General features: G+C 45.0%; 4 protein-coding genes, 2 long non-coding RNA genes and 1 pseudogene across 8 annotated transcripts in view; 6 read left to right on the top strand and 1 right to left on the bottom strand.

Annotated features, from left to right (window-relative positions):
* The window catches only part of LOC146359454 (amine sulfotransferase-like), a 28,581-nt gene extending 19,000 nt beyond the window's left edge, over positions 1-9,581 (top strand). The window contains exons 6-7 of one of the 2 annotated variants that reach the window (XM_084827361.1): positions 1,575-1,755; positions 5,925-9,581. In XM_084827361.1, coding sequence (XP_084683487.1) covers positions 1,575-1,755; positions 5,925-6,058 — 315 coding nt within the window. In that variant the 3' untranslated portion in view covers positions 6,059-9,581. The remainder of the gene's footprint in view (positions 1-1,574; positions 1,756-5,924) is intronic. The other variant, XM_084827362.1, reaches the window with a different exon arrangement.
* Positions 9,582-15,740: 6,159 nt separating this feature from the next.
* LOC146359453 (amine sulfotransferase-like) lies at positions 15,741-31,750 on the top strand (annotated as a pseudogene).
* An 8,083-nt stretch (positions 31,751-39,833) lies between these two features.
* LOC146359452 (uncharacterized) lies at positions 39,834-49,028 on the top strand. Its single transcript, XR_014787268.1, has 6 exons — positions 39,834-39,876; positions 41,967-42,069; positions 43,176-43,368; positions 44,842-44,936; positions 46,463-46,565; positions 48,433-49,028. It is a non-coding gene; the product is annotated as an uncharacterized LOC146359452 (long non-coding RNA).
* A 24,524-nt stretch (positions 49,029-73,552) lies between these two features.
* LOC146359451 (amine sulfotransferase-like) lies at positions 73,553-102,120 on the top strand. Of its 2 annotated transcripts, none has more exons than XM_084827359.1 (7): positions 73,553-73,636; positions 78,440-78,589; positions 85,688-85,896; positions 87,451-87,577; positions 91,279-91,373; positions 98,283-98,463; positions 99,109-102,120. In XM_084827359.1, exons 4-7 carry the CDS (start codon positions 87,553-87,555, stop codon positions 99,231-99,233), a joined length of 426 nt encoding a protein of 141 aa, XP_084683485.1. In that variant the 5' UTR covers positions 73,553-73,636; positions 78,440-78,589; positions 85,688-85,896; positions 87,451-87,552; the 3' UTR covers positions 99,234-102,120. The 2 variants fall into 2 exon arrangements, with proteins under 2 accessions (XP_084683485.1, XP_084683486.1); XM_084827360.1 differs by having other exon boundaries at positions 78,437-78,589.
* LOC146359450 (uncharacterized) lies at positions 91,059-106,967 on the bottom strand. Its single transcript, XR_014786662.1, has 3 exons — positions 106,864-106,967; positions 99,039-99,290; positions 91,059-91,963 (listed from the first exon to the last, which is right to left on the bottom strand). It is a non-coding gene; the product is annotated as an uncharacterized LOC146359450 (long non-coding RNA).
* On the top strand, positions 104,666-129,813 carry LOC146359449 (amine sulfotransferase-like). Its single transcript, XM_084827358.1, has 7 exons — positions 104,666-104,796; positions 105,875-106,051; positions 114,101-114,309; positions 115,568-115,694; positions 122,837-122,931; positions 124,533-124,713; positions 126,459-129,813. The coding sequence occupies exons 2-7, from the start codon at positions 105,910-105,912 to the stop codon at positions 126,581-126,583; spliced, it is 879 nt and encodes a 292-aa protein (XP_084683484.1). The 5' UTR covers positions 104,666-104,796; positions 105,875-105,909; the 3' UTR covers positions 126,584-129,813.
* A 4,569-nt stretch (positions 129,814-134,382) lies between these two features.
* LOC146359448 (amine sulfotransferase-like) overlaps positions 134,383-144,179 on the top strand; it is a 17,476-nt gene continuing 7,679 nt past the window's right edge. The window contains exons 1-4 of the mRNA XM_084827357.1: positions 134,383-134,513; positions 135,591-135,767; positions 143,241-143,449; positions 144,090-144,179. The exon at positions 144,090-144,179 is cut by the window's right edge and continues 37 nt beyond it. Coding sequence (XP_084683483.1) covers positions 135,626-135,767; positions 143,241-143,449; positions 144,090-144,179 — 441 coding nt within the window. The 5' untranslated portion in view covers positions 134,383-134,513; positions 135,591-135,625. The remainder of the gene's footprint in view (positions 134,514-135,590; positions 135,768-143,240; positions 143,450-144,089) is intronic.

Here is a 144,179-nt window from a genome sequence, read left to right as displayed (position 1 = left end):
AAAACAAAAACAAAAAAAGCACGTACGCAAATGGCGTACGAATCTCCTTCATTGACTACGCTAAAGCCTTTGATTGTGTGGATCACAACAAACTGTGGCAAATTCTGAAAGAGATGGGGGTACCAGGCCACCTTACCTGTCTCCTGAGAAATCTGTACGAGGGTCAGGAAGCAACAGTAAGAACTGGACATGGAACAACTGATTGGTTCCAAATTGGGAAAGGAGTATGACAAGGCTGCATATTGTCGCCCTGCTTCTTTAACTTATATGCAGAGTACATCATGAGAAATGCCGGGTTGGATGAATCACAGGTCGGAATTAAGATTGCCGGGAGAATTATCAACAACCTCAGATATGCAGATGATACCACCCTAATGGCAGAAAGCGAAGAGGATCTAAAGAGCCTTTTGTTGAGGGTGAAAGTGGAGAGTGCAAAAGCTGGTTTGAAACTCAACATTAAAAAAATGAAGATCATGGCCTCTGGCCCCATCACTTCCTGGCATATGGAAGAGGAAGAAATGGAAGCAGTGACAGATTTTATTTTCTTGGGCTCCAAGATCACCACAGACGGTGACCGTAGCCATGAAATTAAAAGACGCTTGCTCCTTGGGAGGAAAGCTATGGCAAACCTAGACAGCATAGTAAGAAGCAGAGACATCACCTTGCCGACAAAGGTCCGTCTAATCAAAGCTATGGTTTTCCCAGTAGTAATGTATGGCTGTGAGAGCTGGACTATAAGGAAGGCTGAGCGCCGAAGAATTGATGCTTTCGAACTGTGGTGCTGGAGAAGACTCTTACGAGTCCCCTGGACTGCAAGGAGGTCAAATCAGTCCATCCTAAAGGATATCAACCCTGAGTGCTCATTGGAAGGACAGATACTGAAGCTGAAGCTCAAATATTTTGGCCACCTAATGCAAAGAGAAAACTCTCTGGAAAAGACCCTGATGCTGGGAAAGGCTGAAGGCAAAAGGAGAAGGGGACAGCAGAGGATGAGATGGCTAGATAGCATCACTGATGCAATGAATATGAATTTGAGCACACTCCAGGAGAGAGCGCAGGACAGGAAGTCCTGGTGTGCTATGGTCCATGGGGTCACGAAGAGTCAGACACGACTGAACGACTGAACAACAAACCACTGGAGAGCAGACTTCTCATAGGTGATGTACTGAGAACAACTAATTAGAGAGAAGGATCACTGTAACTGTTTACCACCAAGATCTTTGAAATGGTAATTAAGGTAGAGCCACATTGGCAGCTTCTTGGACAACTGCCTATATATTCATTTCCACCGGTGTTTTAAGAAATAATGTTTTCCATATGGGTAGCCGTGTAGGTCTGATGCAACAAAAACCCCAAAGAGCCTTCTAGCACCTTAAATGATAACAATTTATGATATCATCACCTTTTGTAGACTACATCCCACTTCACTAAGCTTCAAGTGATATTACTCTAACAGCATAAGCCTATGCATGTCTACCCAGAAGTCGGTCCCTGAATCCAGTGGAATTTACTCCCAGGTAAGTCTGCATAGGATTGCAGCCTAAAACTCAGAAATGAAATAACTCTTATTTCAGGACCTCAGAGGCGCTGTATTAAAAATCTGCAGTTTTGTGGGAAAGCAACTGAGCAGCCAGGAACTGGACAAAATTGTGGACCTGGCTACGTTCAAGAATATGAAAGCTGATCCTAGGGCAAATCATGACACTGCACTTGAATTTTTTTCCAAGCAAGTGAAGATTAACCATCTGCGCAAAGGTAATACTGATTCAACAAAATTGAAATGCATCTTCATAGCATGAGGCATATCAATGTTTTATCCTAAACCATAAACCAAAGCAAAATGTTCAGTCTCCAAATTGGGCAAACTCTTGCATATTTTCCAGCAGTTGGAAATGTGAAAGACACAGATCAAATTCTTCCCACTGACCAAGAAGTCGTCCGCTCTGCCACTTCTTTAACAGTCACCAGTCAACTAAGTTTATGGTTTATGATGACGCAGTCAATGTAGGTGGAATAGAACCAGCTCCAGTATTGTAATATCTGTATTCCTCCATTGATCATTGCTTGGTATTCATGAGCAAGCATCACTGTATTTTATGTTGCCATATTGGTTGACTATGAGAGTAGGGAAGAAATGATGTCCCATATCTGGATTTGAAATGCATTCTTAAGAAACAAAAGATTAGGCCACAGGTTGGATCACTCATTTTGAATCAATATGTGAAATTTGATCCCCTGAGCAGGTGTATCATTCCTCTCCATCCTCATTCTCTCTCCCAGTCTCCTGTCTCCTCATATATTCCCTCTTGACATAGCCTCCATTTACTATCTATTCCTAATTCCTGTATCTATTCCTTTGCCCCATTGCTCATTTCCTGCCTTTGTTCAGATCCACATTTCCCAATAATCATTTCATTTCTCCGGAGCACTTGATTTTCTACCTGTGATTTCCCTGGCCCCAGCTTGCCTTGGCTTATTGTATGCTTGGGTGTTTGTCTATTCCTGGCCTCCTCTATCCACTCAAACCTAATTCTCATGAACAGCAGATGTGGTGGTAAAGCTACATCTAGGCCGCCCCAGTTCAGAGTGCGGGGGAATAGGGACTCACATGACTGAATTCTGCTTCAGCCCCCCCCCCAAATGTTTTCACAAGGAAAACTAGTGTGCTTCTAGGCAAGACTTCTCTCTTGCCATCTCTCTTGCCCTGCCCCATTCATGGAATTTTACAGGAGGTCCAGATGATGTCATCTTCCACTCTAAACCTTCCTGGTTTTTCTGCCACTTTTTTTTGGTCCTTTTTATTTCTGCAGAAAAACTGTTATACTGTTAAGCAGAAAAGACATAACTGCTAGAATCCCTCCATCTGGGAGCTGTCCTAGATGTCAGGGGAAACCTTCTTAGTTGTTCTAAATGTTTCTTTATTCCTAGGAATTTTTCCCCAGTGAGGAGGATTCCATTTTGTGAGCCTTTACGCAAGGGACCGTTGCTCCTGTCAAGCAAGGAACAACGGATTTTTCTTCATTGAAATGTTTATAAATCACCTTTCTGCCCCAAAGGGCCCTTAACCTCTGTTGTTGCTCTGCCAAGAAAGTTGCCCCTCTCTGAGCATGAAAAGTCAACAGGCTTTTGCTGTTCTTGATTTAATAAACAAAAAGCTGTAGTATACCCCCCCCCCCCAAGTTAAGGCTATACAGCTTTCAACCAAGCAAGCACCAAAAAGCAGGAAAACCATGAGCTTTGGCTCACAAGCCTTAATGCCACATCCTCCCTATGGAGGCAGGAAGTGCAAGTGAAATTTTCATTCTCCAAAAGCCAGCGGAGGCTGGTGGTCCCGATTTCGGTGGGGCTGTGAATCCACTCTGGGTTTCAGTCAGAACCAGCTGGAACTCTAAAGGAGCTATCCAAGGTGCTGAACCTATTTTGAGGTTATGGTTCAAGACCTCAGATAGCTCCATTAGAGTTTGGGCTGGCTCTGCTTGAAACCCAGAATGGATTCATGGCCCGCACCCAAATCGGAGCCACCAGCCTCTACTGCCCAAAGCAGATAAACCATGAACAGGATGGAGAATATGATATACAACAGTGACTGTGGGGTTGTGGGAAATTGATAATGAACAATTTAGGGCCACTTCTCTAGTTTTTAGAGCAGCCTTCCCCAACCAGGGGCCTCCACATGTGTTGGTTGGCAGCTCCCATCATTAGTAGCCATCATGGACACTGGAAAAGGCTGTTCTAGAGCATCCACTTTTCTAGAATTAGGATCTGTGATCCACCCAAACTGTATAGCTTTAACTTTCCTTGTAAACCATAGGGTGTTTTTTAATGAATTTCATGGATTTCTTTAATGTAGGAACTGAATATATTGTTCACTTGGCAACCAAGCCACTTGCAGCTGGGACCTTACATGATGTCAACATCTAATATGAATTCAAAGCCAGGGTTTTGAGTTCAAACTCATTTTCAATGGAATAAATAGGCCCCAGAGGTTATGATCTCTCTGATAATAATATGCCAAGGCTGAACTCCCACTTAATTGGGAGTATGTCCCATTCTACCCAGTGGGATTTAATTCTGAGTAGATATGTATATGATTGCACTGGAAAGGAAATTCCATTACCATCAGTGGCACTTTTAAACAATGCATTTAATACTGGGATGTACCACAATAAAATACAACACTAATTATTAATTAATAAAATAATTACAATGTTTTCTTTATGGTTTATCATTTCATTTTACCCCCTAAGTGGCATGATCTGCATCTGTGCTTCAGATATCTCTGTTTGCCAGTTTCGATAGCTTCCTTGAATCTCTTTTTCATTTCACCTACAATCTTATATTTACTTACCTGGGGCTGAGACGCATTGAATTCAATGGGACTTCCATCTGAGTAGACATGTCTAGGATTGCATGGTTAACCCCATTCCATAATCACTCCCCCCACCAGCCCGTCAAACAGCTGTTTGGCAGAGTAGGGGTGGTGGCCTGAATCTCCTTGGAAACAGGCGCTTGAGGAGAGCTCACCTTGCGTGCTGCTTTCCCAGAAGAATTCAGAAGCCCTTGCCTACAAGACCACCAAACAGGAGCTTGGCAGGGTGACAGCAGTGGCCTGAATCTGCTGGAAAACATGCAGAGAAGGAGAGTCCTCCTCATGCGCCGATTTCCGAGCATCCACAGGAGAACAGTTCTGCCTGCACATCAGTTTCCCAGCAGATTCAGCCACGCCCCACCAGCCAACTGAACACTGCCACCATCTTTTTCTCCTTCTCAGCGGCTAATACTCTGTGGTGAATGGCAGCTCTCCTCCCCCATCTCAAATAGCTGTGACTGGGCAGGGAGAGAGAAAGTGCTTCTGAGTTTGCTCAGGCTTACTGTTAGTCCTGTTGACTATGTATAAAAGTGTATTTAAAAAAACTAAATGAAATAAACATTGAAGAAAATAGTGTTCCACTGACTCCAGCACAAAGAAGAATGAAAAGCTATCAATGTTTTAGGTAATATTACTCCAGTCTCTTTATAAATCGTGGCTAAAAAAGGTTGCCAACAACTATGTGAAAGTTACTTTTGATGGGGTGGGTGGGTTGTACTTAAACGGCTTCTTCTCCCACAAAATGTCACCAGCCTTCCTGAAATTTTCAGTGTAGGTAAAATGAACACCTTAACATGGTTGAATGTTCATGTTTCAGGAAAGCCTTACCAAATGGGCCATGACTATGGCTCTTTTAATAGTGCCTGATTCACAAAAGTGTGATGCATGGTGCGGGGGGAATACTCATTCAGTTTTATGTGGGGAGGGGGGACATAATTGTGTATCATAAACTATTGGTGGTGATTGTAATATTTCTGGGTCCCCAAACAGGCTAGAGGCATGAGGAATAGGTGAAAATGTAACTTTATTTTAGGAGCCTCTAAGAACCTCTTGTACAACAACCTACAGACCTTTCAAACTGCCCAGGTCATGTGAATTTAGGGCAAGTCCTCAAGTTACTGACTCCTTAATGCTAAAAGAGTGTTACTAAAGTATACACTCTATCATTACATCTTCCTTATTAATTATTAAATGATAACTAAAATAAAATAATTGTTATAGCACATACAGGTTGAAATTCCTTCATGACCTGTATTATCCATGGAAAAGCAATTCTCTTTCCCAATTAATTGTATTATCATATTAATATGTCTCTGTAGGTTGTTCTGGAGGTTTTATCTTCCTGGTAGAACACCTCAGTGTTTTTTCTTATTGGGTGTCTAATGGGCTACCGTGAGAGCACAAGACAGCTCTGACAATTTGGAGGTTAAGGGTTGAATTCATCTCCCAACAAACAGATGATGAATTTATGCATGAGGAGTCTGGAGCTATGCTTAATACTGCAGGCCAAATCACCAGTGATCTGAAACTGAATTTCATCATCCCCTCTCATCAGGTACCATTGGAGACTGGAAAAACGTGATGACAGTGTCACAGAGCGAAAGGTTTGACACGATCTTTCAGGAGAAAATGAAAGACGTACCTCTTAAATTTATCTGGGATATTAAAGAAATACAAAACCATTATTAGCAGGGATGTTCAAGAAGAGAAAGGTTCCACCTCTCATCTGGACAAGTTTTTTGTTTTGCTAAAGTGTTAACTGGTTTGGGGGAAAAAATACGAATAAACTGATTGATATGTTGCAGATATTTTTTGCAGATATTATCAAAAATTCTAGAGAAGGTATACGTTAAAGAGATGTTTTGTACAAGTGTACACGATTAAACATTAGTGAAATAAAAGAAGACAGGAAAACTAAGAGGAATGAACTGGATGCAACATTTTGTGCTGACATTATATTTCTGGAGCCAGAGCCAGCACAAGGAATTTTGCTGCCTGCATTGGAGGAGAAGATGGTGCCCCCTCCGGATGCCACATACAGAATCAAGCCAACTAGACTGGCAGTTGGATCTTACTTCAACACGGGTTGGGTCTTATTCAGACACAGCATACCTAAGGACAGCAGGCCAACGTATGGGCACAGGGCAGGCCATGTACCACACAGAGCTCTGTCCTCCCACAGCCCCCCAGTGGAGTCACTCAGGACCTAGTATGAGATGCAAGTGTTATTAGACCAGTTGGAAACAGTGGCTACAGTGTTATCAAATTTAATACGTATATTTAAGTGCAAATTCCCCAGGATGTCCAACACAGTCACATTTGTCTTCAAAAGAGTAAACTTCTCTAAAATGCGGGAACTGGTAGAAAGTAGGGGTGTACGAACCCCACTTGCCTGGGTCCGCTGTGCGGTCCCAAGGGGGGAGAGACAATCCAGTCCTCCCCCCGGAATCTTCCCTGGCCGGCTTTGCTCCACAGCGAGTCCGTGGAGCTGCTGGCCAGAGCCGGCCACTGCTGGACTTCCAGCCACGGCCGGTCTTCATCTGCAAATGGCATCCAGCATAGCGGACACCATTTGCGTCCTGCACTTTACCGTGATAGGCTACGTAAAACTTTACGTAGCCTATCATGGTAAAGTGCAGGGAGCAAATGGCATATTGCTGGGTCTTCAGAGCCAGCGGCAGGGAGGATCCGCCAGCAAGGACTTCGCGCTGGAACACAAGGTAGGAGATCTGATCATCCATGGACTTCAGGGGGCTGGATTCAATAGAATCTGGCCTCATTGGGTCCGTGGAGGATTTCTCCAACATCCCTAGTAGAAAGGAAGTTGAAAGGGTGAGTCAGGAGGGTTAAATCCCTTCAAAATGCTTTGAGGTCAGTCAAAACCACAACAAGAGATGTTCAGAAAGAATGTACACCACAGGTCAGGAAAGGTAGCACCAAGTCCAAGTGGTTACCATCATGGTTAAGGAGCAGAGTCAAGGAAGCTAAAGGTGAAAAGAAGGCTTTTTTTTCAGAAAATGGAAGTCTTGCCCAAATGATGAAAGCAAAAGGGAGCACAACTTTGCACAAAGGAGATGCAAGCAGACAATATGAGATGCAAAGAAGCATTTTGAGGGGGATATCGCTAAGAACATCAAGACCAACAATAAATAATTTGTTGAGGGAGCAATCCTATGGCCACTAGACACTGCCTAGAGGGCCCCAAGATGTTTGGGTTTCTGGAAACTGAGGTTGGAGTCCAGGATCTGACCTTGGTTCCCAGGAACTGTACTCCCCTCCCCCACCCCTCATAGCCGACACAGTTTTTTCCGCAACAGCTACGTCTTCGTGCTCGGAAATGGAGCATGGAGACAATGAAAGGGGCTGGTCCCAGGGGTGAGGAGGAGACCATGGAAGCCACATTATGCAGCTTCCTATGTTCCATGTGACCTCCCCCCATCCTGCTCCAAAGCTCCCCAGCTACAGAGGCGAAATCGCCTATCTAGACAAAAATGCAGGCTGGCCTGAGCATAGAGGTGAGGATCACCTCCATGCTCCAACCACCCTGTATTTGATAGTCATCAGCCTCTGAGTCATCAGCTGATTGCTATCTCCATAGGATTGTGCCCTAAACATATCAGAAGCAGGAAATCAGCTAGGGAGGAAGTTGGACTGTTTCATAGAAATGGATTTAGTAGTATTACGGAACGATAAGGAGAAGCTGAATATTCATTCAGCTGTCTTTAGTGCAAAAGATGTTGGGCAGATACCTGGACTGTGTACTTTTATATGAAAACAAGGTGCTGCAGACTCGGGGAGGGATGCACTGGAAGGAAGGGATCCAGAAGGGTTGGGGTGGCCCTTTAATCCCTGGAGTCTCTTGGCTAACTGGGTGATCCACTTTGACAGGTAGAGACAGTGCTCCACATCACCCACTTAGCTGACTGATCCCCGGGACTTAAAGTCTTGCCCCCACCCTTGGGGGTGCCCCCCTTCTAGTCCATGCAACCCCAAGTCAGCACAACCCCATCTTCATGTAAAAGTGCATTCTACCCATTTTTCACTCATTTTCTATTAGCTGTGCTGGGGTTTGACAGCTGTCAAAGGAGTTGTCAAACTCTGGCCCTGCTGGTGGAAACAGGAGAAGAAAGGGGGAGAAATGACCGGATCTGATTGAAAAAGACTCTCTATGACAAAGAGGGGTCCTGCCACAAAGGACACTTGGATATGTGTCAGAGCCAGTGGGAGGACTGAGTGGGAATGAGGAGAAAACAAGCCATAGCAAGCCCGATTGCCTGTCAGGAGTACTGTGGGTTGCTCAACAAACAACCCATCATGGCTTATTCGCAGGGTGGCTTAGTGTGACATCCAGACCCACCCATTGACTTTAATATTGACTCCAAGAGGGAAGCCAGTAATAGTGATAGTGGGTGGATGGGACACTTTAATACTAGTTGTTTTTATTTATTTTTAATTACACATTTTTATTACCCAGTTTTCAAGTAAAAGTATCCACAGTTATGGAGTAATATAAAATCGTATGAAGCATAGCACGTTTCAAAAACTCCCAATATAAACGAAGCACTAAGCCATTAATTGGAGAGGATCAGCAGGAAAAATGGTATTCAAGGCAACCCACAATCCCCTTGGGAGGAGGTTCCCTAAATTCTAAGTTTTTATACTAGAGTAAGTGATGTGGCTTTTATTTTTCCTTCTTGAACTGGGTGTTAGAGCTCCTGCACAGAAGGGACCTGATCCCCATGAGACCAACAGTGTTCTTGAACACTAGTTGTCCCTGAGGTTAGTTTCCTTCGTCTCTCTCTGCACACTTTCCTGTGCAGATGTGTAAGAGCTGGAGGCCTGCCCCTTCTAGAGTGATACCTAGTCATTTCATGACCCTGAAGTCTTCTAAGTGCCTGTGCCAGAGGCTCCTGGGTTCACAGTCAACAAAGCCTTGATCCAGTATTGGCTGCTGAACATAGTGTGGCCATGTGTCATCCTTTACAAAGGACAGTCCTCTATTTTGAAGCCGTCCTCTAATTCAGTGGTTCTTAACCATACATTTCTTAACCATCCCACCAATCATTCTGTCAAAGAACCTGGGTCCCACCATGACAGAAACAAAAAGCCCTCTCTTTCCAAGAAGGACATTTATATGTTTGCAAGTATTCTGTTATTATATTTATATTTATTATTTACAGTAAATTTGAAGGACATTAAAAATTACAGTAGTATTGTTGGGAGTAAATTTTATTGCTATTACTTTTAAAACACAAATAAACAAAAATAATAATTCCATTAGTAATACATAAGGTTGGGATTCCCCCCCTCCCGAAGTGCATCACTTTACACTTGCTGATATTGAATCGCATTTGCCATATTGATGCCTGTTCTCCCAGTTTGGAGAGATCCTTTTGGAGCTCTTCACAATCCCTTTTAGTTTCAACCCTAAATAATTTGGCATCATCGGCATAAATATGTGGCATCATCCACATATATATTGACACTCTCAAAGAGCTTTAAAGGGTTAGTGAGACAGGACTTAACCTTTGCGGGTCCATGTTGATTCTTTTTCGGGAGGGCTTGTCATTCTATATTCTGACTAATTTTATCTTTAATACTGTTTTCCACCAACTTACCCGAGACAGAGGTGAAGCTAACTGGCCTGTAATTTCCCAGGTTTCTCCTGGACCTCTTTTAAAAAACTGATGTTACATTAGCCATTCTCCAGTCGTCTGGTACAGAGGCTGATCTTAGGGACATGTTACATATTTTCGTAAGAAGATCAACAATTTCACATTTGAATTCTTTAAGACTTCTAGGATGGATACCATCTTGGCCTGGTGATTTATTAACTTTCCCACAGTAGGATTCCTCTAGCAATACAGTAAGGCTCAGATGCTTCATAAGGCAATACAGGACCAGGACAATGTGGAGCATCTTTGCTGGTCCCAGGCACTCCATCCTCCCAATCTGGATTTGGGACTGAAAGATCCAGGAAAAGTGTGGATGCATGGAGCATAAGTTGTAAGCAAGCACAGTTTGTGACAATGCACAACATTTATTATTTATTCATTTATTTCATTTCTATACCACCCAATAGCCGAAGCTCTCTGGGCAGTTCACAAAATTAAAACCAAACAACACACAATAAAACAATTAAAAATATATAGAACAGTAAAACCACAATATAACAATACAACCACAATAAAACCTAGCAGCAGTGCAGGAGTTTAAAATACAGATTTAAAACAGCAAAGATAAAAATTTAGAAAGCTAAAATGCTAAAATGCCTGGGAAAATAAAAAGGTCTTCACCTGGCGCCGAAAGGAATACAATGTAGGCGCCAGGCGAACCTCACTAGGGAGCTCATTCCAGAGCCGGGGTGCCACAGCAGAAAAAGCCCTCCTCCTAGTAGCCACCCACCTCACTTCCTTTGGCAGGGGCTCACGGAGAAGGGCCGCTGATGATGATCTTAAGGTCCGGGCAGGCACATATGGGAGGAGGCGATCCTTCAGGTAACCTGGCCCCAAGCTGTTAAGGGCTTTGAATGTTAACACCAGCACTTTGAATCGGGCCTGGAAATGGACTGGCAGCCAGTGCAGCTGGAGAAGTACTGGCGTAATATGAGCTCGCAGGCCAGGCCCTGTTAACAATCTTGCTGCCCTATTTTGGACCAGCTGAAGTTTCCGGACCATTTTCAAAGGCAGCCCCATGTATAACGCATTGCAGTAATCCAGACGAGAAGTTATCAGAGCATGGATAACTGTAGCTAGGCTATCTCTGTCCAGATAAGGGCGTAGTTGGTATACCAGCCTAAGCTGATAAAAAGTGCTCCGTGCCACTGAGTTCACCTGTGCCTCAAGTGACAGTTCTGGATCCAAGAGCACCCCCAAACTACGAACCTGATCCTTTAAGGGGAGTGCAACCCCCTCCAGAACAGGTTGAATATCACCTAGCCGGGCAGACGAACCACCCACTAACAGTACCTCTGTCTTGTCTGGATTGAGTTTCAGTTGATTAGCCCTCATCCACTCCATTACTGTGCCCAGGCACAGCCACTGCCTCACCTGGTTTTGATGAGAAAGAGAGGTAGAGCTGGGTGTCATCTGCATATTGATGGCACCTCAGCCTACACCTCACAGTAATGGGTACAGTAATGGAGTGGATGAGGGCTAATCAACTGAAACTCAATCCAGACAAGACAGAGGTACTGTTAGTGGGTGGTTCGTCTGCCCGGCTAGGTGATATTCAACCTGTTCTGGAGGGGGTTGCACTCCCCTTAAAGGATCAGGTTCGTAGTTTGGGGGTGCTCTTGGATCCAGAACTGTCACTTGAGGCACAGGTGAACTCAGTGGCACGGAGCACTTTTTATCAGCTTAGGCTGGTATACCAACTACGCCCTTATCTGGACAGAGATAGCCTAGCTACAGTTATCCATGCTCTGATAACTTCTCGTCTGGATTACTGCAATGCGTTATAACCTCCCCCAGCGGTTTCATGTAGATGTTAAACAGCATGGGGGATAAAATAGAGCCCTGTGGAACCCCATGGCACAATTGCCATGGCACAGAGCAATAATCCCCCAGCACCACCTTCTGGAATCAGCTGTCCAAGTAGGAGCGGAACCACTGTAGTGCAGTGCCTCCAACTCCTAACCCAGACAACTTATCCAGAAGGATACCATGGTCGATGGTATCGAAAGCCGCTGAGAGGTCCAGGAGAATCAACAGGGCGCACTCCCCTTGTCCCTCTCCCGGCAGAGGTCATCCCACAGGGCGACCAAGGCAGTTTCCGTTCCAAAACCAGGCCTGAAGCCCGATTGAAATGGATCTAGATAATCCGTTTCATTCAAGAATGCCTGGAGCTGTCCTGCAACCACCCGCTCAAGCACCTTGCCCAGGAAGGGGATGTTGGCCACTGGCCTATAATTGTTAACATCCTCTGGGCCCAGGTTAGGCTTTTTCAGGAGTGGTCTAATTACTGCCTCTTTTAAAGCGGCAGGCACCACTCCCTTTCTCAAGGAGGAATTTACAACCTCCTGGACCCAGCCGGACAACCCCTCCTTGTTTGATTTAATAAGCCATGAAGGGCAAGGGTCAAGCACACAAGTGGGCGATCGGACTTGGCCAAGCACCTTGTCTGCATCCTCAGGCCTCAGTAACTGAAACTCATCCAATAAAACTGGACCAGACGGTGCTCTGAACGCCTCTACCAATGGAACTGCATTAATGGTGGTGTCCAATTCATGACGAATCTGAGCGACTTTATCCTCAAAGTGCTGTGCAAACTTGTCACAGCATGTTACCGAGGGTTCCACCGTCTCTCTCCCTGGCCCAGAATGTAACAGGCTGTGAACCACTTGGAAAAGCTCCACTGGACGACAATGAGAAGATGCAATGCTGGTGGAAAAGAACTGTCTCTTTGCCACCCTCACCGCCACAGAGTAGGCTTGATAGTGGGCTCTTACCTGTGTTCGGTCAGACTCAGCACGAGTTTTCCTCCACTTGCGTTCTAGCTGTCTCCCCTCTTGCTTCATTGCCCTCAGCTCAGGTGTATATGAAGGAGCTGGCCGGGATCTGCTCAGAGGGAGAGGACACTTGGGCGCAATCGTGTTGACCGCCCGAGTCATCTCTGCATTCCACAGAGCGACCTGGGCTTCGACAGGAGCACCAGCCATACCAGCAGGAAAATCCCCCAGAGCCCTCTGGAATCCATCGGAATCCATTAATCTCCGGGGGCAGACCATTTTAATAGGTCCCCCACCCTTGCAGAGGGGGAAGGCTGCTAGGAGTCTAAACCTCAGCAGGAAGTGATCTGTCCATGACAAAGGGACAGATGTTAATTCCTCCACTTTCAGATCACCATCCTCCTGCCCAGTCGAGAAAACCAGATCAAGCGTGTGTCCTTTTATATGCGTTGGGCCGATGACATGTTGGGACAGCCCCATGGTTGTCATGGCGGCCATGAAGTCCTGAGCCACCCTGGATACAGCGGCCTCGGCATGGAAGTTGAGATCCCCCAGGACCATCATCCTAGGGGTCCTCAACACCAAGTCCGAGACCACCTCCGTCAGCTCAGGCAGGGAGTCTGATGGGCAGCCAGGTGGGCGGTACACCAACAGAATCCCTAATCTGTCCTGGGTACCCAACACAAGGTACAAACACTCAAGATTTGCACTCGAATGAGCAGGAAGCCTGGAGAGGGAGATTGAATTCCTATAGACCACGGCAACCCCCCCTCCCCGACCCTCAAGTCGGTGTTGGTGCTGCACCCAGGAGGGCACAGCTGGGAGAGAGTGACCCCTCCCAGTTCCCCCACCCAGGTCTCAGTAATACATGCCAGATCAGCCCCCTCATCCACAATCAAATCATGGATGAGGGAGATTTTATTTTGGGCCGACCTGGCATTCAGCAGCAGCACCACCAGACCCGAGGGCAGACTGGTAAGGCTGCCAGGAACCATCAGGTTAGGGGAAGAGCCAGAAGAGGGGACAGCTGTAAGGTGTCTAGCCCCTCTTCTCCTCAGCTGGCCTGTTAATCCCACAACGCCATACCTCCCCCTGCCCGTGACCACAGTTAAGGTGGCACCTCTCTGACCCCCTGAGTTGCCCAATAGTCCTCCCAGGCACATATTAAAATGTTAGGGTATAAAATGTTCAACAGTATAAAATATAAAAGAGATCAAAGAAAACAGCAGCTAAGAAGGAGCAGATAAAGTCCACGTTTGTCCCTTTCCCCTTGTCTTTAAAGCTGCTGCCCTCTGCTGCTGCTATTTGCTGCTGGTATTGTGGCTGCTGGTGTCAACATCATGACTGATCACGGGGAACGTCAGATAAGGCATCAGCCTTAGCTTCCAATTTCCTGGCTTTGTGGAGTTTGGACTACTGTGAAATAGCCGTATCATCTGGTCTTTTAAACAGGCAAGTTTTTTGAATATTGAATTTATTTAAAGAATTCAGCATGGTCCATCCCCCAACCACCATCAATACAGACACCAACACCATTTCTCTCAGTCAAGTAATGATGATGTTGGGCAGCCAGGAGATTGGCTCATTAAGAGAAGCCTTAATCTGTCCCAATGTTCCAACGCCGGCTGTAAGCTAGTACCTGAAGCTACCACGCAATTTGAAAGGAAGCCTTGTGAGAGAAATAGTAGTACTGTAGACCACTAGGATCCCTCCTTCCTGACAATCAACCCTATGTTGGTTCTGAACTGAGTATGGAAGGTAGATACAGCTCAGAGAGATCTAGTCCTTTCAGGTCATCCATTGAAGCCTAAGTAATTGATGCCAGATCAGCCCCCTCATCCCGAATTAAGTCATGGATGATTGATGTTTTATGGTATTCCTGACCTGATGGCTTTCACTAACAGCACCAGTAAACCTGGTGGCAAGTTGGTATGGCAACTCAAGTCCTGTTTGGGGAAGGACCCAAAACAGGGATAGATACTCCATTTCTGATGCCCCCTTTCCCCTCCATGGTCCGCCCAACACTCCTTTCCATATTTTCCCCAGGCCCATAATGTCTGAGATTATTCTTTCCATAACAGATACAAACATTGCTTCAGTCAAGTTCAAGTTTAGCAAGGTTGCAGAGAAATCTATGTCTGCTTTTGATAGCTGTGTTTAATTATTCACAGCATGAAATTCAAAGGCCACTAGCACAAACGTTCATTCACATCATCACTGCATAAAGACCAGAAGAGTATAAGACTGACATAAGAGTGCAAGCTTCTTCCCATGTTTCAGAGGTGTTCCTTTCATTTTGTTTGGGGGGGGGGGTTATTGAAGGAATTAGCAAACCAGTATTCAAGAATTATCAAGGAAAAAACACAGAGGTAATTCTCAATTGTTATTGTTAGCAATGTGACATAGGATTGCAGCAATCATTTATTAGGAAAGGGCTTGACTGCATGCAACCTAATGCATCATCAGCATCAGCAGTTTAACATAGTGGTTTGACACTTTTGCCCAAAGTCTTCCCACAGGTGTAAGACATGAATTACGTAAATGTTTTATTTTATTTGTTTCTTATTTTTTATTCCATTGTAAACATCTTGGTTTGATAAATGTAATGAACAGAGATAACTTTTTAAAGATACAATGTATGCATGCATTAATGAATTTTGAGATTATGAGAAGAGTTCAGAGTAAGTTTCCCATCCTTGTCATTATAGAAGGAACATCCCTAGTGCAATCATATTCTTTCTATATACATGGAGGACTTCCTCCTCTTTAATAGTACTGATCTACTCTGGAGTAAGGAAACATCTTAGCAAACATAGCCAGGAGGGGCATAAGAAACTATGTTCTCCCAAGTCAAACCGTGGGTCCATCTAGCTCAGTACTGTCTGCAGTACTTATCGGCAGCGACTCTCCAGGGTTTCAGATATGGGTCTTCGCCAGCTCTTCCTGGAAATGCCAGAGGTTAACTCTGAGATCTTTGGCATGCAAAGCATGTCCTGTGCTATCACACTGAAACCTCTCCTCACCGCCTGAGACTTTGGAGACTCACTGCCAGTCAGTGTGGACAGCAGCATATCTGGTGGATCACTCTCCAGTTTAAGGCAGCTTCTTATCCCCTTTCTTCCAAAGCCAGGTACCCCAAACCCCATTGCTGTGGGCCCCTTATGGAAGAGCCAGGATTGGTGCCTATATAAATTCAGATGGCAAAGAAGACAAATCGGGAAAGTTGTTAATTCCTTCTCTCTTTCATTGCAGGCCCTTCCGTTATGGCAGAAATTGAGATCTCACCAAAGCTGTATAGTTTTAAAGGATGTAATTTCAACTCAGACCTAGTCAAATCCGAATATCTGGAGACAATAGAAAATGTCAAAGTCAGGGATAGTGATATATTTATAGTCACTTACCCAGAGAGCCAGTGTGGTGTAGTGGCTAGAGTGTTGGACTGGGAGCCAGGAGATCCGGGTTCTAGTCCCCACTCGGCCATGGAAGCGCACTGGGTGACTTTGGGCCAGCCACACACTCTCAGCCCAACCTACCTCACAGGGTTGTTGTTGTGAGGATAAAACAGAGGAGGAGGAGGAGGAGAATGCAAGCCACCTTGGGTTCCTTGCAAGAGGAAAAAAGGCGGGATATAAATGCAATAAATAAATAAATAATAAAATCTGGTAAGAATTCTACATTATTACGGGAACTGTTTTCAAAGAAAAGGGGGTTTCCTTTTGAATTTAAGGATTTTAGGGCTGCAATCCTATACAGATGTACCTGGGAGTTAGCCCTATTGAACTTGATAGTGCTTACCTCTGAGTGGGCATGCCCACTTGTGCTGTAAGATATATGGACCAAACATAATTTTGAATATACTGCCATGCTGTGTATGTGTATTAGATATGATTTAAAAGCACATGCTAAGCCACTTCAAGAAGGGCTGTTTCTGAGTGGTAGGCACATGCTTTCCATGTAAAAGATCTCAGGTTTAATCCCTGGCATCTCCAGGTACAGCTGAGTCAGATTCCCATCTGAAAACCTGAACAGCCACTGCCAGCCAGTGGAGCCAGTATAGAACTAGATGGGCCACTGGTCTGACTGGGTGTTTGGCAGCTTCCTCCTTTAATAACAGTGAATCTTCAGCTTGTTACGTGTGCAGTCTTTGGGGCTATGTTCAAAGTGTATTATCAAATTCATGCTAGGGAGGCAACTGCTATGAATCCCTCATCAAACATGTCCACATTCCGGATCAATCTGCATATCAGATTGGCATTTCATGCCTTCAGGCTGCTCCAAATTCAGCAATACATGTCTCCAAATTACTTTGTGAAAACATACGTATAAATAAACATGTGAACCAAGGATCCCCCCCTTTTTGGACCCATGGGCACATTTGAGAATTTGAGAAACTGCTGTCCACAAAATGGCTCCCACGGAGGATGTGGTTGCCGTGGGGCTCGGCTAGTCAAAAGTGAGCTAATGAGCTGGTGGTTCAGGAGAGAAATTGTGAGGCTGGAGGATGGGAGGGAGGGGGAAATAGCAAGGCAAAGGGGGAGAGGGGAGGCAAAGAGCAAGGGTAGAAAGGGAGAAGAGGAAGGCTAGGAACACAGAAGGGAAAGAAATGGTGAGGAAAGGGGTGGGAGAAATAGCAACGCTAGAGACTGGAAGTGGGGGGGAGAAAATGGGACAGCAAGGTCTGTGTAGGTGGAAGAAGAGTGGGCAGGGCCAGGACGCAACTCTTTTCTTCTCTGCCCGCCCGCCAGCTGCTGGTCTGCAGCAGCTTCAGGAGCAGAAAGGAGAACCTGGGCCTTAATGTTTTTGAATGTTTTTACTAAAAATGATTTTTTGAAGACGACAGGATGTGGCCCTGCTTCATGGATACTGCTGGAGGTCTCTGTGGGGTGTTATGGCGCCCATGGGCATTGCATTCTGAGTCTCTGAACAATTTCTCAAAGTGTATTTTCTAATTCCCGCTACTGAGCTACTCCTACGAATTTCTCACCAAGCCTGTCCACACTCTAGATACATTTTAATGCCTTTCACACTGCTCCAAATTCAGCTATGCATTTTCCCAATTTCTAGTTTGAAAATATATATGTAATATATATGTAAATAATACAGAAACAAAGAGATCAAAATGCAGGTTTCTTTCTTATGCATACTGTGTCACCTAAAATCCACATCCCTCCCTCTTCGTGGCCATTGGCTAACGTGATGGTGTCATCTCACACTGATCCTCATTAGCCAGGAGATGTCTGTCTATATGCTATACAAAACATACACGTATTTGTATTTGGGTTTTATTGGGTGCTAAATAATTTCCCTACAAACCCCAAATCCTTGTTAGAGGATTTACTACTGTTAATAAAAAGTTGTATTTATGAATGGATATTTTGTTTATATGCAGAAATGAATTTCATCTTATGCCATCTCTGATTGTCATTGTCACAGCAAGAATTAGATTTCTATTCCCCTTCTGGTCTAAGCATATTTGAAAAAGATGCAGGATCATTATTGCAACAAATGGTTTGGTGTCAAAGAATGGTCTTAGTGGCTTTGTTTTGGCTATTGGCACACACCACTCAATTTTGTTATTAGAAGGAGGGTTAAAGGATAAATGTATAATTTTAAAACAAAATGACCCCACACATTGCTTCCTAAACATTGCCAAAGTGTCTTTGAAAGTGATAATACCATTAATCTTTCCAGTCATATTACTGATGCCAAATGTGTGCCAGCATAGTTCAGTCCTGTGCCTCCAGGTTTAGATCAAGACTGAACCAAATGTGTTCCATAGTGAAAGCAATTCTAAATTAACTTGGGAGCAAGACAAACATCACTGAATATTCTTAGTGAAATAGCCAATTTGTTCAGCTAGTCCTTTTATCAAATAACACCAGTGCTGGCCTTAAAGATCCCTGCACTTAAATCAGAATGAATCCACACTGCTTCTTTTGCTTCTTGGTGATATATGCCTATGCCAAGCTTGGGACTTTCAGTAAAGTTTAAAATAAGTTGATTAAAATGAGAACCAGTGTGGTGTAATGATAAGAATGTTGTTGTAGCACTGGGGAGAACCAGGCTCAAGTCTCCACTTGGCCATGAAGCTCACTGGGTGACTTTAGGCAAGTCACTCTAATCTACCTCAGAGCGTTTTTGTGAGGATAAAATGGACACCAGGGGGGTGTCTCCATGAGCAATTTACTATGACCTATCAATGGCTACTAGTCCTGATGGTTATGTGCTACCTCCAGTACCAGAGGCAGTGAGCCTATGTACACCAGTTGCTGGGGAACATGGGTGGGAGGGCGCTGTTGCGCTCATGCCCTGCTAGGGGGTTCCTGGTCACTGTGTGAACAGAATGCTGGACTAGATGGACCCTTGGTCTGATCCAGCATGGCTCTTCTTATGTTCTTATGAGCTGGCTGTGTTTGGAGGTCGTTAGGGATATATGACATCGTGGCCATCCAGCAGCCACCCTGGAGTTTATCATGGAAAAACTGGATTTCCTGAGACTGCTTAAAGTCTGATTCTTTTCCTTAAGTTGGGTTCTCCATGGTATAGTTGCTGTGTTCCTAGAGATGTACGAAAGTCATTTACCGTTTCGAAGGGTGACATTCGCAGTGGGGGGGAGGCGCTCCGTCCCTCCCCCCAAAATTCTCTCTGGCCGGCTCCGCACTGTGGAGATTCCACGGAGCTGCCGGCTGGAGCCGCCCACAGCTGGACATCTGGCCCCTGGGCAGCCTGCACAGAGACTCAAATGGTGGCTGCCGTAGCCACCGCCGTTTGCGTCCCTGCAGTCAGCCGTGATAGGCTACGCAAATGTTTACGTAGCCTATCATGGCTGAGTAAAAAAAAAAACCCGCGCGTACGCAAATGGCGGCGCCCATGGGCGCCGCCATTTGCGTTCCTTATTTTGGCACATCTAGTCTACATAAACATTTATGTAGACTACGGCAAAAATAAGGGGAATGCAAATAGCGTAGACGTAGCGTAGGTTGTTAGTGATAGATGATGTCGTGGCCATCCAGCAGCCACCCTGGAACTTATTGTGAAAAAAAAAACAGATTTCCTGAGACTGCTTTAAGTCTGATTCTTTTCCTCAAGTTGGGTTCTCAGCAGTATAGTTGTTGTGTGACCCAACCCCCGCATTTACGTCGGGTATGGCTAGCCCTGCCCAGGGGCAGGCCTTTCATTGTGACCGGGTCAAGGGGTGTTTCCTGTCCCTGTGTTTTCCAGCACAAACCAATTAGTGTTTACTCAGAAGTAGCTCCCATTGTACTCAATGAGGCTTGTCCCCTGAATGCCCACATCAGAATTTACCGAGATCCCCCTCAATTGAAATGGCACAGTTTAAAGCACAAATTCCCTAAATGCTGTAAACCGTGATCTCAAGGCTCCGATTCTCCATGGTTTGCTTTATTTCCTTAAGAAGTATTTACGTCACACCTTCGTTATAAGGATCCTGCACAGCATCAGGTTATAAAGGGGGCTGGTTTCCCATCCCTGTCCCCCCCCCCATCTTTCCCAGCACAAGCATATGTGTATCTACTCGAAAGTAACTCCCATTGTGCTCAGTGAGGGTTGATCCTAAAATGCATGTTCATCTGGAGCTTCAAGGGAGAGGAGAAAGGGGGGAGGGGGTATCCTCTCTTATTGGTTGAGCAGCCCCTGCTAGTCAGATGACGTTCACTCCAACCCCCATTCCCACCAGGAAGTATGTTCTGTGAAGCAATTTTTACTGGTGCAGAGCACTCGCTCGTGGAGCCCCGCATGGACCAAAGCGCAGCAAAGCTGATTCCTTTAAAAAAATCCGGTACTCCTCCATTAGCTTCTCCTTCCGTTGTTGTGGAAACACCCCCCAGGATTGCATTTTATAAGTCTGTAATATTCATAGGATGAAATCCTATGCATGTTTAGACCCCCCCCCCAAAAGTCCTACATCTCCCAGGATGTTACCCTTAAACATGTCTAGATTACTTTTGTTTATTTATGTCCCATTAAGATTCATTCCTAAGGATATGTTGCTATTTCTAAATCAACTATGTGTCTAAACAATGTTACTAAAACCCAGACCTCTTAATAAGATGTATAACTACAAAAACATACTTATACTAACACTCCTGAATCTGAGAAATGTTACAGGTATGTTTTTGAGAAAAGTATTACTTCTCCCACTACGTGGTGTTCATGTTTCTGTGTCTCCCAAAACAAATACCCTTTATTTATGACCTAAGAGACTCTTTATCATTTCCTTATCTGATCCCTACTCTTATGGTTCTTTTATGACTGTAATGGCACTGTGTTGATACCCTGTGCTCTGGTATCAGATAAGACTAAAGTTAACGTAAATGATCTATTGCTTATCTCTGGTATCTCAGGCTTCATCTGGAAATGGTCGGAGAAAAGACAGGTTTTATTCCTCTTGTAGAAAGGCTATCTGGGTAATATTGCCTCTTGGAATCAAATCATTATATTTTAATCCAGAATTTCCTTGGAGGTATCTGATTATTATGGGCAGAATCTGAAGGGGGGGCTGATGCCTCCCCTCCGCCAGTTCTCGTGTGCCTCACTATACCCATCTGCAAGCAACGCCAAGCACTTGTGGAAAGGAAATTCAGCACTTTGGAGGGGGAACTGGAAACACGTGAAAAAACTCATTTCTGGAATGGGACATAAGGAAGCTCCATCAACATGCCCTGATCCAGAAACGAGCATTTTCGCTCATTTGGGGGCTTCCTCTGGGAAGTGTTAACTCTCTGTTGTGTAAGCAGTGGGTCCCACTTGTGCAACAAAATCTGCAGGATGCAAAAGAATGGGGGGGGCAGGGAGGCGCCCTGTTGGATTCTGCCTTGAACTTCCTAATTGTCTAGTTGGAGCAAGGTCTAGCTTCATGAGATCTGTGACTCAGAGAAGTCAGACCAATCCTAAACCTTACTGAAGGCTGGCCAAGGGAGATTAGGATGGGGCAGAAGTGCTCTTCTGCTAGTGGGAGCCTGTCTGCTCCAGAGGCCCCTGGTACACCTGCAGACATAGGAGTACCACCAGCGATTTTTCCACCAGCAATAGGGCAATTCAAAGCGGGGGGGGGGGCTTGGATCCACCTGATCCACAGCCACCTTACTCTCCTGTCACCCCCTTGATCAGGCCTCATAACTATGCCAGGCTGAAGCTAGCATTGTTAATTTCCCTCCGCCGATTAAAAAACAGTCCCCGCCTCTTGCCCTGGTCCCAGTGAGATGGCAGGATTTGGGAAGTGGTGGATCATCTGCCATGTGACTTTCTCCTACCCTATAAACACTTAGGATCACTCTGCCCATTACATCTGAGGAAGAGTAAGGGATCTTTAAACTGTACAGCAAGCCCCGACTTATAGTTTGACCCTCACCTGGTCTGCTGGGGGCAAGAAGTCATTTCCCTGGATGAGCACCAGAGCAGGAAATTGCTCTGATCTACAAGTTTTGCACCTGTGTACCCAGACAAACATTTCTATCTTTCTATCTCAAGTTGCATAGGCAACTGGGGGCGGTGGAGAGAGCTGGAGAGAGAGAGAGAGAGAGAAAGAGAGAGAGAGAGCACTTCCAGACAGAAGCCTCCTAGTGCTACATGTCAAAAGACATTGGGCAGCTATTCCAAATGTGCCTGAACACATTTTCCACAGTAAGAAGACGGAAGAGGTAGTGGGAAAGTATGGGAGGGTTTTGAGTGGAAGATGGCATCTGGACCACCTGCAGAATCCCATGAATGTTGCAGGGTGATGGCGTGATGAGAGCCTCGTGTAGAAGCACCCAGATATGTATCACCATGTTCAGCCAGTTGCATGTGTGACACTTTTGGCCTCAAATTATTGGCCTTCTGAGAAAGAAGGAAGTCAGAGCTATCTCCACTGCTCCATTATTTTAGTTCTCAGGACAAAAAACAGACAATACATATAATGTGTGGTTGCTTTTTCCTTTAAAATTAGCACACTCCCAGTACTGGTGGGCCATAGAAATCATCAAGACTGAGTGAGCAAGTAGATCCAAATGGCATTCTTTAATTGTAATATCTGCAGGGGTGCGTGTCAGGATTCCTTTAGCCCCCACTTTACTTCAATGCCCAAACATGAACGAGAGGCTTCAGTCAATAGCTTTTAACCCATTACTTCACAGGGTCACACAGATGCAAATTCTCAGAGACTCCCTGTCTACAAAGGAATGCCTTCAGGGGATTCAAATGGGATTTACAAGAGTTGCCCACCATTTGAAGAGGGAGGTGGTCTGGCTAGCCTAACTTAGGCGGGGGAGGTCCCTCTCTTCTCGTGAGGTCTCTAAGCACAGCTTTTCATTCAAGGCCAATCGGGTAGACTGTCTAAGTTCCACCCCTGCCTTCTCTCTCTTTGCTCTGTGTCTGCGCCTAGCATCTATTAGGTCATCTTTCCCAAACCCCGCCTCCTCCTGTTCACTGCCTCTCACGGGGTGTGTGTGTGTGTGTGTGTGTGTGAGGAGGGACCCTCATGCTCAGCGATCTGGACATTTGTAACCTCAGAAGCAGGCCTACTCATTCTGGACTAGCCTGAGAAAACACTTCCCCCATGTCTGATGGTTCTCCTTCAGAATATGAACTGCTATCCAACTCCTTGCACTCAGAAACTCTTCTGATGGTGTGCGTGTGTTTTGTTTACATTTTCTCAGGTCTTAATGCATAAAGGCTTAAAGCTTCAAATTCTGGTTTGAGATCATGGTTAAGATGGGGAACTTGGTTAGCATTAACCATGTTTAGGGCTGGGGAAGATGTAATGCTAAACCATGTTGAAAACCAATCAGGAAAGGAAAAGGGGGTTTAATGTTAGAGAGAGGGAGGGTAGGGACCATGGTTGTTAACCATGGTTGGAGAGAGGAAGGGAGAAGGACCCTAGTTGTTAACCATGGTTAAAAGATCAGCAGCAGTATATTTGCACAATCTGATGGAGATACTTCGCAATTGTTACTGCATGTGAAAGCTTATGGCCAAGGCCACTTTCTAAGGCAAGCAAGACAAGGGAGGTGCATTGAATACAGACATGCAAATCAGCAGAAGTTCCCCAGATTCTATCTCGAAGCTCATTCCAATTTGAGTAGGAGTGCACGAAAGCCACTTACCTGGTCTCGCAGCTTTTCGCGGTAGGGGGGAGGCGCTTCGCTGCTCTCCCCGTGAAGTTCAGGCCGGGGGGGGAGGCTTCCCGCCTCGCCCGGCCGAAATTCAGGCCGGGGGGGAGGCTTCCCGCCTCGCCAGCCGAAATTCAGGCCGGGGGGGAGGCGCCTCGCCTTGCCCGGCCGCGAAATAAAAAGTAAAAAACAAACAAACATGCCCCCGTGATAGGCTACGTGACGATTAACGTAGCCTATCACGGCTAGATCTGCAAAGTCAGCCGTGATAGGCTACGTAAATCGTCACGTAGCCTATCACGGGTGACTTTAAAAAAAAAAAAAGCCGCGTATGGGGCCGCCATTAGCCGTACGCGCTTTTTTTTTTTAAAGTCACCCGTGATAGGCTACGTGACGATTTACGTAGCCTATCACGGCTGACTTTGCAAATCTAGCCATGATAGGCTACGTTAATCGTCACGTAGCCTATCACGGGGGCGTTTTTTTTTCTTTTATTGGAATGGCGGCGGCGGCAGCCAGTTGAAAGACCGGCTGCTGCTCCCGCCCCTGACGAAGACCCGACGAACCGCCGCCGGGACCCGCCGCCGGGAGGGACATTCGGGAAAGGTAAGTCCCGTCCCGGGGGGGGGGGCGGGGGGGCGGATAATTTCTCCCTGAAACTTCTTCGGGGGGCCGAACACGTTGGCGCTTGGCCCCCCGAAGTTTCGGGGAGAAATTCTCCACCATCCCTAGATTTGAGTCCGTATCAAATCGTGAACTTCATTTTTTTTGTTTCCCATCAAATTCCATGCATAGTTTCATGCATAATGTTCCAAATGTATGCATCACTTGTGTGCATCTTTGAAATGTACACATTCTTCTCCCATGGATTAAAGCAAACTCGAACACATTTGTCAAAAGCACACATTTGTTCATGCGTGTTTTTCAAATGTGCACATGCTGTCGAACCACCTTTTTGGGGGTCCACAAATCACATTGCAAGCTTGGAAATTCGACTGCAGATTGTGTCTGAACCCATGTTTGGTGTGGAAGGAGCAAACTGGGTAAATCCTGATCAAAAATGAACTGAAATAATTTTCTCATACATCCCTAGCATTGAACAAAGTGTGAATGTTGTCAATTTATTTATTTTTTTCTTTGCTTGACCAACGGTTATTTGCACCTCAGTCTTTGATCATGTGAAATGGTGGTACACCCATAAGAACGAGTTCAATATTCTCTTCCTTTCCTATGAGGAGATGATTAAGGTGAGATGAGTCTCTTTTCTTCTCCTGAGCCAATATGACTCAGTGGATACAGTGTTAAGATTTGGACAGGTGGAAATCCCAGCTGTGCCAAAAGATTTTTATGCTCTTTCTTTGATATTGTGAGATTCAGTGCAGGCCCAGCACCCAGAAGCTTAACTGGGGCTCTGATTCTAAAGATGGCCTCATAATAAGAAGACTTTGAGAGCCATCAAGACAGCCCTGACATCCTTGCACTGGTACAAACAACCCTTTTCTGCAAGGGCTCTCAGGGCTATTTCAGGCATTATTGTTCCACCTGCATCTTAATGAAGCAAACAGAGAAGGGAGAAAGGGACGGTGTTTCTTTGAAATGTCCATATGGGCCAGATACTTTTTTCAGACTTAAAACCTTAACATAAAAAAAATAAGAAAATGACCATATAAAGGTCTGGCTGTCTTGAGTTGGTCTATGTGACTGTGCTGTCCTCCCTTCTGATAAAGGAATGAGCCAACTTTAACATTCTAAAAAAATAAGGAGAGGGAGTTTCACTAAGTGGTGTCACCAGGGCCAGCCCACAGGGTGCACATCTGGGGCCCCATAGTCCTGTAGTGCTCCAAAACAACCCTCTGACAAGCGCACACACGCGGGAGGGGTGTTTTTTAGTCTGGAAGATATTGAAGTCACAGTGACCTGGGGAAAGAAGGAACTGCCCAGCTATCCTGCAAAAACAAGAGTTTTGTGGCACCTCAAAGTCTAAGGGCACAATCGCATGGGTTGCATCCTTGTGAGATGGAAGCCTTCGAATTCGTGTTTCCAATTCCCTGCTGGGCTACTGCTGGTGATTTCTGCTTCCCTGTTCTCCATTTTTTTGCTATATTTTCTCTAGATGGTCATTTGACACCATCTAGAAAGGACATGTTGGTGGGAGTGGGACTGGGGCTGGAGGGGCCATAGGATTCTTCGTGTCCTGGCCTCTCCTCTCTCCTCTTCACCCTGCTCACTGCTACCTCCCCTTTTAGACTACACTGCAGCTGTAAGGGGGCGGGGGAAGAGAAGCAAGGAAGGATCAGATATTAGAGTTTCCCTCCTGAGGTCATAGTAGTGTCTCTGGCCTCAGAGGAGGGACTCTGAAGAATCCTATGGTCCCTGGGATGTTGTCCTGGAACAATAGGATTGCGCTTTATTTATTTTTTTATGGCATAAGCTTTTGTGGATTACAGCCTATTTCACTAACCTGAAAGTAATGATACTCTTAAGAGCACAAGCATATGCATGTCTATTCAGAAGTCAGACCCACTGAGATCAATAAGACTTACTCCCAGATTGATTATTTATTGTATATCTCACCTTTCCACCAAAAAATGGTGCTTAAGGCAGCTACCAATAAAATCCAGATTAAAAAATGCTTAATTAAAATATTACATAAAAACAAATAAATTAAAAACAGAACAATAGAACACATAAATAGCACCAATCCATTAAGAACCCCTTCAGCAACAGATCAGCTTATATGCCAATGGCTTGCATGAATATGCCGGCCTGTAAAAGAATAACAGAGAACAACCCAACCTTTGTCAGCAGAGAGTTCCGGAGCCTGGGAGCAGCCACTGAGAAAACCCGGTCTTGGGTTCTAAACGTGCCTCAGATGGCAGCAGTACCAAGAGAAGGGCCTTCCCTGAAGAACTTAAAAGCTGGGCAGGCATGAATGGGAGAAGGCTGTCTTCCAGCCAGGTATCACCATCCCAAGACATACATAACCAGCACTTTGAATTGTACAGCGAAACAGGCTGGTAGCCAATGAAAGTGTTGTAACCAGACCAGCTAAACAGTTTTCAAAGGTAGCCTCACACTGAGAATATTACAATAGTCCAGACTTGATGCAACTAAGCCATGCATGACTGTGGACAGATCAGAGATCTTGAGGAAGAGGTGAAGTTGGCGCACTAGCCTCAGGTGTGCAAACTCACTCAATGCCAGACACTGCTGAAACTTGGGCATCCTGGTTCAGGGGCAAATCCAGGAACACACCCAAACTATGAGCCAGAGTCTAGGGGGCAACGCAACCCCATCCAGCACAGGCTGAGTTCTTATTTCCTAATCTGCCTTTCAGTTAACAGGAGTACCTCTGTCTTGTCTGGATTCAGCTTCGAGTTGTTTGCTCTCATCCAGTCCATTACCGATATGAGACACAGATTGAAATCTAGAACAGTTTCCTTGGATTGAGATGGAAAGGAGACATAGATGTGGGTGTCATCAGCACAGCTGGGGCCACATCCCAAAACTCCAGACAACCTCTCCCTGCAGTTTCATGTATATGTTAAATAGGATGGGGGATAAGATGGAACCCTGAGGAACATACAGGCCAATAGCCATGGTGTCAAACAGAACCAGCTTCTGAGATTGCCCCCCCAAGAAAGACTGGAGGGCACTGTAGAGCAGTGCCTTCCACTCCTATCTCAGACAGATGCCTCAGAAGGATGGTATCCAGGATGCCAGGAGATCCACCAGAACCAACAGAGACACACTCCAGTTCCCAGGTCATCCACCAGTTCCCTATATCATCCATCAAGGTGACCAAAGCAGTCTCTGTCCCATAACCAGCCTGAAACTAGATGGAGATGTATCTAAAATTAGAGGTTCCCAACCTTTTTAGGTCAGTGAGCACATTTGGAATTCTGTGAGTGTTGTGGGCACTCTCACAAAATGGCTGCCATGGTGGGCATGGCCTGTCACAGAACAAATAACTATTTCCAAGAAGACAAACTGGTGAGGCTCAGCAACAAGTAGCTTGGCCAAGAAACTGAATTCAAGGCAGAGGTGAGGTTTGAGCTCCAAATGCCAAATCATATATTTGGTCCAAATGGGACCCAGAGGTATTATGGGAAATAAAGATGACACTGGAGGCCAGCGCTGCACTTTGCAGTATGCCAGGCCCTTAGTTAAAATATTTTAATTTAATATAATCTAAAACAAGTGAAACTCAGGAGGGTGTCAGTGGGTATGGGGGGGCCCATGGACACCATGGTGGAGAATCCTGATCTAAATAATCTGCCTCATCCAGAAACCACCGGATCTTTTTTCTTTTCCCCGGGAGGAGGGGGATTTTCTAACCCCTCACAGAAGGGGCTTGAATTCCTCCTTGCCCAGAGTGCCACATACCCAATCTGAACTGGGGCCATGTTTATGCCTACAGGACAGTAGAGAAGAAGGCTAGCACTCCTAGCTCCACTATGCATGCACTCACTTGGCCCTGTGCCTTAGGAGACGCATTTCAGTCCTGTAAGTGCATGTAAGGTTGAAGCGCAGCCTAAAACTCAAAACTGAAATAACTTTTCTTTCAGGATCTTAGAGGTGTTGCATTAAAAATTTGCAATTTTGTGGGAAAGCAGCTGAGCAGCCAAGAGGTGGACAAAGTTGTGGAATGGTCTACCTTCAAGCATATGAAAGCTGATCCTAGGGCAAATTATGAGTTCCCAGTTGCAAATATTTTCAAGGAAGAGAAGATAACCATCTACGCAAAGGTAATCCTGAGACAATAAAATCCAGGTTCATCTTTGTAGCGTGAGGCAGGCCCAGCGCAAGGTCCCGAGCCGCCTGAAACAGAACTTGCCCTGCTGCTGGCATGCAACACTCCCTGCTGTGGCAGTGGTGGTACAGCCCTCCCTCTCGCCACCATAGCGCAACCCTCCCTCTCTTCGTGCCAATACCATCAGCCTCAGTCTGGAGAGCCCCCACACGGCAGAAAGGGGTGATGCACACACATACACTTGGGTGGAAAGGTGGCACATGCCGGCTTGTGGTTGCTGGGAGATGGGGGCAGGAGGCTGTAGCCCCCTACCTGTCCCAGGGATCCCAACCAGATTGCTGCTTTACTGGCTGCCATCATTAGCAGTAGTAAAGCAGCAATCCTGGCAACTTCAGGGTTGCTGGGGAGGAGAGGAAGCTGCAGAAATGGCTAGGTGCTTTCCATGCACCTCACTTTTGGCAGCCCTGCCGTAAATGAAAGCAAAATGTTCAGTCCCCACATTGGGCATACATACTCTCTATCATTTGGAAATGCCAAAAGACAGATTCAGTCTCTTCCCTCTGACCTAGAAATCGTTCCTTGTACCACCTCCATAGCAGTCACCAGCCATCACACCGTTCATGATGACTCAGCCAATGTGGGTGGAATAGAACTGGCTCATGTATGTTAATACCTGCAATCAAGGGTGTTGCTAGGCTTGGGTGTTGCTAGCCTGAACCCATTTCCCAGGGCCCCGAATCTTTCACCAATGCATTACTCCTTTCAGACACCATTCTCTCTCCGCATTTCCTGTCTCCTCATATGCTCCCACAGACCATATCCTCCATTTCCAACCTATTACAAAGTTCTGTATCCTTTGCCCCATCCCTCATTTCCTGCGTTTCTTCAGATCCACATTTCCCAGTTCTCACTTCATTTCTCTGAAGCACTCAATTTCTCTCTGTGATTTCCCTGGCCTCGGCTTGCTGTTGCTTGCTGTATCTTCAGGTGCTTAGAGGGCCTTGGGGCCCTCTATCCACTCAAACCCAGTTTTCAGAAACAGCAGATGCAGTGGTACACCTACAAAATCTAGGCCAGACCACACCTTACCAGGCCATACCCTTCAGATTGTGGGGGGACAGGGACTCACATGGTAGAATTCTGCTCCCCCCAACAGGGCTTTCATAAAGAGAGCTAAGGTGCTTCTAGATGAAGCTTTTATTGTGCCATCCATCCATCCATGGGGTTTTAGGGGTGTGTTTGTGTGTTCCACATGAAGTTGTCTTGCACTCCTAAACCTCCCATGTATTTCAACTACTACCGTTTTTCCTTAACGAAGATAATCAGTTAAGCAGGAAAAGACAGAATAGCAGCATTCTAATGCCTTCTAACTGGTAGTGCAAAGAGCCCTCCATCTAGAAGCATGCCTTCATGTCAGAAAATAAATCTAGGTTTTCTAGGCATCTTTCTTTTTCAACCATTTGGGGAGGATTGTGAGCCTCTGTGCAAGAGAGAGTGACCCCATCAAGCAAGTGACAATTTATTTTTCTTTATTAAAACATAAATCTCCTTTCTGCCCAAAACAGAGCTTCAGCTATTGGGTGGTATAGAAATGAAATAAATACATACATAAATAAATGGGCCCTTAGGCAATATAAAACTTTAAAAACAATCTCAGTTGTTCTGTCAAGAAAGTTGCCCCCCTCTCAGCATGAAAAGAGAACAGAGTGTGGATTGCTGTTTTGGATAATGCACAATGCACAAAAGTAGAGGGGGCAAATGAGGGGGAGCACACATTCAGGTATAGGCAGGGGCAAAACAGTGGGCCGATCTACATTCCGCCCACCATCACAATGAATTCGGTGTCCCGTCAGGTTAAACGCTCTCGCATTAAAAAGTGATTATTCACACTTACCCATTTTCCCCGTTGCAGTGCTTCATTGAATGCGTGACCTCGGTTCACACTTGAGCACTGTGCTGTTTTCCTGCTGTTTTCCTGCACGCACTTGTCTGATCTTGGATGCTAAGCAGGGTCGGCACCGGTCAGTAGTTGGATGGGCGACAGCCTGGAAATCAGGCTTCCTGAACTGAGCAGGGGGTTATTCTATCCCTTCAAATGAGATTAAGTTTTACCCGTAAATTTAAGGGTTGTTTCACAACTTCGAATCTTCAAAGATCATGCCTGAATTAGGAAAAAAAAAAAAAAATCACAGAGAAGCCCCAATTCTGCGAGGATGCCTTCATTTTTAAAAAAACCATCCAGAGTGGGGGATAGGAGGGGGTAAAACTTAATCTCATTTGAAGGAATAGAACCACCCCCTGCTCAGTGCAGGAAGCCTGATTCCCAGGCAGTCGCCCATCCAAGCACTGACTATGACCGACCCCGCTTAGCTTCCGAGATCAGACAAGCGCGTGCACATCCAGCCCTTTGCTTGTTGCTGAGGAAATAGAGGCTGCTGAGGAAGCTATGAGATCAGTAGCCAGAAGAAGACATGGGGCCGTTGAGAGCTGTGATTGGACAGGAGGGAAATACAAACGCCGCCACATATGGACAGGCAGGAGAGGGGACTACGACCGGATATGGTAGCGAAGGTGGAAAATCAGAGCACATTAAGGGGAAATACCGAGATATTAGGGTATTGAAAGTGGGAGCACGGAAGTGGGAAATTCCAGTTCCAATTCGAGGCGGGTACTGCATAGTGTGAAAGGCAGGCAGTGAAACCTCATTGGAAGTGAAAAAAGGCGGTAAGTGTAGATCCAGCCAGTGTTTCCACAAAATGTCAGTGATGAGCACCAATCGGGTACTTGGAAATTAAGGCTCTAATTCAGCCCTTCCCTCCCTAAACAGATCGTGAACTTAGGGCTATGCATGAGAAGTCTGGAGGTTCACTTAGACTTAGTACTCCAGGTAAAATCACCAGTGATCTGAAACTGAATTTCATCCTCTCCTCTCATCAGGTACCATTGGAGACTGGAAACATGTAATGACAGTGTCTCAGAGTGAAAGGTTTGACAAGATCTTTCAGGAGAAAATGAAGGACATATCTCTCAAATTCATCTGGGATATTAAAGAATTACAAAACCATGATTAGCATGGAAACTGCATAAGAAGACAAAGCTTCCATCTCTCTTCTGGACAAGTTTTTTTCTCTGCTAAGGTTAACTGGGTTGAAAACAAAATGTGAATAATAAACTGAATTTTCTGTCAAAAATTCTGGGAAAGGTATACATTAAAGAGATGTTATGAAGAAATGTTTTCTCTTGTTTTAACATTAATAAAGCAAAAGAAGAAAGGAAAAACTAAAAAGAAAGTACAGAATAAAACATTTTGTGCTGACATTATATTTCTGGAGTCCCTGCCAGCCTAAGTAACTTTGCTGCTTGCAGCAAAGGACAAGCTGATGTCGCCATTCCCATTCCACATACAGAAGTGGCACATACGTGGGCTGGCAGCTGAATGTTACTTCAACATGGGTGACCGATGGTGTTCTGCACTGTGGCTGAGGGCAGCAGGCTAGCATATGGGGCAGAGGGACAGCCGTATAGCACACAGAGCTCTATATCCTCCCACACCGTCCCCACCTCTCCCTGCCCCAGCATCAGCTTCCTGAAGACATAACATAAAGACAGTATATGCTTTAGGTATCTTTAAGGGTAGTCCCCAGTGGGAGAGCTGTCTATGGAGAGCTGGCCCAGGAGGCCAGCTCTCCTTCTGGAAGAAGAAAGCCTGTTCATGCACTGGCGGAGTTTTCAAGAAGAGAGGCCTTATCAAGGTTCCCAGTCAGGCAGAGAGTTCTACTCCCTTTCAGAGCTTTCTGATTCAAAATGGCAAAGTTTGAATGGGGGGCGTGGTGGGAGGCATGGTAGGGGGGGCGTTGCTGGCTTGCCTTGGCCAGCAGGTATGACCCCATCTCTCTACACATTTTCAGCCTACATGCATTCAGGCAAGGGCTATTGTCTTCTCTGAAAAATAACTTGCCTGTCTGCGCTGTTGGAGTAAGCCAAAAAGCTACGTGTTTTTTTCCACCTTGAAATTAGTAGTATGTATGTCTAATAGTGAAATCCTATACAATTCTAGTCAGAAGCTGAGTCTCATTGAACACAATGGGATTACTCCCAGCTAAGTGGGTATAAAGTTAGCACACTTACATCGGAATAAGACCCTTTGAATTCACTGGGACAAAGTTCCAAATAAGTATGCCTTGGACTGTAGTGTATGTCTTGTATATAACTCAAACCTTTCCCTTATAGGTTCTTACTTAATGGTACTTGACAGTAGGAATATATTCCCCGTTCTGGTGGGGAATCCACCCCAGGGAGAGGGGGGAGGCGATCCACTCCCCCCCCCCAGAATCCTCCGGGGCGGCTCTGCTCCACGAGGATTCCGCAGAGCCGCCTGGCTTGAGGGCTGCTTACCTGGACCCATTCACTTCCACGCCGATTGCCATGTTGCTTAAAAAAATGGCTATCAGCAGGATGTGCCCATAGACTTATACATAAGATTCACAGCTCTATTTTGCATATATGTCTATGGGCACATCCTACCGATCACCATTTTTTAAAGACTTATGAGCAAGATTCATGGCTCTATTGTGTGTATAAGTCTATGGGCACATCCTGCCGATCGCCATTTTTTAAAGCAACATGGTGATTGGTGCAGAGGCAAATGGGTCCAGTTAAGCCTAAAGCCAAGTGCCGTTCCGCGGGGAATCCTCCTGGAGCGGAGGTAAGTGGGGCCATTCTGCCGCAGATTCTGGAGGCCGGTTTCCAAAGAATCTAGCCTCATTTGAATCCGCGGCGGATTTCTCTGACATCCCTATTTGATAGCCAGGTTAGAGTTCATCTGAATATTGTCATGAAATGCAGTTAAGAAATTCTTCAAAAGAAACGTAATTGTACAGAAAACTACAAGGGATTCAATTCTCCAGCAGCTAGGGATGGTGGAAAATTCCGCCACAGATTTCAGTGAGGCCGAATGCACTGTCATTCAGCCCCGAAATCTGTGGCGGAATGGCCTGCCCCCCCCCCCGTGGATCCCCCCTGGGACGAGGCTTACCTGGAGCGGATGTTCCAGATGGCGGCAGCGGGTCCAGCGGCGGTGGCAGCTGGTCTTTCGACCAGCTGCCACGGCCGCCATTACCATCTGCCCTTTGCCATGATAGGCTACATAAGTATTTAAGTAGCCTATCATGGCAAGCCAAGAAAAAACAAACAAACCTGCGTACGCAAATGGCGGCGGCTACGGCGGCCGCCATTTGCGTTCCCTTTTTTCGCAGTTTTAGCCTACGTAAATATTTACGTACACTATTATGGCAAAAAAAAGGGCAATGAAAATAGCGTAGTGGGCGCTATTTGTATTCCTTTTTTTTCGCTGTAATAGCTTATGTAAATATTTACATAGGCTAAAACAGTGGGGGGGGAAGGGAACGCAAATGGCAGCCGCCATAGCCGCCGCCATTTGCATACACGGGTTGTTGGTTTTTTTTCTTCCGGAAGGAAGGCTGCCCAGCGGCCGGATTTCCGGCTGTGGGTGGCCCCGGCCGATGGCTCCGTGGAATCTCCGTGGAGCGGAGCTGTCCAGAGAAGGATTTTTGGGGGAGGTGCGGAGCGCCTCCCCCCCCCCCCACGAATCGCCTTGTCGAAAAAGTAAGTGACTTTCGTACATCCCTACCAGCAGCACTACAAAACTAAATTGAAGTTGGTGGGCAAATAAATTATTGTCATGAAAGAAATTCCTGGAAGATTTCTGAGGAAAAGGAGAGATTATGCCTTGTTAACAACAATCCTGAAACAGAAAAATATCATGTTTAGATGGGAATTCCCAGAAGGTGTGGTCTTCTCTTACAGAGAACAGAGATTTAAGTTGAACTCAGTTCAAAAAGCAAGAGAGTTCCTTCAAACTTATGGAAAAGATTGGACAGACCTATAACCTGATATACAAGAAGAGGACAGCACACAGGGTGCAACAGGTGGAAATTAAGAATGTACCTTAATCTTTTTTTTAAAATGGATTATAAATTTTTAACTTGGAACATTATTGGGGTGAATGCTCCTCAAAAGAGAAAGAAAATATTTTACTATTTACAAAAATTGAAACAAGATATAATATGCTTATAAGAAACTCGTATTAAGAAAGAAGATACCAAATATTTAATTAATAAAAAATTAGGTGAAGAGTTTATAACTGCAAGCTGAAAAAAGAAAAATGCAGTAGTTTTATATGTTAAACCACATTTGGGACCAGAATTGGTATTGTCAGATGAACAAGGTTGTTTTGTGGGAGTTAAAATTACACTGAATGATGTATCAACGTTGATTTTAGGGGTTTATTCACCTAATGACCCCAAAGCAGAATTTTATGAGGATCTCTTATCCAAACTCGTGGATCTAACTTTTGACAGTTTAATGGGAGATCGGAATGGGGTGATTACACCTCAAATGGATAGTATACCGAAGGAAAAAATAAAGAGTAATCAAGGGAAATTACCTAAAAGTTTTTTTGAATTGATGGACAATTTGGCCTCAGTAGATATATAGAGAGATAAAAATGGAAACTCAAAAGAATATACATATTTTCAGAAAGACATAAATCTTTTTCAAGCATTGATATGATTTTGACAACTAAAGAGCTTGCTACAAATATTGGCAAAATACAAGTTCTACCAAGATCATTTTCGGACAGGTTCTACCAAGATCATTTTCGGACAAGATCAGGGCTTCTCCACAATTTTTTTTTTCTAATTCAGGGCATGATCTTCGAAGATTCGAAGCTGTGAAGCTTCACAACTTCGGAGCTTCGAAGATCATGCCTGAATTAGAAAAAAAAAAATTGCAGAGAAGCCCCAATTCTGCGAGGATAACGCCTTTATTTAAAAAAACACACATCGTGAGCAAGGGATAGGAGGGGGTAAAACTTAATCTCATTTGAAAGGATAGAATAACCCCCTGCTCAGTGCAGGAAGCCTGATTCCCAGGCAGTCGCCCATCCAACTACTGACCAGGGCTGACCCCGCTTAGCTTCTGAGATCAGACAAGCACGCACACATCCAGCCCTTTGCTTGTTGCTGAGGAAATGGGGGCTGCTGAGGAAGCAATGTGATCATTAGCCAGAACACGACATGGGGCCGCCGAGAGCTGTGATTGGACAGGAGGGAAATACAAACACCGCCGTAAATGGACAGGCGGGGGAGGGGACTACGACTGGATATGGTAGCGAAGGTGGAAAATCAGAGCACGTTAAGGGGAAATACTGGGATATTAGGGTATTGAAAGCGGGAGCACGGAAGTGGGAAATTCCGGTTCCAATTCGAGGCGGGTATTGCGTAGTGTGAAAGGTGGGTTGTGAAACCTCACTGGAAGCGAAAAAAGGCGGTAAGTGTAGATCCAGCCTTGCTGTTTATGTTGGAAAAAACTTTAAAGGGAATTGAATTTTTAATGAAAAAATTAAAAGAATTTGGAGCAGTGGCAGGGTTCAAAGTTAATAAACAGAAAACAAATTTTTTAACAAAGAATATGAATGCTCAAGGGGAAAAAAAGTTGATGGATAAGACTGGCTTCCAAATTGAAAATAAAATAAAATCTTTGGGAGTCTTTTTGACAAATATGAATTGTATGCTTTTTCAAAATAACTGTTAAAGTGTGGAATGAAATTAAACAATGCCTATTAAAATGGGAAAAATTACAACTATCACTTTTGGGAAGAATTGCAACAATCAAAATTACCTAGAATGTTATTTTTGTTTCAAATGATACCCATTATTACATCGGATTTACCTTTTAAGCAGTGGCAGAGAGATAAAACGAAGTTTATATGGCAAGCAAAAAAAACAAGAGTTAAAATAAAAATTTTATAAGATGCAAAGGAAAGAGGTGGCTTGGGATTACCAGATTTTAAAACCTATTTTTCTGCCTGCTGCTTGATGTGGATGAAGGAGTGGGTGATGTTGAAAAATAGAAGACTTTTAGAACTAGAAGGACATGAATTGAGATATGGGTGGCATGGTTATTTGTGATATGATAAAACAAAAGTGAATGTAGATTTTAATAATCATTATATAAGAAGGGCTGTATTAAGAATTTGGAATAAGTATAAATTAAGGCTCTGTCAAAAAATACCATGTTGTTGATATCTTCACAAGGAGCAATGTAGACAAGAGAATTTGATAGCACGCATAAATGGATAAGATATAATGATTTACTGGAACTGTCACAAGGGGAATATAAGTTAAAATCAAGGGAAAATGTATTGGAAGAAGGTCATGTATGTCAATGGTTTTCATATTTGCAAATTACAGAATGGTTTAAAATAGATGAGAAAAATGGTGGATTTGAACAATCAATCTGAGTTTGAAACAGCACCGTGTACAAATGATGAACATGCTATTGCTAAACTGTATAAATTACTGTTAAGGTATGAGACAGAGGATGAACAAGTAAAAGATTGTATGATAAAATGGGCACAAAATGTTGGTCATAATATATCAATGGAAGAGTGGGAAAGTATGTGGGGAAAAGATTTAAAATTTACTTTATGTACAAGTCTTAAAGAGAATTGTTATAAGGTGATGTATAGATGGTATATGTCACTGTTTAAATTGTCTAAAATGTATAAAGGCATTTCTGAAAAATGTTGGAAATGTGAAGATCAAGAGGGAACATTTTATAATTTATGGTGGACTTGTAAAAAAAGCTAAAACATTTTGGAAATGAATACAGTCTTTAGCTCAAAGAATATTAAAGACTACTATAGAATTAAAGCCAGAAACTTTTTTATTGGGACTAACAGATAAGCACGTAAAAGAGAAGGGGGGAACCCTCTTTCTCTACGTGAAAACGGCTGCAAGGTTATTGTATGCACAAAAGTGGAAGAATGAAACAATACCAACTGTGAGCGAGTGGATCATGAAAATGATGGAGCTGGCAGAGACGGCAAAACTTACTATTATAATTAAAGAAGGATCAACAACTAAATTTATGTTAGATTGGAAACCTTTTATAGAATTTGTACAAGAAATAGAGAAAAATGATGTCTATGTATGTGGATTTTGAACTTTGAGATGGTTAATTCTCTTTTGTTGTTGTTGTTGTTGTTAAAATTAGGAGAGAAATGAGATAATGTCTGTGAACTCAATGTATGATATACAACTAAGATAAAACCTAGAGAATAATAATGAGCATTTGTTGTGTAAGGGGAGCCAAAGGTAGATATCTTACAATCTTAAGAGATATTTTAGTGTATGCGTTTTGTGTTTTTATGTTGTTGTGTTGTGTTGTGTTGTGTTTTTCTTTTCTTTTTTAAATAAAAATAAAAATTATTATATATATAAAAAAAGAAATTTAATTGTGCCCTTGGGCCAGTCTACATGGCTGATTCAGTGTGGTCGTAGAGCACATTGGGGTCATTTGTGAGGGATGATGTTGTTGCCAATCTGCCGCCATCCCACAGCATCCACCCTGAAAATGCACATTTTTGGAAAACCTGCTGAAAAATTTTGCATATTTTTGGAAAACCTGCTGAAGCACCGCACCTGCTCAAGCCCCCCCAGACCCGCAATCGAGCCTCCACGAGCTTGGCTAGCCACCAGCAGTCACCCTGGGTCTCATCTGCAAGCACCTGCCATTTTGACAAGGTTTTTTTTAAAAGAAAAAAGGGAGTAATTAAAAATGAGCACATTTGGGCTGGGAAAGCTTGATCTATACAATATTAGAGGCATTATGCAGGGAGCATCTGGGAGGGTGCGAGCAGGGGTAAGTGAGGCCAGGGGTTCAGCAGGCATGGTCTGGGGATGCAGGCTGGGGGGAACCCAACAGAATCCTAGACCCAGTCGAGCATCTGAGCCAGCCCTACTTGCAAGTGATATGGCCAAGGGGCGGGGCCACCTGTTCCCCCTCCATTCCCTCTTTTTTCCCAGTTGCAGTAGGGCTGCTTTCACAATAAGTAGCCTCCTTTTCCCATTCATAATAGCAGTAGCGCTGTTTCATTCACAATAGTGGAGTACCCGTTTATACGTAGTGCACAATAAAGAATACACCTAGCTGAAGGAGAATAGGCAGCCAGTAACAGGAGCCTGCAGCTGTGGTATTCTGCAGCCGTGATACACCTGCAAATTCTCAGTCACGCGATACACCTTAGTTCCTTACAACTAAGGAATACCCGGAAGGGAAGGAGAAAGGCAGCCAGTACAGCAAGGGAGCATGGACAGGGCTGGGAACAAACTTCCCCTATCATGGAATCGCGCTAGGTTGCCCCTTCAGAGTAACTCAGCAGTTTGCTTTTTCCTTTCACAGATAGCAGCCACCGATTCATTCATACAAAGCTGAGCGGAGAGGAGAACCAACTCTGTGCATGTCTACTCAGAAGTAAGTCTTACTGAGTTCAATGCGACTTACTCCTACACATGTCAGCACCCCACATGCCCCCAGCTCAGCTTTGTAGTTCCACATCCAGCTCATTAGCAAACCTCCTGTTAGTTATCTCAGAAGACCCTTGGGTGAATGGGGGGGGGGGTTCCTAGCGAACAGCTGGATGGAGGGTGATTACACACACACACACACATAATGGAAGAATATAGTTCTTCATATTCCCTGGTATGTTTATTCCTCATTTTGTCCATTCCTTGAGCATGTGCAGAGTGTACTTTTTATTCAAACAAAGAGAACCTTGCTGATCTTTCCCTTCATGCTGCATTTGTACAAGTGTGACTGCTTCAGAAAGAACTTTCCATTATACTGTCTCTTTTTCTTCATGAGTTTCATAACAGAAGAATGTGTAGTGGTTAGAGTCCAGCCCAAAGTCACCCAGTGAGATAACTAACAGGACGTTGGAAGTGGAAATACAAAGCTGAGCTGAGGGCAAGTGGGGTGCTGACATGTGTAGGAGTAAGTCGCATTGAACTCCATAAGACTTACTTCTGAGTAGACATTCACAGAGTTGGTTCTCCTCTCCATTTTAGAATCACAACATCAACAACAACGCTGGATGTGGAAATAGAAAGCCTAGCAGGGGGAATAATATCCGTGCAGGGCTCCAGACCGGCATGGTCATTTTAAAAGGCTTTTTCTTTCTTTCAAACAGCGTTGCTTTAAACAAAGAGTGCATCGCTCAGGCACACCTAGGACAGCCTTCTTTTGGGAAGCCCCTAGGAGGAGGAAGTGTTTTGGCTGAAAGTAAATGGAGATGGAGGATTTCAATTGAAAAAGAAGACCCACAAACAAGGCGGTGAGCACAATTCATTAAAAAAAAAAAACTTGCGTATTTATTTTCGGAATATGCTACCTTGCATTTTTATTTATGAAAATTTCGCGACTCTGTGCAGATGACCAAAAAAAAGCCACATGACTGCTGGCTTTGCCGGACCTCGTGGTGCCGTTCCTCAGAGGATTCCGTGGCACGGACTGAAGGGAATTTGATCCCATTTCAGTCCGTGTCGGAATTCTCTGACATCCCTAGGCAGGAGCAAGCCTCTCTCATTGGCTGAGCAGTATCTATGCGGTTAATGATGTTCACTTCTACTAGTGGGACTCCACTCATGATCCAACCATAAAGTAAGGTGGATTAGAGTGCAGTTCGACCTGTGAAAAGCGGGGTTTAAGGTGGTATTTAGTCCACATTTTTTGCCTCAGGTGCCTGGGACAGACCAAAAATAATTTTATGAAAATCTGGATAATACCAGAAGCGCTTCTCATTCCAGTTCCAGGTAGGGATGTACGAAATTGGCCTTACCTGGCTCCGCTGGGTTCCGCTGGGTGGGGGAGGCGTTCCGTCCCTCTCCCCGGAATCCTGGCCGGCCGGCTGTGCTCCGCAGCGATTCTGCGGAGCCGCTGGCTAGCAGGGACGCAAACGGCGGTGGCCGTAGCAGCCGCCGTTTGCATCCCTGTAGTCAGCCATGATAGGCTACGTAAATCTTTACGTAGCCTATCATGTCTGACTTAAAAAACAAACAAACACGCGCGTACACAAATGGCGGTGGCTACAGCCGCCACCATTTGTGTTCCTTATTTTGGCCCATCTTAGTCTATGTAAATATTTACGTAGACTAAGATGGCGAAAATAAGGGGAACGCAAATAGCGTAGTGGACGCTATTTACGTTCCCCTTATTTTCGCCGTCTTAGTCTACGTAAATATTTATGTAGACTAAGACGGGCCAAAATAAAGAATGCAAATGGTGGCGGCCATAGCCGCCACCATTTGCGTACGCATGTTTTTTTTTTGTTAAAGTCAGATGTGATAGGCTACGTAAAGATTTACTTAGCCTATCATGTTTTTTTTTTAACCTAGCCATGATAGGCTACGTAAATCTTTACAAAGCCTATCACGTCTTTTTTTTTACATGGGAAATGGCGGTGGCGGCAGCCGGTCGGAAGACCGACCGCCGCAGCCGCCGCTGCCGAGCCGCCGCCAGAGCCGCCACCCGGAAGATCTGCCCCAGGTAAGTCTCATCCCGGGGGGATCCGCGGGGGGGGGGGTGGCAGGCCGTTCTGCTACCGATTTCGGGGGGCCAAATGCGCTGGCATTCGGCCTCCCCGAGATCCGTGGCGGAATTCTCTGCCATCCCTATTTCCATGTAGACACTCGGCTTGTTATTGTCTACTGATAGCATGGGGGAAGAGGGGGCGGAGAGTAGCAAATGTCTGCTAGTAGCTTTTTAGTCCAGGATCTGCGCTAGACCCCCATCATAAAAGAAATAGATGTGTAGAGAATTTTGAAGTTTGCTTGTGTTTCAGGCCACCATTGATCTTGGGCAGACATGTCCATTCTGTGGCATTAATTGGGGAGCTGACTGAGCTACTGCATAGTCAGCCAATTGACCCCTTGGGGAGGTGACAAGGTATTTTCCTCTATTGTAAAACCAAGAGGGGAAAAAAGAAAACCTTTGACACCTCACCACCACCCCTGTGTGTGAATGGTCTAAGAATTACTGCCCTCTGAAATATTGACAAATATCCCGCCTGCTTCCACAGCAATGCATTCCAGACTGAACCCACAGTGGTAGAGTTTGAACACATTGAAACACACAAGTTTATTCTACATTAGTTACCAATCCATATGAGGATCTGTCCTCTTATCTCATGACTACTAAATTTGCTCAGAAGCCTTTGGTGAGGCACAGTGTCTCTTCACAGAATTTGGAAGCTATACTTCTATTACTGCAGCCCGAAAGAGCATTTGCCTTTTTTGCAGCCACATCACATTGTTGGCTCATATTCATCTTGTGATCTACCACAATTCCAAGATCCTTCTTGCTTGTAGTATTTCTGAGCCAAGTATCCCCCATCTTTTAACTGTACATTGGCTTTCTTTTTCCTAGATGCAGAACTTGGCATTTATCCCTATTAAATTTCATTCTGTTGTTTTCTGCCCAGCGATCCAGTCTATCAAGATCACTTTGAATTTTGTTTCTGTCTTCCAAGGTATTAGCTATATTGCCCAATTTTGTGTCATCTGCAAATTTGTTCAGCGTTCCCTGCACCTCCTCCTCCAAGTCATTAATTAAAATGTTGAAGAACACTGGGCCCAAGACTGAGCCCTGCAGTACCTCACTCATTACCTCTCCCCAGTTCACAACTTCAAAGCTTTGAAGATCATGCCTGAATTAGAAAAAAAAAACATCGCTGAGAACATCGATTCTGCGAGGATGCCTTCATTTTTTAAAAAAACCATCCAGAGCGGGGGATAGGAGGGGGTAAAACTTAATCTCATTTGAAGGAATAGAACCACCCCCTGCTCAGTGCAGGAAGCCTGATTCCTAGCTTCCAAGAACAGACAAGCGTGTGCACATCCAGCCCTTTGCTTGTTGCTGAGTAAATGGGGGCTGCTGAGGAAGCTATGCGATCATTAGCCGGAAGACGACATGGGGCCGCCGAGAGCTGTGATTGGTCAGGAGGGAAATACAAACACCACCGCATATGGACAGGAGCGGGAGGGGACTACAACTGGATATGGTAGTGAAGGTGGAAAATCAGAGCACATTAAGGGGAAATACCGGAATATTAGGGTATTGAAAGTAGGGATGTCAGAGAATTCCGCAACGGATCTCGGTAAGGCCGAATGCCAGTGCATTCGGCCCCCCAAAATCCATCGCAGAACGGCCTGCCACGCCCCCGCGGATCCCACCCGGGACGAAACTTACCTGGGGTGGATGTTCTGGATGGCGGCGGCTCCAGCGGCAGCTTCGGCGGCGGCGGTGGCTGGTCTTCCAAATGGCTGCCGCCGCTGCCATTTGCAGTCTATCTCCCCCCCCCCCATAAACATGATAGGCTACGTAAAGACTTACGTAGCCTATCACGTCTGGATTTAAAAAAAAACAATGCGTAAGCAAATGGTGGTGGCTACGGCCGCCACCATTTGCATTCCTTATTTTTCGCCGTCTTAGTCTACGTCAATATTTACATAGACTAAGACGAAGAAAAGAAAGGGGAACGCAAATAGCGCCCACTAGGCTATTTGCGTTCCCCTTTCTTTTCTTCGTCTTAGTCTACGTAAAATGCATACACAGTTGTTGTTTTTTGTTACCCAGAGCCCTCAGCGACCGGAAATCCGGCTGTGGACCGCCCTGGCCTGGACCTGGCCAGCTGCTCCACGGAGCCGCCGCGGAGCACAGCCAGCCGTCGAGGATTCCGGGGGGAAGGACCGGATTGCCTCCCCCCGTCGAGGATTCTGGGGGGAGGGACGAAACACTCCCCCCCCCCATGAACAGAATCCGCAAAAAGGTAAGTCACTTTTGTACATCCCTAATTGAAAGCGAGAGCACGGAAGTGGGAAATTCTGGTTCCAATTCGAGGCGGGCACTGCGTAGTGTGAAAGGCGGGCGGTGAAGCCTCATTGAAAGCAAAAAAAAGCAGTAAGTGTAGATCCAGCCTCAGTAAACAATAGAAAGAATGGCTTCAAGTCCAAGCAAGTACAACTCCTGAATTCTGAGTCTGGAAATGTTGCAGAAAACTGGTCACAGTGGAGGGAAATTATGGAGCTAGTGTTTGCCGGCCCTGAAGCAGACAAAGGTCTAAGGAGCAAATGGCTTCCTGATATCCATAGGCCAGAAAGGAAGAGACATTTGTAGATCATAGACTGCAAATTGCGAGTTATCCCCTGAGGATAGGAAAAAGCCAAAGGCATTATCTGTGAAGTTTGAGGCATACTGTACTCAACGCAAAAACATGTCTGTGCAGAGAACACTCTTCTATGAAAGGCATCAATGACAGGCTGAATCCATAGAGGAATGGGTAACACAGCTGCACCTAATAGCAAGAGACTGTGCATTTCATGATGCAGATTATATGATTAAGGTCCAAATTCTGATGGGATCCAACTCCAAAGAAATACAGGAGAGGTTGTTACAGGAAGACAACTTTAGAAAATGCAGTAAAAATTGCAAGAGCTCATAAAATGGCAAGCGCACAGATGCAAATCTTGCAAAATAAACCAGGGGTACACACAGTTTGCAAAAAGGGTGCATTCAGCAAATAAGCAAGATTGCAAAATGCAAAAACCTGTAAAGGAATAGGATAGCAAGATAGGAATATGTCAGATGTGTGGGGAGAGCCACCTTCGAGCAAGAGCAAGTACTACATGGGGCAAAACATGCAATTATTGCAAAAAGAAAAAATCATTTTGCAAAAGCTTGTAAAGCAAAAGACCCAAAACAAAGGAAAGTAAATCTGATAGGAGAAAGTGAGGACAATGCAATGACACCAAATTGCAAAGAGCAGCTTTTCCTAGCAACATTTTCTGCCAAAGATAAAGAATCAGATGAAGCTTATATAAATATAGAAGTGGGCAGCTTGAGAACGAATTTGTTGTACAAAATGGACCCTGGGGCAAAAGTAAATTTCATACCATCACAAATATTTTTGAAAATGTATGCAAAAGAGGGAAAGCAGTAAACAAAGGGATTTCCTGCACTGACTGAACATGGGGGACAACCATTGAAAGTGATAGGGAAATGCACACTAGAACATGAACACCCAGGCAATGTGCACAAGCTTTATTTCTACATAATTGACACTCCTGCACAACTAGTATTAGGAATTACAGCTTGTCAGGAATTGGCATTAATCACAACTGTGAGAAGTGATCACAAACCCTAGAGAACATCATGAGAAAGCCACAGGCACAAGCACCAGCCAGACCACAAAGAATGATCCTGAGACTACAAAAAAATGATTTCAAAATCATCTACAAACCAGGCAAAGAAGTACCAGTAGCAGATACCCTGTCCAGAACAACGTCACTCACCAGCAACGAGGAGGAGGAAACAGATTTGGAGGAACAAATACACATGGTAATTCGAAATCTTCCAGCCACAGGAAAGTAGTAAAGGAGGGGGCCTGCATCAAACTCTAAACCACGCCCCATTTGCAAAGGTGACAGTTGCGCTGCCCCCCATTGAGATGGGAAGTCCCCCCCTAGCCGGAAGCCCCACGTATGCAATCAGCTGATCCCGGTCATATGACCTCCAGGGTCACCTGACGGGGGTCATGTGACCCCTCTACGAACTTGCCATGACACCGTAGACCCATAGGAATTGGTTTTAGAGCCCTAGGAAGCACAGGTGCAGAAATGGCCCATGGTGCCATTTCCAAGCCGCGCCCCAGATTGGCCCGGCAAGGTCATGTGACCCTTCTACGAACTCGCCACGCCACTGTGGACCAATAGGAATTGGTTTTAGAGCCCTAGCGGGTATGGGTACAGAGATGGCCCGCGGGGCCTTTTCCAAGCCGTGCCCGGATTGGTCCTGCGGGGTCATGTGACCCCTGTATGAACTCGCCGCACCACCATGGACCAATAGGAAGAGGTCTTAGAGCCTAGCCCTGTAAAGTCACGCCCCACAACCTCATTGACCTTGCCCCCAGAAAAACAGCCTTTTATGTTGCCCAGACATGTTTTCTGGACAGAGAACGTGGCGCTAGGGATGTACGAAAATCACTTACCTTTCGGGGATTATGCTGATGGTGCGGGGGGAGGCGTTCCTCCCCTCCCGGAATCCTGGCCGGCCGGCTGTGCTCCGCAGCGATTCTGCGGAGCCGCTGGCCAGCTCTGCCAGCAGCCAGACATCCGGCCGCTGGCTAGCAGGGACGCAAATGGCGGTGGCCGTAGCCGCCGCCGTTTGCGTCCCTGCAGTCAACCATGATTGGCTACGTAAATGTTTATGTAGCCTATCACGGCTGAGTTAAAACAAAAACAAAAACGTGCGTATGCAAATGGCGGCGCCCATAGGCGCCGCCATTTGCATCCCTTATTTTGGCACGTCTTAGTCTATGTAAAAATTTATGTAGACTAAGATGACGAAAATAAGGGGAACACAAATAGCGTAGCATCTTCGCTATTTGCATTCCCCTTATTTTCGCTGTCTTAGTCTACGTAAATGTTTACGTAGACTAAGACGGCGAAAATAAGAGGAATGGAAATAGCGAAGCCTCTACGCTATTTGCGTTCCCCTTATTTTTGCCGTCTTAGTCTACGTAAACATTTACGTAGACTAAGACAGCGAAAATAAGGGGAATGCAAATAGCGAAGACGCTACGCTATTTGCGTTCCCCTTATTTTCGTCATCTTAGTCTACATAAATGTTTATGTAGACTAAGACGTGCCAAAATAAGGAACGCAAATGGCGGCGCCTATGGGCGCCGCCATTTGCGTACGCACTTTTTTTTCTTTCTTTTTTACTCAGCCATGATAGGCTACGTAAACATTTACGTAGACTATCACAGTGTTTTTTTTAAATCCAGCCGTGATAGGCTACGTAAATCTTTACGTAGCCTATCACTTTTTTTGTTGTTTTGTTGTTTTTTTAATTGGAAATGGCAGCGGCAGCCAGTCGGAAGACCAGCCACCACAGCTGCCGCTGCCGAACCGCCGCTGGAGCTGCCGCCGGAACCGCTGCCGCCGCCGCCAGGAAGATCCGCCCCAGGTAAGTCTCGTCCCGGGGGGGCAGGGGCCAGACCGTTCCGCCACCGATTTCGGGGGGCCGAATGCGCTGGCATTCGGCCTCCCCGAGATCCGTGGCGGAATTCTCTGACATCCCTACGTGGCGCAACCAAGAGTGAATGAGGGACCTACGAGTTTTACTCATCTCCCAGTACCATTGTGCATTCAGCCCAGAAAGATGGAAACTGCACCTATGAAACCTGGAGTGATAAACAGTAAACCAGGGAAAGGAGCTGATGTCACAGCGACTGTAACAGACAGCTTACCTTTAGCTGTATTTCCCATGGGGCAAAGAACTTTTCCTGAAACCAAGTTACATGCCGCTTGGAGTATGGATAGCACTGAGTAGAGATGTACGAAAATCACTTACCTGTTCGCGGATTATGTTGATGGTGGGGGGGAGGCGTTCCGTCCCTCCCCCCGGAATCCTGGACAGGGGGGGAGTCGCTCCATTCCTCCCCCCGGAATCCTCTGTGGCCGGCTGTGCTCCATGGAGCAGCCAGCCAGGCCCAGCCAGCCCAGAGCCATCCACAGCCGGATTTCCAGCTGCAGAGGGCTCTGGGGGAAAAAAAAACCATGTATGCAAATGGCAGCGGCTACGGCTGCCACCATTTGCGTTCCTTATTTTTGACGTCTTAATCTACGTAAATATTTACATAGACTAAGACGGCGAAAATAAGGGGAACACAAATAACTTAGCGGACGCTATTGGCGTTTCCCTTATTTTCTCCGTCTTAGTCTACTTAATTATTTATGTAGACTAAGACAGCGAAAATAAGGGGAACGCAAATAGCATAGCCGCCACCATTTTCAGTTTTTTGGGTTTTTTGTTTTTTACACACACGTGATAGGCTACATAAGTTTTTACGTAGCCTAAAATGTCTGGGGGGGGGGGAAGGTGAACGCAAATGGCGGCGGCCATAGCCGCCGCCATTTGCGTACGCCTTTTTTTTATTATTTTTTTTACCCAGACGTTTTAGGGTACATAAAAACTTATGTAGCCTATCACGTGTGTGTAAAAAACAAACAAACAAACAAACAAACTGCAAATGGCGGTGGCGGCGGCAGCTGGTCAGAAGACCAGCTGCTACTGCTGCCGCCACCAAAGCCGCCACCGGAGCTGCCGCCGCCCGGAAGATCCGCCCCAGGTAAGTCTTGTCCCGGGGGGATCCGCGGGGGTGGCGGGGGGGTGGAAGGCCGTTCCGCCACAGATTTTTGGGGGCCGAATGCACTGGCAATCGGCCGCTCCGAGATCCGTGGCGGAATTCTCTGCCATCCCTAGATGGAGAGCATATCCCCATGAAGCCACTCCAACCCAATTGTGAAGATGGAAACTGTGTAAGAGAATACATGAGTCTGGTACAAACAGCTGGCAAAGATATGAAAGATAGGGCCCTTTTAATTAACCGTGAGGAGTATGCGAACGGTTACACACTTTTTGCATTTGACCTGACGCCGGACGAAGAATGTGGAGATCACTATTCTTTGATTAAAACTGGGAACCTGAGAGCAGAATTCCGTTTTGCTAAAGCCCTGGTCGCTACGGTCAACATGATTGTTTATGGTGTTTTTGACAATGTGATAGAAATAAATCACAGGAGAAATGTCCTGTTTGACTATATGTAACATGGACAGCGTGCAGCTAACTTGTGTGCTATCTTCAAGCTCCTACACCAGAAGGATTTTCTACGGCGTGTTTCCTTGTGACATGCTTCCCAGTGGGAGGGTACACCAAAGGCCTGTGGGGTTAGTAGTCAATACCCACTCCCACAACCTACCTGGAGAACACTGGCTGGCCATCTACTTGACAGAGGATAAAAATGGAAATAATTTTTTTTTGATTCCTACAGGCACCCGCCCAACCACCGCCTCTTCCCTAAAACCACCATGAATTTTTTAAGAAAAAATGCCAGGAAGACTGTGTTTCAACCCAGGCAACTCCAAGCCGATGAGTCCGTGGTTTGTGGCTACCATTGTGTATTTTTCCTGCAGCAGCGTTGTAAAGGCCTAACATTTAAACAGATTCAAGAACTGTATTCTCACAATTTAGAAAGAAATGATCAAATGGTGGAACATTTTGTGAAAAACAAGAAGAATATGTCCAGGCACGCCTTAGACATGTTCCAACCTGCCCAATGCTGTAGATCATGCCGTGATTTTCATAGCCATATTTCCCAATAAAGCAACCTCTATTGTTTTTTTTAAAAACAAAGGATGTCTTGTCTGTATGTTTTCTAACTATTTACCCTATTCTCACAGTTTAGAAAGAAAGGATCAAATGGTGGATCATTTTGTAAAAAACAAGAACATGCCCAGGCATGCCTTAGACAAGTTCCAACTTGCCCAGGCATGCCTTAGACAAGTTCCAACCTGCCCAATGCTGTAGATCATACCGTGATTTTCATAGCCGCATTTCCCAATAAAGCATCCTCTATTGGGTTTTTTTAAAACAAAGAATGTCTTGTCTGTATGTTTTCTAAGTATTTACCCTTAAAGTAGACAGGCACAGCACAGATTACTTTAAGTAAGTTTTTTTATATAAATACTAATTTATTTTTAGTCCTGATAAAACAAAAACTGCAAAAGGTAACTTCATAAGCTGAACCAGGTAGGAGCATCAGAACGCTTTTGTTTTTTAGCACTTGTAGAGGTGTGCAACAACATTGGCGTCGCGCCTTTGGGGTTCTTTAGGTAGTCCAAGGTTTCTCTATGGGTAGGATTACCCACTACAGATGCTGGGACATTTAGTTCAGCCAGAGCACTCATAAAAACATCCCATCCTTTTGGGTATGCTTGGTTTTCAGGGTCTGTGTGATCCCCTTCACCAAATCCAGAATATTGGAACCAGGTACAGCCACCCCCTTGTACACAAAGGCTCCTTTCTCATCCCACGAAGAAACATCTCGGTTTTGCTGCATTTTGATTAATAGCTTTCATTGTTCTTATATCTAGCAGGAAGACTGTCCAGTACTTCTTGAAAGACATTGTCAGAGATTACTGACGCTTCCACAGAGGCTTGTTGTGGCTGAGGTAGAAACAAGTTTAGGTTTTCTTTCTCCGCCTCCCTCTGTCTTACATGGGTCAGATATTTTTGAAGCAAAGAAGACGTTTAACTTTTTCATGTTCTGTTAAGTCACTCCTGTGGAGAATTCCCTGCATCTCAGTATCTAGTGAGCTGATTGCTGCAGTTCTGATGTTTTCCTCCTTAGGAGGTGGACCCTTTAATTTTTCCAGCTGGTGGCTAGGGACCAAATACATCTTTTCAGCATACTCCATTACTGATTGGCTAAAAACCCGGTGAGCAGGGGGACTGCAAAACTTAGTAATGGTCCAAGAAACCCACCCCCCTTCATGGATCACTGCCTTGTTGTGGCGAAGGAGCTTGCGTAACTCAGTGAAGCCATAAGCTATGCTGTGCAGGGCCACCCAAGACGGACAGGTCATGGCAGAGAGTTCTGACAAAATGTGGTCCACTGGAGAAGGAAATGGCAACCCACTCCAGTATCCTTGCCAAGAAAACCCCATGGAACGTATCACAAGGCTAAAAGATATGACACCGGAAGATAAGCCCCTCAGGTCGGAAGGTGTCCAATATACTACTGGGGAAGAGCAGAGGGTATTTCCAAGTAGCGCCAGAAAGAGTGAAGCGGCTGGGCCAAAGCCAAAAGGACACTCAGCTGTGGATGTGTCTGGTGGTGAAAAGAAAATCCAATGCTGTAAAGTAGGGATGTACGAAAGGGACTTACCTTGTCCCGCAGCTTTTTTCGCGGTGGTGGGGAGGCGCTTCGCTTCTCTCCCCGAAGTTCATGCGAGCAGGGGGTGTCTTCCTGCCTTGCCCCTGGCCGAAATTCAGGCCAGGGAGAAGCGCCCCGTCTCCCCAGCCGCGAACTTCAACAGAAAAGTAAAAAAAACAAAAACGCCCCGTGATAGGCTACGTAACATTTTACGTAGCCTATCACGGCTAGATCTGCAAAGTCAGCCGTGATAGGCTACGTTAATCGTCACGTAGCCTATCACAGGTGACTTAAAAAAAAAAAAAAGCACATACGGCTAATGGCAGCCCCCATAGGGAGCCGCCATTCGCGTTCCTTATTTGGTCGCTGTAGTCTACGTAAAGATTTACGTAGACTATGGCGAAAATAAGGGCAATGCAAATAGCGTTGCCCTTATTTTCGCCGTAGTCTACGTAATCTTTACGTAGACTACAGCGACCAAATAAGGAACGCGAATGGCGGCTCCCTATGGGGGCCGCCATTAGCCGTACGTGCTTTTTTTTTTTTTAAGTCACCCGTGATAGGCTACGTGACGATTTACGTAGCCTATCACGGCTGACTTTGCAAATCTAGCCGTGATAGGCTACGTTAATCATCACGTAGCCTATCACGGGGGCATTGTGTTTTTTTTTACTTTTCTTGGAATGGCGGCGGCGGCAGCCGGTCGAAAGACCGGCTGCCGCCCCTGCCCCTGTTGAAGCCCTGCTGAACCGCCGCTGCGACCCGCCACCGGGAGCGACATTCGGGAAAGGTAAGTCCCATCCCGGGGGGGGCAGGGGGCGGGGAATTTCTCCCCGAAACTACTTTGGGGGGCCGAATACATTGGCACTCGGCCCCCCGAAGTTTCGGCGAGAAATTCTCTGACACCCCTACTGTAAAGAACAATATTGTTTAGGAACCTGGAATGTCAGACCAATGAATCAAGGTAAGTTGGAGGTGGTCAAACATGAGATGGCAAGATTGAACATCGACATCTTGGGAATCAGCGAACTAAAATGGACAGGCATGGGCGAATTTAATTCAGGTGACCATCATATCTACTATTGTGGGCAAGAATCCTTTAGAAGACATGGAGTAGCACTCATAGTACTGGGGTACAATCTTAAAAACGATAGAATGATCTCAGTACGAATCCAAGGCAAACCATTCAACATCACAGTAATTCAAGTCTATGCCCCAACCACTGATGCTGAAGAAGTTGAGGTTGATCGGTTCTATGAAGACCTACAACTCCTTCTAGAAGTAACACCAAAAAAAGATGTCCTCTTCATCATAGGGGATTGGAATGCTAAAGTAGGAAGTCAAGAAATCACCGGGATAACAGGCAAGCATGGCCTTGGTGTACAAAATGAAGCAGGACAAAAGCTAATAGAGTTTTGCCAAGAGAACACGCTGATCATAGCAAACACTCTTTTCCAACAGCACAAGAGACGACTCTACACATGGACATCACCAGATGGTCAATATCGAAATCAGATTGATTATGTCCTTTGCAGCCAAAGATGGAGAAGCTCTATACAGTCAGTAAAAACAAGACCTGGAGCTGACTGTGGCTCAGATCATGAGCTGCTTCTTGCAAAATTTCGGCTTAAACTGAAGAACGTAGGGAAAACCACTAAACCATTCAGGTATGACCTAAATCATATCCCTTATGACTATACAGTGGAGGTGAGGAATAGATTTCAGGGATTAGACCTGATAGACAGAGTGCCTGAGGAACTATGGACGGAGGTCCGTAACATTGTTCAGGAGGCAGCAACGAAATCCATCCCAAAGAAAAAGAAATGCAAGAAAGCCAAGTGGCTGTCTGATGAGGCTTTACAAGTAGCTGAGGAAAGAAGGGAAGCGAAAAGCAAGGGAGAAAGGGGAAGATATATCCAACTGAATGCAGAGTTCCAGAGAATAGCAGGGAGAGACAAGAAGGCCTTCTTAAATGAACAATGCAAAGAAATCGAGGAAAACAACAGAATGGGAAAGACTAGAGATCTCTTCAAGAAAATCGGAGATCTCAAGGGAGCGTTTTGTGCAAAGACGAGCATGATAAAGGACAAAGAAGGCAGGGACCTAAGAGAAGCAGATGAGATTAAGAAGAGGTGGCAAGAATACCCAGAAGAACTATACAGGAAAGATCTTAATGTCCCTGACAGCCATGATAGTGCGGTCACTGAACTTGAGCCAGACATCCTAGAGAGTGAAGTCAAGTGGGCCTTAGGAAGCATTAGTAACAACAAAGCTAGCGGAGATGACAGTATTCCAGCGGAGCTATTTAAAATCCTAAAAAATGATGCTGTTAAAGTGCTGCATTCAATATGCCAACAAATTTGGAACACTCAACAATGGCCGCAAGACTGGAAAAGGTCAGTTTACATTCCAATTCCAAAGAAGGGCAATGCCAAAGAGTGTTCAAACTACCGCACAATTGTGCTCATTTCACATGCCAGCAAGGTGATGCTCAAAATCCTACAAGCTCGGCTTCAGCAGTATGCGAACCGAGAACTACCAGAAGTACAAGCTGGGTTTCGAAGAGGCAGAGGAACTAGAGATCAAATCGCCAACATTCGCTGCATCATGGAGAAAGCAAGAGAATTCCAGAAAAACATCCATTTCTGTTTCATTGACTACGCTAAAGCATTTGATTGTGTGGATCACAACAAACTGTGGCAAATTCTTAAAGTGATGGGGGTACCAGAACACCTTACCTGTCTCCTGAGAAACCTGTATGAGGGTCAAGAAGCAACAGTCAGAACCAGACATGGAACAACCGAGTGGTTCAACATTGGGAAAGGAGTATGACAAGGCTGCATATTGTCACCCTGCTTATTTAACTTATATGCAGAGTACATCATGAGAAATGCCGGGTTGGATGAATCACAGGTCAGAAGTAAGATTGCTGGGAGAATTATCAACAACCTCAGATATGCAGATGATACCACCCTAATGGCAGAAAGTGAAGAGGATCTAAAGAGCCTCTTGTTGAGGGTGAAAGAGGAGAGTGCAAAAGCTGGTTTGAAACTCAACATTAAAAAAACGAAGATCATGGCATCTGGCCCTATCACTTCCTGGCATATAGAAGGGGAAGAAATGGAAGCAGTGACAGATTTTACTTTCTTGGGCTCCAAGATCACCACAGACGGTGACTGTAGCCATGAAATTAAAAGACGCTTGCTCCTTGGGAGGAAAGCTATGGCAAACCTAGACAGCATAGTAAGAAGCAGAGACATCACCTTGCCGACAAAGGTCCGTCTAATCAAAGCTATGGTTTTCCCAGTAGTAATGTATGGCTGTGAGAGCTGGACTATAAGGAAGGCTGAGCGCCAAAGAATTGATGCTTTCGAACTGTGGTGCTGGAGAAGACTCTTACGAGTCCCCTGGACTGCAAGGAGGTCAAATCAGTTAATCCTAAAGGAAATCAACCCTGAGTGCTCATTGGAAGGACAGATACTGAAGCTGAAGCTCAAATATTTTGGCCACCTAATGCGAAGAGAAAACTCTCTGGAAAAGACCCTGATGCTGGGAAAGACTGAAGGCAAAAGGAGACGGGGACGGCAGAGGATGAGATGGCTAGATAGCATCACCGATGCAATGAATATGAACTTGAGCACACATCGGGAGAGAGCTCAGGACAGGAAGGCCTGGCATGCTATGGTCCATGGGGTCACGAAGAGTTGGACACGACTGAACGACTGAACAACAACAAGAAACCCACCAGATTGTCTCACCAGATGCCTCTTTCTTCTCAGAGGGACTTTCTTGTTACTCAGGCTTTTAATAAGGTTACATTTATTTCTTAATGTATGTACCTGTTGGGGAGATAGAGGAATGTTGCCTTTTAAAGTATTGAGTGCTATTTCTGAGATGGCCATAATCAGATCATCAGATGCTGCACATAAAATGGCTTTCCTCTGGCGTGGCGGTGCCTTAATAAGAATTTTTAAGAGTGCCAAATTTCTCTTTACACGGTTAGACATGTTGCCTTGCAGAGGAGCTGGGCATCAATAGATGGGCTAGCACTAAAGGCAATGCCTTTTGTAACCAGCTGGAGCTTTTTTCATGGTGTACACTACAGGCCAGTCTGGCAGAGAAAGACCTGTTCTTAACCTGTAAGTTTCTGGGGTAGATGCATTTAAATCTACCACCAGATAACCATAAGGTTTGCTTGTAGAATCTGCAAACGCCTCCATGAAGAATTGACTGTTTTGCGGGTACATTTGATGAGCTAAAATCGCAATTTGTAATTTATCCCTGGGGTTTTTGAACAGCACCATATATTTTGCATTTAGGCTGATGGTGCGGTTGCTTTTTCCCTTGCAGAAAATATTCTGCATGATGAAAAAAATACTCAAGTTCCTGTGGTGTACATACTGTGAGTAAAGGCCTTTTCGACTTCACAGCTCTCAGACGCCGACAACATCAGGTCGTCTATCACCAAAAAATTTACTTTATTGAGGGGTAACAAATCATTATCATCAAATTTTGCAGGCAAACCCTCCACAAACTGAATAAATGGGTATTTACATAGCAGATCTTTGTACAGAGGCTGCCAACAACCATAACACCACACAATATTTTCAGGTACAACTGAGAACACACTGTGAGCATTGTCCAGCATATTTTTGATGAAAAAGCTTTTCCCACAGTTGCTAGGCCCTGCTAGAATGGCTGAAAAGGGGTGTTGCCAGCGTGTATTCATAGTCAAAATCCATAAGGCAGTGTGTTAAACCCTTCAGTAATAACTCTTTTATCATATACCACCTTTTGAGTTTTCCTGAGAGTCTTAGTTTCCAGAGTCCAATGGCTTTTGTTCCTTACAATACCTGGCTGCTGTACGACAATCTCACAAGGCGGTCTGCGTTCCCTGTCTGAGCCAAAGGCAAAAACTAAGTCTTTGAGACTGTTGAAATTAATTTTTTCACAGTTAGTGGTGTTCAATGTAATGCCTTTGACCTTCAAAAAAACTTTCACTTCTCCTGAAAGTTTAAAACCATAGGACTTAGGACCAGCCGACACAAACTCTGTGATAAATTCATCTGCAGGGATTTCACTTGTGAGGTCTCCTAAGTAATCACCGAGAGGGGGTATCCACTGCCCCTCCCTACTCACAAATATCACAGAATCTGTATCGTGATATAAACATCGATCTTGAAGGCCATCTAGCAAAGTGTAGAGCTTCAGCTGAGCATATGCTGTTGTAAAGGCAGCTATGAACACATTCTTCCTACCTAGAGTTATCATGCAGTCTTCAGAATGTTTCCAGGACACGCATGCGGCATCAGTATCGATAAATTCACACATTGAAACCTCATAAGCATCAGAAAACAGAATCTGAAATAACTCATCAGGGTCTCTCACCACTTGTGTGTTAGGCAGGTTTGTCCTCTGGCCAAATTTCCCCCACAGAGAATTTAAAAATAATTTTGCAATTTGCCGTTTTGCGGGGTTCATGGCAATCTCATCGGGGCGCAATGCCACCCCTTCATTTTGGAGATAATCAGTGATATATCGCTGTTTATCTTCTGCGCTGACACACCAGTGTGGGTACCCTGAAGCCTCCTGTTTTTGGTGAAGGTGCATGTCAATGTAATCTGAAAACAAACAGGTGGTCCACTTTTCAAAATGCCAGACTTCATAAATTTTCACAACCTTGTAGCCCTTTTCTACAGCTGCATTCAGCTCAACAGTGCACCATGTTCCTAGCAGAGCCTGTTTCTCATCAGAATGTTTACATGTTACCTGCTGCTGCGCTGCTGCACAAGCTGCACACAGGGCAAACATGAGCTTAGTGCCCACGTTGGTAGGGAGGACCAGGAAGAAAAGACCTCGGGGTGGGTAAACTTTAACCTTTGCAATCCCGAAGTAATCTGAGAGCGGTTTAAAGTTCTCATAAATTATTTTGGGGTGACCACAAGGGTATGCTTTATTCTTGTTCACATAGGGATGCAGGCTTGTGAAATCATAGTAATGAATCCGCTCCCCATCTTCAGATTTATAATACAGACAGACCGCATTAGCACGCCCCCCAAAGAGAGCGTCTCTAGGTTCTAGAGGGTCTGGAAAATCAGCACCAGCAAGAAAACTCTTGAGGCCTTCATTTGTTTTTAACATATGCCTCCACTCGTGTTCCCATATAGTCCTGACTTCAAACCCCATCAGTTTCAGTTCAGCAGCCCTTTTTGTGTGGAGTTGTACAGGAATTCATATGTTTTACCCTGCAGGGGGTTCTTATCCTCCAGAGAATAACACACTAAACACCCATGCCAAAAGCAGCCATGAAATTCAAAGGCTGTCTTCTTATTATCTATGACCGCATAGCCATCTAGAAAATAAGGGCCATGTTTGAATTCCCCACCCTTTAAGGCGTGCTGAATCTGAATGTTTTCTTTATGCTCTATGTAGCTCAACCACCGAATTGCAGGGGTAGAAAACCGTTTACACTGCCGGTGATAATTATCTGGTGGGGGTATGGCAATGGTGTATTCCGTCAGAAACTTAAACCTATACATTGCAAAAGATGTACTAGCCAGAGTGGGGTATTGGAATGGATCTATTGCTACCCTTTTCTTCACATACTTCTTACCATTCCAAAACACTCTCACTGTCTGTGTCAGTTCCATGATTTCATGTCGGTACTTGGTGCATGCCTGCTCCAAAATACTAACATCTTGCCTGCAGTAAAACATCAACTCCTTCTGCATTTCAAAAGTTTTTGACTTGTTCTCATCATACCGTGCTAAAAAAGCTTCTCTCTCCCCAGGCATCATGTATTGGGCACCATAGTCCTCTGCTTTAGGCAGCGGGCCCACATAGTCCCAATTCTCAGGTTTGTTAAAATAATGTGGGAAGAAGCCCTTGGTGCCGGTAAAACCCAAGGCTTTTGGTAGCTTTGAGAGTGCCATGGGTAGATGACAGAGTGAATCGATAAATTTTATATCTAGCCCCTTCATGGTGATGCACAGCAATTTTCCCCCTTGAGTAATAAGATCTACAGTCAGTTTCTCTTTTATCAGCTGGCTGAGAATAAAGTAACCATCATACCCCTTTGAGTTATGGGCTATAAAAGTGCACCCTTTGAACTGCACACTGTCTGTGAAGGTCTTGATAAATTCAGAGAGACAGGAATCACCCTTAAACTTCCACGTTTTGCCAGCCATGGCCCATGGGCTTACAACCCCATGCACTTTCACACGCCGCTTTCTCTTCTTCTTGCCCTTACCTGGTTTATCCTTAAAGCGTTCTACAGTTTCTCCCGTAAACACTTTTGCAAAACAGAAATTAGGAACATGAAATCCTGAAGACTGGTGTGGTGCATTTCAAAGCCATAAAACACATATTTCACAGACACTTTAGGCTTCTTAAGAAGCCCCATATAGCACTCATGCTTATCACCATATATGATAAACCCCCAACAGACAGTGCACTGACTTCCTGGACAACGCTCAAAGTCATGATCACCTTTCTGGAAAGTCTGACAGTATTCACAATACTCTCTAAAGACACATTTTACTTTACTCTCTAAGGCCAATTCTCTATGTCTATTTAAGCAGGCGCTGGATCTGCAGTTCATCCGACATTGACCGCACCTCTTCATTTTACCGACATTTACAGCACAATCTGCACTCAAGCAGAGCCTGCACATGTATATAGACAACGGTGACTGTGGGTAAAACTTGTACTGCATATTTCACAATAGTTTTGAGCTTCAAAAACCGCCTTTACACTACGCACACCATAATAATGATCGTCGTGTAGCATCATAGTATAGGTTTTGGGGTACCTAGGCCCTGGTACTTTAAATAGCCCCCAACCTTTTTTTGCGAAACATATGACTTGAATGTTGACCCTTAAATGGTTTTCAATCAATGAAATGTCACTGAGGGCTACTTTTTTCTGTTCAGAAAAAGCTCCAAGCTCCGTATGTAACTGTCTGGCGGCGGTCAACAATTCTGCATCTGTGGGTGTCCTCTCGGCCATTATGGCTAAAAGATCCCCAGCAAAGCAGCGATTGGTGCCTGGGTAATTTAGATCTACCAAATGTTGTTGTTTTCTAAGGATGATTTGACTGTTCGGAAGAGAACCTATTTTCCTACTTGGATTCCCACCGCCCTGTGGAGCCCTCACAATTGTAACAATCAACCGCAGCGTAACATCCCCACATATTTCAGCACGGCTTTGCAGAAGATTACTGATATGAGATAGAAAATCTTCTACATGTAAAACATTAGGGATGTCAGAGAATTTCTCCGCGAATCTCGGGGAGGCCGAATGCCAGTGCATTCGGCCCCCCGAAATTGGTGGAGAAACGGTCTGCCCTCCGCCCCCCCTCCGGGACGGGACTTACCTTTGGCGAATGTCCCTGGCGGCGGCGGTTCGGCGGTGGTTCGACCGCCGCCACCATTTCCAAGTTAAAAAACAAACAAACAAACGTGATAGGCTATGTAAAGATTTACGTAGCCTATCACGGCTAGATTTTTAAAAAACACCGTGATAGGCTACGTAAATGTTTATGTAGCCTATCATGGCTGAGTGAAAAGAAAAAAAACCCCGTGCGTACGCAAATGGCGGCGCCCATGGGCGCCGCCATTTGCATACGCGCGGTGTTTTTTTTCCCCACTCAGCCGTGATAGGCTACGTAAACATTTACATAGCCTATCACGGCTGACTGCAGGGACGCAAAAGGCGGCGGCTATGGCCGCCGCCATTTGCATCCCGGCAGGACTGGAGGATTTGTGGCCGGAGGGACGGGGCACCTCCCCCCCGGCCAGAATTTCGGGAGGAGGGATGGAGCGCCTCCCCCCCACTGCGAAGCAAGCTTCGGGATCAGGTAAGGGACTTTCATCCATCCCTATAAAACATCCCTATGTCTTTTAATTGAAAAAAAAAGGATAAGCTAATCCCCCGTGGTCCAATGTAGTTGGACAAAATCTTGAGGAGAGATTCTCCTATTAACAACATCCAGGATTTGCTGGATCGTTGTGTATAATGCAGTCACAGCCTGTTAGAATGATGTTACATGTTCTAAATTAACAAATCTAAATTCTTCACCTATGTGCATTGACCTGTAACGCTTATGTTCCCACTCCCACCTACGCACAAGTTCTGCATATACTTGTGGGGGTTGGTCCGTATTTGTGTTATTTGTGGGTGGGGTTTGGTCCAACCCTGAAGCATCCCTGGAAGCTTCAGAAGACTGTGAGGTATCTTGAGATGCCACCTCTGGAGGGTCACCCTCTATGCATGCTTCAGAAAACTGTGAGGCATCCTGAGAGTCTGCCATTGGAGAGCAGCTTTTCTTAGGGGGCCGTTGATCTTTACCGGCATAGAGTGTTTTTTTAGCGTTGTTTAATATTTTACTAACCCTCCTCTGCCAGTAAAATCGTGCTTTGTTGAATGTGTTCTTCCTATGCCATCTTTTCCAACACCTGTGGTGTGGTTTACCATCCCCAACTTGTATTTGTCTAAAGAATGTGTTGCCATGTGCAGGATACTTTGTATGCATTTTAATATTCTGAAAAGAGCTTACTTCAGATAACCCATCATTATCAGCACTTAAAACCTTGCGTATGGCTGCTTCAATCTCTGTACGGCGCTTCATGAGCTCATAGCCTTCTTTCAGTCTTTTAGAAGCCTGTTCAAGCCAATTAGCAAGCCCCTTCCCTGGTTTAGAGATTGCAGATTCTGGGTGCCCTTCATATCTTGATCTCTTTGCCTTTGGTCCTCTGGGGTCATGTGGTTCTACAGAGGTACTTTTCACAGCTGCAGGTTTCTGGTCTAAAACCAAAAATAAAAAATAAAAAATGAGAAGGGGTAGGGCACATCCTTATTAATTAGGTACAAACCTCTCCCTCTCTCTCACACACACACACACACACACACACACACACCCCGTCAATGCCTTACCCATGCCTACTGGCGGTCCGGTAGCCTTTGGAATTTTAAAAGGAGCTCTAACAGGCGTCATGTTCACTGCAAAAAGCAATAACCACTTCAGTAGATTCCTACTTTCGATATGACACCCCCCCCCCCCAATCCCTTACCATCATTAACTTTTTTTACCTATTTTATCATCAGAAGGTGCTGAGTCTATGTGCTTGGTTTTTCTTGTGGCCTTATTTGGGGGGTTAATCACAGCAGCCTCCTGAACACTGGTTGTGGTTTCTAAAAAAGAAAACACACACACACTGCTTTCAGCTTTACAGGAAATTTTAAAAACCACATGACAATTATTAGAACAATTCTGTTTTATCTGCGCTACCAGATGCTGGTGTGAGTGCTGTCCTGGGCCTTTTCTTGCTAAAAGGATGGCTGGCCATGAAGTCTTCTGTAAAAAAAATATATATATAAAAATAAAACATTATACACATAGCCAGTACTTTCAGAAACAGCATGTTGTTTTTACATTAAAAATACCCCCACCCCAAAAGCCTTACCCAGTTCTTTATCATTTGACTTAATTTTGGTGCATTTCTGTCAGGTGTGATTTCATGAGATAGTAAATAAGGAGAAAGTGCTAGTTTGATCACTCAAAGGTATGTAGAGTCTTGTCTCAAGCTTTTGCTCCGCCCCCGCCCCCCCACCCGCACTACGTATGGTGTGAGAGCCTTTTGACCATTTCTAGCAGACTCCTTGAGAAGCATGGAGGGGGAAACAGCTATGCTAGTTCATGCTTATTTAAGCACAGCTTGTGGGCAAATACCCTATAAAATAGCAAAATGCAAAACATTCTTAATTTTGCAAAAAACACTTTCTACAATTCAAGACGATATTGAACAGCAGTTAAACCCCCTCATCCTTGATCTCCAAATTCATAGACTGGCTGATGCGTTCAACACTTTTACTGTGGTGATGCAGTCTGAGTTTGCTGGTGGAAAAATCAACTGGGGGCGGATTTTAACCATTTTTCTGTTCGGAGGTATAATAGTACAGAACCTACCGACACACGATGGGGCTCTAACAAGACAGAATATAGAAGAACTTGCTAATTTTATCACTGCCTGTATATCATAAACACCAAAGCAAATTGGATCATGGATCATGATGGATGGGTAAGTTTGAAACCCCCCACCACACTAAGATCCATATCCCTTGCTACAGATGTGTGTTCTTTTAATATTTATTATGGGTGGGCTGTGGGTTCCAAGATGATAAAGAAGCTATACTTCTCTTGTATTAAAAACAAGACCCCCCCCCCAACGTAGTGTTTTACCTTCCATAAAAATAGGGCATGATAAAGCTACTATTTTCTATTTATTGCAGGAAAAAGGATTTGTAAGGACGTTTGAAGATAGAAACGCCTGGATTCCTACACATTCCTTCAATGTGAAGACAAAAATCAAAGCTGCTTACATGCACTATTTTTCCCTAAAATGGCTGTTGTTCTATGCATAGAGATTGCAGCAATAGCTCTGAATGTAAATATATATATATATATTTGAAAGCATAAAAAATAATTAATAATAATAATAATAATAATGAAAAATGGTTAACCTACTGGCGCTCCCTGGTCATGCAGATTCATTTTTACCAATAGCAGCAGGTGGATAGCAGCAGGTGGTTCCCCCCCCCACACACACACACACACAAGCCCCCCCTTAAAACATACAAATTAACTAGAAAATACATGCCTTCTTGATAGACCTGTGACATCAAGACTGCTTTTGGGGATTGTTCTATGGATAAGAAGAAAAAAATAGACCAGTTTTATAGAAAGAGCCTTTTTTTTTTCAATGTAACAACCCCAGAAAGGAATATATATATATATATATATATATATATATATATGAAATGAACTTGCCTGCAGGCATACTGCGCCTCTTTTAGAATACTGAAGGGTGTTTTAGTTTTTCTGTAGGGATAAATTGGGAAAAGAAGCATAAACTGTATTGCATTTTATTTTAGTTTATCTGCACCCATCTACATGTGTACCCATCTTAGCTGGCAGAAGGAAAAAGAGTTACGGTATACTCACATGTAAGTAGGCTTCCAGGTCCTTCCCTTCAGGTTTGGGGGGTGTAAAGACACAGAGAAGTGCGGGCTCTTTTTATCAGCGCTAGTCTTATTGTGTGAATTCTGGTACTGTGATTGGATAAAGTTAAGGATCCCCCTGCCCCTAAGGTGGGCCTCTAACCCATCACTAAAAGTTAGTACCACCTACTCAAAAACACAAAATGGGGTTTCAGGTCCCCTGTAATCTACACCGCCCCTAACTGGAGACACCACCCCCTCTACCCTGTAATGGAAACTAGTGATAGAAGTTGATTCTTTCAAAAACGATTCTGACAAAAATAAAATAATAAAAAGGAAATAGTTTTCCCCTACATATAAATGCACAAACTCAGGGGGGGTCCCCCCTAACACCCCATCATGTTTATTTTTTTTAAAAATGGATACCTATGTATCCATCATTTTAAAGACAGTTATTGAGATTTTTTTTCCTCTCTCCAATATCAGATGTTTACATTAATGCTTTTTTACCAAGCTACTAACAGCAAATGTGAGAGGACTAGACCATTGCCCCACCCCACCCCCACCCCCCTCTTCTAAAGGGCATGCCATCTAGGATTTTTACAAAATCTAAGTGGCACTTAAGGAATGTTTTACTTTTTAAAGACTCTTGAAGGTTTTACTTGCAGCCCTTGTGATCTCTATGTTTAATGATTCTTTCAAAAATGATTCTGACAAAAATAAAATAATAATAATAATTTAAAAAGAAAAGGAGGGAATAGTTTTCCCCTACATATCAATGTGTAAAGATTAGATTAGAACACTGGTTGTTTTCCCAACACTGAAATTTAGAAACGCCCTACTGAAAAAACACGTAATGCGGTTTCAGGAACCATGTATCTGAAGACATGCAGCATGAGCCTTTTTGGGACCAGCCCTCTGCCCTGTATTGGAAGCTAGTGATAAAAAGCTGATTCCTAAAATTTAGCAACACCCATGCCCAAAGCACATAATGCGGTTTCAGGGCCCATGTAATCTACCCCATCTGGAGACATGTGGCATGAGCCTTTTCGGGACCAGCACTCTGACCTGTATTGGAAGCTAGTGATAAAAAGCTGATTCCTAAAATTTTGGTTTTAAACAACCATGCCCAAAGCACATAACGTGGTTTCAGGGCCCATGTAATCTACCCCCATCTGGAGACATGGGGCATGAGCCTTTTCGGGACCAGCCCTCTGACCTGTATTGAAAGCTAGTGATAAAAAGCTAATTCCTAAAATTTAGCAGCGCCCTACCCAAAACACATAATGGGGTTTCAGGACCCATCTCAAAAATGGAAATTAATGCTACACAATCATTTACAGGGGTGAGCATAGTTTTTGGGAAACCTAGCAGCATTTTTTAAATGTGTCTAGGGTGATGGGTCAATTGCAGGTAGGCTTATAGTAGGTTTTAAACATAAGACACAAGTGCTCTGCAGAAAGAACATAAAACTTTCTAACAACAGAGGGGAACGTTGTGGTTGGATCCTGATATTCTGTGGACTCCTTTGCTTGATCTGTGTCTTCTTCATCTCAAAAGTCACTTTACAGGGGTGATCATAGTTTTTTTGGGGGGAGGCTAGCTAGGGTATTTTTTAGAAACTCTAAGTGACGCTAAAGGAGTGTTTTACTTTTTAAAGACTCTTGAAGGTTTTACTTGCAGCCCTTGTGATTTCTATGTTTAATGATTCTTTCAAAAACGATTCTGACAAAAAAATGCAGCAGTTTTCAAATGAGCCATTTTATTCAGAGTTTTGCTTTACAGATGTAAGAAAATATTTATAGGACCTGTTTCTAATCACTTTCATTACATGATTTAAAAATACATGATCAGTATTTTTCAGGGTTTTATCCAGCAGTTTCAGAGCTCTGTGTGAACGACCAATTTTAGTCACCAATATCAGCATCTCATTAACAGACTCTTGTGTGAGCTCGAAACAGTGTATCCGATTAGAGTAATAATATGCAGTATACTTTTAAAACATATTTTCCCACATACAATTCTCAGCTTTCTAGAGATGACACTCTTTGGCCAAGATAAGCATTCATGTGAGGATTGTCCTGGTGCTTTGATTATACATCCAATACATGTATCATGTAGATATTCAATTAAGCAGTGCTTTGGAATTCCAAAAAAAAGCTGTGATGGCTGCCATTTGTGGCTGCAGCAGCCTGGCAGTGGCCAGAGCTGCCGCCGCCACCACCACTTCATCTGCTGCCGCCGCCGGAGCCACCACCGCATCCGCCACCAGGTAGGTCCGTCCCGGAGGGATTCCGCGGGGTGGCGGGGGGTGGAGGCTGTTCTGCCACGGACTCCAGGGGGCCGGATTCTAAAGAATCCAGCCTCACTGGAGTCCATGGCGGAATTCTCTGACATCCCTAGTCAAGGCAGAAGTGGAATAGATGGCATGATGGACTGAAAAATACCACAAGGAATCAAAGGATGTGTTTTGTTTGCTGTCCTGCTTTTGATCATGACATGCTGAAGCCTGGATGCAGCAAGGCTCCCGGGAGTGCCTGATGGTCGAGGCCTAGTCAAATAAATCTTTCTTCTGGGACAGAGATAAGATAGTTTCCTTGGAGTTAGAGAGAAAGCAGGCTGAGCTCATGAGGAAGAGATGAGGTAAAAGGGGTCTGCTCCTTCAAATGTTTTTTTCCTGCCTATTTTCAGGAGACAGAGGTGCCTTTGTTTGTGACTGATGGGATTTTTAAAAAGTTATTGGGATGTAGTAAAGAAGTTTTAGGTACTAGCTTTGAATGCCATTCTTCCTTTTTATTTAGAATATTTTTATTTAAATAAATATTTTATTTAGAATATTTATTTGATTTATATCTCACCTTTCTACCAAAAAATGGCATTCAAAATTGTTAACATTAATAAAACCAGGGTTACAACAAAAAATTAACTAAAACAATAATAAAAGCAATAATTACAAGCAAATTAAAAACACAACAATAAAAAATAAACAGCACCCAACCCAATAAATCCCCCTTCAGCAACAAACCAGCTTACATGCCAAAAGCCTGCCTGGATAAAAACATCTTTGCGTGCAGGCAGAAGGGCAATACTTATTAATATATTTATGCTTTTTGTAAATAATAAAAGAGCTTAAGTGAAAGAATAGAACACACTTCCCTATTTTTATTTTCTTCTTGACTGTATAAGGGTGGTTTATTCTGGAAAAGGCTGTTTCAATTCCAAGTTACAGAGGGAAATCCAATCCCTCCAAGTTTGGGGAGTCAAGTCACTTACTTGCTGATAAATCTCTGTTCAGAATTAATCAAATATGATACATCTATATCTCATCATTGTGGGTTATTTCATTAAATACCCAGAGTTCTTCCACCTTCAGGACAGTCAGCTGCATTTCTAATAGCCAAGATGAAGGCTATTATATCATGTACCCTTTGCCAGCACACTCAAGCAACAGCTTGGAACTGTCTGGGGTATTTAGTTGATTCGCTCTGAAATATATCGGCTTGTTGGTATTTTATTGTTACCTTTAGTGCTGATGTTATTATTACAGTGATTTTGTATGTTGGAAGTCTACTCAAGGGGGACTGACCTGAAAAGGCAGCCTATAAGTATTTAAAACAAACAAAGAAACAAACAAACACAGAGATGCATTTCACATACTCTCTAGTTTGGCTCTAAGACATCTGACCATTTCACAGTGTTGGTCATGTATATTTTATACTTTAATAATCCTCTGTATGATAGTGATGTTGTCCTGTTGTTGTTCAGTCGTTCCGTCGTGTCCGACTCTTCGTGACCCCATGGACCATAGCACGCCAGGCCTTCCTGTCCTGCGCTCTCTCCCGGAGCATGCTCAAGTTCATATTCATTGCATCGGTGATGCTATCTAGCCATCTCATCCTCTGCCGTCCCCTTCTCCTTTTGTCTTCAGTCTTTCCCAGCATCAGGGTCTTTTCCAGAGAGTTTTCTCTTCGCATTAGGTGGCCAAAATATTTGAGCTTCAGCTTCTGTATCTGTCCTTCCAATGAGCACTCAGGGCTGATTTCCTTTAGGATGGACTGATTTGACCTCCTTGCAGTCCAGGGGACTCGTAAGAGTCTTCTCCAGCACCAGATGTTGTCCTAGGAGATCTTTAATCAAAAGAACAAACATATTCCTGGCTTTTCAATGGAAAATGAATTATAGCAGAGTTAATATCCTACAGTGACCTAAAGCAAACCTGGGTGGAAGCTGTGCCCCTGAAACCTCTCACTGCTCAAAGAAGAGGGATGAGTGTAACAATACACTCCATTACACACCAACAACACCCACCATTTTGCATATACAAGACAGTGCAGCTTGGGCAGTGATCCTTGGTAAGGGAGGCATTACAAGGGGTCCCTATTTTCACTTGTGAATGATTGAAGGGATATTTCAATGATCCTTGACATAGGTCTGAAAAATAGGTCAGTATTGTTACACTCATCCCTCTTCTTTGAGCAGGGAGATGTTCAAGGGGTAAAGCGTTTACCCAGGTCTGCTTTCCTTTGAAAGCAGGTCACTCGAGGATTATTGGCATTTTGTATTTGTTTCCAAATATTCAGGTGGAGGCAAGCAGCTTAAAAACACTATCAGATAGCCAAAGTCCACTGTGCCCACCTCAGATATCTAGGGAGACAGGCATCATCTTGGGATGTTTATATTTAGGGTGTGAATTTGCTTTGGACAAAGCCCAAACCAAGCCAGACTGCTTGGGAGAAATTGGACGTTGTCTGCAACTATTCACATCTTCAGACCCACTTGTGGAATACTGGTGTTCAGTTTCAAATTTCTACAAAGTGTCCTCCACTCCATCATGGATGAAGCAGGAGAGTGGCAATTCTCATGTACCCTCCAAGGCACTCCAAGGAAGAAGAGGCAAAGGCAGAAGTGACTCGATCAGTCCTCTACCAAAAAAAATCAACTTTAAAGGCACATAGCACAAACCTCCTGGCACTGATTTATCTATCTGAAATTTGGCATGCTTCATCTGCTTAGAGGCTGCTATGCCTGCAAATTTCATCCAATTCTGAAAAAAACATAACAAAGTTATAGCAGTCTGTTGATTTCCCCATTATATTTAATGAACAAAAACCCAAACCTTCACATTTCCTGAAGATTCAGTTTCTCCAAATCTGTGGCATGGTAGGTATTGCCTGAAGCCTCCTATCTGAAGTACCAAGGGGGATCACAATTTTTAAAAATCTTTGCGTGCCCCTAGCTTACAGACCCCCCCCCCCAAACCGTAGCTCTCTGTGTCTTTGTGTCTTTCCCAAACTGCAACCTCTCTTTTCGTTTTCTTCACACAGGGAACTAGATTGTCCCCTCTCCCTGGTTAGAGGGAGATGGGAAAATAAGTTTAACACTCTGAGTAAAAATAGTACAACTCCCATCATTCCTGACTATTGGCTATGCTGGCTGGGACTGATAGGAACTGAAATCCAATAACATCTGGAAGATCACAGATTGCCAAATGGTGCTTTAAGGCAAGCCACAGAAATCTGAACACCATAATAAAATTATCTCCCTATTTTGCAGATGTAGGTGGGAGCAGATGCAAATGCTCAAAGATAATATTAGGACCCGGGGTCATCCCATGAAGCTGACTGGTGGGAGATTCAGGACAGATAAAAGGAAGTCCTTCTTCCCACAGTGCATAGTTAAACTATGGAATTTGCTATCACATGTAGTGATGGCCACCAACTTGGATAGCTTTAAAAGGGGGTTAGATAGATTCCTGGAGGAGAAGGCTATCAATGGCTACTAGTACTGATGGCTATATGCTACCTTCAGTATCAGAGGCAGTATGCCTATGTACACCAGTTGCTGGGGAACATGGGCAGGAGGGTGCTGTTGCACTTGTGTCCTGCTTGTGGTTCCTGGTTGACAGCTGGTTTGGCCGCTGTGTGAACTAGAGTGCTGGACTAGATGGACCCTTGGTCTGATCCAGCACAGCTCTTCTTACGTTCTTATAATGGTTTGTCTCCTTAGAGACTGTGGCTTAGGTGAGCTTTGAACCAGTGATCTTCTGACTTGCCTAGTTCATATACTAAGTCACTGCACTGATCCAGATCCCATATTTATATTTATCACACTGCATATTCTCATTAAGGGTTCACCACTAAGCATACTTAGACGGGAGAGAAATTCTATCGGGCACATTTGGCTTTACTTCAAAATAAGCAAACATAGAATCATGCTGTTCCTACACTTATTTGTTATTGGCCTTTGAAAACTCCTTATGCAATTAGAGTGACAAGGTCTGATCCCATCAGAACTTGTTTGACCCCCAAAGCAACAACCTTTGTAAGACTGTTTATGCAATTAGAGTGAAAAAGCCTGATTTCATCTAAAGTTGTTTGACTCCCAAGGGCAAGAAACTATGAGTCACCTGAGCGCATCTGAACGGTTCAGCTGAGTGCATTTGAGTACATTTGAAACCATTCAGCTGAGTGCATTTGAACAAATGGTTCAATGGGAGAATGTCTTTGAACTCTCACTTAAAATTCCCTCCCAAGAACATTTTAGATGACAAAGGATTATTAATCATAATTCTAGATCTTGGCTAGCTACAAAAAAGAATGTTGGTGATGTGGTCTTATGTACAGTATGAAATTTCAAGGCCATGCAGTTCAACAACAGATAAAGGCTTGGGAGAGCAATGATATGGCACCTAGGAGCGTCTGGAAGAGGTTTCAACTGAACACGTGTAGAAGCCCCTTCACACCTTCTGGCTCAACACACGAAGGCTGGTGCTCATGAGGATGTTGGGAATAGTGGTGGTACACGTGCCCCTGTGCTCCCTACTCACTGAACTCCTCATGTGTTAAGTGGAATGCCTGTGCATAGGTCCCCAGAAAAAAAGTGTACTATGGGGTCAGAATTGAAAATTAAGTGTATCCATTACATTCAGAACTAGAATGTATATTCAGAACTAGAATATATCTACAGATGTCTTAGCACATTATACAGTGTCTATTCGCAGTGTCCCAATTCTTCCTTCTGTAGGTTGAGGACAAGACTTTGGTCAGGATGTAAGAGGACAGTGGCCACCTACAAGGCCAACATCAGCACCTAGCCTGGTGGGGCAAAAGCCATGGCCCACTATGCCCTAAGGGCACTTTAGGGTTGATGTTGGTCACTGGCATCCCTTCATTTCCCAAGAATGCCTCATCAGGTCCTAGAGACATTTTGCTGGAGAGGTTCTATACTGTGCACAAGAGCCACTGCTCCCCCACCTCTCAGACCTTAATAAGAACTCCCACACCCCCAAACCCGTTCCTAGCAAGTTACTTAACATTGCAGTGAACCCCCTTGTTTCTTTGTTCTTGGTCCTCTTCTCCTCCATTCCCATTTCTGGGTGGGCTACTAAGCATGTATAGTGGGTGCACATGCTCAGAACATTTCCCCAGCTAGCATTAGTAGTAGTATTACTATTAGCAGCTGCAGTAGTAAGCAGAGGGGGTAGGGCAGATAGGGTATCCGTGGGACTGCTCTGCCTGCCTCTCAAATATGGTTAGGACTGGGTTTCCTGTATCTGCCAGGACCCAGCATTTATGCTGGGAATTTGGGCATCCACTAGGGCACCCATAGCCAATAGTCTTTGTGTGCTTTTTAAATGTTCCATCTCCGCAGACCCTCTGCAGTCCTCCTCCTTTCAGGCAGTCACTCTTGAAGTGAGTGCTGGGGGTCTCTGGAAGGGACTGAGAGCCCTCAGCCTCAGTCAACAGGAGGGAAAAAAGAGAAACGTTGAATGGTATTGTATTTTATTTTGTTCTTTTAGCTGTTTATATTGTATTTATTCCTTTAACTATTTGTAATCCACCCAGATCTGTTATTGGATGAATAAAATAATAATAATAAATAAATGATAAAATCATGTGTGTGTGTGTGTATGTGTGTGTGTGTGTGTCTATCTATCTATCTATCTATCCATCAATTTATCTATATCTATCAAAATATTTTCCCAGATTTTCAGTTTTATTTTCTTGAGTTTGTCTTTTCTACATAGTAGAGTTTGAAAGGAGTGCACCTGTGTGGCTCTTCGGATTACTGCCACCCCACCCCCAAGCATACAGGTATGAGTTTAAAGTTAATTTGCCTCAGTTTCCCCTTTTGCATTGGGCTTGATTGTCAGAATTAAAAGTAGCTACAGATTCAAAATAACAGACAAAATTATTGCTAAAAATGTATGAGATGGTATCTTGAAGCTTAAGATGCTAGTGAGATTGGTTCTCAGATTGTACAGGCTTTCAAATTCAAAACTCTTATTAAACATTGATATAGGGCCTCAGCTCCCCTATTGCCCCCATACTGCAGAGGAAGAGGACTGGGGCTGAAAGACCAAGTAAAGCATGGTTGTATGGAGGCTACCTTTTCAGTGAATACAACATGTGAAACTCCATCGAACATGTTTACATGGTGCAGAAGGTAAAGTATATTCTATGCTTTGGGCTGCATGTGTGAATTTGTAAATGCTTTAACTCATATGTTAAACCAAAGGCTTTTAAAAGTTTTAGAATAGTCTAAAACTAGTTTTAATTTCATCATTAAGAAATGGAATCCAAACTTCCCAGCCCTTGAAAGAAAAATAATGTACACCCATGAAATAAAATTCATTTTCAGAATGTTAGAGGTGCATTTCAATTTATTAACTTTGAAAAGTTGTGCATATAGCCCTGTTCTCACAACTTATCCATCGTGACCGAATACATTATGAGTATTTGAAGGGGAAGAGGATCATGACAATAGACCCTGCTGCAACTCTCTCCATGTGTTCAGTTGAGTTGTAGGCATATACAGACATAGTCCTGTACAGCTCTGTCCTCACAAGTTCAAAGCTTTGAGTTCAAAGCTAGGACGGTCCCTTGCTGCTGGGCACACCCCTTGCCACCCATGAGTTTGCACAGGTCCTCTGCTTGTGTGGAGGTTGTCCACTGGTTTATCTTGGAATGTGCAAATGCACACCTTCTTTCAACCACGGAATGCATCTCTGGCAGATGAACACAAGAGGTCCAGCCTGATTGGCCCTCATGCATTCTTTGAATGAAACAGGGACCCTGTCTCCACAACCACAGAAGGGAAAGGGAATGGTGGCTTACCTAGATTTTTCTTGGAATCGGCTTTGGTCCAGGCAGGGCTCCATGAATGGGTGCACCAGAGCAGTATAAGTCACTTCACAGAACATACTTCCGGGTGGGGGATTTGAGTGTATGTCATCTGACTGGCAGGGGCACTCAACTAATAAGAAAGACTCCCCCCCTCCCCAGGCTCTCCCCTTCTTTCACCTTTGATAAAATCCAAGTAGGTTTCATCCTTTGTCTCTACAAAAACCACTCCCCTTCTCTCTCTCTTTGTCTCCCTCCACCACCCCGCAGCATTATTTACTCCGTTAAATAAAATCACTAAAGGAACACAGTGTTCAGCTTCTCCTGAAACTGACGATGCTGGGAACAATCTCCTTCTCTCTCTCCACTCCCCAGCATTTACTCCCTTAAAGAACAATCACTAAAGAAACACAATGTTCTCTGATCTGCCAATGCTGCGATCAATCGAAGCTTCAAAGCCTTGACATTAAAGCTCCTAAATGCATTATTTCGATTCACTGAAATCTAGTAACTTTGGGAGTGTGCATTTCAGGAATGAGCCTCATTGACCACAATGGGAGTTACTTCTGAGCAGACACACATATGTTTGTGCTGGAAAAGGCAGGGTCATGGTAAAAGGCACACCCCTGGGCAGGACTAGCATACCTGAGGTAAATGCGGGGGTTGGGACACACAACTATATCGCAGAGAACGCAACTTAAAGGAATTGGACTTTAATCAGTCTCAGGAAATCCGGTTTTTTTCCATGATAAGCTCTGTTGTGGCTGCTGTATCCCTAAAGACCTCCAAACGCAGCCAGCTCAGAGTAAATCACTGGTGGAGACACCCCCGGGGTCATCTAGATCACCCCCTGGAGACTAGAAATTCTGCATGGTTGTTTGCATGTAGACACCATGCAAGCAGTCAGCTAAATGATCTTCCTCCCTCCCAAGGGATGATTAGGCAAGCATAAGTGAAATAATACATAAAGTGCCTCTGAGCATGTGCAGAGTCCAGACTACAAGAGCACCACAAGCAAAAAGCAGGGAGTTACTGTGTATATTCTGAGTAAATAACATGGATATGTTCAGGCTGCTCAAGTAATCCTTATGGGTAAATGCAGGAAAAAGAGGGCAGGAGTCAAACAGGCCCAATCCCCCTATGTTGTAGCTTATCCCAAATATGTATAACTGTCTCCATCTCAGTTCTTTGGATTTGGGGGGACCATTCTGTTTCATACCATTTCACTGTCTCCAGGTTCAACTAGTTCATAAAACTACAACCCTTCCTGACAAAGTCAAACCTTGTCACAGTCATTCATGTCCTAGTTACCTCCAGACTGGACTATTCTAATGTGCTCTGTGTGGGGCTGCCTTTGAAAAAGTGTCTGGAAAAAAGGTAGAAGAACACTGCTGGTGGTGCATGAATAAAGGGTGCATGAACAAAGGAGTGTTTAACTCAACCTCAACCTCCAGCCTCATTCCTTATTGAGAGAGCCTCACAGCAGCAAAATAGGAACTGCTGGCTGAACAGATTTCCCCTGCCCCTGCAATACCCCAGCTGCCCCCAAATCTGCTCCAGAGGGTTGCTGGACCAGCAGAACAGATATGGGGTTGCACTGGGGGGAGCAGAGGGAGGTCTGCTTGTGCTATGTTGGGCTTAACCCATTGTTTGAAACTGAGTAAGGTCAACACTGTTTCTGGATGAGTTTCTGAGATCGATGAGGCCTATTTTGGACCAAAACAGATTAAGATTAGGCAATGCAAGCATCTATTTGTGTTTGTGTACCCCTGCAGGCTTTCACTGGGGAATTTCATCTCTCTCTTCCCTTTTCCACCCATTTTCTACAAGTGGTTCTGAGCAGGCATACAAACGCAGTACATTTTCAGTCTGAAGACTAGTTTGGATAGCGTGGCGCGTGCAAAAGCAGACTTTTCTGTTTCCCATGCTCTGCTTCTCTGTTATTCCACAGCCCATGTACCTGTTCCAAGTCTCCATTCTAATGCCGGAACTAAACAATATCTATGAATGGCAGATTATGCAATGGTTTACTAAGGGTCAGTCTTCCATTTCAATGCTGTGCAAGAATTAACATCAGCGGATAAATACTATAAAAGGGTATTGGAAGGACTGCCTTTGAACTTCAGCCTTGATCGTTAAGCTGAACTATTCCAGGTAGAAGAAGAGCTCTTTCGGGAGTCTTTGGAAAATAAACTCAGAAGGTAAGCACTGTTTAAATAAAACTTTCTGGGCTAGAGATGACTTACTGGGAGACAAAAACGATCGCAAGGCTACTTTTTGTGGCCTGAGCTTTTGGGAGCAACATCCAACTTCTTCAGATGCATAGAAACTTATGTCACGATAAATGTTTTTTTCCTTAATGGTGCCAGAAGATGCACCATTTTTGTGAGGACAGACAAATATAGTTCATCTCTGAGATCTCAAAGGCAAGAGATCCAAGTTAACCAGTTCCACTATTACGGACTTGATGAATTTGTGGGAGAAGCGCACTTGTGCAATCCTTTGAATGGTGCTGCTGTAAGATGAGTTCTTGGTCCCAGTGTGGTAGGCCAGGATCATCCGACTGACATAATAGCATGCCGCTGCCAGCTCAACTATTTTAAAAAATGAAATGCAGGCAGGCACCGTGGGGTCGGAGTCACAGGGCAGGTCGGCACAACTAAGCCCAGCAATTTGATCCGTCCTGCCCTGAGCCATGGCCACTGAAGCTGCGGTGATACTCCTGCACCAAAATAAAATGCCCAAAACGCTACCTCTTAGTACTGTGCTGCAGCACCAAGTACCCTGTTTCCAGAATGAAAGAATATGCGATGTGGCGGCAGCCACCAATAATCTGCACCTCAGTACCATTCCTTTGCAATTTGCAAAACTGCCATTGTACAGCATGTCACTACTCCTAGGAGGATGCACTATGAACTTTACTGCTATGGCAGAAACCATAAAGCCCTCTGAGACTGGAACCCAGATCTTCTCCAAGAAGCGGATCAGCAAAATAACGTCAGAGGCCTCCATGATGTGCTTTCTAATGTTGTCTCTGACTCCTGCTGCTGCTAGGAGGCACAGAGGAGACCTGCATTAAAAAGTAAACACCAGAAAAAGTAATTGTGGCGGAGTGGAGAAATGGGTTAGATTAACTAACTTGGAAAATGAAAATTACATTGCCTGATTGAGTCAAATGGTGTGAGTGTGCATGTGAGTGTGTGAAGGAGTGTATGTCTGTGCATGTGTGTGTGCGCATGTGTGCACAAGTACTGCCCCAGCCTGTGCATGTGTGCACATGTGCTGCACCCTGGCAACACCCAATGTCACCCTCAGGGTCAAAGTGGGTATGTGACCCTCCTCTAGAACCATCGCTAAGCTGTAATGGTCCCCATATGAAACAACCAAGATTTCTCTCCATGTCTATATAATCTCCCATGCCAGTACTTGGTGCTTTGGTATTAGTTCTGCCACACGACTGTGATACAATAGTTCTGAAGTATTTCCCAGTTATGAGGTGATTCTGAAAAGAATGGACTTACTAACTTACTAACTGGGTAGAGATGTGAAACCCCTTCATGGATCACTGCCTTGTTGTGGCAAAGGGGCTTGCGTAACGCAGTGAAGCCATAAGCTATGCTGTGCAGGGCCACCCAAGACGGACAGGTCATGGCAGAGAGTTCTGACAAAATGTGGTCCACTGGAGAAGGAAATGGCAACCCACTCCAGTATTCTTGCCAAGAAAACCCCATGGAACGTATCACAAGGCTAAAAGAGATGACACCGGAAGATGAGCCCCTCAGGTCGGAAGGTGTCCAATATACTACTGGGGAAGAGCAGAGGGAATTTCCAAGTAGCGCCAGAAAGAGTGAAGCGGCTGGGCCAAAGCCGAAAGGACACTCAGCTGTGGATGTGTCTGGCGGTGAAAAGAAAATCCGATGCTGTAAAGAACAATATTGTTTAGGAACCCAGAATGTAAGATCAATGAATCAAGGTAAGCTGGAGGTGGTCAAACATGAGATGGCAAGATTGAACATCGACATCTTGGGAATCAGCAAAATAAAATGGACAGGCATGGGCAAATTTAATTCAGGTGACCATCATATCTACTATTGTGGGCAAGAATCCTTTAGAAGAAATGGAGTAGCACTCATAGTCAACAAAAGGGTGGGAAAAGCAGTACTGGGGTACAATCTTAAAAATGATAGAATGATCTCAGTACGAATCCAAGGCAAACCATTCAACATCACAGTAATCCAAGTCTATGCCCCAACCACTGAGGCCGAAGAAGCTGAGGTTGATCGGTTCTATGAAGACCTACAACACCTTCTAGAACTAACACCAAAAAAAGATGTCCTCTTCATCATAGGGGATTGGAATGCTAAAGTAGGAAGTCAAGAAATCACCGGGATAACAGGCAAGCATGGCCTTGGTTTACAAAATGAAGCAGGACAAAAGCTAATAGAGTTTTGCCAAGAGAACATGCTGATCATAGCAAACACTCTTTTCCAACAGCACAAGAGACGACTCTACACATGGACATCACCAGATGGTCAATATCGAAATCAGACTGATTATGTCCTTTGCAGCCAAAGATGGAGAAGCTCCATACAGTCAGTAAAAACAAGACCGGGAGCTGACTGTGGCTCAGATCATGAGCTGCTTCTTGCAAAATTTCGGCTTAAATTGAAGAATGTAGGGAAAACCACTAAATCATTCCGGTATGACCTAAATCATATCCCTTATGACTATACAGTGGAGGTGAGGAATAGATTTCAGGGATTAGACCTGATAGACAGAGTGCCTGAGGAACTATGGACGGAGGTCCGTAACATTGTTCAGGAGGCAGCAACTCAATCCATCCCAAAGAAAAAGAAATGCAAGAAAGCCAAGTGGCTGTCTGATGAGGCTTTACAAGTAGCTGAGGAAAGAAGGGAAGCGAAAAGCAAGGGAGAAAGGGGAAGATATATCCAACTGAATGCAGAGTTCCAGAGAATAGCAAGGAGAGACAAGAAGGCCTTCTTAAATGAGCAATGTAAAGAAATCGAGGAAAACAACAGAATGGGAAAGACTAGAGCCAGGGCCTGCAGGAGAAGCCACCACCACCACCACTGGGGAAGAGGCGTGCTTGCTGCTGCTGGGCCTGCTGCTGCCGCCGCTGCCACCACCACCAGGCCTTCCCTGTGGACTTCTGCCTGGCGGACCGCCAGTCCCTGCAGGAGCAGGCTCCCAGGTACCGAGCCAGCTGTGCTGCTCCACCTGCCCCTCCCTGGAGAGGCTACATAAGCTGGCTGGCTGAGGTGGCCTGGGAGAGCCAGGGCCTGCAGGAGAAGCCGCCGCCACCACCACCACCACCGGGGAAGAGGCGTGCTTGCTGCTGCTAGGCCTGCTGCTGCTGCCGCCGCTGGGCCTGCTGCTGCCGCCGCTGCCACCACCACCAGGCCTTCCCTGTGGACTTCTGCCTGGTGGACCACCAGTCCCTGCAGGACCAGGCCCCCAGGTACCGAGCCAGCTGTGCTGCTCCACCTGCCCCTCCCTGGAGAGGCTACATAACCTGGCTGGTTGAGGTGGCCTGGGAGAGCCAGGGCCTGCAGGAGAAGCCACCACCACCACCACTGGGGAAGAGGCGTCTCTTGTTTTATCACATCTTGTTTTTTTTAAAACTGGAAATGGTGGCAGCAGCAGCCGGTCGGAAGACCGGCAGCCGCCGCACCATCGCCGCCACTGGAACTGCCACCTGAACCGCCGCTGCCAGGAAGATCCGCCCACGTAAGTCTCGTCCCGGGGGGGGCAGGGGGGGCAGACCGTTCTGCCACCGATTTCGGGGGAATGCACTGGCATTCAGCATCCCTGACATCCATGGCAGAATTCTCTGACATCCCTAGAAAGTATTTGCTGATGAGAATGTATTTAACAAGGAGTGAGAAACTAGGAAGGAAGCGATAGGAACAATTTAGATAACTATGCAATTCAAGGTATATCTCTAAACAAAACAAAATATATAAGGGTTCTGGGTCCAATAAATCAGTTATTTGGCAATAGCGAGTGATTAGTGCCTCTCCTCTCAGGCCCGTTTGCTGCTCCACAGGCTTGGACTGCCACTGGATGAATGCTGTGTGAATGCATTTGGCAGCAGTTCTCTCCTCCAGTATTTTCTCCAGCTGCTGCTTTTTATACCCTCACTCCTCCTGTGGTCTGTCCAGTCTCTGCCCTTTCTCACATCTTCCACTCTCCCACAGAATCACCTCACAATAAAGGCTAAATGCTCCTTGTTCCCCATGCTAATATCCAAATCGATGTGGTAATGTGTAGTTTGACCCTGAAAAGCCACATTCCATAACTGAAGGGATGGCATGGAACACAGAATCCACCAGATTCCCTCTGCAACATAAACTACCTATGCCACATTGGCGTACTGCCAGCATTCTAGTTTTGCAATGCAACTGAGCATGCTTGACATAAATTTGCCAGCTCTGGCTACCATAGACTTTAATGGCACATGACAAGCTTAATAACCCCTGAACCACTGCTCAGACCATCAGCAAAACTGAAGGATAGCCTTCCTCAACAAATGTGAGTAAAGTACATCACTAGTTTTCATCACAACCTGAAGCAAATGTATGACATGCCTGTTCAAAATTTGAATAAAAGAGATAAATGGGCTACTTTTCTGCACTTTTTAAATTGCTGTTCCTGTGACAATTTCTATCAGATTGGTTTGACATTTAGCATATTTGTAGACATCAATTTGATCGCTCATGCCAAGTTTCAAGTTATCTGTGACTCGCATTAAGCAAAAGGCCACTTCCATGCTCCTTAAATAATGTCTCCTTTCCACTTCTTGTTCTTCTTCTTCCCCTGACTAGCACAGTCTTCTTGTTATCATCTGAGGACTGGAAAAGCAGTGGGTTTTTTTCACATTATGTTTTAAATAACCAAATTAATTCTTATGTATGAATTCGTTGTGTCTTATTGTACTATAATACTGGGACCAGTTGTCAATTTCTGTATTGTTGTACCAGCAGTGCCAGCAATGGAGCTATCAGAGAAATACTTGTTTGAACACAAATGATTGTATTTTGTAACGGATCTGGTTACACCAGACTACCTAGACTCACTGGAGGATTTTGAAATCAGAGACAGTGATGTATTTCTAGTCACTTATCCAAAATCAGGTAAGATTTGAAATATTTCCCCAGCAAAAGCCATACTTTTATCAGTATTCATACTTTCACGATTAACCTCCCCCAGCTGTACAGTAACAGGGTTTTCACTCATTTTTTCATGGTTTAGCAGGAGGATGTACAGAATAAGGGCTTCTCTACACTATGCTTTTATCCCGCAGCTTTACCGGGGGTTCTGCTTGCAGATTCTTTGTGGGATCAAGATCAGCTTCATTACACATGCTTCCCCTTGCTTTTTTCGGGGGATTTCCTTTCTCTGCAGGTTCTATATGTTTCATTAAACAGCTGCTAGATGGCACTGTGGTATAGCACAATTGCACACTTTGCACACAGCAATATTGCATGTACCAGATTTAATACCACATTTTCCCCTTTAAGGGAAAAGCCATGATATAGGTCACAAAGGTCAGGAGAGGCCCTGGAGGTTCACACTGTTGTGTAAAGGACCCACAAACTTCCATGAGTGACCAATCATGAACACATGATAAAAGCCTCATGTAGAGAAACCCTTGGAACACGTGTGCATTGAGCTGCTTTTGGTTGTTCTCCATTTCTGAGCAACTGCCTATGATGGGGTGAGAGTCCCTTGCCCTGACCTACACTGTTTAATCCTAGAAATCTGAGAGACAATTAAACAAGCAGAAAAATAACCTAATGAAACTGAAGACCCACAGAAAGACATATCTGAGGCTCTTAAAAGATGGAGAAAAAACAGTTAAAGCTGTGAAAGCGTGTAATTGTAAATCACCACATTAAATACCAAAATCATCTTTGATGACTCCAGCTTTGGCAAAACCTACAGAAAAAACAGGAAAGCCTTCATCATTTTTTAGTATTCTTCCTGATTATTCAGAGATCCTAAAAGAAATGCATGATTTAGCTGCCATGGAAACAAAATAGGAAACCAAACCAACAACACGAGGGGACAGTTGGCATTACGGTGCTATTGAAACAGCCACGCAGCAGAGTACACAAAGACTTTGGCAATTCATTTCCGTGCACAAATGCTGCACGCTCAATGTCTTGTTGAATGCTCTGGCACCTGAGCTCAATGTTTTAGCACAAGAGTTCCCTTCCAGTGTGAAGATAATAGAATAACGGAGGCCGAATAAAACTGTAAGCACCTCTCTCATCCCATACACCGAGTGTCCATGTCCTGGTGCTTTGCGTCAGCAAAACCTCGTAGCCGAATCTCAATTTTATCCTTGCACTTCACAAACGATGCACATAGGGACATCAGGAAAGAGCAGGAAAGAACAGCTGCACTCAGTAGCTCTCTCATGAATAATGTATTCCCCCAGCTTCACTGGGGGATCACCAGTACATCAGCAGGGTCAGGAAAATGTGAAACTCCCAGCATGTATACGGCAGAGCAGCAACCTCTTCAGTAATCAGCCCCAATCTCCAAACCAGCTAGGAGCAAAGTCGTGCTCTCCCTTTCCGCCAGTTCATCCATCTAGCCCCACCACCCAATACCTTACAGCTCCCTTTTACAGTTCAGCCCAGATTGCTACTCTTGACAGCCATCATGCAGAACAACCTTCCCCAAGCCGTTATCCTCCAGATGTTTTGGACTACAACTCCCAGCATTTCTGTAAATTGTCCATGCTGGTTAGGGCTGGTGGGCATGGAAGTCCAAAAGATCTGGAGAGCACCAGGTTGGGGAAGGCTACTATAGAAAAAGCATAGATGCTTCTGAAAGTCCAAAAGCCTAAAAACCTGTAGAAATACATATGCGAGGGAAGTAACAAGGTTTGTGCCAAGTCTGGCATTCTCCTGAAGCACATTGACTGTATCAGCTCAATATGCAGAAAAGCTGCTTTGTCTGGATTGAGTCCAGGATCTGCCTTCCGTAGGCAGAAGAGGTCCACGCACCCAGAAGTTTCCTCAGTCCAATTTAGTGGAATCCCCTTTTATACCCCATACCAGAGCACGCCCCATTCAGCAGGGTCTTCAGTCCTTAACTTTTCCAGGGGCAGGAGGGGCTGCCGTGGGAAAGATGGGACAGGGGAGTCTACTTCAACCAGCACAGTTGCATGCGCCTAAATCTGGATCCAACCCTCTCCATGCTGCCTATTTTATTATTGTCTCAACCAACCGCTGTCAAAAAACCAATTCCCGGAATAAACAGATGCAAATAATCATGATGAGAAGTGAAGCAGTTTAATGAAAGTACTTTGAAGGACAGACTTCTTTTCTTTTTCTCTGAATTTTTACTGTCGTCTGTATGCCCATTTCTACTGTGATGGGAAGAATCTACAAGAGATGTTTTGGTAGCATTATTTCAGAAATGAAGAAACCTCATCAAATTTTAAATATTTTTCTCCTTCCAAATCACTCCTCAGTATCCACCATTTCTATAAAATCTTTGGCTGAACCTCCTATTCCTCATCCACAACAGTAATGAAGCCCAAGTACTTCTTTTTACCATTCATTCATTCATTTGATATAGAAAGGGCCCAAATATTATGTAAATAATGCAAACTGAGCTTCCGATTCAGAAAGAAATGTTCCTAAATTCACTTCTCATTCCAAATCCATGTATTATTTCCAAAGCCTCCACCTTCACATTTTGATAAGTAATGGTCTTGTTCCAGTTTTCCAAAATTCCAGTGGAAGAGTCCTTTTCCATTTGCTGAATAGCTCAATTTTTTTTAAGAATAAGTTTTTGTATAAATTAATAATCTATGCCAAATATTATTCTTCCAACCCTCTGTAGATAATGGCTATTGTTTCTTCTGCTTCTTAGCAACAAGAACACGTGCTGCTACTAATGCATTTCTTACCAATTTACTTAACTTGTTTGCTGCTATTTCTTCAATATTATCAATAACATTAGCCCAAAGCTTTCCAGTAAGTTTATTTTCCCACCATATGCCTTAGGTCCACTTTATCATGCATATGGCTCTACAGTAAGCATGTATCAAATAATACATCTTTTCTAACCTATAGGGAGTATACCATACTGTAAATGCAAGGTTTATACACATTCTCTTTGGCCGTGATATCCACAGCACAATTCAGGCCTACCAGATAAACTACTTTCCATTGTTGTTTTGAGATATTAATCAAAAGTATTTTCCCCACCTATTTGTAATGCCTACATGGTACATCAGATAATCATTGGCTTTGAAAATATCCCCTTTTGACCTTTATAATTCATTAATTTAGGTTCAAATTTTGTGACTGATCTAAACAAAGAACCTCCCATTCCTCATCCGCAACTGATATGGGCCTTATTACATCTGAACTTCTGTGGGTCTCATTCACCCCTCGTTGCCCTTGCCTTGCGCTAGCATCTCTACCAGTCTGCCCTTTGTTTTCTGCTGCAACTTGACATTTAAATGATAAGCTTCTCAAGAAAGAGACATGCTGTTTTGCTTTATGTTACCTTTAAGTACTTTGAAGAACTCTTTCTTTCTTTCCTTTCTATACTGCCCAAGAGCTGAAGCTCTCTGGGTGATTCACAACAATTAAAATGATAAAATGCAGCAGGTAAAGCATTTTATACACACACACACACACACACACACACCTACAGTATAAAACCAAAGTACAAATTAGCAGCAGTGTAAAGATTTAAAAATACAATAACAGTTTTAAAAACAAAAAAGGATGGAGAATTAAAATGCCTCGGGGACTAAGAAGGTCTTCACCTGGTGCCAAAAAGACCACAACATCAGTGCCAGGGAAGCCTCTTTGGGAGGATAGTCCATAACAGGGATTCCACTACTGAAAAAGCCACCCAGGTCACCTCACCTAGTGGGGGCACCTGGAGCAGGGTCTCTGAAGATGACCTTAGGGTCTGGGTAGGAGATGATCTTCCAGGTAACTTGGTCCCAAGCCATTCAGGACTTCAAAAGTAAATTCCAGCACTTTGAATTGGGCCTGGAAACAGACTGGAGGCCAGTGCAGATCACAAAGCACTGGTGTGATAAGCTCGTATCAACCAGTCCCATTAACACTCTTGCTGCCCTATTTGGGACAAGCTGAAGTCTCCAGACTGTTTCCAACAGCAGTCCCACATGCAATGCATTGTGGTAATCCAAGGGTTGTCTTCACAAGTGATGTAGCGAGAAGTTAGAGCAGTCGGAATTCCTTTGTGACAGAGGACGCTGTCACCAAACCGTTGCCAACCAGCCAGTTCCCTGTTGAAAAGCTGCATTTCCTGAAACTCCTTTTACTCAGAATTTTTTTCTGAAAGTGGCTCCCTGGTAGTTTCACCACAGTGTGCCATACCCTCCTAGGGATGTACAAAACTCTTACCTGGCTCCGCGCGGTGGGGGGGAGGCGCTCCATCCCTCCCCCCGGAATCCTCCCCGGCCAGCTCCACTTTGTGGCAACTCTGCGGAGCTGCCGGCCGGGGCCGCCCGCAGCCAGACATCCAGCCATTTGGCTGCACAGGGACACAAATGGCATCTGCTGTAGCCGCCGCCATTTGCTTCTGTGACTTTAGCTGTGATAGGCTACGTAAATATACATGTAGCCTATCAGGGCTAAAGACACGGACACAAATGGCGGCTACGGTGGCCACCATTTGCGTTCCTTCCTATTGCCGTGATAGGCTATGTATATATTTACGTAGCCTATCACAGCAAAAGACACGGACGCAAATGGTGGCAGCTACGCCATTTGCGTCCCTGCCCTGAGCCATGATAGGCTACATAGATACTTATGTAGCCTATCATGGCTTGCCAGGGATGCAAATGGTGGCCGGCATAGAAGCCGCCATTTGCAGCCGCAGCCCGGCAGCAGCTAGAGCCGCTGGAGCTGCCGCCGCTGGAGCTGCCACCACTGCCGGAACCACCGCCACCGCTGGAACCGCAGCCACTGCCAGAGCCGCAGCCAGGTAGCCTCCGTTTCGTGGGGCTTTTGCGGGGTGGTGGGGCGGGTTGCTCCATTCCGCCACGGATTCTGGGGGGCCGAATTCACTGGAATTCGGACTCCCTGGGATCTGTGGTGGAATTCGCTAACATCCCTATGTCCTCCTCTCACTGAATCCTGGGCATGCCTCTGTGACCTGGCAATGACATGGTCAAGGGGCAGGGGGACACACTCCATTCCCTCTTGTTTCCCCAATGGAAGTAGTTTTTCCCATCCCCGTTGAGAAAATCCCCAGGAGCGCAGCAGCACCCCCTCACATCACTGCAGTAGTGCGGACACTCAGTCACCTTAGGTAGCCTGCTTTTACTCTTTAACAGATCCCACTCTTCTGTGCATGTTTACTCAGAAGTAAGAAATAAATCTCACTCCCCTGCAGTGGAAGGGTTAAAGGCGAAGGTAGTAACTCGCCCTGAAGGCTGTTTTGCTTCTTGCTCAACATTCTATGTGATGTTGTGCTTCTTTGGTGTTCTGCAGAAGTTGTTTCTCCCTTGTTATGTACAGTACAGTTCTCCGCTTTATCTCAGTAACAATCTTTGGGGTTTGGGTTTTACCAAAGGAGCTTCTCACTGCAAGCAGGAAGAAGGAGAAAGGGGGGGTTGGGAGGGGGGTTGGTCCGTGGCCCCAAGTCCACCTGTGCCTCCTGTGGCAATGCTGGATGCAAGAGCACCCCCAAACGGCTAAACTGATTCTTTCTGAATTTTTTAAATTTATTTTATCTTTATAAATGAAATAAACAATACCAAAATTACCAACGACCTGATCAATACTACAGTTTCCCAACAATTCAATATTCTGATGAGGACACCACATTAACAAAAAGAGAAGGGAAAAGAAAAAGGGAAAAAAAGAAAAGGGAGGAGGAAAGGAAGTGAAGAAAAAAGAAGACTCTTTCCCCTTCCCGCCTCCTCTCCCTCTCCCTCCCCTTTAAAGAATTAAGTTTGAACTCCTGTACCCCCCAGCCTCCAATGCCATTCTATTTTAAAAACTATATCTATAACCTTAACAATCTTACAGCTTAATAAACAACCTTACATTTCAATGTCATATCATCAATCTTATATCAAAGAAACAGGTCTACAATTCATTCCCAGAAGCCGATGTTAATGATGATGATGATGATGATGATGATGATGTGTTATATAATAATAAAACTTAATATAAACCTTCAACAGTCAGTAATATATTTTATACTAGATATATAAGTACACAATATACCCTCAAACAATAAATTTAAATACAACATACCATATCTATTTTGAAGTAAAAAATATAAAGAAAAGCAAGAAAAAACAAAAGGTGAAAGAGAATAAACAAATATATGTATAATCATTTATCTTCTGAGCTAGCCTGGATCATTTAGACTAAACACAAACCGTTAACAAAGCTTGTTTAAAGATTCCAGTTCATGGGGTTGTAACAGAAATCCCACAAATTTTTACATTCAGCCATGCCTCCGCCATTTCATGATTTAGAAACTTCTTCATCTGACCTTCAGACACAATACAAAGTGTAGCAGGATATTTTAGGTAATATTGTAAGTTCATTTGTTTTCCCATATTTTTTGCTTTGATAAATTGCCTTCCTTTATTCGCCACCTCTTTGATGTAGTCTGGAAATAATATAACTTTATCTTGTTTCCAGGAAAGGCTTCCACCTTCTCTTGCCAAATGCAGGATATAATTCTTTGTGGAGACTTTTGCAGATTAGACTATGATTGTATAGCCAGTTCCTTTAGCATTTGGCACACGCAATGCCTGCTCAATATCAAGTAAATAATCAGATGAGATAAGGAGTATCTCATGCAAAAGTTTATCCACAAAAATAGGCAATTTTACATCATTAGACAGATTTTTAATCCCAATAATACATACATTGGATCTCTTTGTGAAAGCCTCCAGTTGAGAAATTCTATCAGACAGATGCAAGAGCACCCCCAAATGGCTAAACTGATTCTTTAGGGGAAGTGACCCATGCAAGAGAAGGTAGAACATCACTTAGCATGGCAGACAAACCACCCACTAAGAGTATCTCCTCCTTGTGTGGACTGAGCCTCAGTTTATTGGCCTCATCCAGGCCATTACTGCATCCAGGCACTGGTTCAGTACACCCACTACCTCACCTGGATTTGATGAAAAGGAGAGATAGAGCTGTACTAAGTACACTGATTGCGCTGAATGAATTAAATCAGCTTGTTCATATTCACAGGCACCGTGTGGACTCAGCAGATTCTGAGCTTGATCTTTCATGAAGGCCATCGAGATGGAACTGAAAACATACAGTTAATAGACAGAGGTCCATGGCTGGAGTACAATATCTTCCACAGGGATTACATCAACCACACATCACCTCGTCTATTTGCGACCCATCTGCCCTACTATTTAGTACCGAAGGGGTTAAGAAATGGAAGAACAAAAGTAGGAGCTGCCACATTTACTATCTCATTACATTAATTTTGTCCTGTTTTAAGTTAATATCTCAGTTTCCATAGACAATTCTGACTTTCCAGGAAACAGAGTACCAGCAAACTAGGAGCTAGAAAGTTTGAAGGGGTGGGTATGACTCAAAGAGTGTGGGTGTTTCTACATTAAGAAACTCTCTCTCTCTCTCTCTCTCTCTCTCACACACACACACACACACACACACACACATCCTTTCTGGAGCTTCCTGCTTTCAGTTTCTTTGCGGGATTAGGAAGGGCTTCTTTACACGGCAGCCACCTGGTCTGAACTGAGGGAGTGCCTTCCTCCCTCCCTGGCACGTGTGCAATGGAGGGGGGGGAGTCTTGTTTTCGTACCTTAACTTCTGCTGTACTGTTTTCTCGCAGCCCCCAGGAAACCTCTGACTTACTTCTGAGTAGACATAAAATGTGAGATTGTGCTGTAAGTCTGCAACCCTTGGCGCACTTATGTGGGGGTAAGCCCCATTGAACTCAATGGGACTTGCTTCTGAGTAGGCATAAGATCACCCTGTAAGTCTGCAACCCTCGGAACACTTACTTGGGAGTAAGCCCCATTGAACTTAATAGGGTGCTCTGAAACAACAGAGGACGTTGTTTCTGAGCTTGGTGGGGTGGGGGATCAGATGTGCCTCCCTTCATTGCAGGGAGGCATTTTACCTCCTTCTCCCTCCAATTGAGAAATGCAGAGGCAAGAGATGCAATCGGCAGGCTCTCGCTCCTGTCAAATCTCATCCTGACCACAACCCAAACAACCGAAAACAAATGCCCACAGCAGGCAAACACAGCTGTTTCTCCTGCTATTGGATAATTTCACAGGGAGGTAATGGTGCTCCTGTTCTGTGGGCTGGAAAAAATACCAAAGTTTTTGCATTTGGGGAAAACACGAGATCAGCTGGAGGAAATGGTGGGAGACAGCCTGGAGGGTAACAACATCATCTAAAGAGCCTGCAAACCTCCGAGAGAGAGCCATCGCAATAGCAGGATAAAGGGGTTCATTACACGGAGCTTTCATCCTGCTGTTGAGATGGCTCTGTTCATTAGGCTCCTTAGTTCAAACCACATGTCTGCCGTGTAAAGGAGCCCCTCCTAATCCCGCAAAGAAACCGAAAGCAGGAAGCTCCGGAAAGGATGTGGATTTTCGCGGGGTGGGGGTGGGTTGCTTAATGTAGAAACACCAAAAGCTCCATGTGATGAACCCCAGTGAGAAACACAGCACTACGGTCAAAGCCAGATAAAGGGGTGGGGGTGGTTTTGTTCCAAAAGAATCTACAGAATATACAGGTGGCAAGAATGAAAGAAAATAACAGTAACTATAATACCAAATGACAATAAGAATACTAAGACTGCATCTAAAAGCAGCAGATTTAAAAGTGGTCATAAACGAAGGAGAAATCAGAGACTATGATCAGTAGTACTAGATTAGAGAGAACAATCCCATTGCTAGGCACTTTTTTCAGCTCATCGGAAGACTTTCACCAACTACACATAACTTATATTTTTGTTCCTGCAGGTTATTTATGTGGCCAGAAACCCAAAGGATGTCTGTGTTTCCCTATATCATTTTTCCAAATATGCAGTCAAATTAGAAGAAATAGAGGACTTTGACTTTTTCATGGAAAGGTTTCTGGCTGGGAAAGGTAAGAATTGCTTCATACTCTAATACAACTCACTTTGGCCCTACATCATGTTCCCACCTTGACAACAAATTGAAATACGGGGGGGGGGGGGATTTGTTCCCAGTGCCACACCAGGTTCTCCTGGTTGATACGGACAATTCCTGACCCATTTTTGACACATATCAAATAACTCATCCGCTCCAAATAAATTATAAGGCAACATTGTACGGAACCACACTTTATTTATAAGCAATCCCTTCTGGAGAGAATTATGGGACCAGCACTGGATCTCTAGTGGGATGGATGACAGGGGAAAAAAGACAGGGTCTTGAAACAGTGTACGGTGGCTCCCACCTGCCTGACCTTCTCTTTCCTGTAAAAGGGTAGTGGAAGAAGAAGTGGGGGACTTACTAGAAGAGGAAAAAAACACACTTGGTTTTATTTAACAGGGAGGGAGAAAGGAGGGCAGCAGAAAGAGGAACTACTCCAGTAGGTATACAATTCAAAGAAAGTCTCTAAGCAACAGAAGAGGAGTGGATGGAGACCAACAATGGGGTTTGACTAAGTGACTGTTCAGAGCCTCTCTGACCTGCCCCTGGCTACCCAGTCCCAGGATGCAGAGACTAGGCGCTAGTCTCTGCCACACATCTTGGTGCTGGAGCTGCTACTGAGTAAATTCTGCTGTGTGAGGGCAGAAGGCAGTGGCTGTTCTTTCCTCCGCAATCTTCTGGGATTATTTTACTCCGATGATCCTAAATTTTTTTTACATTATTTATTTTATATATACTGCAACTTTAGTTATACTGTGTGCAGTGTATCCAATGTTCACTTTAATATTAAATATGAATGGATGGATCCATTCATACTTAGAGTAGACCAATTTAAGTCAATGGGACTGACGTTAGTTATGACTAACTTAAATCCCTTTGATTTCATGGTATCCAATCCATTTTTTAATTAATTTCAATCATTGATTTTAATTGAGCGGGGCGGGGGGAATTAAGAATAACAGCATACTAAACAGCCACATTATGCAAACATTTCCTCTTCCTTATATCAACAAAATTGGGGTACCAATCATTGTAATTTGTTGGCTGTTCCAAAATTGTTTAAATCACTTCCGTTGTTGCTCACACGTAGCTCAAGATGTCCCACTCAGACTCACTCTCATAGCAGATGCTTATTTATTATTAATTTATTTATATCATTTCTATACTATCCAATAGCCAAATCTCTCTGGGTGATTCACAGACATTTAGAATGGCACAATCCCATTGCTTGATGTACCACTCTCTAATTCTTGCAATTTGATTAGATTTCTAACGCTTTATATATATATTACTGTAGCAGTGACAGTCATGTTGCTTATCAACCCTTTAAAGTTTGTTAATAAAAACAGTCCCAGGGTCAAGAGGTAGTTTTCCCCTGCCGCATATTTTTATTAACAGGTACTAAGCCATTGCTTTTGATTGGTCTATTCTCAATATGGATAAGTCTGGATCCAACCCTGTACAAACCAGACTCTAGATCAGGGGTCCCCAACCTTTTTGGACCTGTGGGGACATTTTGCAATTGGAGAAACTGCTGTGAGCACCACCACAAAATGGCTCCCACGGAGGGTATCACTAGTCATATAATTTGGACTAGCCGTAGGGGCCTGGCTAGTTTAAAGAGAGCTAAAGAGGGGTGGGGAGAGACATAGTAAGGCTAGAGGCTGGGAAGGAGGGGATAATAGGGAGGGGAGAGCCTTGTGGGTGTTGTTGTAGGTCGCCGTGGGCATTGGGGACCCCTGAACTAGAGGATTTGGTAAAGCAGGAATGTCAAACACTTCTGGGTAAATATGTGTGCAGTTGCATGCTTGCTGCAGAGCTTCTCCTGCATTCCACCTTGACAGTATTTCAGACTGTCACCTCCATGGATTTTCTAGTGTGCTAATGTTCCTTGCACCTCACCCCCACTGCTATATTTCATTTCTTTTATTCATCATTCATTTATTTGGGTTTTTCCTTGGGATCCAGCCAGAACAAGAGTTCTAGTGAAATTGACAAGGAGCTGACTACTTCGTCATGTTTTAACTCTTCTACTGTTACTCTTATTGCACTTTTAGAATTACCTCTTGCTTAACACAGATTGGAGAAGCATGCTGACTTAGGAAGAGGAGGTGATTGACTTGACTATAGGATGGTGGAGTGACAAAATACAAATTTAACCCAGTACACTGTTTCTTCAGCTAGAAAATACAGCAGCTAAATTGTCTAGGAAAATAAATTGCTACGTATCTGCTATGGAATCCATGGATTCCAACATTGCTCCCTGTAATACAGAACTCAAGCAGGGTGTGCTGTTGGCTTTGTAACCAAAACAGCCAAGTCACAAACAAGAGGAGGGCAGCAATACATTCTTCAGAAACCTGAAAGTTCAAAAGGACAAAAAAGTTAACACAGATCCCCCACAGATGACAGATCTGCACAGAAATAAAGTGCAGCAAAACTCAAATGGGATAAAATATGGCAGTACCCGTATGAATGAACCTTCTCTACGGAACCCCTTCTGTCCTGATCAGAGCCGGCTAAGTGAGGAGAGCAACACCTGCCCCTGTCTTCCGGTGCTGATGCTGGCAGCCAAAGACCAGGATCCTCACAGTGTGAAGGCAGGAAGCAGTAGAAGGTGGTGGGCGGTGGTAGCTGAGCAGGGAGGGTGGCCAGAACAGCCAAAGCAGGGAGGAAAGAAAGGGGCTGGGCGAGGGGATGAAGAAGGAGCTGGGAGAGAGGAAAGACAAGAGGGGAGAATTGCGGAAGGGGAGAAGGAAAAAGGAAAAATACATAGCAAAGCACAGAGGAGCATACAAGGAGAAAGGGAATGGCAGGCTGAGGAGGGACTGAAGAAGGGGGAGCTAGGGAGCCAGAAGCAGAGAAAGGCACCAAGAAACATAAGCATGGGGGGTGGGGTGCCAGGCCTGGCAGAATCCCCTGCTCTCCTCTTGGCTGGAAGGAAGTACGGGACAATCCTCAGTGCTGATGCTGAAGCAGGGATACGGTCCAACATACTGTTGCACGTCCCACTTGACCCCTCTAATAGCCAGCTCAGGTGGATGAGTGCCTGCCAGTCTGGAAGCTGAAGTGGGCCACCCCAAAATAAGGTCAGGTGATATCTTCACACCTGGAGGACTCCCTTAGAACACAGTAGTAGATATGTTGGTAAATCAAAAGAAAAGGTTCACAATAACCCAGCTCAATGCGACCTGAGCAGGATCAGTGGTGCCACAGGAGCCATGGAACATTGAGTGCCTGTTGAAAAGAAAAGCAGGAACCTGAGGTGGGAGTGGGAACCAGTGTGCTTGAGCCCCTAACAGCTTGTAATATGCTGGAGGAAGGTAGAGTTTGGCTGACAGGAGCCCTGACAAAAACACTTCTGTTGGAGGGGGAGGATATACAGCAGCATCTTTCGCAAGGTTGCACTTGTTCCCTTCCATTTTTGAGCCTGAAAGAATAGGCACCATGTTCAGTTTTATTACTTTGGTTCACCAGCCAAGTTATCACTGTTTTATTTGTACAGCCCCATATTGGAGATGGTGGGGAGGAGTAAGGTTGGGTGGAGCTGAAACATTGTGAATTTGTGGCTGAGGCAACATCTGAACTGGAAGCGTGCAGCGCAACTAACTGCACTGTGTGTCCTTTATATCTGCTCTAAGACTTATGCCAAACTAAATTCTCTCCTACCAGTGGTAGCTAGTTCGTGGCTAGACCACATAGAAGGCTGGTCTGCTCACAGGGATGACTTCAACATTCTATTCCTTACCTATGAAGAAATGAGGAAGGTAAGACATAACAGTGCTAGTCAGTCTGATATTATAAACAGCCAACAAAACCCAACTAACGTTTCTGTGGCCTTTTCTTCCTTGTGCCTCAGATGGCTTTACATAAGAGTAAATGGATGGCTTTACATGCAGAGTAAACAGTTAGTTAAGTGTCCTGATGAAAGCAGACTCTGTGCCTCCCCTTCCCCTGTCCCCAAATGAAGCCAAGCAAGCAAACAATTCACTACTGAGCAATCTACTAATATTGTATTGAAACTAGTGCTGTGCAGAAAATGTCTTCCACGGTTGTTGTTTTTACCAGTCTCATTCAATTTGAAAGAAAAGGAATGGTTTTCAAACAGAAATTCAAAGGAGAAGAAAATGTTGGAGGAATTTCCATGGGTTGGGTTCAAGGTTCTTCAAGGTTTACCTTATTTTGAGGCAGCCGAGGAACGTACACGAGTGACCTGTCTTTTATTGCGCTATCATCTCTCTGGCAGCCTGTAGCCTCCTCAGCTTCCCACACTTAATTTCAGCCCAAGGGAAAACATCCTGAGGTAATTCCAGCCACAGGGCTTTTTCACATCCAGCAGCACAGGCAACCTGGGAGGCTGCAGAGCAATGAAGAAATATATAAAAGAAAGAAAACACACACAGCACCCTTGGCCACCTCACAGTGATTAGGGAAGCTGAAGAACACCACTCAAAGAAATTCAAAATAAATTATAAAACACCCTGAGAAAGAGGCAGAAAAATGAAAGCCTCTTTCATGGGGAAAGAACATTCTCAAGAAATTGAAGGTGAGATTTGGGCAAAGCAGTAGCTCCTCTTCTTCCCTGGAATGGGACAAAACACCGCCCCCTCACACCTGCCTCAGGGCTTTCAGAGAAGTAACAGCATTATATGCATTAGAGCCAAGATGTATCCACAATCACCCTTCTGATATGTAACATTCCAAAGATGCTGGGGAAGGTGCTGAACCCTGAAGAATGACAGCTGGCACTGAACCAACATTTCTCAGGAGACAAATGGAGAATCAGGAGAAGCAAACTTTGTGAGGTTAAAAGTCTGGGCTGCTTCTCTCTCAGTAACCCAGAGTGCCAGGTTCACACATCGCAGAGCCTGAGTTGTTTAGAAAGGTGGAAGCAGCAAGCAGTTGGCAGATTCAGAAGTGCAGGGTCCCTTCATGATAGTCCCAGCCATGCCCCCTCACACCCACGCCCCCTTCTAAGATTATACAGTCTATAAACTTATACAATAAAAATGAGCTTTCAGTCATTTTGGAGTTTTGTTGAGCGATGAATGCAGGACAAGGGCATGTCTTTTTGTGATTCAGCAAGAAGGCGGCAATAATAGCTTCCAGAAGTTCCAACTGATCACCCACAGTGCCAGAAACACATCTTGTAATATACTCCCTAGAGCAGTAATTTGGATTGTTGATCGCTGTTCCGGTTTCTTCCAATATTCTGTGGCCTCTGCGACCACTGACTTCATAGGTTTTTTTTTTCATGAGTCCAGAATCCATAGTTCAGTCATCTCTTACGGTGTTTTAGTTGGATCCAGACTTAGTCATGCTTAGAGTGTTGTTGTTCAGTCGTTCAGTCGTGTCCGACTCTTCGTGACCCCATGGACCATAGCACGCCAGGCCTTCCTGTCCTGCGCTCTCTCCCAGAGCGTGCTCAAGTCCATATTCATTGCATCAGTGATGCTATCTAGCCATCTCATCCTCTGCCGTCCCCTTCTCCTTTTGCCCTCAGTCTTTCCCAGCATCAGGGTCTTTTCCAGAGAGTTTTCTCTTCGCATTAGGTGGCCAAAATATTGGAGCTTCAGTTTCAGTATCTGTCCTTCCAATGAGCACTCAGGGTTGATTTCCTTTAGGATGGACTGATTTGACCTCCTTGCAGTCCAGGGGACTCGCAAGAGTCTTCTCCAGCACCACAGTTTGAAAGCATCAGTTCTTCGGCGCTCAGCCTTCCTTATAGTCCAGCTCTCACAGCCATACGTTACTACTGGGAAAACCATAGCTTTGATTAGAGAGACCTTTGTCGGCAAGGTGATGTCTCTGCTTCTTACTATGCTGTCTAGGTTTGCCATAGCTTTCCTCCCAAGGAGCAAGCGTCTTTTAATTTCATGGCTACAGTCACCATCTGCGGTGATCTTGGAGCCCAAGAAAATAAAATCTGTCACTGCTTCCATTTCTTCCCCTTCCATATGCCAGGAAGTGATGGGGCCAGATGCCATGATCTTAGTTTTTTGAATGTTGAGTTTCAAACCAGCTTTTGCACTCTCCTCTTTCACCCTCAACAAGAGGCTCTTTAGATTCGCTTTCTGCCATTAGGGTGGTATCATCTGCGTATCTGAGGTTGTTGATAATTCTCCCGGCAATCTTAATTCCGACCTGTGATTCATCCAACCCGGCGTTTCTCATGATGTACTCTGTATATAAGTTAAATAAGCAGGGCGACAATATACAGTCTTGTCGTACTCCTTTCCCAATTTGGAACCAATCGGTTGTTCCATGTCTGGTTCTTACTGTTGCTTCTTGACCCTCGTACAGGTTTTTCAGGAGATGGGTAAGGTGGTCTGGTACCCCCATCTCTTTCAGAATTTGCCACAGTTTGTTGTGATCCACACAATCAAAGGCTTTAGCGTAGTCAATGAAGCAGAAATAGATGTTTTTCTGGAATTCTCTTGCTTTCTCCACGATCCAGCGAAAGTTGGCCATTTGATCTCTAGTTCCTCTGCCTCTTCGAAAACCCACTTGTACTTCTGGTAGTTCTCGGTTCACATGCTGCTGAAGCCTAGCTTGTAGGATTTTGAGCATAACCTTGCTGGCATGTGAAATGAGTGCAATTGTACGGTAGTTTGAACACTCTTTGGCATTGCCCTTCTTTGGAATTGGAATGTAAACTGACCTTTTCCAGTCTTGTGGCCACTGTTGAGTGTTCCAAATTTGTTGGCATATTGAGTGCAGCACTTTAACAGCATTGTCTTTTAGGATTTTAAATAGCTCAGCTGGAATCCTGTCATCTCTGTTAGCTTTGTTGTTACTAATGCTTCCTAAGGCCCACTTGTCTTCACTCTCTAGGATGTCCGGCTCAAGTTCAGTGACCGCACTATCATGGCTATCAGGGACATTCAGATCTTTCCTGTATAGTTCTTCTGTGTATTCTTTCCACCTCTTCTTAATTTCATCTGCTTCTGTTAGGTCCCTGCCTTCTTTGTCCTTTATCATGCCCGTCTTTGCACAAAACGTTCCCTTGAGATCTCCGATTTTCTTGAAGAGATCTCTAGTCTTTCCCATTCAGTTGTTTTCCTCGATTTCTTTGCATTGTTCATTTAAAAAGGCCTTCTTGTCTCTCCTTGCTATTCTCTGGAACTCTGCATTCAGTTGGATATATCTTCCCCTTTCTCCCTTGCTTTTCGCTTCCCTTCTTTCCTCAGCTACTTGTAAAGCCTCATCAGACAGCCACTTGGCTTTCTTGCATTTCTTTTTCTTTGGGATGGATTTCGTTGCTGCCTCCTGAACAATGTTACGGACCTCCGTCCATAGTTCCTCAGGCACTCTGTCTATCAGGTCTAATCCCTGAAATCTATTCCTCACCTCCACTGTATAGTCATAAGGGATATGATTTAGGTCATACCTGAATGGTTTAGTGGTTTTCCCTACGTTCTTCAATTTAAGCCGAAATTTTGCAAGAAGCAGCTCATGATCTGAGCCACAGTCAGCTCCCAGTCTTGTTTTTACTGACTGTATAGAGCTTCTCCATCTTTGGCTGCAAAGGACATAATCAATCTGATTTCAATATTGACCATCTGGTGATGTCCATGTGTAGAGTCGCCTGTTGTGCTGTTGGAAAAGAGTGTTTGCTATGATCAGCGTGTTCTCTTGGCAAAACTCTATTCGCCTTTGTCCTGCTTCATTTTGTACACCAAGGCCATGCTTGCCTGTTATCCCAGTGATTTCTTGACTTCCTACTTTAGCATTCCAATCCCCTATGATGAAGAGGACATCTTTTTTTTTGGTGTTAGTTCTAGAAGGTGTTGTAGGTCTTCATAGAACCGATCAACCTCAGCTTCTTCGGCATCAGTGGTTGGGGCATAGACTTGGATTCCTGTGATGTTGAATAGTTTGCCTTGGATTCATACTGAGATCATTCTATCGTTTTTGAGATTGTACCCCAGTACTGCTTTTCCCACCCTTCTATTGACTATGACTGCTACTCCATTTTTCTAAGGGATTCTTGCCCACAGTGTAGATATGATGGTCACCTGCATTAAATTCGCCCATGCCTGTCCATTTTAGTTCGCTGATTCCCAAGATGTCGATGTTCAATCTTGCCATCTCATGTTTGACCACCTCCAGCTTACCTTGATTCATTGATCTGACATTCCAGGTTCCTAAACAATATTGTTCTTTACAGCATCGGATTTTCTTTTCATCACCAGACACATCCACAGCTGAGTGTCCTTTCAGCTTTGGCCCAGCCGCTTCACTCTTTCTGGCACTACTTGGAAATTCCCTCTGCTCTTCCCCAGTAGTATATTGGACACCTTCCGACCTGAGGGGCTCATCTTCCGGCGTCATCTCTTTTAGCCTTGTGATACGTTCCATGGGGTTTTCTTGGCAAGAATACTGGAGTGGGTTGCCATTTCCTTCTCCAGTGGACCACATTTTGTCAGAACTCTCTGCCATGACCTGTCCGTCTTGGGTGGCCCTGCACAGCATAGCTTATGGCTTCACTGAGTTACGCAAGCCCCTTCGCCACAACAAGGCAGTGATCCATGAAGGGGATGCTTACATTAGACTCACTGAAATCAGAGGACCTTAAGAGAGTCATAAGTTGTGACTAACTTTTCCCATTGATTTCAGTGAGTGGCCTTCTGAGCAATGTCTCAACCTAGGGGAAATCACAGTGCACAAAAACCCTTCTCTGGACCCACATTCTCTTGTTCAAGAAACAATGGTTACTGCCACTGCTAATGATGATATCCTCAAAGCTACACAGTAAGGGCCAGCTCAAGGCCATGATGGGTCCCAGAGTAGCTGTCCCTAGTGAGCCTCTTACTCTGCTCCCAGCACTGAACTCACACACAACATACACACATACATACATACACATACACACACACACACACAGAGAGAGAGAGAGAGAGAGGGAATCAACAATGTACAATAATAATGCAAAACCATTTTTCACTGCATACTTCAGTGGAAAATATCTTCCATTCTTTCCTGGAAGCAAAAGACTTATATCTCTTCCATGGTAGAAACCTCAGATACAAACACAAGCTTCTCCTTTTACAAAAAACAGTGCACAGACACAGAAAACATAAACACCCATTGATGCACTCTCTCATATGTACACACGCGTGCTCCAGAAAGAGGCATAAACTGACTCACTGCCTCTTTCAGATGCAACAGCCAAGCAGGCTGTTTTGTTATTATAAAGAAATCAAAGAGGCCTGTCAGGAATCCATGAGTGTGTATATCCCATTAACTTCCAGGGGCCTGCACCTGCCCTTTTTGAATGTAACCTCCTCAAGACCATGCACTGTGCAGTGGCACAACACACAAGACTACACCTTCCCCAGTTTCCCTCCCACTAAGCACACACAGAAAAGCAGAAGGAAAAACACAGAAAGGCTGCAGGAGCTTTCTTAAACCCAGCCTCCTCTTCCCTCTCTCCCCCTACCCGCTTTCTTCCTCCTCCTGGCTGGAGCTTTTGTTTTCCTTCCCAGCTCTCTATTTCCACACAGGGGAGGGGAGAGAGAGAGAGAGAAAGGCAGGATCAAGAGGAGGGCAAGGAAGGGAACAGAGGAAGCAGAGTGTACAAAGCCGCAGACAGCCAAAATGAAGGAGGGAAACATACCACGCAAGCCCCAAGCCCCTTTCTCCTTCCCACAGCAACAACGGCTCCCTCGCTGCATAGCCTGCTAACCTGGCACCCACGGCCACAGGGAGCTGCTCTGGCTGCCATCGCCACCAGCAGCAGCGCCCGCTCACAACAGCATCTCAGGCTCTCCTAGCCTCAGGCTCCGCAGCAGTAGGCTGGTAGTGGGAGGGACTCAGCTCAGACCTGGCTCCAAAAAAAGTCCCGGGTTTTCATACTGGTGAGACCCCCCAACACTGCAAACCTGACGAGCGGTTGGGAGGCAGCATGCATGCGTGGTCCCGACACCCCATGGGTTGTTGTTATGGGCAAACCACATTGTTTTTTCTGAGTGTGTAGTAGGCTTCAAACAAAGCAAACTGTGTTGTCTGTAGGTTTCTTTCTATTGTCTGCTGACATTTGCCACCAGCAGCAAAGGCCCTGCAGATCTCTCTGCTTTTCTGCCCACTACTGATCTGGAACTATGCAGCCTTTGGTTCTTCAGACCACTTGTGTTCTTTTGGGCCGGTGCAGGCTCTCTTGACTGGGGCCAATTTTCACCAGTATTCCTATTATAAATGTCCAAAATAGATTGGGCTTGGTTCCCTGAATCAGTGCCAAGATTCAGTCCACACAGGCTCTCCTCTTTTCAGAAAGGCATGTATATATGTATTCTTCTCATCCATTGTTTCATTCTGCCTTTTATGGTGCTCACCCTCCCAAAGTGGCTTAGAAAGTAAAGCAACAACGTAATATGATTACAACTTGTAATGAAATTTAAAATTAAACATTTTTTAAAAATGGCTGATAAAACAATTATTAAAGTACTGCACCACATTCTTCCAGCAGACTGGAACACTCCCAGTGTTTAGAATGCCTCTAAATGCCAAAAAGGGGAGCTATATGTCTCTCCCACAGGACGGTATTCCAGGGATTGAGAGGGGTGTGCAAATATCTCATTACACATTTCCTATTATCCTGCCTGTTCTATGATTTTGAGTTTCTGGAATGTTACGTTTTACAGTTAGCCTGATGTCAAAACCATGTCCCATTTCAGGATCTCAGAAGCTCCATATTAAAAATATGCAAGTTCCTTGGAAAGAGGCTGACTGACGAGGTGGTGGATGAGATTGTGGATAAGGCTTCAATGGATAATATGAGAGTGGATCCCAGAACAAATGCTGAGAACTTTTCTTCTGACTTAATAGATTTAAGTAAAGGACGCTTTCTTCGCAAAGGTAAGTCAGTGGCAAATCAAACTCAGTGGCAGTACTTGTACAACGGCCCACAGCTTCACCTGCCACTTTTCCACACAGGGCTTATATGGTGCGATGAAGATTGGTTACTCATGGAAGTTAGCAGGTCGTTTACACGATATTGTCAACCTCCAGGGCCACTCCCGTGGTTTATGACCACAGTAAAGCGCAGGGAAGATCCAATTTTTATCTAGAAAGCACTTATGAAGCACTTTACTTGCTTTGTACTTCTGTAATGGTGCTATAACAGCAGTGCCATGTAGTAGCTGTAAAATGTAACACATTGAACTCGCCGAAAAAGACAAACACCTCATGTGAACCCGTGTAAGGAGCAAATCTTAATCCCACAAAGAATCCAGAAGCAGAAGCCCCAGTAAGTAATGGGATAAAAGGCCTGGTGTGATGAAGCCCCTGGAATAAGTAACCCCCACCAAACGTTATACAGTTTCAGCATTCCTGCCCTAAATGTCCCTGGAGTTCTGTCCCCACCACCACCACCATGATCACAGTGGAGGAGGCCCAGCAAACGTGGGGGAGAAAGAAGTACTGAGCCCTACCTTAAACTACAGAATTAGTTATAGGTATCCATTTGTCCATCACTAAGCTCTCCTTTTGCCTCTGCTCCAGGCACTATTGGAGACTGGAAAAACATGATGACCGTCGCACAGAGTGAAAGGTTTGACAGTGTTTTTAAGGAGAGGATGGAAAAGCTGCCCTTCAAGTTCTGCTGGGACATCAGTGATGAATTATGAGTCCGTATCCAGCTTGAAACAAGAAAATAATACGCAGTGTACACGTTTCATCCAGACCTATTTGAATCAGAGATGACAAAACACCAACTTAGTGCACTTCCAAAACCATGTACCGTTATTCTTTAATAGGCTCAAAAATCACAAAAATGTGCTAACTTTCCTCCTAATTTTGAAATATGAAAATATGCTTATTATACTATTAGCTTGGTATCCTCCCCTTTCTTCAAGGACATTTGGGCAACATGCTATTTACACCCATAGCTGTTTCCTTCCTGGGGCGAACTGGAACTTTTCATTGGGAACATGGATCAATGAGACACTTAAAAAAAAAATCATCTTCCCATGTGGGCTCCAGTTCCTCTACATTGGGAGCTCCCATGGGTTCTATTTGGAATACACACATAAACATAAAGATGAATTTCATCTAATATGTAATTTGGTTTGAAGAGAGCAGACCATGTAAATTGTGCTGCTTAACTATATTTGGAACTGTTGAGAGCCTACTCCAGAAACAGTGTCCTGATTTTTAATCAGTGGGAAACACGCTGTTGAAGAGTTAAAGCATAAAGTTAGCGTAACTCATTTGGGTGTGATTCTTGGTGATGGGGGAAATTACTAGAGGTCTGTTGTTCTACATGTGAATTGCTGTAAAAGGACCATAAAATGGATCAGTCTTTGTTAGCAAGTTGCTCAGTTTCAGAGCACACCAAACAGACTCCATCTTGGCAAGAAAATAATTAATGTAACTGCAGATTGTGGGATACTGACCCCACAACTTACCAAGCACAAGTAAGACGGGTGAGCATGCTGCCTCTCGCGTCCTCCTCACTTCCCTGTTGAATCAACAATCTACAATTGGCCGGGTCGCAGGTTGTAAGTGTGATGTGCAAACCCAGAGCACTTTAGGGGCTAAACAACCAACGCTTAACCCATGGCTTGTTGTTACTAACCCACAACTAACGAACCTGTCTGCAACCTGCACCTCTAACTCCCATCATCCCTGATTATTGGCCATGCTGGCTGAAGCTGATGGGGATTGGAATCCAACCAAATCTGGAAGGCCACAGTTTGCCAAGCCCTGCTTTAGGGCAACCCACAGAATCACATAACAGTATTATTCCCTCTGTACTGGAGATGTAGTTAGGGGCAGAGACCAAAAGAAAATGACTTGTCTCCTCATAGAGTTTGTGGCTCTGATGACCTTTGAACAAAGATCTTGTGATATACCTAGTTCATCTACTAAGTCACTCCATTAAGCCAGCTCCCATATTTATATTTATCACACTGTATAAAAAAGCTTCACTACTGAGCATACTTAGAAGGGAGATAAATTCTATTGGGCACATTTGAAATTACTTCAAAATAAACAAGTACAGGATTGTGCTGTTCCTAGACCTATTTGCCATTGGCCTCTGAAAGTGGCTTATGCAATTAGAGTGACAAAGTCTGATTCCATCTCAACTTGTTCAGCCCCAAAGGTAATGCACCTGAGTGCATTTGAACAAATGGTTGAATGGGATAAAGTCCTTGAACTCTCACATTTCCTCCCCAAAACATTTATGATGGCAAAGGGTTATTAATTGTAATTCATGGTTGGAATTAGAAGCCAGCACAATAATCTGGTAGAGGTTGACCAACCCAACTCTATTTCCAGCGGTAGCTGTGGCCATATAAATCTCTGCTTCTCCCACAATGGGAACATTGTATGTGAAACTAGGAAGATCGAGCTGCCCACATCTGCTCCCTCTGACTCACTCTACCTCAGTCTATTCAGGATTCCCAATCATGGGGAGGCTGCAATGCGCATTCATCTGATGCGGTCACACTTTCCAGCTCAACATAGGAAGGCTGGTGCACATGGGGACGTTAAGGGCGACGGTGGTATATTTGCCCCTGCACTCCCTCCACATTTAAGCCCCCATGTGTTAGGTTGAATCCTATGCATAGGTGTCTAGAGAAATGCAGCGGGGGGAGGATTGAAAATTAAGTGAATAAACTGTCTCCAGAACTAGACTATATGTACAGATCCTTGTCCTAGTATGTTCCACAGTGTCTATTCACTGTGGGCCCCAGTCCTTTTCCTCTCTAGGTTGGGGACAGCAGTTTGCATTTGCCCAGGATGCAAAAAGACACTGGCCAGCACCCAAACCTAGTAAATGCCACCCCCGCCCCCATGGCCTGAGGGTTCTTTAGAGCTGACGCTGGTCACCTTCCTTTCCCCAGAATGCCGTCTCAGGGCAAGGAGACGTTTTGCCAGAGGTGGGTCCATACTATTTGTAAGGGGTGCAGTTCTCCCCACTTCTCTCAGACCATAAGAAGAAGCTCGTCAAGCCCCTGCCCCGAAAGTTACTCAACGCTACCATGAGCCCACTACTGCACTTTGCTTCCTGATTCTCGGTCCTCTCCGAGATTCTCGGAGGGGTTTTCTTCCCCTCCATCCTCCCCTCCGTGGGTGCACATGCTCAGAACATTTCCCCCGCTCGGCATCAGTACTATTATGAACAGCAGCAGCAAGCAAAGCTGAGGGGGCAGGGCACCTGTGGGACTGCTCGCCCTGCCTCTCGAACATGGCCATGACGGGGTCTTCTGCATCTGCGCAGGACCAAGCACCTATGCTGACAATCTGAGGGTGCGTGAGGGCACCCATAGCCCATCGGCTCCATGTAATTCGTTAAAAGGAGTTCCATCAGTGCAGACCATCAGCAGCTCTCTTCCTCCCTTCAGGCAGTCATTCTTCAGTGAGTGCTGGAGGACTCTGAGGAGGACTGAGCAGTCTCAGCCTCAGCCCTCAGGAGATTAAAAAAGAGGAACTTTATTATTTTAATGATTTGTATTGTATATTATTCTTTAGTGTATGCAATATGCCCAGAGAATGTCTGTTAGTGAGAAGAAAATAAATAAATAAATACATAAATACATAAATAAATAGTGTCTGTATGTATTAATGCTTTCCTATTTTTCAACTTTATTTTCACCCATGACATCCTTCAGGACAGGCTGTCTGACAGGCAGTAGTTCCATTCATATTTGGATGGCCATTTACAGGAGATGGTGCTGGGCTGTGGGTGCTAAATTCCATGGCATGCTTTGAGGCCCAGCAAGGTTCCATCTTGTTCCACATGCTACTTAGTGTCCACACTGAAACTGCTGAGGGAGGTCATTAGGAGACTTAGGGTGCAGCATCTCTAAGGTATGCTGGTGGCACTTAGCTCCATCTCTCTTTCTCATCTGATCCCAGTGGGGAAGTGGATGTGCTTAATCAGTGCCTGGTCATGGTAATGGACATAATGAGGGTCAATGAAGTGAAGCTCGATCTGGACAAGACAGAGGTACTGCTGGTGGGTGGCTTGACTCTCCAGATGCATGGTGTGCGTGTGCTAACTGTCCGGGAAGGATTTGCAGTCCCCAATTACTGGGATCAAGTCCATAGCTTGGGGGTGCTTTTAGACCCAACTTTGTCACTAGAGGTACAAGTGTCTTCTGAGGGTCAAGCACCTTCTACCACCTTGGGCTGATACAGCAGCGACAACTCTGCCTGTATAGTGACTTGGGATGTTAGAGGAATCCGCTGTGGGAACAAATGAGGCCAGATTCTTACTTACCTCTGCTCCAGGAGGATTCCGTGCAGAACGGCTCTTGGCTGCTTGCTTAACCGGAGCCGTTCGCCTCTGCGCCAATCGCCTTTAAATTAAAAAATAGGCGATCGGCAGGATGTGCCCATAGACTTATACACAAAATAGAGCCGTGAATCTTGCAAATAAGTCTATGGACACATCCTGCCACTCGTCATTTTTTTAAGCAACATGGCGATCGGCGCGGAGGCGAACGGATCAGGTAGCAGCCCTCAAGCCGGGCAGCTCTGCGGAATCCTTGCAGAGCGGAGCTGCTCTGCAGGATTCTGGGGGGGGGAGGGGAATGGATCGCCTCCCCCTCTGGGTGGATTCCACACTGGAATGGATGGTGGGGAATCCATACATCCCTAATAGTGACATCCTTGCTTTAATGATCCATGCCCTGGTATTCCTGTTAGATTACTGCAGTGCATTGTATGTAGGGCTGCTCTTGAATACAATCTGGAAACTTCAGTTAGTACAAAATATGGCAGCTTGGGGACAGGCTGGAACTGGGCATTCCACGCCCAATTCAAGATTCCCATGTAAAAACCTGGAACATCCATGAGGTATGGAACTTGGACCCAAGCTTCTCACCATAGTTGCACCATGAAAGTCTGGATGAGTGCTTTCTGTGGTTGAGTCCCTGGACACAGAGATGATCTCTGATTTGATGGTGATTTTGGAGGTATCCCCATAAAAATCCAGGGGAATCATGAGTATCCATGCCTCAGATCCATGTTTTGTGGTGTGACAGCACCATAAATCTGTGGATCCAAGATTTTCATAATGAAGTCCACAGACACAGAAATGATCTGTTTTGATTTGCTGGTTATTTTGGTGGCACCTTCTGTTAAAAAAAATCCAAAGGATCCATGCTCCCTAATCCATGTTTTTATGGCATGGTGATTCTATGAAGCATGGGAGTGTGATTATTATGGATTCATGTTTTTACATCATGCTTACTCCATGAAGTACAGGATCAATAATTTTAATACTTTGCGCTGTGGCCATGGATGTGATCTGTGATGTAATGATGCATTTGTGGGGACACTGTATAAAAATCCAGAGGACCCATAAGGAACTGCATCTTGAATCCTTTTTCTTTTCTTGCCATCCTGGATCTGAGAAATATAGGATCTATGCCACTGACATGGATTTGCTTTGTGATTCAGCTATGATTCTGATGCGCTACATATAAAATCCAGATGATCCATCCATGCTTTGTATAAATGGTTCACACCATTTGAGGTGAAGCAGAAGATCTGGGATTCTTAGAGTGCATACTTGGACAAAGATGAATTCGGTGCATTTATGGGGGGCGGGGGGGGGACCCAGTGTAAACATTCAGAGGATCCATATTGAATTGTGTGTCTTATCCATGGTTTTATAACATCACACAGTGCTATGAAGACCCACAGCTATGTTATTTGTCACTTATTCCCCGGGCATGGATGTGTTCTATGATATGAAGGTGTTTGGGGGGCCTTTCCCTGTAAAAATGATGAAGATCCCTGATTCTGATCCCTGTTTTTGTGCTGCGGCTGCGCCCACAAGTGGCAGATCCATGATTTTTCTGGTTCAGTCCACAGAGGCAGATGTGCTCTGTCATATGATGGTGGTTTGGGGGGTCTCCCCTTTAAAAATCATATGACATCATGAGGATCCCTCTTTGATTTCATGGATCCTCGTTTTACCCAGTCCCTTTGAAGAGCTTTGAAAAAAGTCCCATTCCAGCTTGCAGCAATGCATGCTTTTCGCAAGAGGCTTTCAGCACAGCAGCAGTTCTTCTGAAGACCATGTCACCAAGTGACCTTGGCCATTCCAGGAAATGCTGCTGAGCTGAAACCCAGTTGTGAGGCATGCTGTGATTCTGTGAGAGCACGGGAGACTTTTTAAAGCAAGAAACAGATCGGCAGGAGTCTCTTGAGCCACCTTGCACACTGAATAAGGTAGACAGAACCCCTGCCTCCCCACAGACATCCGAAAATTCTCTGAATTCTCCCCCTCCCTGCAAAAGGGGCGGAAGGCACAATGCCTCTTTCGCAGAGAGGGAAGAAGTCCACGGAAGTCGGGTTGGCACAGCACTAGTATTAATATAATTCATTCTCACTGTGGAAAGATTGGACCAATTTTAAAGAACTTTCCTTAATTTTACTAGATGTTGATTGGAACGGTGCACTTGTCCACATTTTAGCCCATGTGGATTGTTCAAAATGGTGTCCTAGATCCCTTTCCAGTGTTTGCTTTATGCCCATTGTAGATCCATATTTAATTTCAGACAACATGCTGTATATTTTAGAGGCCAATCCTTTTCTTTCTAATTTAGTTGAACTCTGATTTGTTTGAAAGTTGTTAGTATTGTTTGTTCTCTAATTTGAGGGTTTGCTATGACATATAATATTTGTTGCAACTGTAGGTTGAAGTTCTATCCTGTAACGTTTCTTTAATTTGCTAACCTGATTCTGGACTAGTGCTTATGTACAAATCCCATAACCTATATAAACCTGCTTGTTCCCAAGCTGTATATCTTTCAAATTTCCTGGTTCATAACAGAGCAGATAATGTACACATGGAATTATTGGGGGTGGCGGGGGACTGAGGATCCAACACCATTTCTTCTAGGGTTCTAATACTGCTTGAATAAAGGGAGTAACATTATTTTTTTTAAGCTTTTGGTTTGAAAAAAGTACATTGTAGACATTGATTAGATAACTGAAGCCACATTTAAAGGTATTCGCTCAACCGGTGTCTTTTTAAAAGCAATAGATTGTTGAGGCTTAGAATGGCAGATCCTTTTTATTGGTGACTCGCCATAAGCAAAGGGGCACTTCCATGCTCCATAAACAGTATCTTCTGTGCCTGGCTTGCTCTTCTTTTTACCTTCTTCCCCCGACTGGCACATTAGCAGCAGCAGTGCTGCTGTCATCATCATGGGAGGGCTGGGAGAGCAGCGGGGTTTCACAACATGTTTTAAATAACTGAATTCATTGGTATGTATTAATTGGTTGTGTCTCATTGGACATATAGAGGGAACTGCTGCCAGTTTCTGTATTGCGCTAGCAATGGAGCCATCAGAGGAATCCCTGTTTGAACACAAAGGGTTCTATTTTGTAAGGGATCTGGTTACACCACAATACCTGGATTCCCTGCAGGATTTCGAAATCAGAGACAGTGATGTATTTCTAGTCACTTATCCTAAATCAGGTAAGAGTTGAAATATTTTCCTAGCAAAAGCCAACCTTTTATCATACTTAAGTATTCATACGTTCAGTGTCAACCTGCCACAGCTGGACAGTAACAGGTTTTTTTTCATGGATTAGCATGAGGTTGTACAGGTCAGAGAGAAGTGTTTTGGGAGGACATGTAGCAATGAAAACATCTGATTAAGTCCCTTGGAATATATGTTTATTGAGTTGGTTTGGCTCTGTTCTCCATTTCTGAGAAATTGGCCATGATGGGGTGAGTGTGTCTTGCCCTGAACTAAACCAATTAGAGACAGTGTGTTGTAGGAGAGCCAGTGTGGTGTAGTGGCTAGAGTGTTGGACTGGGAGTCAAGAGATCCAGGTTCTAGTCCCCACTCGGCCACAGAAGCTCACTGGGTGGCTTTGGGCCAGTCACAGACTCTCAGTCCAACCTCACAGGGTTTTTGTTGTGAGGATAAAATGGAGAGGATGAGGATTATGTACACCGTCTTGGGTTCCTTGAGGAAAAAAGGTGGGATAGAAATGTAATAATTAATTAATTAATTAATTAATCCTAGAAATCTGAGGGAAAATGCAACAAGCAGAAAAAGAAGTTAATGAAACTAAAGGCCCACAAAAAGACGTATCTGAGGCTAGATGGTTGAAAGCTGTGAAAGGCTAATTGAGAATCACCTGGCTAAAATTCCCCAATCACCTCTGATTACTCCAGCTTCAGCAAAATTGAAAGAAAAACCAGGAAAAACCTTATTCATCTTCCAGTATTCTTCCTGATGTTTCAGAGATCCTAAAAGTAGGGATGTACGAATCCCTTACCTGGCTCCGTGCAGGGGCATCCACGGTGGGGGGGAGGCACTCCGTGCCTCCCCCCGGAATCCTGCCTGGCCGGCTCCGCTCTGCGGCCAAGCTACGGAGCCACTGGCCAGTAGGGATGTACGAAAGTGCCCTTACCTGGCTCTGCCGGGTTCCGCTGGGGGGGGAGGCGCTCTGTCCCTCCCCCCAGAATCCTTGCCTGGGAGGGAAGCACGGAGCTTCTCCCCCCGGAATCCTGGCTGGCTGGCTCCACTCTGTGGGGATTCCGCGGAGCCGCCGGCCGGCTCCTCCAGCAGCCGGACATCTGGCCGCTGGCTAGCAGGGACGCAAATGGCGGCGGCTGTAGCCACCGCGGTTTGTGTCCCTGTAGTCAGCCGTGATAGGCTATGTAAATCTTTACGTAGCCTATCACGTCTGACTTAAAAAAAAAAAATGCTCGTACGCAAATGGCGGTGGCTGTGGCCGCCGCCATTTGCATTCCTTATTTTTGGCCATCTTAGTCTACGTAAATATTTACGTAGACTAAGACGGCGAAAATAAGGGGAACGCAAATAGCGTAGCAGACGCAATTTGCATTCCCCTTATTTTCGCCGTCTTAGTCTACGTAAATATTTATGTAGACTAACACGGCCAAAAATAAGGAACGCAAATGGCGGCGGATGTAGCCGCCTCCATTTGCGTATGCGCGTTTTTTTGTTTTTTTTTAAAAGTCAGACGTGATAGGCTACGTAAATATTTACATAGCCTGTCATGTTTTTTTTTCTTTTTTTAAACCTAGCCATTATAGGCTATGTAAATCTTTACATAGCCTACCACTTCTTCTTCTTCTTTTTTTTTTTACAATACTGGAAATGGCGGTGGTGGCAGCCGGTCGGAAGACCAGCTGCCGAAGCCGCTGCCGAAGCCACCACCGGAGGCGCCGCCACCCGGAAGATCCGCCCCAGGTAAGTCTCGTCCCAGGGGGATCCGTGGGGGGCGGGGGCGGTGGCAGGCCGTTCCGCCACAGAGTTCGGGGGGGCGAATAATGCACTGGCATTCGGCCTCACCGAGATCCGTGGTGGAATTCTCTGCCATCCCTACTGGCCGGCTCTGGCCACCTGCAGCCAGGCATTCGGCTGCTGGGCAGCCCTGCAGGGATGCAAATGGCGGCTGTCATAGCCGCTGCCATTTGCGTCCCTGTATTGAGCCATGATAGGCTACATAAATACTTACGTAGCCTATCACGGCCACCGCAGGGATGCGAATGGCGTCCCTGCGTTAGCCATGATAGGCTACGTAAGTATTTACATAGCCTATCACGGTTGAAGAGGAGGAAGCGAAGCGCGGATGGGAGCAGGTAAGTGCTCCGTTTCGTGCACCTTTCGTGGGGTGGGGGCGGCGGGGACTTCATCCCACGCGCCTTTCGTGTGGTGGGGGGGCGGGGGCTTCATTCCGTGATGGATTTCGGGGAGCTGAATGCACTGGCATTCAGCCTCACCAAGATCCGTCGCAGAATTCTCTGATATCCCTACCTAAAAGAAATGCACAGTTTGGCTATACAAAATAGGAAACAAGACCAACAACACGAGGGGACACTTAGCATTATGGTGGCTCTTCAAACTTCACAATATGAAACTCTGATGCCCACCAAAATGTCTCACCTCAGTCCTTGGACATGAATAAATAAAGCAGACGGCTACAGTTCAGTGAACGTAAATTTACCAGGGAGGAACGGTCCCACTGGCTCTTCCAGTATACCAAAGGCCGTACTTGTAATTCTGTTGATCACAGTAGTTCATTTCCATGCACAAATACTGCTGTCAATGTCTTACTGAAAACTGGGTAGACTGAGGTCAGCATTTTAGTGCAGGAATGCGAGGGATGTTAGAGAATTCTGCCACGGACTCCGGAGTCCGTGGCAGAATGGAGCAATCCCCCCCGCCACCCCATGAAACTTCCCCAGGACGGATCCTACCTGTTGTAGGCCATCCGCTGCCCTTGTCTGCGGCTGCAAATGGCGGCCCTGGTCTGTGGCCGCTATTTCCCTCGCTACTTTAGTTGTGATAGGCTACGTAAATATATATAAACCCCATGGAATGTATCACAAGGCTACGTAAATATATACGTAGCCTATCACGGCTAACGCAGGGACACAAATGGCAGCCACTACAGCAGCTGCCATTTGCGGCCGCAGCCCGGCAGTGGGCGGAAGTCCGGCTGCGGGCGGCCCTGGCCAGCAGCTCTGCAGACTCACCACGGAAGGAGCCAGGAGGGGAGGAATCCAGGGGGAGGGACGGATCGCCTTCCCCCCACCATGGACACCTCAGAGCAGAACCAGGCAAGGGTTTCGTACATCCCTAAGGAACACCCTTCCGGAGGGATGAAAATAAGAAAACTGCAGTCGGAGAACATTTTATGTGCTGCTCACATCCAACACATGGGGGATGGGATCCAGCAGTGCCCTGCCACCTGCAGTGAGCACCGTTGGTTCCTGGTGTGCAGGCAGCCGGCCCGAGAGCTGCAGCACGTGCATGGCCCCTATCGCCAGCAACGGCAGTATAGCACTTCCGGGGGCAAACCCCCAAGTGACTAGAAACATTTTTCTGGAAAGGGCAGGTCGTGCCTTCCAGAAACTTGCACTCCCAGTTGCTTGGGGCCTTCCCCCAGAAGCACTCCATCGCCACTGCTGGCGGGAGGCACCATGCGCACCCTGAGAACTGGCAGAGATCACTGCCAGCAATAGGGTACCGTTGGATCCTACCCACCCTGTCCACATCATGGTGCTTTGCTCAGGAAAAATGCGCATTTTTGTAAGATGTGTTGCCAAGTCAAGAAAACCCACTAATGAGCATCTTCCCCCGGCTTCACTAATTCACCGGTAGAGTCAGGAAAATGTCGAACTCCCAGCATGTATATGGCAGAGCAGCAACCTCTTCAGTAATCAGCCCCAATCTCCAAACCAGCTAGGAGCAAAGTCGTGCTCTCCTTTTCCTCCAGTTCATCCATCTAGCCCCACCACCCAATACCTTACAGCTCCCTTTTACATTTCAGCAGCCTAGATTGCTTCTCTTGGCAGCCATCATGTAGAACAACCTTCCCCGAGCCATTGCCCTCCAGATGTTTTGGACTACAACTCCCAGCATTTCTGTAAATTGTCCATGCTGGTTAGGGCTGGTGGGCATGGACGTCCAAAAGATCTGGAGACCACCAGGTTGGGGAAGGCTAGTATAGAAAAAGCATAGATGCTTCTGAAAGTCCAGGAGCCTAAAAACCGGGAAAAATGCATCTGCGAGGGTGGTAGCAAAGTTTGTGCCAAGCCCAGCGTTCTCCTAAAGCATATCCACTCTATCCACTCGATATGCAGAAAAGCTGCTTTGTCTGGATTGAGTCCAGGATCTGCCTTCCATAGGTGGAAGAGCTCCACACACCCAGAAGTTTCCTCAGACCAATTTGGGGGATTCCCTTTTCCACTCCACACCAGAGCTTGCCCCATTCAGCGGGGTCCTCAATCCTTAACATTTCCAGGGGCAGGAGGGGCTGCCGTGGGACGGATGGGGGCAGGGGAGTCTAGTTCAACCAGCCCAGCTGCATGCATCTAAATCTGGATACAGCCCTCTCCATGCTGCCTATTTTATTTTACCTTATTGCAGCTTATTATTGCCCCAACCATTTGCAGTCAAAAACCCTATTCCCAGAATAAATAGACGGAAATAATCATGATGAGAAGTGAATCAGTTTAATCAAAGTACTTTGGAGGACTGACTTATTTTATTTTTCTCTGAATGTTTACTATCATCTGTATGTTCATTTATACTGTGGTGCGAAGAATTTACAAGAGATGTTTTGGTAGCATTGTTTCAGAAATGAAGAAACCTATCGAATTTTGAAATATTTTTCTCCTTCCAAATCACTCCTCAGCATCCACCATTTCTATAAAATCTTTGGCTGAACCTCCTGTTCTTCATCCACAACTGAAATGAAGCCTAAGAAAATCTTTTTACAATGTATTTATTTATTTGATGTAGAAAGGGCCTGAATACGTAAATAATGCAAAAGGTTTAAAAACTGAGCTTCCAGTACAAAGTGTTCCTAAATTCACATCTTATTCGAAATCCACATATCAAATCACATTACTTTCAAAGCCTCTGACTTCACATTTTGATAACTAATTTTCTTGTTCCAGTTTTCCAAAATTCCAGTGAAAGAGTCCTTTTCCATTTGTTGAACAGCTCATTATTTTTAATAGTTATTGTTCTGTACATTAACTATCTATGCCAAATATTCTTCTTTCAATCCTCTATGGTGGTAATTTTTTTTCCAGTTCTAGCAACACAAGTAAGTGCAGCTATTAAAGTATTTCCTACCAATGTACCTTACTGATTTGGTTTTTTGTTGCAAGCCCAACTAAGAGGAGAACTAAAGTGTATCAAAAACCAATGTATATCCTGTTATGTCTTCAGCCATATAAATAACATCAGCCCAAAGCTTTCCAATAAGTTTACATTCTGACAAGATATGCCTAACGTCCACCTTATCATGCATACATCTCTAGCAATAAGCATGTGTCAAATGATAAATCTTTTGTGACCTGTAAGAAGTGTACTACCATAAATGCAAGGTTTTATATAAATGTTCTTTAGCTGTGATATCCATAGCCCAATTTGGGCCTCCCAGAGAAATTACCTTCCACTGTTGTTTTGAGATATTAATCAGAAGCATTTTCACTACCTATTTGTAATGCCTACATTGTCCATCAAATAATTATTGGGTTTGAAACTAACCCCCCAAAACGAAAGAACTAAAATGCCAAGGAGAATATCGTCTTCACCTGGCACCAAAAACGTGGCACCAAGTGAACCTCTCTGGGAAGAACATTCCACAACTGGAGTAGCACAACTGGAGTACCATCACTGAGAAGGCCACTCTCCTCACCTCATTTGGTGGGGGCACCTGAAGGAGGGCCTCTGTAGATGACCTTAGGGTCCATGCAGGAGATGATCTTTCAGGTAACCTGGCCCCAAGCCATTAAAGACTTTGAAAGTTAATACTAGCACTTCGAATTGGCCCTAGAAATAGACTGGAGGCCAGTGCAGAGCATGAAGCACTGGTGTAACATGCTAATATCGACCTGTCCCATTAACAATCTTGCTGCCCTATTTTGGACAAGCAGAAGTTTACAGATTGTTTTCAAAGGCAGCCCCACATACAACACATTGTGGTAATCCAGATGAGGAGTTACCAAAGCAGAGGTAACTGTAGCTAGGCTATCTCCGTCCAGATAAGGGCAGAGTTGGTTTATCAGCCTAAGCTGATAAAAGGTGCTCTGTGGCTCCAAGTCTACCTGTGCCACTAGTAACAATGATGGATCCAGTAGCATCTGCCCCAGACTACAAACCTGAATCTTTAGGGGGAGTCCAAACCCTTCCAGAAACATCACTAAGCCAGGGAGAAGAACCTCTCCTTAATAGGACCTCCATCTTGCGTGGATAGAGTCTCAGTTTATTAGCCCTCATTCAGTCCATGACCGCATCCAGGCACTGATCTGCCCACTGCCTTGGCTGGGCCAGATCTACATGGAAACGGAATGAGAAGCGCTTTCCTGTTATATGTGGATTTTCATGAAATCACTTTGGTCCATCAGGGGCACATGAAGCAAGAAAAGCCGAGCATAAAAACTTCTTCCACAGGTCACACAACACTTGAAATCCCCATACTTCGGGACTGGGTGGGTGGAGTAGAACTGAACGTCTTCAGCCTGGTAGGCGCTGCTCAACAAATGAGAGAGGCTTGTTCCCTGCTGCTGTCCACGCTCCCCTGCTCAGGGGAAGTTTACTGGAAGCATTGAATTAAGCCCCCCAAGTTTACCCCACACCTCTCCCCTCTTGTCCACCACTGGATATTGTGAAAGATTTAAGATTAATATTGGGCTTATATGAATGGGAAAAACAAGCGGCATTCTGTGAAATGGTAAAGCCGTTACTGCGGTATTGTGGTTGACTGGAAAAGTGAAACTGGGCTTATATGAATGGGGAAAACAGGCTGCTTTCTGTGAATGGGTAAAGTTGCTATTGTGGTATTTTGACCAATTGGAACAGTGAAACAGTAAAGCAGGTTGTGAATGCTTGTGAATGGGAAGTAGCGCTACTGCTAAGTGGGAAGAAGCCTGTGCCCAAAAGGCTACTGCGAAAAAGCTCCTTCGCATTCTGAGTGATTGAAACCACACTACTCCGATACTGTGAATGGGGAAAAGAGGCTATTCTGACTGAAACTGCCAAGAGGCGCTACTGTCCTTCATAGCTTCATTAGAGCAGAGCTTGAAGCATTACCTTGCCTCCCCCCTCCCCCCTTAAGCCTTTGGAGATTTCTCAACAATGAAGGGAGAAAACTGCCGAGGAGCGAGGAGGCATGAGGAGCAGGAAAGAGGAGAGTGTGTGGCATCCCCCACCACCGCTGCCCAGCCAACTCCAGGGGATGATTAGCTGCCTATTGGAGGTGAGGGTGGGCAGGGGGGAGGAGGCAAGTCTTCCAAGCCCTGCCCGCTGGTCGGTGGTCTAAATGCTGGAAACAAAGACAGGCAGGAGGTCTCAGTGCGCCTAGGGCAGCCCTGGCTGCGTTCTTCCAAAGCAGCTGCCGCCGCCGCTGCAGCACCACTGAGTAACGGGCAGCCGAGGAGAGCCGGAGGGAGACTCCTGCGCACATTTGCTGACCCAGAAATTTAAATTTTCCTGACCCCTCTCTGCTCCCATACTCAGCAAAGTGTAATTGAAGTTACTGAAATGAGTTACTTCAGAGTAGCCATAGGCTCGTGCCCACCCTTTCAAGATGTGAATGGGAAAAACCCGTGTCCCAAAAGCACTACTGTGGAAAATAAGGAAATGGGGGGAGGGGTGGCTCCCCCCCTTGACCAAAGGTCACAGCCAAGCACAGACACCCAAGCACAGGCACTCCTAGGCACGCCCAGCATGCAGCATTTAATTTTGGTGAACGGGGTACACCGCAGCTGAAGTGTGCAGGAGCCGCATTTAAGGAAAGGTACGCACTAAAATGGTTTTCAGAAAGGGTGTGTTTTTGAGGTGGAAGCTGCAGGATTGCTGCAGGGTGGTGATGACGCCATATGTCGCAAACAGTCCTGAAGTGCTCTCCCCCCGCACTAGAACATACATGCAGATGACCACCTGGAACTGATGCAAAACAGAGACAGAGCTCGACTAAGTACATCGATTGCACCGAGTGAATTAAATCAGGTTGTTCATATTCACAGGCACTGTGTGGACTCAGCAAATTCTGAGCTTGATCTATCATGAAGGTCATCGCGATGGAACTGAAAACATACAGTTAACAGACAGAGTTCCATGGCTGGAGTACAATCTCTTGAATAGGGATTACGTCAACCGCACATCACCACGTCTGTTTGCGACCCATCTGCCCTACTATTTAGTGCCGAAGGAGTTAAGAAATGGAAGAACAAAAGTAGGAGCTGCCACTTTTATAATTTGATTTCGTTGAATCAGTTTTGTCTTGTTCTAAATTAACATCTCCATTTCCATTAAATATTTACATAGGCTAAAACGGCGAAAAAAAGGAATGGAAATGGCGGCCGCCGCAGCCGCCACCATTTGCGTACGCGTTTTTTTTTTTTTACTTTGCTGTGATAGGCTATGTAAATATTTACGTAGCCTATCACGGTTAAATACAGGGACACAAACAGCGGCGGCTATGGCGGCCGCCATTTCCATTACTTTTTTTCGCCGTTTTAGCCTACGTAAATATTTACGTATGCCATTACAGTGGGGGAAAAAAGGGGAACGCAAATAGCGTAGTGGATGCTATTTGTGTTCCCCTTTCTTTTTCACTGTAATAGCTTACGTAAATATTTACGTAGGCTAAAACAGCGGAAAAAAGGAACGCAAATGGCGGCCGCCGTCGTCGCCGCCATTTGCGTACGTGGTTTTTTTTTTTACCTTGCTGTGATAGGCTACGTAAATACTTACGTAGCCTATCGTGGCCTCCACAGGGACGCAAAAGGCGTCCCTGTGTTAGCCATGATAGGCTACGTAAGTATTTACGTAGCCTATCATGTCTACGAAGAAGAAGCGAATGGTGGTTCCGGAGGCGGCCGCCATTAGCTAGTCAGCGCGGACGGCAGCAGGTAAGTGCTCCATTCCGCGCACGTGTAGTGGGTTGGGAGATCCGTTCCGGGCCCATTTTGCGGGGTGGAGGGTGGGGGTGCTTCGTTCCGTCACGGATTTCGGGGGGCTGACTGCACTGACATTCGGCCTCACCGAGATCCGTGGCGGAATTCTCCGCCATCCCTAATTTCCATAGACAATTCTGAGTATGCAGGAAACAGAGAACCAGCAAACTGGGAGCTAGCAAGGTTGAAGGGGTGGGAATGAATCAGAGAGCGTCAGAAACACAGTGCTAGGGGCAAACCAAGATAAAGGGGTGGAGCTGGGGTGGTTTTGTTCCAAAAGAATCTACAGAAGAGGTAGATATACAGGCGGCAGGAATGAAAGGAAATAACTATAAAAATAATACCAAATGACAATAAAATAGTAAGACTGCAATTAAAAGAAGCAGATTTAAAAGTGGTCATAAACGAAGGAGAAATCAGAGACTATGATCAGTAGTACTAGATTAGAGAGAACAATCCCATTGCTAGGCACTTTTTTCAGCTCATCGGAAGACTTTCACCAACTACACATAACTTATATTTTTGTTCCTGCAGGTTATTTATGTGGCCAGAAACCCAAAGGATGTCTGTGTTTCCCTATATCATTTTTCCAAATATGCAGTCAAATTAGAAGAAATAGAGGACTTTGACTTTTTCATGGAAAGGTTTTTGGCTGGGAAAGGTGAGAATTGCTTCATACTCTAATACAACTCACTTTGGCCCTACATCATGATCCCACCTTGCTTGACAACAAATTGAAATACAGGGGGGGGGGATTTGTTCCCACTGCCACACCAGGTTCTCCTGGTTGATGCGGACAATTCCTGACCCATTTTTGACACATATCAAATAACTCATCCACTCCAAATAAATTATAAGGCAACATTGTACGGAACCACACTTTATAAGCAATCCCTTCTGGAGAGAATTATGGGACCAGCACTGAATCTCTAGTGGGATGGATGACAGGGAAAAAAAGACAGGGTCTTGAAACAGTGTACAGTGGCTCCCACCTGCCTGACCTTCTCTTTCCTGTAAAAGGGTAGTGGAAAGAAGAAGTGGGGGACTTACTAGAAGAGGGGAAAAAACCACACTTGGTTTTATTTGCAGGGAGGGAGAAAGGAGGGCAGCAGAAAGAGGGCAACAGGTACTTAAGGCGGGGCTGCCAGAGGCAGCGCCTCGGCGTGGTGTGCCTCGGCGTCGCACCAAGTGCGACGCTAAGTGCGCACTTAGCGTCGCACTTGGAGTCACGTAGGATCTGAAGACCACCTGCCTCTCCAGAGACACCAGCAGCCACAGATACCAGCAGCAAATAGCAGCAGCAGAGGGCAGCAGCTTTAAAGACGAGGGGGAAAGGGGCAAACGTGGACTTTATCTGCTCCTTCTTAGCTGCTGTTCTCTTTTATCTCTTTTATCTTTTATATTCTTTTATACTGTTGAATCATTTTATACCCTAACATTTTAATATGTGCCTGGAAGGACTATTGGGCAACTCAGGGGGTTGGGGAGGTGCCACTATAACTGTGGTCACGGGCGGGGGGAGGTATGGCTTTGGGGGATTAACAGGCCAGCTGAGGAGAAGAGGGGATAGACACCTTACAGCTGTCCCCTCTTCTGGTTCTTTCCCCACCCTGATGGTTCCTGGCAGCCTTACCAGTCTGCCCTCGGGTCTGGTGATGCTGCTGCTGAATGCCAGGTCGGCCCAAAATAAAATCTCCCTCATCCATGATTTGATTGTGGATGAGGGGGCTGACCTGGTATGTATTACTGAGACCTGGGCAGGGGAACTGGGAGGGGTCACTCTCTCCCAGCTGTGCCCTCCTGGGAACTCGGTGCAGCACCAACACCGACTTGAGGGTCGGGGAGGGGGGGTTGCCGTGGTCTATAGGAATTCAATCTCCCTCTCCAGGCTTCCTACTCATTCGAGTGCAGATCTTGAGTGTTTGTACCTTGTGTTGGGTACCCGGGACAGATTAGGGATTCTGTTGGTGTACCACCCACCCCACTGCCCATCAGACTCCCTGCCTGAGCTGACGGAGGTGGTCATGGACTTGGTGTTGAGGACCCTCAGGATGATGGTCCTGGGGTATCTCAACTTCCATGCCGAGGCCGCTGTATCCGGGGCGGCTCAGGACTTCATGGCCGCCATGACAACCATGGGGCTGTCCCAACATGTCATCGGCCCAACGCATATAAAAGGACACACGCTTGATCTGGTTTTCTCGACTGGGCAGGAGGATGGTGATCTGAAAGTGGAGGAATTAACATCTGTCCCTTTGTCATGGACAGATCACTTCCTGCTCAGGTTTAGACTCCTGGCAGCCTTCCCCCTCTGCAAGGGTGGGGGACCTATTAAAATGGTCTGCCCCCGGAGATTAATGGATTCCGATGGATTCCAGAGGGCTCTGGGGGATTTTCCTGCTGGTATGGCTGGTGCTCCTGTCGAAGCCCAGGTCGCTCTGTGGAATGCAGAGATGACTCGGGCGGTTGACACGATCGCGCCCAAGCGCCCTCTCCCTCTGAGCAGAGCCTGGCCAGCTCCTTGGTATACACCTGAGCTGAGGGCAATGAAGCAAGAGGGGAGACGGCTAGAATGCAGGTGGAGGAAAACTCGTGCTGAGTCTGACCGAACACAGGTAAGAGCCCACTATCAAGCCTACTCTGTGGCGGTGAGGGTGGCAAAGAGACAGTTCTTTTCCACCTGCATTGCATCTTCTCAGTGTCATCCAGCGGAGCTTTTCCGAGTGGTTTGCGGCCTGTTACATTTGGGCCAGGGAGAGAGACGGTGGAACCCTCGGTAGCACGCTGTGACAAGTTTGCACGGCACTTTGAGGATAAAGTCGCTCAGATTCGTCATGAATTGGACACCACCATTAATGCAGTTCCATTGGTAGAGGCGTTCAGAGTCTGGTCCAGTTTTATTGGATGAGTTTCAGTTACTGAGGCCTGAGGATGCGGACAAGGTGCTTGGCCAAGTCCGATCGACCACTTGTGTGCTTGACCCTTGCCCTTCATGGCTTATTAAATCAAACAAGGAGGGGATGTCTGACTGGGTCCAGGAGGTTGTAAATTCCTCCTTGAGAGAGGGAGTGGTGCTTGCCGCTTTAAAAGAGGTGGTAATTAGACCACTCCTGAAAAAGCCTAACCTGGACCCAGAGGATGTTAACAATTATAGGCCAGTGGCCAACATCCCCTTCCTGGGCAAGGTGCTTGAGCGGGTGGTTGTAGGACAGCTCCAGGCACTCTTGAATGAAACGGACTATCTAGATCCATTTCAATCGGGCTTCAGGCCTGGTTTTGGAATGGAAACTGCCTTGGTCGCCCTGTGGGATGACCTCTGCCGGGAGAGGGACAGGGGGAGTGCGACCCTGTTGATTCTTCTGGACCTCTCAGTGGCTTTCGATACCATCGACCATGGTATCCTTCTGGATAGGTTGTCTGGGTTGGGAGTTGGAGGCAATGCACTACAGTGGTTCCGCTCCTACTTGGATGGCCGATTCCAGAAGGTGGTGCTGGGGGATTATTGCTCTGTGCCATGGCAATTGTGCCATGGGATTCCACAGGGCTCTATTTTATCCCCCATGCTGTTTAACATCTACATGAAACCACTGGGGGAGGTTATCCGGAGGTGCAGATGACACCCAGCTCTACCTCTCTTTCTCATCAAAACCAGGTGAGGCAGTATCTGTTCTGATCAGTGCCTGGGCACGGTAATGGACTGGATGAGGGCCAGTAAACTGAAAATCAATCCAGACAAGACGGAGGTACTGTTAGTGGGTGGTTCGTCTGCATGGCTAGATGATATTCAACCTGTTCTGGAGGGGGTTGCACTCCCCCTAAAGGATCAGGTTCGTAGTTTGGGGTTGCTCTTGGATCCAGAACTGTCACTTGAGGCACAGGTGAACTCAGTGGCACGGAGCACTTTTTATCAGCTTAGGCTGGTATACCAACTACGCCCTTATCTGGACAGAGATAGCTTAGCTACAGTTGTCCATGCTCTGATAACTTCTCGTCTGGATTACTGCAATGTGTTATACGTGGGGCTGCCTTTGAAAATGGTCTGGAAACTTCAGCTGGTCCAAAATAGGGCAGCAAGATTGTTAACAGGGCCTGGCCTGCGAGCTCATATTACGCCAGTACTTCTCCAGCTGCACTGGCTGCCAGTCCATTTCCGGGCCCGATTCAAAGTGCTGGTGTTAACATTCAAAGCCCTTAACAGCTTGGGGCCAGGTTACCTGAAGGATCGCCTCCTCCCATATGTGCCTGCCCGGACCTTAAGATCATCATCAGCGGCCCTTCTCCGTGAGCCCCTGCCAAAGGAAGTGAGGTGGGTGGCTACTAGGAGGAGGGCTTTTTCTGCTGTGGCACCCCGGCCACACATAATAATGTGGCCACACATCTTGGTGCTGGAGCTGCTACTGAGTAAATTCTGCTGTGTGAGGGCAGAAGGCAGTGGCTGTTCTTTCCTCCGCAGTCTTCTCGGATTATTTTACTCCGATGATCCTAAAATTTTTTTTACATTATTTATTTTATATATACTGTAACTTTAGTTATACTGTGTGCAGTGTATCCAATGTTTACTTTAAAATTAAATACGAGTGGATGGATCTATTCATACTTAGAGTGGAGTAATTTAAATAAATGGGACTGACGTTAGTTATGACTAACTTAAATCCCTTTGATTTCATGGTATCCATTTTTTAAAATTAATTTTGAAAATTAATTTTGACTCAGTGGAGCGGGGGGAATTAAGAATAACAGCATACTAAACAGCCACATTATGCAAACATTTCCGCTTCCTTGTATCAACAAACATGGGGTACCAATCACTGTAATTTGTTGGCTGTTCCAAAATTATTTAAACCACTTCCGTTTTTGCTCACACGTAGCTGAAGATCTCCTGCTCAGACTAACTCGCATAGTGGACACTAATTTATTATTTATTTATATATTTATATAAATTCTATACCACCCAATAGCAAAATCTCTCTGGGCGGTTCACAAAAAATTTAGAACTGAACAATCCCACAATCGCTTGACGTACCACTCTCTAATTCTTGCAAGTTGATTAGATTTCTAACGCTTTACATATATTACTCTAGCAGTGACAGTCATGTTGCAAAGCACTGTTTCCTTATCCCTGCTTATCAACGCTTTAAGGTTTGTTAATAGAAATAGTCCTAGGGTCAAGAGATAGTTCCCCCCTCCCTTATCTTTATTAACAGATACCAAGCCATTGATTCAATTGGTCTATTCTAAATATGGGTAAGTCTGGCTCCGACCCCATACACACCAGACCCCAGAGTAGGAGTCCTCAACCTTTTTGGACCCTTGGGGATTTTCTGGAATTTGAGAAACTGCTGTGGGCACCACCACAAAATGGCTCCCATGGAGGGTGTCCCTAGTCACATAGTTTTGACTAGCCATAGGGGCCTGGCTGGTTTAAAGAGAGCTAAAGAGGGGTGGGGAGAGACATAGGAGGGCTAGAGGCTGGGAGGGAGGGGAAAATAGCAAGGCCAGGGCATGGAAGGGGAGCAATAACAGGGCTAGAGGCTAGAAAGGAAGGGGAAGGAGACACGCAGCTAACATTTTCCAAGATGTTTCTTAAAACCATTTTTTGAAGGGAGCGGGGAGGGGAGAGCCTCGTGGGTGGCAGCATAGGTCCCCATGGGCATTGGGGACCCCTGGCCGAGAGGATTTGGTAGAGCAGGAATTTCAAACACTTCTGGGTAAATATGTGTGTAACTGAATGCTTGCTGCAAAGCTTCTGCATTCCACTTTGACAGTATTTCAGACTGTCACCTCTGTGGATTTTCTAGTCAGCTGAGTAGCATTCTTTGGACTCCACCCCCACTCCTATTTTTTTTGTTTGATATCATTTCATTTATTAATCATTCATTTATTTTGGGATTTTCCTTGAGATCCAGCCAGAACAAGAGTTCTAGTGAAATTGACAGCTCGCTCGCTACCTCGTCATGTTTTAACTCTTCCACTGTTACTCTTATTTCACTTTTAGAATTACCTAGCTTAACACAGATTGGAGAAGCATGCTGACTTAGGAAGAGGAGGATGGTGGAGTGACAAAATACAAATTTAACCCAGTACACTGTTTCTTCAGCTAGAAAATATAGCAGCTAAACTGTCTAGGAAAATAAATCGCTTACGTATCTGCTATGGAATCCATGGATTCCAACATCGCTCCCTGTAATACAGAACTCAAGCAGGGTGTGCTGTTGGCTTTGTAACCAAAACAGCCCAAGTCACAAACAAGAGGAGGGTAGCAATATGTTCTTCAGAAACCTGAAAGTTCAAAAGGACAAAAAAGTTAACACAGATCTGCCCAAAAGAAATAAACTGCAGCAAAACCCAAATGGGATAAAATATGGCAGTACCCGTATGAATGAACATGCTGTACAGAACCCCTTCTGTCCTGATCAGGGCCGGCTAAGTGAGGACAGCAACACCTGCCCCCGTCTTCCGGTGCTGATGCTGGCAGCCAAAGACCAGGATCCTCACAGTGTGGAGAAGGCAGCAAGCAGTAGAAGGTGGTGGGTGGTGGTAGCTGAGCAGGGAGGGTGGCCAGAACTGCCAAAGCATAGAGGAAAGCAGGAGGCTGAGTGAGGGGATGAAGAAGGAGCTCGGAGAGAGGAAAGACAAAAGGGGAGAATTGCGAGAGGTGAAAAATGAAAGGCATAGGGGAGCATACATTATAAGGAGAAAGGGAAAACTGTGGTATAGTGGTTTGAATGTTGGACTGGGAGTCGGGAGATCCAGGTTCTAGTCCCCAGTCAGCCATGGAAGCTCACTGGGTGAGTTTGGGCCAGTTAAAGACTCTCAGCCCAACCCACCTCTCAGGGTTGTTGTTGTGAGGATAAAATGGAGAGGAGGATCATATATGACACCTTGGGTTCCTTGCAAGAGGAAAAAACGTTGGGATATAAATGCAACAAATAAATAACTAACAGCAGGCTGAGGAGGGACTGAAGAAGGGGGAGCTAGGGAGCCAGAAGCAGAGAAAGGCACCAAGAAACGTAAGCATGAGGGGTGGGGTGCCAGGCCTGGCAGATTCCCCTGCTCTCCTCCTGGCTGGAAGGAAGTACGGGACAATCCTCAGTGCTGATACTGAAGCAGGGATACGGTCCAACATACTGTTGCACGTCCCACTTGACCCCTCTAATAGCCAGCTCAGGTGGATGAGTGCCTGCCAGTCTGGAAGCTGAAGTGGGCCGCCCCAAAAAAAGGTAGTGTGGTATCTTCACACCTGGAGGACTCCCTTAGAATACAGTTGTAGATGTGTTTGTAAATCAAAAGAAAAGGTTGACAACAACCCAGCTCAATGCGACCTGAGCAGGATCAGTGGCGCCGCAGGAGCCATGGAAAGTTGAGCGTCAGTTGAAAAGAAAAGCAGGAACCTGGGGTGGGAGTGGGAACCAGTGTGCTTGAGCCCCTAACAGCTTATAATATGCAGGAGGAAGGTAGAGTTTGGCTGCCAGGAGCCCTGACGAAAACACTTCTGTTGGAGGGGGAGGATACACAGCAGCATTTTTCGCAAGGTCGCACTTGTTCCCTTCCATTTTTGAGCCTGAAAGAATAGGCACCATGTTCAGTTTTATTACTTTGGTTCACCAGCCAAGTGATCACGGTTTTACTTGTACAGCCCCATATTGGAGATGGTGGGGAGGAGTAAGGTTGGGTGGAGCTGAAACATTGTGAATTTGTGGCTGAGGCTACATCTGAACTGGAAGTGTGCAGCGCAACTAACTGCACTGTGTGTCCTTTATATCTGCTCTAAGACTTATGCCAAACTAAATTCTCTCCTACCAGTGGTAGCTAGTTCATGGCTAGACCACATAGAAGGCTGGTCTGCTCACAGGGATGACTTCAACATTCTATTCCTTACCTATGAAGAAATGAGGAAGGTAAGACATAACAGTGCTAGTCAGTCTGATATTATAAACAGCCAACAAAACCCAACTAACGTTTCTGTGGCCTTTTCTTCCTTGTGCCTCAGATGGCTTTACATAATGGAATAAGGAAGCCATATGCAGAGTAAACGGTTAGTTAAGAGTCCTGACGAAAGCAGACTCTGTGCCTCCCCTGCCCCTGTCCCCAAATGAAGCCAAGCAATCAAACAATTCACTACTGAGCAATCTACTAATATTGTATTGAAACTAGTGCTGTGCAGAAAATGTCTTCCACAGGTTGTTGTTTTTACCAGTCTCATTTAATCTGAAAGAAAAGGAACGGTTTTCAAACAGAAATTCAAAGGAGAAGAAAATGTTGGAGGAATTTCCATGGGTTGGGTTTAAGTTTCCTCAGGGTTTACCTTACTTGTGAAGCAAGCAAGGAACGTGCATGGTTGTCCTGTCTTTCATTGTGCTATCATCTCTCTGGCAGATCTCCAAATGTACGAGGTGGACCAAGGTGCCTCATAGGTGACCTGCTTTCAGTTCAGGGCATGCTGATGCTGTTCTTATCTGCCACATAGCAAGACAAGGCACCTCCAAGTCAGCCCGCTTTGCCTAGTTAGTCAGGCTTCAGACAGAAGCAGTGCACAGCCCTAGCTTTCAGGGAAGTAACATTATTATATGCATTAGAGACAAGATGTATCACCCTATGAAATGTAACATTTGGAAGACCCTGGGGAAGGTGCTGAACCTTGAAGAATGACAACTAGAGCTGAACCAACGTTTCTCAGAGAGAAATGAAGAATCAGGAGAAACAACCTCATGTTAGGTTTAAACTCTGGGCTGCTTCTCTCTCAACAACCCAGAGTGCCAGCTGCACATCACAGAGCATGGGTTGCTTAGAAAAGTGCAAACAAGAACATTGTTTCTGAGTGTGCAGTTTGCTTCAAATAACGCAAACTGTATTGCCTGTAGGGTTCTTTCTGTTCTCTGCTGACAATTTGGCCTGAGCACCAAAGGCCCTGCAGATCTCTCCAGTTATCTGCCCAAAATGATCTGGAACTATACAGTCTTTGGTTTTGCGGACCCCTTGTGTTCTTCTGGGCCAGTGCAAGATCTCTTGATTGGCACCAATTTTCACCGGCAATCATATAATAAATCTCCATAGTGCCATGATTCAGTCCAAACAGGTTCTCCACTTCTCAAAAATGTATCTATCTATGTATGAATCTAATCTAATAGATTGTTTCATTCCACCTTTTAGGATGGTCCCAAGGTGGTTTAGAAAGTAAAACGGTGTAGCACAATTAAAAGTGATAAAAAATTAAAAGAGCTAAACAGCATTGAAATAACATCGGGTGATAAAACAATTAGTAAAATACAGTACTGTATTGTTCTAGCAGACTAGAACAAAAGGGTTTTTAGTGTGCCTCTAAAAGCCAAAATGGGGGAGCTATATGTCTCTCCTGAGGGACAGTATTCCAGAGATTGAGAGGGCTGCATACAAATTTGTTATAAATATTTCTTAGTACCCTCCCAGTTCTCTGATTTTTTAGTTACTGGACTGTTGTGGTTCTCAGTTAGCCTGATGTCAAAACCATGTCCAATTTCAGGATCTCAGAAGCTCTGTATTCAAAATATGCAACTTCCTAGGAAAGAGGCTGACTGACAAGGTGGTGGATGAGATTGTGGATAAGTCTACAATTGATAAGATGAGAGTGGATCTCAGAACAATTTTTGACAATATTCGTGCTGACTTAGTAGATTTAAGTAAAGGACACTTTTTTCGCAAAGGTAAGTCGGTGACAAATCAGATTCGGTGGCAGTAGATGTATAATGTCCCCTGGCTTCCCCTGGCATCTCTTCTCATATCTGTTAGGCACCATGCGAAGATGTTTTTATTTTCACTGGATATACATCTGTCTGTATTATTGTGCTGTTTTATACTGCTTTCTTGGCTCTCTTAATTTTATTGTTTCCTTATGTGCTTTAATTGCATTTTATTGTCCTGTTGGGAAAAATTTAAATCAAAGGGTATTATATAACCAAATTCATAATGCTCGGTAGTCAGACAGCCACAGCTACTTTTCCGTTCCAGCATTGTTAAAGGGAAGGTGAAGCCCTGCTATGAAATCGTGGTGATTTCACCACGAAATCTTCATTTCACTTCATCTTCAAGTACTTGAAAGGTTGTCACAGAGAGGAAGGCCAGGATCTCTTCTCGATCATTCCAGAGTGCAGGACACAGAATAATGGGCTCAAGTTACAGGAAGCCAGATTCCGGCTGAACATCAGGAAAAACTTCCTGATTGTTAGAGCAATACAGCAATGGGACCAATTACCTAGGGAGGTGGTGGGCTCTCCCACACTGGAGGCGTTCAAGACGAGGCTGGACAGCCATCTGTCAGGGATGTTCTGACTTGGATTCCAAGTTGAGCAGGGGGTTGGACTCGATGGCCTTGTCATCCTACTATTCTATGATTCTATGATAACATGGTCCTTACTCTAAAGCTCCTCTGCAAATACCAGAAGACCAACGCATTGTTGGCTGGCAAACATAAGCTAGTATTACCATTAGCAGGCATGACATTTGAGTGACTGAGGAAAATCACAGCATAGTCAAGGATGAAAAGCATAGTTTGGGGTTCCATGTATTTTGCATATGGAGTTCCCCAAACCCCTGAGGAGTGGGACATTCAAGGGGCAGTTGCTACAAGCACTGGAGTATATGGCATTTCTATCAGAACTCCCTATTTATAAAGATGTACAATGGGCATGAGAGACTATGCAAGTCCACAGGCAGTGGTCGTGCATAAAGCAGCATCAGTTTCCTAGAGCAAAGTATACGGCTTTGGAACCCCCAATATGGGCAATGGCTTTAAGCAGGACCCTGTTCAACCTGACCCTCCCAGTGGAGAAGGACATCCGTTCCTCACAGTATCGCTACTTTTCACACAGAAACTTTCTTTCCTTCACCATCCTTGAAGGCTAAATCCCTCTGTTAGCATTCCATACCTCTCAAACCCAAATGGAGGTGGGCCAAAGAGTTTGGTCTAAATTTTTATCCACTTTTGTCAACCCCAACAGTTGGGGAGTACTTACAGTTCAATGAGGAGATGCAGATACCCCTGCCCCACTACTTCTTGCAATGAAAATAAACCCTGTGAATAGACTGTGCTTGGCAGTCTGGCAGCAGATTGCTTTGAAAAACTATGCCTCTAGGAATGAATCTACGTACATCATCACATTAATCATTCCCAGTTTGGCTTTTTTAGAGTGTAAAAGTATTGGAGAAAAATACCCAGACCACCTCGTCTACACATAAGTAACCCCCACCAAACATTATACAGTTTCATCATTCCTGCCCTAAATGTCCCTGGAGTTCCGTCCCTCCTCACGCCCCCCTCACCATGATCACGGTGGAGGAGGCGCGGCAAACGTGGAGGAGAAAGAAGTACCCAACCCGACCTTAAACTACAGAAATTAATTGTAGGTCTCCATTTGTCCATCACTAAGCTCTCCTTTTGCCTCTGCTCCAGGCACTATTGGAGACTGGAAAAACATGATGACCGTCGCACAGAGTGAAAGGTTTGACAGTGTGTTTAAGGAGAGGATGGAAAAGCTGCCCTTCAAGTTCTGCTGGGACATCAGTGATGAATTATGAGTCCGTATCCAGCTTGAAACAGGAAAATAATACACAGTGTACACATTTAATCCAGACCTATTTGAAACAGAGATGACAAAACACCTACTTGGTGCAATTCCAAACCCATGTCCTGTAAATCTTTATTAGGCCAGCTCAAAAATCACAAAAATGTGCTAGCTTTCCTCCTGATTTTGAAATATGGAAAATATGCTTATTATACTATTAGCTTTGTATCCTCCCCTTTCTTCAAGGACATTTGGGCAACATGCTATTTACACCCATAGCTGCTTCCCCTCCTGGGGCGAATTGGAGCTTTTCATTGGCAACATGGATCAATGAGAAACATTTTTTACAAATTCATAATTCCATGTGGGCCCCAGTTCCTCTAGACTGGGAGCTCCCGTGGTTCTATTTACAACACATACATAAACATTAAGATGAATTTAATCATTTTAATGTAAAATGTAATTTGGTTTTAAGAGAGCAGTCCATGTAAATCATGCTGCTTAACTATATTTGGAACTGTTGAGAGCCTACCGTACAAACAGTGTCCTGACTTGTAATCAATAGGAAACACGCTGTTGAAGAGTTAAAGCATAAACTTAGACTATCTCACTTGGGCATGATTCTTGGTAATGGGGGAATTACTAGAGGTCTATTGTTCTACATGTGAATTGCTGTAAAAGGACCATAAAATGGATCAGTCTTTGTTAGCAAGTTGCTCAGTTTCAGAGCACACCAAACAGGCTCCATCTTGGCAAGAAAATAATGAATGTAATTGCAGATTGTGGGTTACTGACCCCATGATTTACCAAGCACAAGTAAGATGGGTGAGCGTGCTGCCTCTCGCATCCTCCTCACTTCCCTGTTGAATCAACAACCTACGATTGGCGGGTCACAGGTTGTAAGCGTGATGTGCAAACCCAGAGCACTTTGTTGTTTAGGGGCTAAACAACCAGCGCTTAACCCATGGCTTGTTGTTACTAACCCACAATTTGCTGTTATCTGCAACCTGAACCTCTAACTCCCATCATCCCTGATTATTGGCCATGCTGTCTGAGGCTGATGGGGATTGGAATCCAACCAAATCTGGAAGGCCACTGTTTGTCAAGCCCTGCTTTAGGGCAACCCACAGAATCACATAATAGTATTATTCCCACTATGCTGGAGATGTAGTTAGGGGCAGAGGCAGAGACCAAAAGAAAATGACTTGTCTCCTTATAGAGTTTGTGGCTCCGATGAGCTTTGAAACAAAGATCTTGTGATTTACCTAGTTCATCTACTAAGTCAGCTCCCATATTTATATTTATCACATTGAATATTCTCATTACAGCTTCACTACTGAGCATACTTAGAAGGGAGATAAATTCTATTGGGCACATTTGGAATTACTTCAAAATAAACAAGTACAGGGTTGTGCTGTTCCTAGACTTATTTGCCATTGGCCTCTGAAAATGGCTTATGCAATTAGAGTGACAAAGGGCAATGCACCCGAGTATATTTGAACAAATGGTTGAATGGGATAACATCCTTGAACTCCCACATAAAGTTTCCCACCCAAAACATTTAGGATGGCAAAGGATTATTAATTGTAATTCTCAAACTTGTATAGCTGTTAAAAAGAAGGCTACTGATCTGCTCTTATATACTGCATGAAATTTCAAGGACAAGGAGTTTGACAACAGATAATGGCTTTTAGGCTGAAATTCTATATCCACTTGCCTGGAAATAAACCCAATGAGTGGGACTTCTGAGTAGACATGCATAGGATTTGCTTTTAGTAACATATGTACCAAGAATCTATTCTTTGCACCAACACATGTCCCTCTTCCTGCAGTTTACGCAACAGACACAATCAAACAAAATGTGTAGATTCCGTTTTCTTTATACAAAGGCCACATAAAAAGTATTCTTTGTGCTCTTGCAAGTGTTAGGCTGCAGACATGACTGCAATTAGAAGCCAGTACAATAATCTAGTAGAGGTTGACCAGCCCAACTCTATTTCCAGTGGTAGCTGTGGCCATATGAATCTCTGCTTCTCCCACAATGGGAACATTGTATGTGAAACTAGGAAGATTGAGCTGCCCACATCTGCTCCCTCTGACTCACTCTACCTCAGTCTATTCAGGATTCCCAATCATGGGGAGGCTGCAATGCGCATTCATCTGATGCGGTCACACTTTCCAGCTCAAGATGGGAAGGCTGGTGCACATGGGGACGTTAAGGGCGACGGTGGTATATTTGCCCCTACACTCCCTCCACATTTAAGCCCCCATGTGTTAGGTTGAATCCTATGCATAGGTGTCTAGAGAAATGCAGCGGGGGGAGGATTGAAAATTAAGTGAATAAACTGTCTCCAGAACTAGACTATATGTACAGATCCTTGTCCTAGTATGTTCCACAGTGTCTATTTGCTGTGGGCCCCAGTCCTTTTCCTCTCTAGGTTGGGGACAGCAGTTTGCATTTGCCCAGGATGCAAAAAGACACTGGCCAGCACCCAAACCTAGTAAATGCCACCCCCGCCCCCATGGCCTGAGGGTTCTTTAGAGCTGACGCTGGTCACCTTCCTTTCCCCAGAATGCCGTCTCAGGGCAAGGAGACATTTTGCCAGAGGTGGGTCCATACTATTTGTAAGGGGTGCAGTTCTCCCCACTTCTCTCAGACCATAAGAAGAAGCTTGTCAAGCCCCTGCCCCGGAAGTTACTCAACACTGCCATGAGCCCGCTATTGCACTTTGCTTCCTGATTCTCGGTCCCCTCGGTTTTCTTCCCCTCCATCCTCCCCTCCGTGGGTGCACATGCTCAGAACGTTTCCCCCGCTCGGCATCAGTACTATTATGAACAGCAGCAGCAAGCAAAGCTGAGGGGGCAGGGCACCTGTGGGACTGCTCGCCCTGCCTCTCGAACATGGCCATGACGGGGTCTTCTGCATCTGCGCAGGACCAAGCACCTATGCTGAGAATCTGAGGGTGCGTGAGGGCACCCATAGCCCATCGGCTCCATGTAATTATTCGTTAAAAGGAGTTCCATCAGTGCAGACCATCAGCAGCTCTCTTCCTCCCTTCAGGCAGTCATTCTTCAGTGAGTGCTGGAGGACTCTGAGGAGGACTGAGCAGTCTCAGCCTCAGCCCTCAGGAGATTAAAAAAGAGGAACTTTATTCTTTTAATGATTTGTATTGTATATTATTCTTTAGTGTATGTAATCTGCCCAGAGAATGTCTGATAGCAAGAAGATAATAAATAAATAAATAAATAGTGTCTGTATGTCTCAATGCTTTCCTATTTTTCAACTTTATTTTCCTGAGTTTGCCCTTTTTCTGCCATAGAATTTGAAAGGAGTGCTTCTGAGTGGCTGTGTGGATCCCCCCCCCCCAGGTGCACTCATGATCTTGGGTACTTGACTCAGTTTCCCTTTTCTGTACATAATGGGCTGTTACTGGGACAGAAATACGTGGCTCTACAGGAGTGGTTTTGTGCAACTCTTTGGATTCCCCCACCCCTCCCCACCTCCCTTACAGGTTAATTTGCCTGTAAATTAACCCCTGCCCATGGCTAAGTCCACAATGGGAGCCCACAAGTGTAGTGTAGGGGTAGCTCTGGAACAGGGTAGGCTCCCTCAAGCCTGGCCCTGCCCCCTTCCCCAAATTTTCTGCATACTGTCATTTGTGTTAGGGAGACTGCCATACATGATGGATTGTATATAGAGGGGCACAAGGCTGATTGGTGGAGAAAGGAGAGTGTGTGGGAGAGAGATGCCTCTGGCATGGGGCAAGTGCCTGTTTCATCATGACACACAGCTCAGCAAGAACAGAGGAGGAGTTAAGTTTTGCCTTCCTAAATAAACAGGCACACGATGGCCTTTGCCATAGTTTGGCTACATTTAATTATTAAACATTTTGTATTTACCAACAGAGCAGAGGAGGTCTGTAAGCCTGAAGTCCAGAAGATGCTTCAATAATTATTTTCCTGATTTTAATTTTAGCTAAACATGCCAAGATTGGCATCTAGCGCTAAGTATACACTTTGCAATTCGATGGTTTTTGGACTTACAAGTGGCTAAGGGTGCGATCCTATGCTTGTTTAGCCAGAAAACATCCTACAATCCCCATCCTGACTGAGGACTTAGACACTCCTATGCATGTCTAAACATGTACAGGATTGCACTCTTAAGTAACAGACAAAATAACAGATAAAATTATTGCTCAAAATGGATGAGAATGTACCTTGCAGCTGACAAAGCCAGTCTTGTCACAGCCATTCCTGTCCTAGTTACCTCCAGGATAGAAGACTGTTATGTGCTGTATGTGGGCTGCCCTTGAAAAAGGGTTTGGAAACGGTGCCACGCAGTTGAAAAAGACAGAAGTACTGTTGGGGGTCGTCTGTGAGCAGCGTAGAAACTGCTGGAGGAACAGATTTCCCCTGCCCCCTGCAACACTTCATATGCCCCCCCAAACCACTCTGGAGAGTTGCAGAACCCTCGAGAACAGATCTGTGGGTGCACTGAGGACTGCAGAGGGGAGAAAAGTAAGGGAGGTCTGAAATCCAAAAATTTAACCCACTGTTTGAAATCCTATTACTGGATGGGCTTCTGAGATCAATGAGGCCTATTTTGGAGCAAACAAGGTTAGGGTTGGGCTGTGAGACAATGCAAGCCTGTATTTGTGTTTCTGTGGCCCTGCAGGCTTCCACTGGTGAATTCCCCCTCCAGTGTTGTGCACTCATGATCTTAAAGTCACTTGATTCTCTGTGCAATGGGAGCTGTTGGTGGACAAGGAGAACGTGCGTGCAAAGAAGTGCTTTTTTCTGGCTGTGTGCTTTCTCTCGCCCCCACCCCCCATCCCCCATATAGACAAAAGTGGAAATGTGAAAGTGGGTCTCATGTTGCAGGCTGGGAATCAGAGGTGAGTCGTGAGTCTAGACACATTGAAGACTACTGCCATAGCAGTGTATGTACATGTTCCATCTCTCCCTTGCCCTTTGTGTCTTATATGACATCCAGAAGGGAGGGTGTGATTGGCTCGTCTTGAAAGGTTATCAAACCAGTAGGTCAGAGTGGTGAGACCACTTCTGAAATAAGCATCCCTGGATCGATCCAACAGATTTGAATAATTATAGGCCAATAGGTAACATCCCTTTCCTGGGCAAGGTGCTTGAGAGGGTGGTAGCAGATCAAATCCCATCACTCATGGATGAAATTGATTTTCGAGATCCACTTTCTGTCAGGGATTCGGCCTGGTTTTGGCACAGATAATGCAGTGGTCACCCTGAGCTTTGCTGAGGGGTGTGTGTGTCCTACCCAGCTGATTCTCCTGGATCTCACAGTGGTTTGCGATACCATCACCCATGGCATCCTTCAGGACAGGCTGTCTGAGTTGCATGAGGGTGGTACAGCTTTGCAATAGTTCCATTCATGTTTGGATGGAATACAGAAGGTGGTGCTGGGCTGTGGGTGCTAAATTCCATGGCATGCTTTGAGGTCCAGCAAGGTTCCATCTTGTTCCACATGCTACTTAGTGTCCACACTGAAACTGCTGAGGGAGGTCATTAGGAGACTTAGGGTGCAGCATCTCTAAGGTATGTTGGTGGCACTTAGCTCCATCTCTCTTTCTCATCTGATCCCAGTGGGGAAGTGGATGTGCTTAATCAGTGCCTGGTCATGGTAATGGACATAATGAGGGTCAATGAAGTGAAGCTCGATCTGGACAAGACAGAGGTACTGCTGGTGGGTGGCTTGACTCTCCAGATGCATGGTGTGCGTGTGCTAACTGTCCGGGAAGGATTTGCAGTCCCCAATTACTGGGATCAAGTCCATAGCTTGGGGGTGCTTTTAGACCCAACTTTGTCACTAGAGGTACAAGTGTCTTCTGAGGCTCAAGCACCTTCTACCACCTTGGGCTGATACAGCAGCGACAACTCTGCCTGTATAGTGACTAGGGATGTTAGAGAAATCCGCTGTGGGAACAAATGAGGCCAGATTCTTACTTACCTCTGCTCCAGGAGGATTCCGTGCAGAACGGCTCTTGGCTGCTTGCTTAACCGGAGCCGTTCGCCTCTGCGCCAATCGCCTTTAAATTTAAAAAAAGGCGATCGGCAGGATGTGCCCATAGACTTATACACAAAATAGAGCCGTGAATCTTGCAAATAAGTCTATGGACACATCCTGCCACTCGTCATTTTTTTAAGCAACATGGCGATCGGCGCGGAGGCGAACGGGTCAGGTAGCAGCCCTCAAGCCGGGCAGCTCTGCGGAATCCTTGCAGAGCGGAGCTGCTCTGCAGGATTCCAGGGGGGGGAGGGGAATGGATCGCCTCCCCCTCTGGGTGAATTCCACACTGGAACGGATGGTGGGGAATCCATACATCCCTAATAGTGACATCCTTGCTTTAATGATCCATGCCCTGGTATTCCTGTTAGATTACTGCAGTGCATTGTATGTAGGGCTGCTCTTGAATACAATCTGGAAACTTCAGTTAGTACAAAATATGGCAGCTTGGGGACAGGCTGGAACTGGGCATTCCACGCCCAATTCAAGATTCCCATGTAAAAACCTGGAACATCCATGAGGTATGGAACTTGGACCCAAGCTTCTCACCATAGTTGCACCATGAAAGTCTGGATGAGTGCTTTCTATAGTTGAGTCGCTGGACACAGAGATGATCTCTGATTTGATGGTGATTTTGGAGGTATCCCCATAAAAATCCAGGGGAATCATGAGTATCCATGCCTCAGATCCATGTTTTGTGGTGTGACAGCACCATAAATCTGTGGATCCAGGATTTTCATAATGAAGTCCACAGATACAGAAATGATCTGTTTTGATTTGCTGGTTATTTTGGTGGCACCTTCTGTTAAAAAAAACTCCAAAGGATCCATGCTCCCTAATCCATGTTTTTATGGCATGGTGATTCTATGAAGCATGGGAGTGTGATTATTATGGATTCATGTTTTTACATCATGCTTACTCCATGAAATACAGGATCAATAATTTTAATACTTTGCGCTGTGGCCATGGATGTGATCTGTGATGTAATGATGCATTTGTGGGGACACTGTATAAAAATCCAGAGGACCCATAAGGAACTGCATCTTGAATCCTTTTTCTTTTCTTGCCATCCTGGATCTGAGAAATATAGGATCTATGCCACTGACATGGATTTGCTTTGTGATTCAGCTATGATTCTGATGCGCTACATATAAAATCCAGATGATCCATCCATGCTTTGCATAAATGGTTCACACCATTTGAGGTGAAGCAGCAGATCTGGGATTCTTAGAGTGCATACTTGGACAAAGATGAATTCGGTACATTGATGGGGGGTGGGGCGGGGGACCCAGTGTAAAAATTCAGAGGATCCATATTGAATTGTGTGTCTTATCCATGGTTTTATAACATCACACAGTGCTATGAAGACCCACACCTATGTTATTTGTCACTCATTCCCTGGGCATGGATGTGTTCTACGATATGAAGGTGTTTGGGGGGCCTTTCCCTGTAAAAATGATGAAGATCCCTGATTCTGATCCCTGTTTTTGTGCTGTGGCTTCGCCCACGAGTGGCAGATCCATGATTTTTCTGGTTCAGTCCACAGAGGCAGATGTGCTCTGTCATATGATGGTGGTTTGGGGGGTCTCCCCTTTAAAAATCATATGACATCATGAGGATCCCTCTTTGATTTCATGGATCCTCGTTTTACCCAGTCCCTTTGAAGAGCTTTGAAAAAAGTCCCATTCCAGCTTGCAGCAATGCATGCTTTTCGCAAGAGGCTTTCAGCACAGCAGCAGTTCTTCTGAAGACCATGTCACCAAGTGACCTTGGCCATTCCAGGAAATGCTGCTGAGCTGAAACCCAGTTGTGAGGCATGCTGTGATTCTGTGAGAGCACGGGAGACTTTTTAAAGCAAGAAACAGATCGGCAGGAGTCTCTTGAGCCACCTTGCACACTGAATAAGGTAGACAGAACCCCTGCCTCCCCACAGACATCCGAAAATTCTCTGAATTCTCCCCCTCCCTGCAAAAGGGGCGGAAGGCACAATGCCTCTTTCGCAGAGAGGGAAGAAGTCCACGGAAGTCGGGTTGGCACAGCACTAGTATTAATATAATTCATTCTCACTGTGGAAAGATTGGACCAATTTTAAAGAACTTTCCTTAATTTTACTAGATGTTGATTGGAACGGTGCACTTGTCCACATTTTAGCCCATGTGGATTGTTCAAAATGGTGTCCTAGATCCCTTTCCAGTGTTTGCTTTATGCCCATTGTAGATCCATATTTAATTTCAGACAACATGCTGTATATTTTAGAGGCCAATCCTTTTCTTTCTAATTTAGTTGAACTCTGATTTGTTTGAAAGTTGTTAGTGTTGTTTGTTCTCTAATTTGAGGGTTTGCTATGACATATAATATTTGTTGCAACTGCAGGTTGAAGTTCTATCCTGTAACGTTTCTTTAATTTGCTAACCTGATTCTGGACTAGTGCTTATGTACAAATCCCGTAACCTATATAAACCTGCTTGTTCCCAAGCTGTATATCTTTTAAATTACCTGGTTCATAACAGAGCGGATAATGTACATATGGAATTATTGGGGGTGGCGGGGGACTGAGGATCCAACACCATTTCTTCCAGGGTTCTAATACTGCTTGAATAAAGGGAGTAACATTATTTTTTTAAGCTTTTGGTTTGAAAAAAGCACATTGTAGACATTGATTAGATAACTGAAGCCACATTTAAAGGTATTCGCTCAACCGGTGTCTTTTTAAAAGCAATAGATTGTTGAGGCTTAGAATGGCAGATCCTTTTTAGTGGTGACTCGCCATAAGCAAAGGGGCACTTCCATGCTCCTTAAACAGTATCTTCTGTGCCTGGCTTGCACTTCTTTTTACCTTCTTCCCCCGACTGGCACATTAGCAGCAGCAGTGCTGCTGTCATCATCATGGGAGGGCTGGGAGAGCAGCGGGGTTTCACAACATGTTTTAAATAACTGAATTCATTGGTATATATTAATTGGTTGTGTCTCATTGGACATATAGAGGGAACTGCTGCCAGTTTCTGTATTGCGCTAGCAATGGAGCCATCAGAGGAATCCCTGTTTGAACACAAAGGATTCTATTTCATAAGGGATCTGGTTACACCACAATACCTGGATTCCCTGCAGGATTTCGAAATCAGAGACAGTGATGTATTTGTAGTCACTTATCCTAAATCAGGTAAGAATTGAAATATTTTCCTAGCAAAAGCCAACCTTTTATCATACTTAAGTATTCATACGTTCAGTGTCAACCTGCCACAGCTGGACAGTAACAGGTTTTTTTTTCATGGATTAGCAGGAGGTTGTACAGGTCAGAGAGAAGTGTTTTGGGAGGACACATAGCAATGAACCATCCGATTAAGTCTCTTGGAATATATGTTTATTGAGTTGGTTTGGCTCTGTTCTCTATTTCTGAGAAATTGCCCATGATGGGGTGAGAGTGTCTTTCCCTGAACTAAACCAATTAATCCTAGAAATCTGGGGGGGGGGGGAATGCAACAAGCAGAAAAATAAGTTAATGAAACTGAAGACCCACAAAAAGACGTATCTGAGGTTAGATGGTTAAAAGCTGTGAAAGGCTAATTGAGAATCACCTGACTAATATTCCCAAATCACCTTTAATAACTCCAGCTTTGGCAAAATTGAAAGAAAAACCAGGAAAAACCTACTTCATCTTCCACTATTCTTCCTGATGTTTCAGTGATCCTAAAAGAAATGCACAGTTTGGCTATACAAAATAGGAAACAAGACCAACAACACGAGGGGACACTTAGCATTATGGCAGCTGTTCAAACTTCACAATATGAAACTCTGATGCCCACCAAAATGTCTCACCTCAGTCCATGGACGTGAATAAATAAAGCAGATGACTACAGTTCAGTGAACCTAAATTTACCAGGGAAGAACGGTCCCGCTGGCTCTTCCAGTATACCAGAGGCTGTACTTGCAATTCTGTTGATGTCAGTAGTTCATTGCCATGCACAAATACTGCCGTCAATGTCTTATTGAAAACTGTGTAGACTGAGCTCAGCATTTTAGTGCAAGAACGCCCTTCTGGAGGGATGAAAATAGGAAAACTGTGGTCAGATTACATTTTACGTGCTGCTCACATCCAACACATGGAGGATGGGATCCAGTAGTGCCCTCCCACCTGCAGTGAGCACCCCCAGTTCCTGGTGTGCAGGCAGCCGGCCCGACAGCAGCAGCATGCTCATGGCCCCACCACCAGCAACAGCAGTATAGCACTTCTGGGGGCAAACCCTCAAGCGACCAGAAAAATGTTTCTGGAAAGGGCAGGTCATGCTTCCAGTTGCTTGGGGCCTTCCCCTAGAAGTACGACATCGCCACTGCTGGCGGGAGGCTCCACGCGCACACCCAGAACCGGCAGGGATAATGCCAGCGATGGGGCACTGTTGGATCCTGCCCACCCCGTCCACACCATGGTGCTTTGCTGCAGGAAAAATGTGCATTTTTGTAAGATGTGTAAGATGTGTTGCCAAGTCAAGAAAACCCACTAATGAGCATCTTCCCCCAGCTTCACTAATTCACTGGTACATCAGCAGAGTCAGGAAAATGTGAAACTCCCAGGATGTATACAGCAGAGCAGCAACCTCTTCAGTTGTTGTTGTTCAGTCGTTCAGTTGTGTCCGACTCTTCGTGACCCCATGGACCACAGCACGCCAGGCCCTCCTGTCCTGCGCTCTCTCCCGGAGCGTGCTCAAGTTCATATTCATTGCATCCGTGATGCTATCTAGCCATCTCATCCTCTGCCGTCCCCTTCTCCTTTTGCCTTCAGTCTTTCCCAGCATCAGGGTCTTTTCCAGGGAGTTTTCTCTTCGCATTAGGTGGCCAAAATATTGGAGCTTCAGCTTCAGTATCTGTCCTTCCAATGAGCACTCAGGGTTGATTTCCTTTAGGATGGACTGATTTGACCTCCTTGCAGTCCAGGGGACTCGTAAGAGTCTTCTCCAGCACCACAGTTCGAAAGCATCAATTCTTCGGCGCTCAGCCTTCCTTATAGTCCAGCTCTCACAGCCATACATTACTACTGGGAAAACCATAGCTTTGATTAGACGGACCTTTGTCGGCAAGGTGATGTCTCTGCTTCTTACTATGCTGTCTAGGTTTGCCATAGCTTTCCTCCCAAGGAGCAAGCGTCTTTTAATTTCAGGGCTACAGTCACCGTCTGCGGTGATCTTGGAGCCCAAGAAAGTAAAATCTGTCACTGCTTCCATTTCTTCCCCTTCTATATGCCAGGAAGTGATGGGGCCAGATACCATGATCTTCGTTTTTTGAATGTTGAGTTTCAAACCAGCTTTTGCACTCTCCTCTTTCACCCTCAACAAGAGGCTCTTGAGATCCTCTTTGCTTTCTGCCATTAGGGTGGTATCGTCTGCATATCGGAGGTTGTTGATAATTCTCCCAGCAATCTTAAGTCCGACCTCTGATTCATCCAACCCGGCATTTCTCATGATGTACTCTGCATATAAGTTAAATAAGCAGGGTGACAATATGCAGCCTTGTCGTACTCCTTTCCCAATTTTGAACCAATCGGTTGTTCCATGTCTGGTTCTTACTGTTGCTTCTTGACCCTCGTACAGGTTTCTCAGGAGACAGGTAAGGTGGTCTGGTACTCCCATCACTTTCAGAATTTGCCACAGTTTGTTGTGATCCACACAATCAAAGGCTTTAGTGTAGTCAATGAAGCAGAAATAGACATTTTTCTGGAATTCTCTTGCTTTCTCCATGATGCAGCGAATGTTGGCGATTTGATCTCTAGTTCCTCTGCCTCTTCTAAACCCAGCTTGTACTTCCCGTAGTTCTCGGTTCGCATACTGCTGAAGCCTAGCTTGTAGGATTTTGAGCATCACCTTGCTGGCATGTGAAATGAGCGCAATTGTGCGGTAGTTTGAACACTCTTTGGCGTTGCCCTTCTTTGGAATTGGAATGTAAACTGACCTTTTCCAGTCTTGTGGCCACTGTTGAGTGTTCCAGATTTGTTGACATGTTGAATGCAGCACTTTAACAGCATCATCTTTTAGGATTTTAAATAGTTCAGCTGGAATACTGTCATCTCCGCTAGCTTTGTTGTTACTAATTCTTCCTAAGGCCCACTTGACTTCACTCTCGAGGATGTCCGGCTCAAGTTCAGTGACCGCACTATCATGGCTATCAGGGACATTCAGATCTTTCCTGTATAGTTCTTCTGTGTATTCTTGCCACTTCTTCTTAATCTCATCTGCTTCTGTTAGGTCCCTGCCTTCTTTGTCCTTTATCATGCCCGTCTTTGCACAAAACGTTCCCTTGAGATCTCCAATTTTCTTGAAGAGATCTCTAGTCTTTCCCATTCAGTTGTTTTCCTCGATTTCTTTGCATTGTTCATTTAAGAAGGCCTTCTTGTCTCTCCTTGCTATTCTCTGGAACTCTGCGTTCAGTTGGGTATATCTTCCCCTTTCTCCCTTGCTTTTCGCTTCCCTTCTTTCCTCAGCTTCTTGTAAAGCCTCATCAGACAGCCACTTTGCTTTCTTGCATTTCTTTTTCTTTGGGATGGATTTCGTTGCTGCCTCCTGAACAATGTTACGGACCTCCGTCCATAGTTCCTCAGGCACTCTGTCTATCAGGTCTAATCCCTGAAATCTATTCCTCACCTCCACTGTATATTCATCAGGGATATGATTTAGGTCATACCTGAACGGTTTAGTGGTTTTCCCGACGTTCTTCAATTTAAGCCGAAATTTTGCAAGAAGCAGCTCATGATCTGAGCCACAGTCAGCTCCAGGTCTTGTTTTTACTGACTGTATGGAGCTTCTCCATCTTTGGCTGCAAAGGACATAATCAATCTGATTTCGATATTGACCATCTGGTGATGTCCATGTGTAGAGTCGCCTCTTGTGCTGTTGGAAAAGAGTGTTTGCTATGATCAGCATGTTCTCTTGGCAAAACTCTATTAGCTTTTGTCCTGCTTCATTTTGTACACCAAGGCCATGCCTGCCTGTTATCCCGGTGATTTCTTGATTTCCTACTTTAGCATTCCAATCCCCTATGATGAAGAGGACATCTTTTTTTTTTGGTGTTAGTTCTAGAAGGTGTTGTAGGTCTTCATAGAACCGATCAACCTCAGCTTCTTCGGCCTCAGTGGTTGGGGCATAGACTTGAATTACTGTGATGTTGAATGGTTTGCCTTGGATTCGTACTGAGATCATTCTATCATTTTTAAGATTGTACCCCACTGCTTTTCCCACCCTTTTGTTGACTATGAGTGCTACTCCATTTCTTCTAAGGGATTCTTGCCCACAATAGTAGATATGATGGTCACCTGAATTAAATTCGCCCATGCCTGTCCATTTTAGTTCGCTGATTCCCAAGATGTCGATGTTCAATCTTGCCATCTCATGTTTGACCACCTCCAGCTTACCTTGATTCATTGATCTGACATTCCAGGTTCCTAAACAATATTGTTCTTTACAGCATCGGATTTTCTTTTCACCGCCAGACACATCCACAGCTGAGTGTCCTTTCGGGTTTGGCCCAGCCGCTTCACTCTTTCTGGCGCTACTTGGAAATACCCTCTGCTCTTCCCCAGTAGCATATTGGACACCTTCCGACCTGAGGGGCTCATCTTCCGGCGTCATATCTTTTAGCCTTGTGATACGTTCCATGGGGTTTTCTTGGCAAGAATACTGGAGTGGGTTGCCATTTCCTTCTCCAGTGGACCACATTTTGTCAGAACTCTCTGCCATGACCTGTCCGTCTTGGGTGGCCCTGCACGGCATAGCTTATGGCTTCACTGAGTTACGCAAGCCCCTTCGCCACAACAAGGCAGTGATCCATGAAGGGGAACCTTTTCAGTAATCAACCCCAATCTCCAAACCAGCTAGGAGCAAAGTCATGTTCTCCTTTTCCGCCAGTTCATCCATCTAGCCCCACCATCCAATACCTTACAGCTCCCTTTTACAGTTCAGCCCAGATCACTGCTCTTGGCAGCTATCATGTAGAACAACCTTGCCCAAGCTGTTGTCCTCCAGATGTTTTGGACTACAACTCCCAGCATTTCTGTAAATTGTCCATGCTGGTTAGGGCTGGTGGGCATGGAAGTCCAAAAGATCTGGAGAGCACCAGGTTGGGGAAGGCTAGTATAGAAAAACCATAGATGCTTCTGAAAGTCCAGAAGCCTAAAAACTGGGAGAAATGCATCTGCAAGGGCGGTAACAAGGTTTGTGCCAAGCCCAGCTTTCTCCTAAAGCCCAGCGTTTTCCTCAACCATTTGTTGTACAGCTCAATACTTTTAATAATTATTTTTCTGTGCATTAACTATCTATTCCAAATATTCTTCTTTCAATCCTCTATGGTGGCAGTTATTTTTTCCAGTTCTAGCAACACAAGTAAGTGCAGCTATTAATGTATTTCCTACCAGTGTACCTTACTTATTTGGTTTTTTGTTGCAAGCCCAACTAAGAGGAGAACTAAAGTATCAAAAAGTAATTTATATCTTGTTATGTCTTCAATAATATAAATAACACCAGCACAAAGCTTTCCAATAAGTTTACATTCTGACAAGATATGTATTTATTTATTTATTAAATTTATTAATCGCCCATCTGACTGGTCACCTAACATCCGCCATATCATGCATACATCTCTAGCAATAAGCATGTGTCAAATCATAAATCTTTTGTGACCTGTAAAGAGTGTACTACCATAAATGCAAGGTTTTATACAAATGTTCTTTAGCCGTGATATCCATAGCACAATTCGGGCCTCCCAGAGAAATTACCTTTCACTGTTGTTTTGAGATATTAATCAGAAGCATTTTCACCACCTATTTGTAATGCCTACATTGTACATCAGATAATTATTGGGTTTGAAACTAACCCCCCAAAACGAAATAACTAAAATGCCAAGGAGAATATCGCCTTCACCTGGCACCAAAAACGTGGCACCAAGTGAACCTCTCTGGGAAGAACATTCCACAACTGGAGTAGCACAACTGGAGTACCATCACTGAGAAGGCCACTCTCCTCTCACCTCATTTGGTGGGGGCACCTGAAGGAGGGCCTCTGAAGACGACCTTAGGGTCCAGGCAGGAGATGATCTTTCAGGTAACCTGGCCCCAAGCCATTAAAGACTTTGAAAGTTAATACCAGCACTTCGAATTGGGCCTAGAAATACACCGGAGGCCAGTGCAGAGCATGAAGCACTGTTGTAACATGCTAATATCGACCAGTCCCATTAACAATCTCGCTGCCCTATTTTGGACAAGCGGAAGTTTACAGATTGTTTTCAAAGGCAGCCCCACATACAACACATTGTGGTAATCAAGATGAGGGGTTACCAGAGCAGAAATAACTGTAGCTAGGCTATCTCTGTCCAGATAAGGCCATTTTAGCCTATGTAAATATTTATGTAAGCTATTACGGCGGAAAAAAAGGAAAGCAAATCACGCCCACTACGCTATTTGCATTCCCTTTTTTTCGCCATAATAGCCTACGTAAATATTTACGTAGGCTAAAATGGTGAAAAATAGGGAACGCAAATGGCGGCCACCGTAGCCACCACCATTTGCGTATGCTGTTTTTTTTTGCCCAGCCGTGATAGGCTACATAAATACTTAAGTAGCCTATCACAGCAGCCTGGCTAGATGCAAATGGTGGCTGCTACGGCAGCTGCCATTTGCGTCCTCAGCAGCCCGTCCGCAGCCGGAACTCCGGCTGCGGATGGCCCTGGCCAGCTGCTCCGTGGAGCTGCCACAGAGCAGAGCCAGCCAGACAGGATTCCAGGGGGGAGGACCGGATCGCCTCCACCCCGTCGAGGATTCTGGGGGGAGGGATGGAACGCCTCCCCCCTCCCACCGTGAATCAATTCCATGAAAAGGTAAGTGACTTTCGTACATCCCTAGCATCAGGTGCACACGAAGCAAGAAAAGCTAAGCATACAGTACCTAAAAACCTCTTCCACAGGTCACACTACACTTGAAACCCCCATACTTCAGGACTGGGTGGGTGGAGTAGAACTGAATGTCTTCAGCCCAGTAGGTGTTGCTCAACGGATGACAGAGGCTTGTTCCCTGCCCCTGTCCATGCTTCCCTACTCGGGAAGTTTGCTGGAAGCACTGAATTAAGCTCCCATAGTTTACCCCACACCTCTCCCCTCTCATCCACCACTGGGATATTGTGAAAGATTAAAGATTAATACTGGGCTTATATGGGAAAAACAAGCTGCATTCCGTGAAACAGTAAAACTGTTACTGTGGTATTCTGGTTGATTGGAAAAGCGAAACTGTGCTTATATGAATGGGGAAAACAGGCTTCATCCTGTGAATGAGTAAAGTTGCTATTGCAGTATTTTGACCAATTGGAACAGCGAAACTGTGGTGAACAGGGTATGCTATAGCTGAAGTGTGCAGGAGCCACCTTTAAGCAAAGATACACACTAAAATGATTTGCAGAAAATGTACGTTTTTGAGGAGGAAGCTGCAGGATTAATGCAGGGTGGTGATGACGTCATATGTCGCAAATAACCCTGAAGTGCTCTCCCTTTACACTAAAACACACATGCAGATGACCACCTGGATCTGATGAAAAGCAGAGATAGAGCTCTACTAAGTACATTGATTGCACTGAATGAATTAAATCAGGTTATTCATATTCACAAGGCACCGTGTGGACTCAGCAAATTCTGAGCTTGATCTATCACGAAGGCCATCGAGATGGAACTGAAAACATACATTTAAGAGACAGAGTTCCGTGGCTGGAGTACAATATCTTCCACAGGGATTACATCAACCGCACATCACCTCGTCTGTTTGCAACCCATCTGCCCCACTATTTAGTACCGAAGGGGCTAAGAAATGGAAGAACAAAAGTAGGAGCTGCCACTTTTATAACTTTTCATTGAATCACTTTTGTCTTGTTCTAAATTAATATCCCAGTTTCCATAGACAATAGTGAGTTTACAGGAAAAAGAGAACCTGCAAACCTGGAGCTAGCAAGTTTGAAGGGGTGGGAATGACTCAGAGAGTGTGAGAAACACAGTGCTAAGGTCAAAGCCAGATAAAGGGGTGGGGGTGCTTTTGTTTAAAAAGCATCTGCAGAAGAGGTAGATATACAGGAAGGAAGAATGAAAGAAATGGAGATATGAAGGTCATTTAGGAGTAAGTTTCTGCAGCAAAAACTGGAGGATCATAGTCAACTGAGGAAGAACAATGCAAGGAATCTTCACAAAACTGAAGACTCGAGATTTTATTCCATAGTCAAAATCTCTGAGATACATCTTGCAAATGTTTATATGGGAAAAAGGCACTAGGACTATGAAGCAATTTCAAGATCCTCAACAATAGCAATTAAAAGCTGCAGATTTAAAAGATGACCATAAGCTAACGAAAAATCAGTGACTGTTATGAGTAGTACTAGATTAGAGAGAACTATCCCATTGCTAGGCACTTTTTTCAGCTCATCAGAAGACTGTGACCAACTAGACATGATTAATATCATTCTTTCTGCAGCTTATTTATGTGGCCAGAAACCCAAAGGATGTCTGTGTTTCCCTGTATCATTATTCCAAAGTTTCAATCAAATTAGAAGAAATAGACGAC

Source organism: Heloderma suspectum, chromosome 1 (assembly GCF_057233095.1).
Source record: "Heloderma suspectum isolate Gila_16-S chromosome 1, 16-S_ref, whole genome shotgun sequence".
Lineage (NCBI taxonomy): Eukaryota > Metazoa > Chordata > Lepidosauria > Squamata > Helodermatidae > Heloderma > Heloderma suspectum.
The sequence above is the reverse complement of the archived record's forward strand: the minus strand, read 5'-3'. Positions and strand labels throughout refer to the sequence as shown.

Bases quoted from the DNA above. Each gene is read 5' to 3' on its own strand.
- LOC146359451 (XM_084827359.1), top strand. From the start codon at position 87,553: ATGGAAAGGTTTCTGGCTGGGAAAG. The intron at 91,374-98,282 runs GTAAGACATAAC...GTCCCATTTCAG, and splicing joins CCTATGAAGAAATGAGGAAG to GATCTCAGAAGCTCCATATT. The intron at 98,464-99,108 runs GTAAGTCAGTGG...CCTCTGCTCCAG, and splicing joins AGGACGCTTTCTTCGCAAAG to GCACTATTGGAGACTGGAAA.
- LOC146359449 (XM_084827358.1), top strand. From the start codon at position 105,910: ATGGAGCCATCAGAGGAATCCCTGTTTGAACACAAAGGGTTCTATTTT. The intron at 106,052-114,100 runs GTAAGAGTTGAA...TCATATTCACAG, and splicing joins AGTCACTTATCCTAAATCAG to GCACTGTGTGGACTCAGCAA. The intron at 124,714-126,458 runs GTAAGTCGGTGA...CCTCTGCTCCAG, and splicing joins AGGACACTTTTTTCGCAAAG to GCACTATTGGAGACTGGAAA.